At 39.4% G+C, this 121,896-nt stretch overlaps 1 protein-coding gene across 1 annotated transcript; it reads left to right on the forward strand.

The window, feature by feature from the left end:
• The first annotated feature begins 37,979 nt into the window (after window positions 1-37,979).
• Window positions 37,980-107,435, forward strand: RDX (radixin). The gene is made up of 14 exons (XM_079787758.1): window positions 37,980-38,202; window positions 54,713-54,788; window positions 65,583-65,666; window positions 70,409-70,504; window positions 70,999-71,273; window positions 78,260-78,343; window positions 78,535-78,681; window positions 82,368-82,464; window positions 83,303-83,466; window positions 92,959-93,089; window positions 98,366-98,526; window positions 99,218-99,310; window positions 103,482-103,724; window positions 104,933-107,435. The coding sequence occupies exons 2-14, from the start codon at window positions 54,777-54,779 to the stop codon at window positions 105,095-105,097; spliced, it is 1,752 nt and encodes a 583-aa protein (XP_079643884.1). The 5' UTR covers window positions 37,980-38,202; window positions 54,713-54,776; the 3' UTR covers window positions 105,098-107,435.
• The last annotated feature ends 14,461 nt before the right edge of the window (window positions 107,436-121,896 follow it).

Below are 121,896 nucleotides of genomic sequence, written 5' to 3' on the forward strand. Positions count from 1 at the left end.
CATTCTGGTTAACATCTAGAAATAGAAAAGATAGCCACACAAATGTGGATAGCAGCTCCCTAACACTCTCAAGACAGTTGCACAGCCCTCCTGAGCTGACCCAGTGCCGGTAGGCATAAAAGCTCTATTGAAGAAAAATGTTTTTCATGTATAGTTTGGTTTATTTTTTTTTCCCAGAGAAATGTGACCAGCAATATCTTATTTATCTGTGTAACAGATCTGTTAGGTAGTTGGACAAGAGAGATGAAAGGAGAAGGAAAAATAAAGGAATAATACCAGTGTTGTCTAAGTGAAAAGGCGATGAAACAGAGAGAAGTCTTGTGACATACCCAGCATGATAGTGGGAGAGCTAGACACGTAATTGATCCTCCTAACTTATTACTGATCTCTGCTTCCAGGACCCGAGATAGGAGGGAAAAGGAGAAGTTTCTGCATATCTACCCAGAGTGGATATGTTTTCTCTTATAGCTTCTCAACCCAAACTTATAATCCCCATCATGACTCCCTTCAAGGTCCGCAGTGTAGGAAAAAGGAAAGGGTAGGAGGAAAATAGGTGCTCTATAAATATTTGCTAAATGGCTACATTAATTGATAAGAGAAACGGGGGCAAGATAGAAGGTGTTGTTATGTGTATGTATTCACATTTACACACACAAGTACAATTCTTAATGATTTGGGTCTGTGTGAAGAAAAGGAGTTTAATTGATAGCATAAAAGAATTATAATTTATGGAATTAGAATATGGAATTAAATGGAAGTTTTTTTAAATATATATATTTTATTGATTTTTACAGAGAGGAAGGGAGAGGATAGAGAGTTAGAAACATCGATGAGAGAGAAACATCGATCAGCTGCCTCCTGAACACTCCCTACTGGGGATGTGCCCACAACCAAGGTACATGCCCTTGACCAGAATTGAACCTGAGACGCTTCAGTCCGCAGGCTGTCGCTCTTTCCACTGAGCCAAACCAGTTAGGGCTGAAGGGAAGATTTTGTCTCTATTTCTCTGGCCTCTGAGTTTTTTCTCTCAATGACCTCTCAACTATCAGTTTTTATTTATGTCAAAGTATCTTTTCTTCAAAATTATAAAGAAAGTACATCTGCCAAGTACAATTTTATTGACCTATCAGATTTAAATATGTAGTTTATGTTTTCCCAGTCCAGTCCAGGCATATGGTAAGATTGAAATGACCGTAACAAACAGTATCACTTTGACTTGGCCCTTAGAATTTTTTAACCCAGTCAGCCCCCAGAGAATGTTCTTCTATGTGCTCACAGATGTGATGCAAGTGGCTACAGCACAGCATCTGACATTTCTTCCCTTTTTCGCTCCTGACATGGGCCGTGTGGGTGCTGGGCCCTCGGGCTGTTAATTCTGTATGCTTCTCTGTGTCAGTATCTCTGTAAGTCTTCCTCATTTCACTTCCAACTCTTCCAACACTTGTCCTCTGGCCACTTTCCCCCTCTTTCTGAAGCACAGTGTGCTCTGCTCTTTCTTTTCCTCCTGAAGTACAATGGTTCTTATCTGCATGTCTGGACATCACATTTATGTAACAACCTGCTGGGACACAAGGGCCAGGATATTATTTTTGAGACATTGACTCTACCTCGTTTCCTTCTCATCAGGAAAGAATGAGGGGTTTGGGAAGATAATGTTAAATAGCTGCTAAAAAGCCATTCCCAAACCTCTTTTGCATTTATGCCTCCCAACTGTGCAGCCTGGAAAGCAGAACACTTGCTTTTCCGTCTCCCCTTGCATCTGGAGGTTGCCCTAGGAACCAGTTCCGACCCATGAGACATACCTGGCCCTGCGGGTCAAGAGAGACGGGGTTCTGAGAAAGATTCTGCTTTCCTGAAAAAAGAAAACAGAGGAGACTCATGTTGCCTCTTCCCTTCTCCCCTCTTCTTTCTCTCTTGAATGCAGAATTGATGGCTGGATCTGTAATGCCATCTTGTAACCATGAGAAAAAGTTCAGGAGAACCCCAGATACATCAACACTGACATCACTGACTTAGAGAACCCAGGCCAGCACGTACCTTCCTATTAAGTGAGAAAAATAAACCTGTATTTGCTCGAGCAACTCTAGGTTTATTATTTGCAGGTGAGTGCAAGTCTACCTGATACACAGGTGCGCCCTTGCCCCACACCATAGCCCCCTTCAAAGAGAGAAGCCAGAGCTTTGTAAGTTGAAGGAGTAGGACATATTGGTCACCATGGAAAAGTTAAGGTGTTTTTATTTTTTTTTAAAGTAGGCTACTTGGAGAATGGAGATGAATTATTCAAGAGAAGGGAGGATCCAATCTGGGAAAAGGGAGACTGGGAAGGATGGGAAACTATTAGATTCCACAAATAGTAGGGACTTGAGTGGCTCCTGTGTAGTGCCTCAGAGTGGGAGGACCTCAGGTGGGTGTTTCTGTGTCACCAAGTGCGCAGCCCTGAGAGCAGAGGGAGGTCTGTTCTTTGTAGCTGAGTCTGGTCAGTAGAGGAGATCACTGTAAAGGGTGTCTCTCACCCTGCCCAATGCAGCAATTCTTGGAGACCACTAAGGAGCAATTGAAAATGGCATCATGTGTGGGGAGCTGGCACGGCCAAGGCATACTCAGCCCCAGGGCGTCTTATGTGCCACGCCAGCTCAGCCAGGTTCAGTGAACCCGAGTGGGGGTGATGAAGGCTTAGAAAAGACAGACAAGAGAATGAAAGATGGGGACCCAGCAGCGCCAGCGCCCACAAGCCGTGTCTTTATTTGTAGCCAGATGCCACGAGGCAAAGTAAGGGCGTGGTAAAGATGTTTACAACACTCTCGTGAGTTTTGATCCTACTCAATTACATGCACCTGATCAAGCTTTGTTTACTTGCAGCCTATCTCACTTAGGCACGTGGGGCCACGTGTTCGGACCATAGGTTCAAGCTTACAACTATAGCTGTTGGCTATAATTGTGCTGGGAGGCTCTGCCCTCCAAGCTGGGACTTGCACGTGGCCACGAGAGGACTGTCCCTCTTATTAGTCCGAGGCTTGAACCTGTCCAAAACACTGTAGCCGCGCCCCATAATCGTATAGTAGTACAAGTGGAGCTCTACTGTATGTAGACTAAGGGCCAGGTCTCCTGTCTACCCACAGGCTCTAATCGTTTTCTGCAATCTATCTGTGCGTAGAGAAGAGATGGCAACAGTGCCTGATATTGGACTTTTGTCCACCCTAATAAATAGAAGATTAAGCTAGATTTCACTTTTTAACCTATGTCTTTATATTTAAAGTGCATTTCTTGTAGATAGTATATTCTTAGATATTGTTTTTTATAAAATCTTTTTGTTTTATTCAAACAACAATTTTGTCATTCAATTGGTGTGTTTAGATCACTTACATTTAATGTAATTATTAATATGGTTGGATTAAAATCCACCATCTTGTATCGGTTTTGTTTATCCCATCTCTTTCTGCTTTCTTTTGAGTTATTTGAGTATTTTTAACTCCATTTTATCTCCACTATTGGCTTACTTTTTATATCTCATTTTCAAAAATGTTTGTGCTTACCTTAGGATTTAAAATATACATTTTTAATTCATCAAATAACATTATAGTATTTCACATGTTGCCAAGGACTCATAACAGAATATTTCTAATTCTAGCCTTTTATCTTTTGTGCTATAGTGATCATATACCATAAAAATAAAATATATTGATCCAACTGGTTTTTGTTTTAGATAATCAGTTATCTTTTAGAACAGTTAAAAATAATGGAAAGAAGAATTTTATACCTACCTTTATGTATGTCAGAGTTTTCATTTCTTTTTGCAGATCCAAGTACAATATCTTTCTAAAATTAATAAAAAACTATTATATTAAAATTGTATAAGGAAAATCATTATATCACCCACGAGACTATTTGTCAGGTCCATAGATGATAAGAATTAATATAGAAAATACTCTTTTTCAATGTGATTCAATTAAATGGCTCAATGCATAGTTGACTGTATTTTCTCTTTGGAAGAACTTTTTTAGTGTTTTCACACTTGTATAAATAATCATGACATTTATACTCAAATATTTATATAAAGTTCAAACTTCAGGACCCTTTTGGACTGCATGTCATTATTACTACCACTAACTGAATATAAAAATGACTTAAAACATGTATTTTGACTGTATTGATTAGATCTTCATTTGTGGCTTATTTATACGTTGTTACCAAATTCCATAAAAAATAGCCTATGGATTAAACTAAGTTAGTTAAATAGGGCAGAAAAAATTTAAGAGTACTGAGAGTCTGGGATCTACTGTTAGACATTTAAACAACTGAGATATTTTAATATTATTTCCAAATGTATGGCACTGCTTTTCTGAATAGCTACCAAAAAGTAAAATATGAAAAAAATGCAATGGTATTCTAATGGAGACCCAAAAGTATATCATAATCATCCTCCGTGTTCCTCAGTTCTTGGGCAGGTGGCAGATTCATTTCTTTGAAATAGAAAGTGAACAGTTTCTTACAGACATTACTTATAATGATATAATATTTGCTAATATATAATTCACATTCTTTGGCATTTATTTATTTGTTTTTCTGCTGCTTTTGTCTGTGTCCATATAGCTCATCAATTTACTTCAAAGTAATGGTATAAGAAAAGGAATTTATATATTTTTAAGTGTCCTTGTCCAGAATGAATGGCCCGATCAGCTGCCAAGATCTTAGTGAATTTTTTCTTGTTGTCATTTCCATTTGGGGGGATATGTGTCAATGAGACCAAAGTCATTCATATATATATTTATTGTAAGTTCATGTTCCAAGTTTTACCTCTGAGTCCAGTCACAAATCTTATTTAACCTTACTTCTAAAAACTGTCTTTGTTCAGGTTGCTACAACAGAATATCATCAGTTGGGTGACTTATAAACAATAAATTTATTTTGCACAGTTCTGGAGGCTAGAAGTCTAAGAGCAGGGTGCCAGCTTGACTGGGTTCTGGAAAGAGCCTCTCTGGACTGCAGACAGCTGCCTTCTCGCTGTCATCACATGGCAGGGAGCAGAGAGGAAGCAAGCTCTCCATGACTCTTGTAAGGGCACTAACCCCATTTAAAAGAACTCTGCCCCCAGGACCTTATCTAACTCTAATCACCTCTCAAAGGCCCTACCTCCTAATACCATCATCCAGAGGACAAGATTTCAACATATGAATTCTGGGGGGACACAAACTTTCAGTCCATAACAAAACAACAACTGAAAAACTACAGGTAGGAGCTCAGGAGGCAAGTAACTTGTTTCTGTGTAATAAAGATTAGCAGCGCCATAAACCTGCCCAAAGAACAGCTGTGACCTACACAAATAACAGAGCTACATGTCCACAGTGCACAGGGAAATTTCCACTTAGTTCTTTTCATCCCACCTCGGGAGGGGGGTACACCACCTTTCCCATGAGGTGTCCAAATGAGGAGGCTCACTAGCAGCTGAGAATGCTGCAGCATCGGCTGGCCACGGGCAAGGAGCAGGCAGGGGGAGGACAGGGAGGATGTTGGAGCACTGGGCGGTTAGTGGCAAGTAGCGCTGTATTCAGTCTGGCCCATTTTTATATTCTGCCCTCCTTATTCTAACATCTTTATGATCCATTTCCATACATATCCCCCAGTTTTTGATGATATATACTAGTAGTCACACAAACTTGCAATTCTTTAAGTGCGTACTCCATTACTTTCCAGAGTTGTTTTGGCCCTTCGAAGCATGATGAAATTTGACCCTAGTTATGGGTCTAGTGAAAACAGAGGGGGAGTGTGGTGGGTCTTGACAAGAAAGAACATTCCCTTGCAAGGCATATGCCTGAAGTGAGAAGATCACAGGAAGGCTAGTAACCTCAGGCATAAGAGGGAAAGTTACTTCTACTGGGAAGAGAGCCTTAGAGTGGCTCAGTGATCTCAGAGCCTCAGTTTCCTCTGGGTTCAACTAGATGTTCTCATTTCAAGTTTCGGGGTGTCATAATGTCCCTGTCAATGCCCTAACTTTCTCATGAGAAAGTGAGGCTGTGAATTCAGCTGATGTTGTAAATCTGCAACCCACATAATTGTTTTGTGTTTGATTTTCAACAACATTGGCTCTGTAGCTGCCAGAAATGAGATTCTTTTAAGGATGTCACAATTAGTGGTTCCAAGATCATTTTCACTAGGAGTTAAAGTACCTGAGATTGCCATTTATTTTTTTCTTCATCCTCTCCAATGCACTCAGAAGAGCTTCTAATGGTCAAGTACAGCAGCTGCATGGGCTCCCACACACTTACTTAATTGGCATCTAATTAACTATAGGTGATAACTTAATTGTAATGCTTCATTCCCTGGGTAACTAGCATCTCATTTTCCATTGGCAAGAGTCTCACCCAGTTCTCAAAATCCATCTTTTCAGGTTTGTCTCCTGGGACCACTCCACATATGAATTCCATAGCAGCCAGAATCTAGTCAGGAGACAGAAATCACACAGTAATTAGATCAGGAAAAACTTTAAATAAAGAATTGTTAACTAATAAAAGGTAGTTAATTTCTAAAAAGGATAAAAGAGGACTCCAAAATGTCCATAAGTGGCATGTGCGAAAAAGAAGTTACTAACTGTAGACTAAGGAAGAGTGAACAGTGTAGGAGCAAGGGACTTAGTAGAGTAGATCAGGCCTCTCCAAGGAGGGCCTGGCTACCACAGAAATACACAGCCTGCCCGGTGAATAGCTTGCCAGAGGGTCTGCACTGAAGTTGGTCTGTAGAAGTAAGTGGTTCATAAGTGCCAGAATAGGGGGGTGGATAAGACCCAGTCTATAGAAACAGGACAAAGAAGGGTGGATTTGGAGCTGACATTAAATTGACATCTGGCACTTTTAAAGATAAATACACTGAGTGGCCAGATTATTATGATCTCTGAACGCATAATAATCTGGCCACTCAGTGTATTTGTATCTCAAATAGGTACCAAAAGTATTATAGACTTTTGCTGGAGATCAACCACCTATTTGCCCTGAGCTTTCTATCAGCCAGTGCAAAGGGGAAAACTGATCAGGTGCATGATTTATAGTATCTTTGATATCAAATAAATGAAGTACTCAAGAGAAGTACACTGAGTGGCCAGATTATGATGCGTTCAGAGATCATAATAATCTGGCCACTCAGTGTATATTAATCTATTTTTCCTCCTTCATGCTCAGACCTACATAGTAAGCTGACTCACATGGAGTAAAAGGTCCTCTATAAAATAAGGACCTTTTACTAAATAAAGTGGCACCAAAAGAAGCGTTAACAATTTTAAGTCATCTTTTGATATCACATCATCTGAAACTCAAAAATTCAGATTGACCAGTACAAATGACAAAACAATCCCATAATACAGCCTTTAGTATTCTTTTCCTTAAGAAAACTGAGAAGTTATATCATGAAAACTAGGGCCTAGAGAGCAGATGTGTCCACCTTAAAGGGAAAAAGGATTTTACATCCAAAATAAGCATGGGAAACAGTATTTATATTCAATATTGTCCTCCAATTATTTGACATTCCTTCTTTGAAAAGGTGGAGCCTAGTTTCCTTCTCCCGACATTGGCTGGACCAGACCTTTTCTAAAACTAGAATATGGCAGAAGTGATAGGTGACTTCCCATGCAGTTACCAAAGGCACCGCCACTCCCACCGTGCTCTTCGGCTCACTCGCTCTGCGGAAGTGACTGTCAGGAGGACACTGATCAGTGGAGAGGTCCACCTGAGAAGGACTGAGGTCTCCTGCCAACGACCAACACCAACTTGCCAACCATAGGATGGGTCATCTTGGGAGCAGATCCTCCCGTCCCCAGTAAACCCTGATTTCATCTATACTGCGACCTCAAACAGACCCTGAGCCAGAACCACCCTGAAATCCTGATCCACATAAACTGTGATCATAGTAAATATTGATTGGCTTGTTTTTTGTTAATCCTCACCTGCGGATTTTTTTTTTTTTTTTTTTTTAGAAAGAGAATGGAAGGGAAGGAGAGAGGAGGAGAGAGACACACAAAGAGAGAAGAGAAAGAGAGAGGGAGAAAGAGAAGGGGGAAGGGAGAGAGGGAGAGAGAGGGGGAGAGAGAGAGAGAGAGATAGAGAGAGAGAGAGAGAGAGAGAGAGACATCAATTGGTTGCCTCCCGCACATACCCGACCAGGGCTGGCGATCGAACCTGCAATCCAGGTATGTGCCTTTGACAGGGAATTAAAGCCGCAACCCTGAAGTCAGGGCCAATACTTGAATCACTGAGTCACACTGGCCAGAGCTAGTTATTGAATCACTGAGTCACACTGGCCAGAGCTAGTTATTGTTATTTTAAGCCATGAACTTTTGGGATAATTTCTTATATAGCAATAGAAAACTAACACAAGTAAATATTGTGGTGCCACTTTATTTAGTAAAAGGTCCTTATTTTATAGAGGACCTTTTACTCCATGTGAGTCAGCTTACTATGTAGGTCTGAGCATTGATCACATACTCAACACATTACCCAAAGTATGAAACATAACGTGACCATTACACACTCATGCAGCCAGTCTCCTTCCTGGTTTAATTTTACGATGTTTTGTTAGGTGTAATTTAAACATTTATTTGCATATAGTAAGAGAAAAATTTATTCCATTCTAAATTGGACTGCTTTTTAGTTTCAATGATTATTTATGCAGAATGTTTTCTTGGTGATTGAGAAGACACTTGTTTCACATCAGTTTTCATTTCCATGGTCTCAAATGTAGGCTATGCTAACCACTGTGGCAGTGAGGATGTGAGGTAAAGGCTCAGTTCTTTCTTTCCTCCCTCTCTTATTACACCTCAGCCTTAAGCCCTTAACTTTAATTCTGGGACTGAGTGTGTTGATGTGCAGTGGGAGAGGAATGGCTGTCTCTGGAGGAAAATAGAAGAGAAGAGACGAAAGTGTATCTGTTCCTGAGAGAGCCAAGTATCAGGGTGTGTCTATAAGGTCGTCTGGCTCTAAACTAATGGCCCAGAGTTATCAAGCTGCCTGCGTACTGACCCTTTTCTTTGCTAAATGTCACCAGCCCAGGGCCCACCAGTCTGGCTCACTGGGCTCCATCATTTTCGGATGGGTTTTATTTCCTCTCCTGATTTTATCCAAGGTCAAAAATATATGGCACAAACCATATGGACCCTTAGCTACTTGGTGCAAGTCTTCATCACTATCTCCTGCCTTCACTGCTCATTGTAAGTGTGTGTATACACACACACACACACACATACTGTTTTAATATACACACTTGATTTGTATTCCCACCTGTACAATTTTTATTTCAAGAGCAGGACTAGGTAAGCCTGTTCTGGAAACGCTAACACATATATAGGGAGATTAGGGTTGGAGTTAGCCAGTTTTTCTGGAGTCAGAACATGGTGCAACATAATTGTGTGAGTGCCAGAGAATATGATCTGAAGAATTGGAGCCTTGGGTGATTGATCAACAAGGCATTGGCCAGGGACACAGAGAAAAGTGTGTCAAAGTGTTAGAGAACATGGGAGAAGCCAACCTCTTCAGAGCCTGTAGGCCTTCACCCCCATCAACAGTCTTTCTAACTATCTCTTTTGGCTTTGCCTCAAGTGGACAGCATTCCAATTACACCCATGAGAGCTCAGAAGTGGGAACTGCCCTCCAGAACAGCCAGGAAAGGGTCTGAAAGGCTGGAGCTCTGGTGTTGAGCTGAGCTCTAGATCCATGGTTGTTGTTTCTAGCAACCGATTTCTAGTTCCTGCTCACTTCCTAGTATTCCTGGGCCACAGAAGAGGCCATTCTCATATGAACACCTTAGAGATGACCAGACCATTTGTCTTGAAGTTTGTGAAGAGTCCAGTGGACAACTCATAACCATGGGAAACAGCTGTGCCTGCAATGTTTGTTTTCTTTTCCACTTGCAGCTATGTTCCCCTAGGGATAGAAGAGAAAAACAATCTCATTGTTTATTGCAAAAGTTTATCTCCTATCTCCAGTTCCTGTGGTCACGGCAACTTTGTCATCTCCTTACCAACGACTGCTGCCTTTCCCATCACCAATAAGGCCTGTTGTCCTTGGGCTGCAGCCACCTTGGCTGTTGTTGCCATTGGATTTATCGCAAGGAGATATCATGGCACACACGTCACTAGACTGCTATGCTCTTGACCACTCCTGCCTCAGCAGCCATTGAGTCTGCTGTGATCATATCTGCCACCATCTTCTCCACCACCACCTCCTCAGCAGCAGCCACTGCCCCTGCTACCTGCGGGCCGGTTGTCAGCCTTCATGGTCATCTCCTCAGCTTCCACTCTCTGTTGCCTGTTTTCTCCTGGATAATACAAGAGTAGAATGATCTCTATGTCCCTTTTCCAAGAGGACGATTAGTTTGTTCAAGTTAGAGGGTTTTTCTTGCACTGGCTGGTTACATTTCTACATAGGGAATAGATTATTTAATACAAGTAAATTATATACTGTACTGAAAACTCTTTGATCACAAACAGGGCAGCTTGGAATAATAATTCTGATAAAAATAATCGACACTGCAAAGTCAAGTTATCTATTAGAATCTCCTGAAGAATTGACTCTTTATAGCTAACAAAATTTGAAGCAGCCTGTGCAAAGGGGTAGGTATGGGTCTGCCAACATTGGGCTACCATGGACTTGGTAAATGATGTTTCTTTATTAAATCCCTTCAAGAGGTGAGAGGCTGAGCAACTCCTTACCATTCAGGTTTTGGTCATCACTAAAATGAATAAATTTTTGCTTTAAATTTTTAAAAACTTAATCTTAGAGGAATCTTAATCTTAACCTTAGAAAATAAATCCTCAAGCTCAGTTGGGGAAAAAGAATAATGAAAAGAAAGAGCTAATTGAGAAACATTCACGTAGGGGCAGAGCATGTCAATGGATGGGACCTCAAGATTAATTACCTGAGTAGCTGTTTCTTTGAGCAGTCTCTTCTATATATTAGAATTTTTAAAAATTCCTTTGCCTAGGGATGGCCAGTTTCACAGGAAAAAAATCCTACACTTTCTAGTGTAAAGGGTAATATAAGTTTGCCTCTCAGAACTCTGGGAGATCCCACTAATTATTATTATGACTTTAATTTGACAGCCCTCCCCTCATCCTGTTCACCTCCACTTTTAGCTATGCCTGATGTTCCAGAGTTCAAAGCCTGGCTGGTTCAGTTTCTCCAGAGTGAACTTTGCTTCATTTTTCACAGAGGTGAGGAAAGGGTCCTATAGTGGGGGAGCAGATCTGGATGTACTAACTGCTCCTTTCAACTAAACCTCCTGTTTTCAGCCCAACCCTACACCCCTGCCTTCAAAGGTGGCTAAAGACTACATGCTGGATCATTCTGTAATTCAAAGACAGAAACTATTTCACTTCTGGTTACCTTCTCCCTGTAGGCACTTGGGTTATATTAGCAAGTTTCGAGGAGAAAAAAAAAACTTGTCTTTTCTTTTGTTCATTCTATAAAAATCCCTGTTATTTTCCTACTGTATTTCACTTTTTAAAATTTCATCTTTGGTCTATCAAATATTAATTTTTGTGTGTGAAGGGAGATGAGGAGATTAGATGAATCTTGCTCTATATTAGGGCTAGCCAAAGCTCCATCATTTATTGAATATCCTCTTACTTGTAACACAAAAGGGAGTAGCGTATACTTTGCCTTCAGAAATCAGAAATGGCATCACAAATCTTACAACATTTTCTCTGGGTCTTAAATGATCAGAAATGTGTGGAGGGAAGTTATTAAGGCATAGGAAATGATGTGTGGAAACGGCATGGAGATATAAAAACAGATGGGAAGTGAAAAATGAGGCTGCTAAGAAGACACTAAGACAGATCTTAAAGAGCACTTAATGCCATATAAAAAATTGAACTTTATGTATTGGACCACCAGGTCATAATATAAGCCTAACATTTTAAGAGATACACACAAATCATCTTGTCATCAATTAATTAAGTGGCCTCCTGGAGGTCCCCTTTTCAATTATATTTGACAGGTAATTTTTTCAGCTTTTCCTCTCCCAAGCACACTTCATGATTCCATCACTGCTTATGCCTCTATGGTCTTTACTTCTTTTTCATCTGAATGTGACACCACTGAAAAGTTACTCATCTCACATATGCCAAATAAGCTCTTCACACATCAGTAGAAAGCAAAAGGCAAGGACCAGTGGACAATCTTTGAGTGCACTCCCCAACCACCACACAAATGAATCAGCAGTGTTCGGAAGCCTTAAGGCTTGGGGTGTTTGAAAACAACCTCTGTTGATGTCCCTCATTAGGGCACCATAATGCTGGGGTTCTTTTCCCAGCCTTACAAAGGGTTCAGCATTCTGGAGAAAGGGGCTGCGCGTAGATGATTAAGAAGGAGTCCAAGGACGAAAGATATTTTTGAAAGGCATTGGGGGTCAGAGGAGCTTCAGCTGAAGGAGCTGTAAGACTCTCCTTGTCTCAGGACCCCGTGCTTTTATTAAACACAATTTTTCCCAAGGCAAGGTGGAAATATACACTTCAAAGGGTAAGGTATCAAAGGGTACAGAAGCATTATCAGTTTGGGGAATAGCCTACAGCTGTTCAGGTGTTTGGCCAACAGGAGGCAATAAAATGCCCTGAGCTGTCTGGCAGCAAACGATCATCCTATTCAGGTTTGGGGGAAGTGCCTTTTAGCCGTTTCCAACAGGTAAATTACATGTGACTCAACCCTGTTGAGCTCCCCAAGTCCCATCAACCTTTTGATGGAACTCTTGTAATTATTACATGCTGGAATTGGTTCTCGGCAAACCTCTGCCCGAATAACTGGCTGGCTACTAAGCTTTGCAGGTACAAAAATAAACCCTAAGAGGTTAGACTGAAAGAAATAAAAATTACAATTGAAATCCCAGCATACACATCAGCAGCTACATATTATGGGGAAGACAAACCTTGCAGTTCAAGTTCAGGAGAGCTACAACCCCTCTCCCCCCAAAAAACCCTCAAAATTTGTTGCTATAACATATTAGCTAAAATGTCCAGTTTTCTAAAAAAATATGAAATATGCAAAGAAAGTGTGACACATAGTTAGGAGAAATAAGCAATCAGTAGAAACTGACTTTTAGTGAGCCCAGATGTTGGCTTTATTAGGAAAAGACTTCAAAGCAACAATTACAAATAAGTTCAAAGAATGAAAAAAAAAAAGATAATTTAATAAGGCAAGGATATTGATGGAAAAATATAAACCACACACACACACACACACACACACAAAGATTTAGAGTTGATAAATACCATGTTGAAATTTTTAAAATGTCACTAGACATATTAGAGATGTCTAAATGTCAACAACATATTAGAGATGGCAGAAGGATGGAAGTATCAGTGAACTCATAATAGAGCAATAGAAATTACTCAATCTGAACAACAGATTGAAAAAAAAAAGATTAGAGAAAAATGAACAGACCCTCAAAGACCTGTGAGACAATGTAAACATATACTAGAAACTCCAGAAAGAAAGAAGAGATAGAATGGGGCAGAAAATCGCATACAAAAAAATAATGGCCCCATACTTCTCAAATTTGATGAAAAACATAAATCTACAAATTCAAAAAGCTCAACTAATCCTATGTAGGATAAACGTAAAGATAGCCACTCCTAGACAAAGAAAAAAATATTGAAAGAAGGAAAAAATATATATATAAAAATCCCCCCCCCCCTTTTTTTTTTTTGTCTAGATGTGGATATCTTTGTAACACACTTTAAAATCAAAGACTCAAATAGGTTGAAAGAAAAAGAATGGGGAAAGGTACTTAATACAACAAACAGAAACTATATGGTGCTGGACTGGATTTATCAGTCAAAATAAACTTTAAAAATATATTTCTTGAGACCAACAGGAATATTTCATGATAAAGGGTCAATATGTTAGGAAGATTTAACAGTTGTAAATGGACAACACCAGTTCCAAAATACATGAAGCAAAACTGACAGAACTGAAAGTAGAAATAGACAATTCAACAATTGTAGCTGGGGATTTCAGTACTCTTCTTATAGTAACTGATAGGACAACTAGACAGAAAATTAGTGAAGCTATATAGAGAAGACATGAACTTAAACCCCGCCCTTATAACCCACTTGAGATAAGCCAACCAAGCAGGAAGGAAGGGATTAGAGCAAAAGCAGGATGTCCGTGGGCCAGAGCCATAAAGGCTAAGCGGAGAGCCAGTGCTAAGTATGAATGCCGAAGATCAGAAGACAATCCTTACAAAACACAGAGGGAAATGATTTTTCTACTTAGAAGAACAGAGAAACGAAGCAGGGCCACAAGAGTCAGGGGTGGTATAAAGGAAAATCAGTTGAGGCCCACGCTGGAACTGACAACCAGAGGGCTGATCCCAGAGAACAGACACAGAAGTAAGTTCCAGAAGGAATGAAAAATCCTTTCTGAGATTCCACCAGAGATCATTTGTTTCAAAGTAACGTTGGGCCAGAAATCTGAGGAGCTCGGTCCAGCCTCCACCCTGTGGGGCCAGACAGAGTGGAGGCAGGAAAAAGAACTGGAGCTGAACAACGGTGCCAATCCAACCAGACTATGGCTGGGCCTCGGTGAGATTAGGATAAAAAATCTCGGGTTTGTAAACCTATCCATTTGTCTGCTCTCATATTTGCTTTCTTTTCCTTCAGTTTTTTTGTTTGTTTTTGTTTTTTTTTTTAAAAATTCCAGCAAGTCCCAGCTGAACCCAGAGGAAAGCTGGGTTCCCACACCTAAATCAAGATAAACAGTGGACATGCTCCAGAAGCAGCAGTGGGGCAGCAGGACCTGAACACGAGGAAGTGGAGTGGAAAAGAGTTCCAACAAGAGGCATACCAAGACCTTCCTGCCTAGGGATTTTTGCCTTTCCTTGTGCTTTTTCGTGAAGTTTGTGCTTACACAGTGGTCTTGGACATGAGGTGAAGGAGACCTTGTGACTTCCCATTGTCAGGAGAACAAATAGAGGATTGCCTTTGTGGAGGTGTAGAATGTTTATCATCCTAAAGAAAAGCATTTGTCTCCTCTCACAGGGAAATTCTGTCTTCTTATCTTAGACCAGCCCCTAAAACAAATAGTCTTCAGTGCCTTTTTTTTTCCCCCCAGATTTATAGGAATACTAGAGGCCCAGTACATGAAATTCGGGCATGGGTAAGGTTCCTAAGCCTGGCCAGCGAGCCAGGCTGATCGGGGCCTTCTAGCTGCTGGCCGGGGCCTCCCTTCATTCTGTGATGCCCCCTGGTGGTCAGCGCACATCTTAGCAAGCGATTGGTCTCCTGGTCAAACTTCCGTGGGGACAATTTGCATATTAGGCTTTTATATCTATCTATAATACTAAAAGGGTAATATGCTAATTAGACCGGGCCAACCAGCCATCTTCCAGATGTCCGACTTCCTTCCAGACAAAGCCATGGTGGTGGGGGCCAAGGCAGAGGCCATTAGGGGTGATCAGACTGGCAGGGGAGGGCAGTTGGGGGTGAGATCAGGCTGGCAGGGGAGGGCAGTTGGGGGCGAGATCAGGCCGACAGGGAAGGGCAGTTGGGGGCAACCAGGCCAGCAGGGGAGGGCAGTTTGGGGCGAGATCAGGCTGGCAGGGGAGGGCAGTTGGGGGCAACCAGGCTAGCAAGGGAGGGCAGTTTGGGGTGAGATCAGGCCGGCAGAGGAGGGCAGTTAGGGGTGATCAGGCAGGAAGTTGGGGGTGATCAGGCAGGTAGGCAGGTGAGCAGTTAGGAGCCAGTGGTCCCAGATTGTGAGAGGGATGTCTTACCGCTGGTTGTGGGATCGGACCTAAACCGGCAGTCGGATATCCCCCAAGGGGTCCCCGATTGGCAAGGGTTCAGGCTGGGCTGAAGGAACCCCCCTCTGCATGAATTTTGTGCACCAGGCCACTGGTATCTAGATTATTGACACATAACATTGTGTAAGTTTAAGGTGTACATGTATTTGATACATGTATATGTTAAAAAATGATTATTACAATAAGGTTAGTGCCTGTAATACAAGGGAAAATCGTAAGCACTGGAAGGTTAGGTGACTTGTCTATGGGTAGAGGCAAAGTTCAAAAGCAACCTCTATAGCTGCTCAGGTTAACATGACTATGAAATTAAACCCTCTTACCTGATCCCAACCATGGTTCCTTCCCGGTGCTTTCCTCCTCCTCCCTTGCCAGGGAGCAGGATTTCAGAGGCTATAGATTGGAGTAGAGCATCAGGGCTCAACCCCAAAGATGGGAAATGGAACTCATTGACCAATATTGCTGTGAACTCCTAGTGTGTTTAAGAGCTTGGAGGTAGCCAGAAAAAGCTGTATAACCCAGAGAGTACTAGGATACTGTTGTGGGCACACAACTGCTTTCACGACTCTGAAATTGCCCAGATGTTGAGGGAAAGTCTATTTCTAGTTTTTTAAAACATACATATCTGGCTCCTTTGTGTTAAGATTTTAGACATCATTTTTCCTTAATCTCTTCCGTATAATATAAACAGATAAAATATGATATTAACAAAAAGTTGTTATATTTTGTGACTAATATATAAATAATTTACAATTCTACTTCCTGTCTTTTTCTTCTTTACTTTCTATTGTGATGCTCACTTTTCAAAACACCTTTCCAAAGGAAATTTAGGAACTCAATGTCTTTGTCTTCCTATTTTTTAAATATATTTTTATTTATTTCAGAGAGGAAGGGAGAGGGAGAGAGAGAGAGAGAAATGTCAGTGATGAGAGAGAATCACTAATCAGCAGCTTCCTGCACGCCCCACATTAGGGATAGAGCCCGCAATCCAGGCATGTGCCCTGACCGGGAATTGAACCATGACCTCCTTGTTCATAGGTCGATGCTCAAACACTGAGCCATGTCAGCCGGGCTGTCTTCCTATTTGAACTGTTCTTCTCTGCAGTCTTGTCTATAATAAATTCATGTACCCAAACCAAAAGAAAGCATAGTTATAAATTTATATAGCATAGTTTCTGTTATCATGCTTTTATAAAACCACATTTAGAGATTTGTAAAAATACAGTTAACAGGCTTAGAGTCCTATTAACCAAATATTTTTATTTCTAAAGAGGGCAGAAGTGGAGGATTTTGTGATTAAAATGCAAAGGAAATTTCAGCAAGAGAATTATACAACCCTGGTAGTATAGAAGTTAAATGGTGGAAAAAAAGAACAGAGGACACAGTGAAATCTTAATTTCCAGAAGATGAAAGCTAGCATAGAAATTCTATGAGAATTTATTCCTAAATAAAATCAGGTCTCTTCTTTTTTTTTAAAGATTATATAATTTTGTAACACTACCTCTAATTCTGTGTGCTAGAGTTAGTTTTCTCATGGCTTACCAAATATGATTTTGTTTATATTAGTGAAATTTAAAAGGATTCGTTGTCAAATCAAAGAAGGGAGAAAATGTCTCTACCAAAGATAAATGTAGCTGATTTTATAATAGCTAAGGCAATATGGTTTTACACATTTCCTCTATTTACCAATATTGGAAGTATACTCAGCACATGTAAACCTTGCAAATTTTTTATCCAATGTATGTTTATTAAACAAACGAATTGTTATTTTAGACAAGTAGAGACTTTTAAGCTTCAGGCTTTTGATAAATTGCAGAAGCCCGTGTAACCGCCGAGGACCAATCTGACAGGAATTGGCAGCAATAACAAACAGAACAATGAAGGTCCATTATCTTAGAGTTCACAGAAAAATGACTTGGCACCTAGCCAGTTGCATAATCAGTCTATTTTAGTATTTATCACACAAACCAATGGATTTTTCCAAATAGTAGTAAATTAGGTGTGGTTCTTTTTTTAAAAAGAGGATTTCCTGACAATCAGTCAGGAAGTTATGATAATATCTTTGTATATTTTCATAATATGGTACATTATGCACCTATGATAAGAAACAATGGGCCCCTGGTATCAGCTTTTTTATTCTGCACTTTTGGAGAATTTTATTTTCAATGGTTCTTTTTTGACTTTGTTAGTCTACTTCAAGGATGACTTTACTATAGTCTAATTTCCTTGAAATATGTGCTTTGCCACGCTCCATTGCAATAAATAAGGAGAGTCACATTGCCTACATGGAAGCCTGGCCTTCTCTCATTAGAAGAGGAGAGCAAAGCAGAGACAACACTGCTACTGAAACATTCCCTACAACATATAATTCAAGGGTCACTCATGTATGTATTTGAAGTCCAATACAGTATCTGTATTTATTAGCACTTTGCAGTAATTTCTGCTTAAGTAACTTTTCTAGTTGTCACAATCAAAATTAAACTTTTAAGTTGTTGGTTGTGAAGAGAAAATATTCCTGAACCTCAAATCATTTAAGGTTATACCTAATATTGAATTTGCCATAAAGAAGGCAAATATTTGTTTTCTAATATTAATAAGAAAATTCTTGATTTTTATGAATCGAATATACATACTATAAACCTATTGACAGGTCTACCAATAAAATTAAAACATGACTTACTCTTGTATGTATTTAGTGAAAATTTTTAAATTACGTTAAAATAATTGCTCAAACATCAAATAATGTTCAAAATGTTCAAATATTCAAAATCCATTCAAAATATGAGTAAGGAACTCCTTCATGTAAAATTTTATAAAGGGCAGCAAGAAAAAACTACGGCTAACATTATATTAGTGGTAAGGACTGAATGCTTTCCTGGAAGGAATGAGGCAAGGATATCTACTTCTATGTAAGACTGTACTGGAGGTCTTAGGCTGTGCAATACATTAAGAAAAAGAAATAGGAGGCACACATATTGAAAAAAAAAGTTAAGTTGCCTTTATTTGCAGGCAACATGATCACCTATAGAAAATCCTATGGAATTACAAAAAAATGCTACTAAAACTAATAATTGAGTTTATCAATGTTGCAAGATATAAGATCAATGTATAAAAATCAATCATATTTCTAAATATTAGTGAAAAAGCAACTTAAAATTTTAAAAAGGAATACCATTTAAAATAGCATAAAAATATTAAGTTTTTAATGAGAAATTTGACCTAACATGTTCATATCCATACATTGGAAATTATAAAACCTTGAGAGAAATTAGAGAAGACTTAAATTAGTGGATACCTAGGGTGTGTTCACGAATTAGAAAATGTGGTATTATTAAAATGTCAATTCTTGCAAAATTGATCTGTAGATTCAGTGAAATCCCAATCAAAATCTTAGCATTCTTTTTATCTGTAGTAATTCATTAATTGATTCTAAAGTTCATATGAAAATGCAAAGTACCTGGAATAGTCAAACTAAAATTATGTAACATATTTTGCAATTTTCTTATTAATGCCCTGCAGAAGAGCAGTATGCAAGCTTTGAGTGATTTCCTGAGTGTAAATCCTGGCCTCACTGATTACCAGCTATGTTAACATCGCCATTTGTTTCCTTATATATAAAATTAAAAACAAACAAACAGGACTCCAACATCGTGGCTGGCAGGACCAGAGTGAGGGAGAGAATGAGTGAGGGAGTGAAGGAGAGGGTGAGTGTGTGGGCTTGTGCGGGGTGGGGGGGGGGGGTGTGGAGGGAGGGTCATTCAGATCGTGTGCAGGAGTCTTTAGGGAGGGTGATTCAGCGCTGCTACCCCACAGCCACTCCCCTGGCATGGTTCCTGCTTCAAGATCTCACCATCTTGATAGTTTTACAAGGTCCTCCTAGAGAGGAAGCTGCAGGGAGCAGCAGGGGCTAGGCACCAAGCCTCACTGCCACCTGGACTCATTCCCGGCTGGGCCCAAACCCACATGCACCCCACCCTGAACTTTGAGCCAGAACATCAAGGACTCTAGCCAAGGACACTGTCCCAGACACCAAGCACCTGCAGAGGACAGGAAGGACCTGACATGCAAGACTGCCACTGACCAGGCAGGACTCTGGGCCCTGCTGTGGACTTATCAACCACCACCACTACTGTGCTGCCACCACTGCCCCAGAGCCCAGTGCTCTGCCCCACCTCCAGGGCTCTGGGCCCCAGAGCAGGACCTGTGCTGAAGGCCAGGCGGGTGTATGTAGTCTCCCTGCCCTGGACCTACTAGAACTGAGGACCTGGGGATACTGAAGAGCTGCAGATATGTAGGAATTTGTGCTGGTGAGCAGAAAGGGGACTGGATAGTAGGGCCAGGAAGGATGATATGCCCTGCCCACCTGAACCCAGGGGAGGTGCCCTCTTTCCCACCAGCAAAACAGCTGCTTCTGACCCAATCTGCAGCAACCTAAGATAAGGGGAACAGCCTGGTGCTGGAAATCTGTGCCCCTGAAGGTGGCAGCGAGGAGGAGCCAACAAGCCAGGCAGAGCTGAAGCACTGGAAGGAGAGGAAGTACCTGTCCCTTTCCCCCTCCCCCGCCCCCCCCCCCCCCCCCCCCCGCAAGCTACTGGCACCACTCCCAACACTAGTCTGATCAAACCATCCTGGCCAAGACCAGGATACCCCCCACAGAGCCCAGCTCCATGGGGGAAGGGAGAACAGCTCAGAACAGGGAAATGCAAGGCATGAGGCTCTAAGCAGACCCTTCCTCTGGGCTAAGGAGGCCCCACCCACTGGACTACTAGGGGCTTCAACCGATCAGCCTCAATCAGGATGTCCAGGGCCAGTGACTCACGTTGGCCTGCACCAGAGAAGCTCCCGGGAGGCCCAGGATAAACATACCAAGGGACCAGATTCAACATCAGAACAAAATCCAGTGAGTTCCACAAATAGCGGACCCAAAGGTTTTTGAATGTGTGAGTGGTATGGTTTTGTTTGTTTTTTGTGTGTGGGGGGGAGTGGCTTTTGTTTTTGTTTTTTGTTGTCTGTTTTCCCCCATTTTTTTTCTTTCTTCGCTTTTTTCTTGCATATCTGTAAATCCTCTCTTTCCTTTGATTCTATTATCTTTTTGTTTCTTTTTATTGTTATTAATTTTTCTCACTTTATTTTATTTTTCTCTTCTTTTCCCATTTAACTTTTCCTATCTATATCTTAATATATCTATTGATACTATGTTTTAAAATCATTATTATTATATCACTTATTTTCTGTTTTCTTTTCCTTTTCCTTCCTCTACTGGTTCTTTTAGCTTTCTTCTGGTTCCCATATTGCCATCTTTTTTTCTTATTTCTCCCTCTTTCTTTATATCCCCTCTAAGTCTTTGGTCTCATGTCTTTTAGTATTATTTTTATTTTTATTTTCTTTGCTTTCTCTTCTTTTTCCTTCTTAGTCTTTCCTGTTGTTGCTTTGAGTAACTTGATTTTCATGGTGTTTTGGGTTTGTTCTTATTGTGTCTTGCTCTGTTCTGTCAGGGTCTGTATAACAGTTGGTACAATGAGGTTAGTGTTAAGCCTCACTGTGAACAAGTCGTAGGGGAGATCACTTCCACAAATTGGGCATCAATAATCAACTCCCAATTACAGCAGGAGAGCCCAAATAATGCAGACAAGAGACAATCCTAGAGCATCCAGCTCAGGATATCAAAGAGACTACACCACTAAATCCTTAAGACACTTTCTACATAAGGCTATTCCACAAAGACTGGAAGACATAACAGTTCTATCTAATACATTGAAGCAAATAAAAAGAGACAATTAAAATGGGGAGACAAAGAAACAACCTCCAAATGAAAGAAAAGGAGGACTCTCCAGGAAAAGAACTAAATGAAATGGAGGCAAGCAACCTAGCAGATAGAGTCCAAAGCAATGGTTATAAAGATGCTTAAGGAACTTAGTGCAATTTACAACAGCATGAGAAAGGAAATAGAAACCACGAACAAGAACCAGACAGAAATGAAGAATAATATATCTGACTTCAAGAACACACTGGAAATAATTAAAAGTAGATTGGATGAAGCAGAGAATTGAATCAGCCATTTGGAAGACAAGATAGAAATAAATACCCAATGAGAGCAGCAAATAGAAAAACAAAAGAATTAAGAAGTAGGAAGATAGCTTAAGGGAGCTCCAGGACAACATGAAACATAACATTAGCATCATAGGAATACCAGAAGGGGAAGAAAGTGAGCAAGGAACAGATAACCTGTTTCAAGAAATAATGATAGAAAACTTTCCCAACTTGGTGAAGGAAAAAGTCACACAAGTTGAGGAGACACAGAGAGTCCCAGTCAAGATGAATCCAAAGAGACCCACACCTAGACACATCATAATTAAAATGGAAAACATTAAAGACAAAAAGCAGCAAGAGAGAGACAGAAAATTACCTACAAAGGAGTTCTCATTAGAATTTCAGTAGAATTCTCAATAGAAACACTTCAGGCCAGAAGGGAATGGCATGAAGTATTTAAAGTAATTAAAAGCACAGGCCTGAATCCAAGACTACTGTATCTAGCAAGGCTATCATTTAAACCTGAAGGTGAAAATTATTTTTCCAGACCAAAAAAAAAAAAGACAAAAGGAGTACATTACCAGCAACGAAAGAAATGTTAAAAAGGGACTGCTTTAAGAAGAAGAAAAGGAGAGAGGATCATAGTCATAAAGAAAATAAAAGTGGCAATACATAAATATCTGTCAATAATAACCTTAAATGTAAATGGATTAAATGCTCCAATCAAAAGACGTAGGGTGAGCCTTAGCTGGTTTTGCTCAGTGGATAGAGCATCAGCCTGCAGACTGAAAGGTCCCAGGTTTGATTCCAGTCAGGAGACGTACCTTGGTTGTAGGCTCAATCCCCAGCTGTGGTCGGAGCACCTGTGGGAGGCAACCAATTGATGTGTCTCATATCGATGTTTCCCTCTCTCTGGCTCTCCCCATCCCTTCCATTCTTTCTAAAAATCAATGGGAAAATATCCTCAGGTGAGGATTGACAACAACAACAAAAGGATTGGGTGACTGAATTGACAAAAAAACATGACTTATATGTGCTGTCTAAAAGAGACCCACCTCAGAACAAAAGATACTCACAGACTGAAAGTGAAAGAATGGAAAAAAATATTTCATGCAAATTGAAAGGAAAAAAAGCTGGGGTAGCAATACTCATATCCGACAAAATAGACTTCAAAACAAAGGCCATAACAAGAGACAAAAAGGCCACTTCATAATACTAAAGAGAATGATTCATCAAGAAAATATAACCCTTGTAAACATATATGCACCCAATACAGGAGCACCCAAATATATATATTAAAAAATTCTTGATGGACTTTAAGGGAGAGATCAACAGCAATACAGTCATAGTAGGGGACTTTAACACCCCACTGACATCACTAACCAAAAAATCAGTAAGTAAACAGAAGCCTTAAGTGACACACTAGATCAGATGGATCTAACTGATATTTACGGAACATTTCACCCCAAAGCAATAGAATATGCATTCTTCTCAAGCACACATGGAACATTCTCAAAGATAGACCACATGTTAGGGCATAAAATAAGTCTATACAAATTCAAGAAGATTGATATCATACTAAGCATCTTCTTGGACACCAATGGCATGAAGTTAGAAATAAACTACAATTAAAAAAATTCAAAATCCATCAAATACATGGAGGCTAAATAGCATGTTATTAAACAATGAGTGGATTACCAATGAGATCAAGCAAGAAATTAAAAACTTCCTGGAAACAAATGAAAATGAACACACAACCACCCAAAACCTAAAAGTGAAAGCAATCGTGAGAGGGAAGTTCATAGTATTACAGGCCTACCTCAAGAAAACCACTAATAAATTATCTAACCCTACAACTAAATGTATTAGAAAGAGAACAGCAAGAAAAGCCCAGAGGAAGTAGAAGGAAGGAAATAATAAAGTTCAGAGAGGAAATAAATGACATAGAGAATTTAAAAAATAGTACAAAATATCAATGAATCCAATAGCTGGTTCTTTGAAAAGATCAAATTGATGAACCCCTAGCCAGGCTCATCAAAAAACAAAGACCCAAGTAAATAAAATCAGAAATGAAACAGGGGATATAACCATGGACACCACAGAAACACAAAGGATTGTAAGTAAATACTATTAACAACTATGTGCCAACAAATTGGACAACCTGACCAAAATTGACAAATTCCTAGAAACATACAATCTTCCAAAACTCCATCTGGAAGAATCAGAAACCCTGAATAGGCCAATAACAACTGATGAAATTAAAGCAGTAATTAAAATACTCCCAGCAAACAAAAGTCCTGGACCAAATGGATTTCAGGAGAATTTTACCAAACATTCAAAGAAGAACTAACACCTTTCCTCCTCAAACTATTCCAAAAAATTTAAGAGGAAGGAACACTTCGAAGCTCTTTTTATGAAGAAAATATAGGCAGCAAAATATCAGACATCTTATCCTAGCCTATTTGGCTCAGTGGATAGAAAGTCAGCCCATGGCCGAAACCGGTTTGGCTCAGTGGATAGAGCGTCGGTCTGCGGACTGGAGGGTCCAAGGTTCGATTCCGGTCAAGGGCATGTACATTGGTTGCAGGCACATCCCCCGGTGGAGGGTGTGCAGGCGGCAGCTGGTCGATGTCTCTCTCTCATCGATGTTTCTAGCTCTCTATCCCTCTCCCTTCCTCTCTGTGAAAAATCAATAAAATATATTTAAAAAAAAAAAAAAAAAAAGAAAGTCAGCCCATGAATCCAAGGGTCACAGGTTCGGTTGCAGGCTGGGTCCCCGGCCCCAAATGGTGCTCGTGCGGGAGGAAAGTAATCTATGTGTCTCTCTCAAATTGATGGTTTCTCTCTCTCTGTCTCTTCCTCCCTTCTACTCTCTCTAAAAAAAAAAAAAAAAAAAAAAAAAAAAAAAAAAAAAAAATCAATGGAAAAACATTCTCGGGTGAAGATTAACAACAACAACAAAAAAAATCAGACATCTCATGTAGCATAGTTTTCACCAATACATTGCCTGGGACAAAAGAAACAAAAGAAAAAATAAACAAATGGGACTACATCAAAATAAAAGGCGTCTGCACAACAAAAGAAACCAGCATCAAAATGAAAAGGAAACCCACTGTATGGAAAAAAATTTTTGTCAATGATACATCTGATAAGGGGCTAATATCTAAAATATATAAAGTACTCACACAACTCAACAAAGAGAAGACAGCAACCCAATCAAAAAATGGCAAGAGACCTAAATAGACACTTCTCCAAAAAGGACATACGCAGGCCAAGAGACATATGAAAAAATTCTCAAGGTCACTATTCATCAGAGAGATGCAAATCAAAATGATGAGGTACTATTTCACACCTATCAGAATGGCTACCATCAACAAACAAGAAGTGCTGGAGATGCCGTAACCGGTTTGGCTCAGTGAATAGAGTGTCGGCCTGTGGACTGAGGGGTCCCGGGTTCGATTCCGGTCAAGGGCATGTGCCTTGGTTGCGGGTGCATCCCCGGTGGGGGGTGTGCAGGAGGCAGCTGATCGATGTTTCTCTCTCATCGATGTTTCTAACTCTCTATCCCTCTCATTTCTTCACTGTAAAAAATCAATAAAATATATCTTTTAAAAAAAAAAGTGCTGGAGAGGATGTGGAGAAAAAGGAACCCTCGTACACTTCTGGTGGGAATGCAGTCTGGTACAGCCACTCTGGAAAACAATGTAGAGTTTCCTCAAAAATAAAAAATGGAACTGCCATTTGACCCAGTGATGCCACTTGTACAAATATATCCCAAGAACTCTGAATCACCAATTAGAAAGAATATATGCACCACTATGTTCATAGTAGTGTGCCCAGTGTGCCAGTTCATAGCTAAGATCTGGAAACAGCCCGAGTGTCCATCAGCAGATGAGTGGATAAAAACACTGTGGTATATTTACACAATGGAATACTATGCAGCTATAAAAAAGAAGGGTCTCTTACCCTTTGAGACAGCATGGAGGGACCTAGAGAGTATTATGCTGAGTGAAATAACTCAGTCAGAGAAAGACAAGTATCACATGATCTCACTTATATGCGGAATCTAATGAACAAAATAAACTTACAAAGTAGATCCAGATTCATGGAAGCATCCAACAGACTGAGGAAATGGGAGTGAGGAAGGAAGAGATCAACCAATGAAGTTATATGCCTATTGGAAAGGAAGAAGTAAAACTGTCATTATTTGCAGATGACATACTATGTATAGAGAACCCTAAAATTCCACCTAAAAACTACTAGAAATGATAAATCAGTTCAGTAAAGTAGCATGGGAGACAAAATAAATATTCATAAATTGGTTGCATTTTTTAAAATTCTTACCCGAGGATATTATTTTTCCATTGATTTTTTAAAAAATATATATATATTTTTATTGATTTTTCACAGAGAGAAAGGGAAAGGGATAGAGAGCTAGAAACATCGATGAGAGAGATATATCGACCAGCTGCCCCACCGGGGATGTGCCCTCAACCAATGTACATGCCCTTGACCGGAATCGAACCTGGGACCTTTCAGTCCGCAGACCAATGCTCTATCCACTGAGCCAAACCGGTTTTGGCTTTTCCATTGATTTTTAGAGACAGTGGAAGAGAGAGGGAAAGACAGAAAATATTAATGTGAGAGAAACACATCGTTTGGTTGCCTCCTGCATGAGCCCTGACCAGACCCGGGCAGGGGAGGAGCCTGCAACCAAGGTACGTGCCCTTGACCGGAATCGAACCCGGGTCCCTTCTGTCCACAGGCCGACACTCTATCCAATGAGCCAAACCGGCAAGGGCTATATTTAAACACCAATTTGAACTATCAGAAAGAGAAACTAAGACAACAATCCCATTTACATTTTAAAAAATAATAAAATACCTAGGAATAAATTTATCCAAGGAGGTAAAACACCTGTACTCAAAAAATTATAAGACATTGAAGAAAGAAGTTGAAGAAGACACAAACAAATAGAAGCATATATCATGGTCATGGATGGGAAGAATTAATATCCTTAAAATGTCCATACTACCAAAAGCAACTTATAGATTCAATGCAATTTCTATCAAAATACCAATGGTGTTTTTCATAGAACTAGAACAAATAATCCAAATATGTGTGTGGATCCCCAAAAAACCCTGAAGAGCCACAGTAATCTCAAAAAAGGACAAAGTTGTATAACATGCTACCTGATATCAAACTACACTACCGTGTAGAGCTATAGTAATCAAAACAATGTGGTACTGGCATAAAAACAGACAGATGGGTTAATAGAACAGAATTGAGAGGCCAGAAATAAACCCACACCTATATGGTCAATTCATATATAACTAAGGAGACATGAACATACAGTGGGGGTAAAGACAGTCTATTCAATAAATGGTGTTGAGAAAACTGGACAGATACATGCAAAAGAATGAAACTAAACCACCTTCTTATACCATATACATGAATAAATTAAAAATAGATTAAAGACTTAAATGTAAGACTCAAAACCATAAAACTCCTAGAAGACAACATAGGCAGTAAAACCTGACATTTCTCCTAGCAATATTTTATCTGATATATTTCCTTGGGCAAGGGAAACAAAATAAAAAATTAAAAAATGGGACTACATCAAAATAAAAAGTTTTTTCACAGCAAAGGAAACCATCAACAAAACAAAAAGTGAACCTACTGAATGGAAGAAGATATTCTCCAATGATACATCCAATAAGGAGTTAATATCCAAAATTTATAAAGAAGTCAGTCATATAACTCAACACCAAAAACAAGTACAATCTAAACAAAAAGTGGGCAGAGGACCTGAATAGACACCCAAAGAGGACATACAGATGGTTCTGTAAAGACGTTTAACATAACCAATCACCAGAGAAATGCAAATTAAACCATAATGAGATTATATCTCACACCTGTCAGAATGGCTGTCATCAATAAATCAACAAAAAACAAGTGTTGGTGAGGCTGTGGAGAAAAGGAACCCTTGTGCACTGTTGGGAGAAATGCAGACTGGTGCAGCCACTGTGAAAAACAGTATGAAGTTTCTTCAGAAATTAAAAATGAAACTGTCTTATGAATCAGTGTTCCACTTACAGGTATATATCCAAAGAAATCCAAAACTGTAATTTGAAATAAATATGCACTCCTATGTTTATTGCAACATTATTTACAACTAGAGGCCCCGTGCATGAAATTCGTGCATGGGGGGTGGTGGTCGTGGTGTCCCTCAGCCCAGCCTGCACCCTCTCCAATCTGTGACCTAAACGGGCAGTCAGACATCCCTCTCACAATCCAGGACTGCTGGCTCCCAACTGCTTGCCTTCCTGCCTTCCTGATTGCCCCTAACCGCTTCTGCCTGTCAGACTGATCACCCCCTAACCACTCCCCTGCCAGCCTGATTGATGCCTAACTGCTCCCCTGCCAACCTATTTGCCCCTAACTGCCCTCCCCTGCAGGCCTGGTCCCCCCCAACTGCTCTCCCCTGCAGGCCTGGGTCCCCCCCAACTCCCCTTCCCTGCAGGCCTGGTCGCCCCCAACTGCCCTCCCCTGCAGGCCTGGTTCCCCCCAACTGCCCTCCCCTGCTGGCCTAGTCACCCCTAACTGCTCTCCCCTGCTGGCCATCTTGTGTTGGCCATCTTTGACCACATGGGGGTGGTAATCTACTGCAAGGGTGTGAGGGTTAATTTGCATATTACTTTATTATATAGAAATATTATAATAACTATTTTAGCAAATTAACTCTGGATTCAGTATTGATAAGTCATTGTAGGGGGCACAAGTTGACATGAGAAGATTAGTTAGGAGGTTATTGCTTAGAGTCCAGAAGAAAATATTGTGGTGTGACCTGACTGGAAGTGGTATAGATATAAAAGAGGGGACAGAGGCAAGAGGAGATAAAGGCAATAGTATAAGTAAGAGGTTGAGTATGAAGGATGTGAAGGTGAATGAAGTGTTAATAATGGCTCCTACATTCCCAGCTGACTTTGGGAACAACAGAAGCACACCAGATTTAAGCAAGACGAACTTTGCAGATCTTAATTGCTGTTTCTGCAAAATAAGAGGCACTCTTTTCTTTCAAGTCTTGTCCAGTTCTAAAACTGAATGTTTACATCATCTAATTCAAACATTTTTTGAAATAAGGAGTGGCCTAATTAGAGTAGAAATATAGGTAAATGCATTCGTTATCTATTGTTATATAAAAAGTTACTGCATACCTTAGTGACTTAAAACAAGAAACATTTATCATCTCACAGTTTCTGTGGGTCAGGGATTCCGGAACAGCTTAGCTGGGTGGTTCTGGCTCAGGCCACAGCCAGCTGAAGGCTTGACTGAAGTGGGAAAAGTCATCTGCTTCCATAGAGGCCCCCATGGCTGTCGGCAGAAGTCCTCAGGTCCTCACTGGCTCCTGGCAGGCCTTCATTTCTCCCCATCTGGGCCTCCCTATAGGTTGCTTGAATGTCCTCATCACATGGCACCTGGCTTGCCCCAAAGCCATTCATCCCAGTGATCCCAGGGAGAGCCAGGGAGGAGGTTGCAGTGCCTTTTATGATCTAGTTTCAGAAGTCACATAACATCAATTCTACTTTATTCTAATTGTTAGAAGCAAGTCACTATGTCCAGCCCATACTCACGGGGTAGGGAATTAGGCTCTAGCTCTTGAAGGAAGGAGTCTCAATTAATTTGTGGATGTATTTAAAAATCACCACAGTAAAATTTAAATCTCCTACACTTGAAATTTTGCAAAGTGCTGGGCACCTTTTCTCTATTGCAAATAACACTGTTTTTTAAAATATATATTTATTTATTGATTTCAGAGAGTAAGGGAAAGAGAAAGAGTGAAACATTAATGATGAGAGAGAATCATTGATCAGTTGCCTCCTGCACGCCCCCTACTGGGGATCGAGCCTGCAATCCAGGCATGTGCCCTGACCCAGAATTGAACCAGTGACCTCCCGGTTCCTGGATCGATGCTCAACCATTGAGCCTCACCAGCTGGGCAATACTGTTTTATAGATTCAACTAAATTAAAATAAAATGGAACTGTTAAAACAAGAAAGCCCACTGCATGGGAGAACATATTTGCCAATGTTATCACCGATAAGGGTTTAATCTCCAACATTTACAGGGAACTCATACAACTTAACAAAAGGAAGATAAACAACCCAATAAAAAAAATGGGCAACAGACCTAAATAGAAAGTTTTTGAAAGAAGACATAAGGAAGGCTAAGAGACATATGAAAACATGCTCAAAGTCACTAATTATCCGAGAGATGCAAATCAAAATGACAATGCAGTACCATCTCATCAACAAATCAACAAACAAGTGCTGGTGAGGATGCATTGAAAAAGAAACCCTTGTGCACTGCTGGTGGGAATGCAGACTAGTGCAGCCACTGTGGAGAACAGTATGGTGTTTCCTCAAAAAGCTAAAAATGGAACTCCCATTTGACCCAGTAATCCCACTTCTAGGAATATATCCCAAGAAACTAGAAACACCAATTAGAAAGGATATATGCACCCCTATGTTCATAGCAGCACAATTTACCATAGCTAAGATTTGGATACAGCCTAAATGCCCATCAGCAGATGAGTGGATTATAAAAGTATGGTACATCTACACAATGGAATACTATCCTGCGGTAAAAAAGAAAAAATTCTTACCATTTGCAACAGCATGGATGGAACTGGAGAGCATTATGCTAAGCGAAATAAGCCAGTCAGAGAAAGATAAATATCACATGATCTCATTCATTTATGGAAGATAATGAACAACATAAACTGATGAACAAAAACAAATCCAGAGACAGAGAAGCATTGATCAGACTGTCAAACCGCAGAGGGAAGGTAGGGGACGGTGGGGGTAAGGGGGAGAGATCAACCAAAGGACTTTTATGCATGCATATAAGCCTAATCAATGGACACAGACAACAGGGGGGGTAAGGGCATAAATAGGGGTTTGGGGGGTAATGAGGGAATAAGGACACATATGTAATACCTTAATCAGTAAAGGAAAAAATTTTTTTTAAATGGAAGTGTTATAAATTAGAAAACAGTTGCCTAGAATGCTCAGTGCTAAAGTTCAGGAGAGTTTTATGATTTATATATTTACATATCTGTATTATTGAGTGTCATTGAGCAACAAACTAACAGATATTTGGGTCAAAACTTATGAAATATCATGGTAAGTGATTCTGTATATAAATGTTTGATTCCTATGTTGTAAAATACACAATGAATTCTAGAAATTACACCGTGTTATATATGAGAATAAAATATTTTACATGTGAATCAATTAAAGAACTTTGGATCTTTAAGAAGGTTTACCGATGGTCTGTCTAATCCAGCTCCCTTATTTAATAGATGAGAAAACTAAGAGTCAAGTTTTTTAAAAACTGTTTTTTTTCCTAGAGCTTTCACACAGTTAGTGGCAGAAAAACACTGTTGATGGTATGGCCATCTTATCTAAGAAAAGAGTAATATGCAAATTGACCATCACTCCAACATACAAGATGGCTGCTCCCATGTGGACACAAGATGGCCACCACAAGATGGCCGGCAGGGTAGGGCAGTTGGGAGGGAACCAGGCCTGCAGGGGAGGACAATTGGGGCGGACCCAGGCCTGCAGGGGAGGGCAGTTGGGGGGGACCAGGCCTGCAGGGGAGGGCAGTTGGGGGGGACCAGGCCTGCAGGGGAGGGATGTTAAGGGCGAACAGGCTGGCAGGGAAGGGCAGTTAGGGACAATCGGACCGGCAGGGGAGCAGTTAGGCGTCGATCAGGCTGTCAGGGCAGTGGCTAGGGGGCAATCAGGCAGGCAGGCAGGCAAGCAGTTGGGAGCCAGCAGTGGGATTGGGCCTAAATGGGCAGTCGGACATCCCTTGAGGGGTCCCAGATTGGAGAGGGTGCAGGCTGGGCTGAGGGAGACCCCCCCCTGCACAAATTTCGTGCACCGGGCCTCTAGTTTCACAATAATGTTGGAGAGGGAATTCAATGCTCTTTTAGTCCTGCAAATCTGCATGTCTGAAAACAATCTCTGGGAAAGGCACAATAGGTATAACATTCTCCCTCTTTTAATGTTATTTGCAAGTAAGTTACAGACTAGTCCATTGGCTCTTTCAAGGTTACTTAGCAACTTGCTTATAGAAATTGGGAATCAAGCCAAAGGTATAGATTGCCTCATTTAGACTCTTTTCACTCCTTTATTGCTTACCTCTGAAATTTTATTGCTGTTATCACAGACTAAATTGGCTTCATTATATAAGCAAAGATGATTGAGTAAAAACTTTTACTTGGTCTTAGTTGAAGATTAAAATGCTTATATCTGTGAACACATTATGAATTATGTACATAATAATTTGATCTTAGATAGGGAGAGAACAAAGCTAGAAATACTAGTATGTCTGTGGTTTCTTGATTTTTAGTTTAGGTACATTAGCCATGAAACCTCTATTGACTGTACTGAAATTTTATAGCTTATATCAGCAATTAAATTTGTATGGCTTTATAGGCATACAAAGCAAATGATAAGATAGTTTTATTTACCTTGTCTTTTTTTTTCTCAAGGGCTATTATATAGGCAAACAAATTGTGAATATGTACTTAAATATGCAAGATAGTGTGAATAGGGTAAAATATCATGGTTTATAATAAAAAATTTTCTTTTGCATTTCTTTCTATTCAAAGGTTTTAAAAATAATTGTTATTTTACATGGTTATGTCTTTTATAAAATGATAAATAAAATTTTTTGATGGAAAATTTTATTACATTACTATGCTTTAGCTTAATTCAATATCTAACTCTAGTAAAATCATTGGATGAAACTATATTTTTCAAAGAAATAGGAAATGAAAGGCGTCCTTAATCATGTTATATCTATAAGTTCATTTATTTAACAAGCATTTATTGGACGTCTCACTTGCCATTGTTCTTATAGTTCCTATATTTCCAGTTACTCAATATACATTTTTTCGTAGGTTGCCTATAGACACTTAAAAGTCAGCATCTTCCTAAACTGCCTAATTATCTTGATCTCTCAGTTCCACTTCTTTTATACTCCCTACTTATCATAATGGTACCTATTGGAAACCCTGAAATCATTTTAATATTTCTCTCTTACTCCTCAAATCTTTTAAAAGATTCTACTTCTTCATCTCCCAAGTTCCATCCCTCATCCTCTCGGTCCTCGACCTTTATAGCAAGTCTATCTAAGGTGTCCCTGATGACCTCCCCATCCTCTCTTGCTATCACACTCTTTCCCAAGCAACCCACATGGCTGCATTACTTACTAACACAATTCAGATCACATCATTCCTCTTTTGGATTCCTATTTCCTCAAAGATGAAGGGCAAATTCTGAACTTCCCAACCTCATCTCAATTCACCTTTCTGAAACCTCTGGTTATAAACATGTTTGTCTATATAAACATCAACCCATCTTGCTACTCAGTCTCCAAAGCTTATTCCCCCCTACCACTTCTTCCTTTAACTTCTCCTCCTTTGTGGCTCTCTCTTCTGTAGGCAGAGTTAATTGCCTTCTCTTCTGTCTCCCTTGACACACTTTGTCTATCTTTATTATAGCTCATATTGCACAGTTTGTTTGATTTTCTCATTACTGAACCTAGGGGGTAGGGACCAAGTCTTATTTACAGCAAAGGGTTGAGTTTGTTCTATATCAAAAAACTTCCATTTATAAACCACTAGAAGCCCGATGCACGAAGATTCGTGCTAGAATGGGCTTTCCTTTCCCTGGCTGCCGGCACCGCCTTTCCACTCCGGCCCAGCCCCTTTCCGCTCTGGGAGTCACCTCTTTCCACTCCAGCCCCACCTTCCAACGCTGCCCAGAGGCCTTGAGAGACCGGGGGTGGGGCAGAACGCCTGCATTGTCGCCATGGCGACGACCCAAGCGTCCTGCCCCTGTCACTTGGAGCCTGTGTATGCAAATTAACAGCCATCTTTTTGGGTTAATTTGCATATCACTCCTGATTGGCTGGTGGCGTAGCGGAGGTATGGTCAATTTACATGTTTGTCTATTATTAGGTAAGATACTTGCAAAAAATGAATTTTCTTCGTTTTCAAGAAGTACTTTTATATGTGCTAGCGAGACAAATGGTTTGTAACTATTCCAGAATTCAGAATTAGACAACATATTGTGGTGGAGCACTGTAGGATTGTAGCAAAAACACTTAGTAATAGATTGTTTTTGGCTTTTCCTTTTTATACATATTTTGTGCTATATATTTTTAAAAATTTTGTAACTACTGATGATAGCATCAGATTTTTTTTTTCTGAAAAAGGTTTCAGCAAATATATACTGCCCCTTTGAAATCTGAAGTGTTGGAATTAAACTGAGAAAGAAAATTGTCAATTGTCTAATATTTCATTTAAAAGTGCATATAGCCCTGGCAGGTGTGGCTCAGTTGTTTGAGTGTGGTCCTATGCACCAAGAGCTTGCTGGTTTGATTCCCAGTCAGGGCACATGCCTGGGTTGTGGGCTCCATCCTCAGTAAGGGGCAAGCAGGAGGCGGTCAATCAATGTTTCTCTCTCACATTGATGTTTCTCTCCCTCTCTCTCCCTCTCTCTTCACTCTCTTTAAGATCAACTAAAAACAAACCATATTAAAGGTGCATATATTTGATGGAAGGAACAAGAAAACAATGGTCTTTTGTAGATGAAGTTATAGTCAATAGTAAACTTGACTCCTGACTATAAAATCCTGTCCACTCAGTTCCCAGGTCTTCACAGAAGAACCTCACACTTAGGAAACAGTGGCTTTGTTACCAGTGATGTTGGCTCTCAGTTCTTGAGTTTCGCAAAGAAAGAATTCAGAGTGCAAAAGGAAGTTTATCTATTATGCAAAGCAAAGGTACACTCCAAGGGAAGATTCCAGAGGGCTGCTCAGAGAACTGCCTTGGTCCTTTAGAAAGAGAGTCCCAGAGGCAGAAGAAGTGAGCCAGCTGGGCTGCATGGATTCAGGAAACAAGTCACAGAGGCAAAAAAAAAAAAAAAAGAAAGAAAAGGCCCCTGGAGACAGGTTCAGGGGTTAGCCCAGGCCTGCTGCCCCCCTGCTTGCCCCCCCTCTATGAGGCCTCTTAGAGCTTAGAGAAAGAAAGCAAAGATAAATGTGTGAAGAAAGAAGGTATGGGCTTGCTCTAGTTTAGAGAGAGAGAGCAATGCGCTGGTCCTCTGTCTTAAGGGATTTTTAAAAATCTGTTTTCTAAAGGCAGGGATTCTAGAGGAGGTCTCAGGAATATTCATCAGCTTTCCAGGCGTGTCCTTTAATATGCTGATTCGTCAAAATGAGCTTATAGAGTCAGGGTCATGGTTTCTACCTATTGGTCGGCACTAGGGTAGGGGGTCAGTAATCATTGCATCTGGTCCTCATGTCAGCTATCACGTAGTTTCCTCTGGTTTTGCTGTTTTTCTGGGCCTGCAGCTAAAACGCAACTGAAACCTAGATGCTATCTCTATTTTGACCAAAAGTCTGTCTCTATGGTCAACAGACCCGAGGCTTTGTTCCCAAGATTATTTGATGCTGATCAGAACCTCATTGTCTTGAGGGCTTATTGCTTAAGGGAGTGATCATGCAAGGGGCAAGGAGGCAGGTGAGTCAGGGTGCTGGATGAGGCATGTTTGAATCAGCCACCTGTCTCCATTTCCCTATTCCACTTGCCAAGGAATTGTCCAAGCTTCTTACTATCCTTCCTCAGCTTTGCTATTTTTGTGTAATTGACAACCCCCATTGTAGTAACACTTAGATTTCTTTACACTGCGAAAGTAATGTAGAAAATACTGAAGAACAGAATAAAGGAAAAATATGCCCATAGAAACTCTATCAAAAGACAACTCTGGTTTCAATCTTTCTTTTTTTCCTAACACCTCATAGTGGTTGTTTTTTGTTTGTTTTAATCCTCACCCGAGGATATTTTTCTATTGCTTTTTTTAAGTGTATTTTTATTGATTTCAGAGAGGAAGGGAGAGGGAGATAGAAACATCAATGATGAGAATCATTGATCAGCTGCCTCCTGCATGCCCCCTACTGGGGATGGAGGCCAAAACCCAGGCATGTGCCCTTGACTGGAATCAAACCCGGAACCTTTTGGTCCGCAGGTCAAATGTTCTATCGACTGAGCAAAACCGGCCAGGGCAGTGTTTTTGTGTGTGTGTGTGTGTGTGTGTGTGTGTGTGTTTAAACGTGGATGTGATCATACTGCATGGATAGTTTTATAACTTTCCCCCCACTTAATATTATAAAATCCCACTTGCCATGATATTATATACATCATATAAACATTTAAAATTGCTACTAAAATGCTATAGAGTAGACATACTTTTTATTTTTTGCAGCCTATAAATAATACTGTGATGTAGAGTTTATGAATAAAGCTTTTGCTCTGTTTCAGATTTTTGCATTCAGAAAGAATCCCAGACATGGGAAGAAGTTTCCATGTACATTTTTGTAAGTTGAATCACAGTGCCAAATTGCTTTTTAAACAGGTTGTTTCTGTTTATACTCCCACTCAATGTCTGGGAGTATCCTATTTATCTCATTAGTCTTGGATATTATCTTTTACTTAAACATTTACTAATATGATAGCCAAGGGAAATGTTACAATTTCTGGTCTGGTTGCTGTTGCCTAGTATGGAGTAAAATGAAGGTTTTGGAGTCAAATGTAACTGATTTGGTCATGGCTTTGCCACTTTCCAGCTGTTACATTGAGCAAATTACTTCACTACTTTGAGGTTTTCTTTAGTCATTGCCCTTCCCCCCTCTATCCCCAAACACAGGGCTGTTGCCATTAGTAAAAAAAAAAAAGTCATTTAAAAGCATTTCACACCGGTGGGTGGCACATGATGAACAACAGTGAATCCATTTTCCATTGCCAAAGTATTTTATATACTTTTAATTCATGTACCACCTAGGAACTTATATGTTACTTTGATTCTTATGCATGCAGCTTGATGTGGATAGTTCTTCCAATCCAGGAAGAAGGTCAGGGAGCAATCTTTTAGTTAAAACACACACACCTGGTTTCCATCCTTGAGAAACATGCAATCTAAAGGCTTTGGAGTTAAACTCTTGGGGCTTTTCATTGTTTGCAGGGCAGTGGTGGAAAGTCACTGAAGAGTAAGTAGAGTCAAAGTGATCTACGGAGAGTTCCAGGAAAAGCTACTGTCTCAGGGAAGGCAAATGATAAGGAAGGAAGGATATGAGTTATTGTTCTATAAAAGTTAAGTATACTCGTGAGGTTTTATTTGAATCTAAAGTTTGTTCATAAAAGGTAAACCATATGAAGTGTTGCAAACAGGGCAAACTAGGCTAATCGGATTTTGTGCGCTTGCTTTTTTCTACTCATAGCAAGTTTTGGCCTTTGCAGAAAATAGCGAGGAGAGGGAGCAAGATGACACAACACTGACCAGAAATCCATCTACTCCCAGCCAGTTAACACGCCTAGGCTAGTGTTACACTATGATCCAATGTCTTTCTCTAAATTTAGAATAATTTAGGTTTGGTGGCTCTTTGGGGGCCCCACTTCCAACTTTTTAATGGACTCCACAACTGCCAAAGAATGTGGGTGGTGATACAAAATTATCCAATGTCCTTGCCTGGCTACAAATCTGCACTCTCGTTTGAGGCCACAGCCACCGAGGTGTTGGTAGAGTTTAAAAGACTGCCCCTGAAAAAGCAAGTTTTTCTAGTTGGGCAAAACCTGCCAAAATAACTTAAACGTTCTTTGTTGCAACTATAAATTCCCCTGAAAGGCCCATTTTTCTCTCCCGCTCCAGGCTTTTCAAGCCGAACAGCCAACGAACACGCTCGATTAGGTCCCGGATTCCCCGCGGGAGGAATTCCTCCCCGGGGGCCGCGGAGACGCCCGCGGTGCGTTCCCTGGCACCAGCGGGAGTTTCAAGTTTCCACTCGTGGGGAGCGGCGGGCGCGCTCCGGGCGCTGGGTGGGGCGGCTCCACACAGCCGGCTTCACTCCAGCCCGGCCCCGGATGGGGTCCCCCTTCCTCGGCGCGCGCCCCACTTCCCTCCGGGCTCCGCGGCCCAGCCCGGGCCGGCGAACCCCGCCGACGCCCCGCGAGGGGGGCAGCTGGGAGCCGCAGGGCGGGGCGGGGCGGGGCGGGGCGGCCCGGGCGGCGGCGTTGGCGCTCCGGCCGCGGCGCGAGGCGGCCGCCGGCAGGGGGAGGCGGGGGGCGCGGGGCAGCCCCGCCTTCCCCCCCCGCCCCCGGAGCCGCCGGGCGGCCATATTGCGGAGCTGTCTGCGGCGGCGGCGCCTCTCCTCTCCGGGGCCCGGGCTCCTACCGCGCCTCTCCCTCCCTCCTGCCGCAGCCGCGACGCCCGGCCCGCGCTCAGCGCCCCGCCGCGCTCGGGTGGGAGGACCGCTCGCAGTGGGGTAAGCCGCCGGCGCCTCCCCACCCCGCTCCCCGCTCCCCGCGCCCCGCGCCCGCGCCGCCGCCGCTGCGGAGGTGGCGAGAAGTTGCGGGGCCCGCGCTGCCCGTCGGCCGCGCCGCTAGGGCCTCGCGCGCCTCCGTGCGCGCCCTGCGGGCCGCGGCGCCGCCCTAACGGCCGGGCCGGCCAGGCCGCTCCCGGGCGGGGGGGGACCCGCGAGGCCGGCCCGAGTCGTGACCGGCCGCGGCCCGGACCTGCCGCCGCGCGATTCCCCCCCGCGGCGGGCGCGGGGTCCGCCTCGGGCGCCGGCCCGGACCCCGAGCTCGGGGCGGGCGGGTTCCGCCGCCTGGGCGCGGCCCGGCCCGCCGGCGCGTCCTCGGGGCAGTTTGGAAAGGCCGACCGCGAGCGAGGGTAGGCGCCGTGCGGGGCGGAATTGAGGAGAACTGCCCCGGCCTCCGGTGGAGAGGGAGGGTGTTGAGTTACTAGAGAGCGTGCGGCCGCCCGCGTGGCCCAGGGGATGGCGCGGTACGGGGTTGGGGCGCGCACCGCTCTCGGCCGCCCGCCCGCCCGCACCCCGCGCCGAGGCCGCGCTCCCGCCGCCCCGCTACCTGCTGCTGCCGGCCCCGGAGCCTCCGCTCTGAGACCCCACCGGACAGGCTGAGGACCTCCCGGCCCCCCTTCCTTCAAAGGGCTCTGCACGGAGTTCCCGGGCTAACTAGGAAACGAGGGGGCCCCCGCATGATTGCAGTTTAAAAAAAGCACCCCACTTCCTATGCAGATACCGTGGTTCTTGAACCACTCCCATTATTTGGCATTATCTCTCCCTGTAGTAGTGGTTATTAATGGGGTTGGAAGTGTAAAGTCAACTTCATCCAAGATGGTCTGTCTTTTGAAAGACAGTTGAGATTTCCAAGAAGACATTTACTGAGCCCGGTGGCACCCAGACGGGCAGGATGTAACCCTGAAAGCCCGGGATGGTTAGGGTGTATTTGGTAAGCGAGTACTTGGACAGAGTAGACATTGCCAGCGATTGTTTACGGTGCATTTTTGTGTGTTTTTTTTTTAGAACACTCACACTAAATAAATACCCTTTTATATTTCTGACGGAGTTCTGAAGGAACAATTGCCCCGTTCATTTTGCTGGATAAATAATGGTTTAATCCCATTTGCCAAAACAGCATGATTAGATTTGAGGAGAGATTAATACTCAGACTGCTTTATTTTCAGGATTCCGTTGCTTTCCCCAGTGTGCCCTATCTTCCAGAGAGACTAACAATAATAGTTTACCTCCAGGAGGACACGATTTAGAACATTCATTTTGAAGTCAATAGTATGCTGTAAAAAGGATGGCACTGACTTTGTTTGTTTAGTCACTTTTATATAGGGTGGAATTTAATAAGCAGTACATTATTAGTAAGGAATGAATAGGTAATAGACATTGGGATGCTTTCCAGTTTCATTTAAACGAGACAAAATTTGACGGTGGCATTTAGAAATAGTAAATTATTGCCCTTGTGGATTATACATTGTTCTTACTCCCGTATCCACACACGTGGAAGAGCAGGTACGAGAACTCAGTGTGGAAAGTATATTGCATCTGCCCTTTGTTTTATGCATTACTTCTTAATTGGAAATTAAATTCATTCTTTTTCCTGGTGTAAGAAATGACAGGCTCTACTATTCTTTCTCCCCCTTGCTAACTCTCAGTAGTCTCAGGGAGAGGGAACCAGGGTTGTTTCTTGTTTATTGCTTCACTATTCCCCAGAGCAGAATTGGACTTTATTATTTTTATCCTTTGCAGGCTGTTGAAAGTGTACATATTTCGTTTTAATTTAACATATTTCGTTTTAATTTCAGTTCTCAGTCTTTAGTCTATGCGTAGTCTGATACAGTAGAGCCTGAAATGTTGGATGATGGTAGGAGCCTTGGTTTTCATTCATTTCTAACTTACTGCATTTTAACTTATGCCGTTTAAAAATGGCAAATTTTAACTAATACTTCCCCAAGACCAAAGCCTAAAAAATAGTGTTCTATTAAGATTGTGAAGACTGAGCTGTGCTGGTAGAGAGCATACCTGATAGGCTGGGTATAGCTAATAGAATTTTATGCTACTTTTGTGAATCTAGGAAATAGATTCTTGGATGGTGTGGACTTCCTGCAGACCAAAAGCTAGGGTGCACTTCTTTTTTTTTAAAAATATATTTTTATTGATTTTAGAGAGGAAGGGAGAGGGAGAGAGAGATGGAAACATCAATGATGAGAGACAATCACTGATTGGCTGTCTCCTGCACGCCCCCTACTAGGGATCAAGCCCCAACCTGGGGGATGTGCCCCCGACAGGAATCGAACCCTGGACCCTTCAGTCTGCAGACTCTGTCCACTGAACCAAACCCACTAGGGGGAGGGTGCACTTCTTACCTACACTGATACTACTCTTGGGGTACTGGATCTGTGGAACTGGATTGAATTGCTGTGGACTCCACCCTTCCCAGGTGGTTTTAAGCCTCAGGCCCATACTGTTTGGGGAACTTCCCTAGCTCCTGCAGTCAGGCAGGGTATGCTCACCTCTTAACTGTGGTAGAGGTGGCCAGTCTGACCCTGGAGAGTTCCTCAATATCTAGCTTCTTTCAGAGAACTTCTGCCTTCCTATTCATTTTAGTTCCTGGATCTTTCTCAACATTAATTTATAGTGAACGTATATTTTAAACCATTTTAAAAGACTAAAAAAGTAACACATTTTAGGAGAAAGTTTAAAGACCCAAAAAGTTGTAAAGGGAAAAGTAAAAGTCCTCACTCCCCGGAACCCTCCAACCTCTTTCCCAGTCATGTTTCTCATTGGTGATTGCTACTAGCAATTCCTTGTATATAGAAAAGGCCGGTACTTATATATATATGTGTACTTTATTTTTTACTTTAAAGTCTGTGAAAATAAGGTTATCTTATAACAGACATTGAGAGGGTGTTTATTACTGTTAAACATTAATTAATGTTTCTCAGAAGTTTATCATTTGAATGGAATAACAATGGAATTTCCTATAACAGCTATTTTCAGCCGGGTGCCGCAAGAATTTTTAAAACATGCAATACCTGACTATTTATTTAGTCAGGGCCACTGACCTCTTTTCCCGTAGCTTGTCAAATAAAAATGACAACAGCCAATACAACAATAGCTGTCCAGTGTGAATGAATCAAAATTACACCATTTTTTTTTGTCACATGGGCAAAAATATATATTTTTTGGTGTGCCACAGATTTTAGTAATTATGTGTACCATGAGATGAAAAAGGTTGAAAACTGCTGTCCTATAGTAATTCTTAAATGTGCCTACATATATGTGCAAGTTTTCTTGACTAATGATGAAAGGTGAAATTCACCTTTTGTTTTCTTAGAGTATGGTATATAAATGCCAGTGGAAAATGGTGTCCTTTGAAAAAGCGTTTATGGTTTTGGGTGGTGAAATGTCCATATAATGTGTATCTTTGTACCAGGGATCTGTTTGGAAAGAAAATAAGGTCCATTTGATTCACTTCTTTATTTCTTCTATTTTTAACTCTAATTTCAGCCTCCTGAAAAAGAGCTGTTCATTCAGGTTAGATATATAGGGTAATTTTTTTTTCTGAATAATTACTATGTATTTAGTGAAATCTTTTCAAATTCACTAATTTAAAATACTTATTTTTATTTGATGAGTAGATGCAAATTTGCATATGAATAAGTTTTATATTTTTTCTATTGTAAATGTTACATTTTAACAGTATGTTATATACAAATAAGGTAACTAGACTTTATATCAACCGCTAGCAGGGTCGCCTGTGGTCTTCCCTTCAGCTTCATGTTAAAACTGCTTTCCCTTGCTTCCAGTATGGCTGCAGCAGGGCTAGCATCCCATTCCATTCAGTACCCAACTGTTTCTCTTCCAGAAGCCACCCAGCAGATATCTAGTCTCATTGGTTAGGACTGGTACTTTATATACCTAACCAGTCACTGGCGATGGTAATGGAATTGCCCTTCTAACTGTTCCCATTAGATTATTTTCCTTAGTCATATACCAAATGTCTTGGGTTCTTTCTTATGCCCATTCAAAATCAGATCCAAGATTGACCTGTCATACATAATCTACCATGAATATGTGAGTTCATATCTTTATGGGTACCACATTTACTTAAATTATGTAATGAAAGCATTGGTTTCCTGCTAAAATACTTTAAGGCAGGGGTAGACAAACTATGGTCTATGAGCCAAATCCAGCCTGCTGCCTGTTTTTGTAAAGTTTTATTTGAATACATTATAACTCATTTGTTTACATATTACCTATGTCTGCTTTCAGGCTACAACAACAGAGGTGTTGCAACATAGACCTTAAGATCCACAAAACTTGAAAAGTTTACTTCTCTGGTCCTTTACTGAAAAAGTTTGCCAACCCCTGCTTTAAGATATTTTTCATACATTCAGATATTTATAATCATATGCCAAATACTCTTTACATTTGAGGTGTAAACTACAGAGAAGGTCACACTGATGGAATATAGTTGTGCCATATTGTAAATCATAAAGTGTGTTAAGCACTTTTGTGTGTATAAACAAGTAAATATTTCAGTGCAACAGATTTGAACCTATCTTTGTTTTTCTATTTTAAACATTTATTATATGAATTTTTTATGTTTCCATAAAGGTAAAATGAGGAAATTGGACTGGATTTAACTCTCTTTTGGTGTTTAAAATTAATCATAGCAAATGATAATGTTATTTGTTTTTCTACCTACCTTGGGAATAATACAGATATGGTGTTTCTTTTAAATTTATAAAATTAATTTAGAAGAGAATGTAAATTCAATGTAAACCTTTTAAAAATATTGTAGTTTTCCTTTATATTTAAGTTCTAGACATTGCATTTTCAGTAACATATTTTGCTAAAAATGTTGAATATTTCGTTTCCTTGAAAATATTCTTGAACAAAAATAATTTGCTACAAAGTACTTAATTTCTTATTTATTACTGCATATCACCCTTACACGAAATTCATTTACAAAGGTGATTATACCAGTATTAATGTGTTCTAGTCCTTGCTTGGGATGAACTTGTCTAGAATGATGTTAGAAAAGGGCAGAATGTCAAGAGCCCAGGACTAGGATTTCGATGGACTTCTAACTTTGTTAACTGGCCTTAGTACTTGGTGCAAGTCACTTACCTGGATCTGCATTTCCTTATTAGAAGAATGAGGGATTGTGACACCTATGTTGGGCAGAGGGAGGAAGGGCTGTTAGGAAAATTAGGTAATGTAGATAAAGTGGTTGAAGAGGGGGCATTCTACAACTATTCCCTCCATTCACCACCCTTGTCCTTGCTTTCGGCCTATTTCTTTATTTGCAAAATGGAGCTTAAAATTCTTGTCCTTTTTGTTTCACTTAGGGAATCACATGGCATTATATAGGTAAAAGTGCATTATTATTGCTATTAAATACAGTCTTAACACTGAGCTAAACATAATAAACACAGTTCTGTGTATATTAGAGGTTTTAAGCCTATGGGTCTGTGAACTTGGATAGGGAAAAAGGTTACATCTTTACATACTTCCTTTCATTATGTAAGTGGGCAGCAGTAGCAATTAGCAGTGGCAGAGACTGTTTCCAATAGAAATTGCAGATCCATTACTGTTGCAGATATCTTAAAACGACATTCATACTCATCATTACTTGTAAGTTTATTATTAGGCCCACTAATAGATATTGTTTTAAAGATTAATAAAGAAGCATATATATTACTATTTTATAAATTTGTGCTTTTTATATTTTGATAATTTCAGTGTAATTTTTGGTGTTATTTTAGTGTGTGCATTTTAAAATTATCACTTATTGATTGATTTTTGAGAGAGAAAGGAAGGGAGAGAGAAACATTGATTTGTTATTCCACGTGTTTGTGTGTTCATTGGTGGATTCTTGTATACGTCCTGACCAGGGATTGAGCCCACAACGTTGGTGGGACAATGCTAACCAACTGACCTACCAGGCCAGGGCCTATTGTGTGCATTTTAAAAATACTTTTCTAGGAAGAGCTTCATTGGCTTCTCCAGAGGGGCCTATGGTGGCAGAAGATTAAGAACTTTTTCTGTAGATGCTGTTAGTGTGTTGATTTGACTGCCAGAGTTACCTTATTAATTCATTTTATTGGCAGAGGAATTCTTTTGTCATTTTTTTAGTCTGTGGAGAGACCAAAATTGTGTTCAGAGATTTCTTTTGTCTCAAAAAAAAAAAAAATTACAGGTAGGTTTGGATAAAAGACAGAAAAAATTACATTTAGCCTTGGGGAAAAGACTATCTTAAGAGTAAAATTAGGCAGCCTGGTATAAATTATTGAGGCTTTAACGTAGGCCTAGTATGGACTAGACTTAACACCTGTTTTACCACCTGACAGGTGGGAAGAGTCTGTTTTGCTGCTGACTTACTAGAGCTCAAGGTGTTGAGTCTGAGGCTGTTTTTCCATTGTGTGAGGTAGAGAGGAGGCTGTTTTAGGGTCCCCGTTAGAGTTAAAGGACAAAGAAGAGAATGTTTTAATTATAAAATGTGACACATTTAGTGTTTGAGGTCATACTCATACATGAAATTTTTTGGAAGTGGGACATGTATTCTGGCAGCCTCTCTTAATTTCTGTTATTTTGCTGCCATGATTGTGCTTCATTGCTTATGGGGAGTCAGTGTGGAAAAAAGGTAGGGTGAGACCACTCTAAGAAATTTATGAAGAGTGGGGGCGGGGAGGAGGAACGACTTTTTCCTCTCAATAATTAGGTGTTAAGAGGGAAGAATAGTTGATATTTATTATATATCTTTGATATACAGTGGCTTAGGTGATTATATATTGCCATTTTTTAGAAAGGAAGATACTGACAGTATTCAAGATGACTCAATTGGAGGTGGAACCCTATGATATGTATCTAGGTATCATGTCTTTTCATGTGACATTTGTCTGTTCTAACAGATGCCAGTTTCAAGAATAATATACTAATATAATCAGAAGTTCTAAAAGGGTTCAATTGAGGTTAAATAATTTTGTGATATATTTTTCAATCACTTAATTGGCTAAAAACGTAGGTTTTAATTATATATATACACAGCCTCATCCTAAAAAATTTAAGGCAGAATTCTTATCTATATCATAGTATACTAGAGTCCCGATGCACGGATTCGTGCACTGGTGGGGTCCCTTGGCCTGGCCTTCAGGGATCGAGCCAAAACTGCCCGGTGCATGGATTCATCTAGGGCAGTGGTCAGCAAACTCATTAGTCAACAGAGCCAAATATCAACAGTACAACAATTGAAATCTCTTTTGAGAGCCAAATTTTTTAAACTTCTTCTAACACCACTTCTTTAAAATAGACTCGCCCAGGCCTTGGCATTTTGTGGAAGAGCCACACTCAAGGGGCCAAAGAGCCGCATGTGGCTCGCGAGCCGCAGTTTGCCGACCACGGGTCTAGGGCATGTCTGGCCCATCTTGCCCAGTCCTGATCAGCCAGACCCCAGCAGTAAGCTAACCTACCAGTCAGAGCATCTGCCCCCTGGTGGTTAGTGTGCATCATAGCAACTGGTCGAACGGTGGAACTAAGAGTCGGACACTTAGCATATTAGGCTTTTATTATATAGGATAAGCTAGTAACTGATATATACGCAGTTTAGTGAAATAAATTCTCATCTGATTTTTAAAATGAGGAACTTAACAAGAATAAGACTCTGATTAGAATTAAGTGCTCAGTTCTGTATATCCAGATACCATTTGTAATTTTATCTGCGTTTTTAGTTATAAAGGGTGGTGCATATTCTGCCTTTTCGCTTACCTATGTAAATGTTCACAGTCTGTCATAATATACCCCACAAAAAACTAGTTCATGTCACATCGTTTTAACATTAATTGTGGTTTTAATCATTGGCTGTTAAAATGAGTGCTGCTGATAATATTTTGATATAGATTTCCTTCTTTTGAGATATACAGGTAGTCCTCGGATTACGTTGGACTCGATGTATGTCGTTTCATGATCACGTCGCCATCTCCCATTTACAGTATTTATAAAAAAAAAGTTCCGTCATTTTGACGTATGTACATATGTGCTTTATGTTTTTCATTATTAATTTACCACAAGTAAAGGTCAGGAATTATTCTCTTTTTTAATTTTTTTTTTACTGTTTCACTTCATTACTGCTGTGTATGTGCTCCATGTGAGTGACGTAGGTGCTTATGTAGGTGGGTTCCAACTTAAGGTGAAAATCGCATTTCATCGCGCTGTAGGAATGGATCTCAACGTAACCCAAGGACCTACTGTATTCCAGAAGCAGAATTTCCTGTTCAGAAACACTTTTTAGCTTTTGCTATGTACTGACAACTTACGTGTTTTTAAAAAATACATTTTATTGATTTTTTACAGAGAGGAAGGGAGGGATAGAGAGTTAGAAACATCAATGAGAGAGAAACATCTATCAGCTGCCTCCTGCACACCCCCTACTGGGGATGTGTCCGCAACCAATGTACATGCCCTTGACCGGAATCGAACCTGGGACCCTTCAGTCCGTAGGCCGACGCTCTATCCACTGAGCCAAACTGGTTTCGGCACAACTTACTTTTTAAAAAAATATTTATATTTATTGTTAAAAATATTACAGATGTCTGTTTTTGTTTGTTTTTCCCCATTGATCCCCTTCCCACACCTGCCCTTTCCCAAGCCTTGGACACACTATTGTCCGTGTCCATGGGCTATGCATGTATGCATAGAAATTCCCCCATCACCCCACCTCCTTAACAACTTACTTTCTGAAATGTGGAGCCAGTTTACAGTGCTACCAGCATGGACTCATCAGTACTGTCATGCATAATTAATAATTATTTTGCTAGTTTATTGAGTAATACTTTAAAGTCATTTTAATTTTTAAAAAATTTTAATGTTTAAATTTTTTTATTGGGGTGACACTGTTAGCAAAATTATACAGGTTTCAGGTAAAGTTATTTTGATTTTTAGTTTTAATCAGCACAGTGTGCTTCTCCCCCAACCCTCAATAAGATTTGTTGGTAAAGAGTTTCTCATTTAACCATTTTTACTGAGTGGGGTTCAAGTGATATCCTTATATATTTAATTATCTTTTACTTTCCTTAGTAACTTTTTGTTATGGCTGTTGCATATTTTTCTATGCTATTACTTTAATTTTGATATTTATTTTATTCTACCTATGTAGGGATTTTAAATAAAACTAGAGGCCTGTTGCACGAACAGATTCGTGCAATAGGCCTTCCTTCCCTTGGCTTCCAGCACTGGTTTTCTTCCGGCACCCGGGACCCAGGCCTTTGCTCCGGCCGGAGACTGCCATCTTCGCTGCAGACTCTGGCTGGAGTCTGCCATCTTCCTCTTCGCTGCAGATTCAGGCTGGAGTCTGCCATCTTCCTCTTCGCTGCAGATTCAGGCTGGAGTCTGCCATCTTTGTCTAAAATAATTTTTTATTTTAGAAATTTATAGATTAACTCGAGGCACAGTGCACGAATTTATGCACGGGTGAGGTCTGGCCGGCCCACCCTATTGGGGCGATTAGGCCAGGCCGGCCGGTGGGGAGAGGTAGTGGGCGGTTGGCTGGTTGGCCTAGCCCCCTGGTCGAACTCCTGGTTGAGGGGACAGTTTGCATATTAGCCTTTTATTATAGGGTTCTGTTTCTCTAGAGACTCAATATTTTGGAGCATGATTGTTCTGCTCTATACTTTTTGAAAAGAGCCCTAGCCAGTCAGCCTGCGGACTGAAGGGTCCTGGGTTTGATTCCAGTCAAGGGCATGTACCTTGGTTGCAGCCTAGATCCCCACGTGCAGGATGAAACCAATCAATGTTTCTCTGTCTCTCCCCCTCTCTTCCACTCTCTCTGAAAAAATCAATGGAAAAATTTCCTCAGGTGAGGATTAAATAATAATAAAAATAAAAAGATGCTACTGTATATATGATTTTAAAATCTGCTTTTTAACTCAGTAGTTTGTGAATAACTTGCCATGTCCTTTAACCTTTTGCACTTGGATGTCGAGTGCAAATTACTCTTTGAATGTATCAATAATTTGAAATATAAAAAAATCCAAATAAATAAGTTTGTATGAAAAGAAACTCCATTTTTTTATTCTACTGCCGCGCTTTGTAAAATCTGGGGTATTTAAAAAATTAAATCCCGAGTAGAATAAAGGAATCGAGAAAAAAGCGAGTGCAAAGGGTTAATATTTTTTGATAACATTTTGATTGGCTGTGTAGCGGTCTAACAGACCCTACAAATATTTCTAACTCTTAACTAATCTCTCAGTATTCATGTAATTAACTTCTTAGTCTTATATGTACTCTTATAATAGCATTATAACTGGAATCTTTGCAACTATACCATTTACACATTTGTTATTTTCTTTGGGTAAATATTCACAAGTGAAGTTCTCACCTTTTTTAATACATAAAAGAGAAAGACAAGTTAGTATATGGTAGAACTCTGGATTCTAGGTGTCAAAAAGACTCTTTGGTCACTTATTACCCATGTGATTTAGGACAAGTCACTTTTATGCAGATGTTTTTATAAAGTATCCATGATGAGACCTGTCTTATTATCTACTAATTTTTGTTAGTAGAAAATTAAATGATGTATAAGAGCATACAACTATGAAGTATTCTATAAATATAGGGCATTGTTGAATAATCCCTCTATATTCAACTGTTAAATAAGGAGATAGAACAGCATTATTCTCATATAACTTATAATTAACTTCAGTAAAATAGGGTGAAGACTAATTTGAGTTTTAAGAGAGAACACTGGCCTGAAAATACACATTTTTAGAAGCTTCTTTTAGAAGTTAACTGAATCTGTCTGTATTTGCAAAAGCTTTGGTTAGGTCCTGCACTTCCCACAGTTTTTTTTAGATCAGTTAGGCTTGTTGGAGGTTTAAAAAATGTAATTAACTTGTGTAAAACCTGGTTTATGTGTATTGATGTATCATATACTTTTATGTCAGCAGAGTTCTTTTAAAATCTAAAAATTTAATAATGTATTATTTTGCTTCAAAGGTCCTTTTCAATAGAATATAACTTGAAGTAATTCTAATATTGAAAACTTCGGTAAATTATTTCTTAAAGGAAAAGAACACAATTCTACCGTTAGTATTTGAGTAATAAGTAGCTTCAGAAATTCTGCATACCTACAGACTTGGTATTTATTTACCTGATTAGAGATATTAGATACCCAGTATATATATAAGAAGAACTGCTGAATGAAAATAGAAAATGGGAAAGAAATAATGGCTAATACTTTTCCAGAATTTAGAAGAGCATCAGTTGTCAGAAAGCTTACCTAATTTTGAACAAAGTAAATAAAAGCAATTCTGAAGAACACCTCCATTCCCCCCAAAAAATCTTAAAGGGAAGCAGAGATGAAAGGCGTATTACCTCAAAGGAATGAGTTAGATTGACAGCGGACTTCTCATCAGCAGTAACAGACCCCCAAAAAAGAATATCTTCCAAATGCTGAGGGAATAACCATCAATGTAGAATTCTGTATGCAATTACATTATTACTTAGTGGAAAAGGAAAGTATCCACTGGAGAGATGTAGCACTTGTAAACCTCTGCGCACCTAATAACATAGCCTAAAGCATATACATTTAAAAACGCCAATTTACAAGAAGAAATTAATATCCACAGTCATACTTGGGAAAATTTAATCTATTTTTTCTCAAATTGATTAAGTACACTAAAATGAATAATAGTAGAAAGACTATAAAACATTAAATAGTTGGTCTAGCTTGATCTAGCTTATCAGATGCAGCAAGTGTGTTTTTATTTATGAGAAAGAAACTTTTTTTTGGTAAAAAAAAAAGAAACGAAACTTACCAAGTTCTAAACATAAAGGATATCTAAATGAACTATTTGACTATAGTATAGTAAACTTAGAAATAAATAATAAAAAGATAGCATTCTGTCCCCAGGCCTCTAACCATTTCATTTGAAAACTTAAAGTTCTTAGTAGTGATTAGAAATTATAATTGGAAAAATGAAGCAGAGTTAAGCAACAATGAAAAAGTACATATAAAAACATGTGGGAAACCACTATAATGACTTAGAAAAATATTATGGATTCAAATAGAAGGTAAGATATTTTCTCAAAAAATATTAGACAAGTTTATTTATATTTGTGTTCTTAGAAACTCATTTTAATTCTCATGTTCTCTTTCTCTTGAGCATAAGAAATCCTCACGTTCGTTTTTGTCTTGAACATGAACGTTCAAGACTGGCACGTTGACCTGAAATGCCTTTTAGTACCTGTGAGTTTGGAAAGCTCAGAACTCATCTGATAAGAGGCAAAGAAATCTAGCACAGATCTGGTGCTAAAAAAAAAAAAAAATCACTAAAAAGTAATACACTCTGGCTACACTGTAGATAGTAAAATATATCTCAAGGGTACAAATAAGCAAGAAAGTCCTAATATTTTATATAAATGGGTAGTTGTAGGCTTGGGATAAAAATTTTAGTGATAGTATAATACAGTGATTCAAAAATGCTCATGTAATTTGGAAAATTTACTGTGATTCATAAAGTTTTGATGCACTCATGTCTTTGTGTCAAAAATTTTCTATGAAATATGAGATAAAGCAAACAGTACTCTGTCTGACAAAATCAATAGTCTACAGTTTGTGTTTTAATATTTAACACATTGTGGACAGATCACGAGAATTCTCGTGTTTTCTGTTCTAAGGCTTGTGGCCAATCACGAGAATTCTTTAAAAAGATATTAGCTTGTAAGAACATGTAATAAATAAATGCAGTGGGTATTTAATTTTAAAGCGTGCCTTTAACATTTATGTAAAACATTTTTTGTATTCGTTCCATAGAAACTTAACTGGCCACTGGGTAAAACTAGCAATAAAACTACGGGTCCGCAATGTGTTAAGTATACTAATAAATATATATTTGCTTATTTTACATATTCAGATAAAATTATTTTAAAATACTCTAACTGGCAAAATAGGAGAAACACATTATATTTGGAGCTGCCTTATACTTGGACATGCTTAGTTTATGACCTTAATGCGTGTATTAGAAATGAAAATAGATTGTAAATTACTTGGGTAACCTTTCAATTTTAGGGATTAGAAAATGAGCCACAGAGTAAAACCAACTAATGAAAAAAAATGAGGAGGAAAAGGACAAAAATTAACAAAAGAGAAGATCATATAAGAAACAATATCAAAACTGAAAGCTGGCCTTTAGACCAATAAACTAAGCAAACTTCTGGCAAAATTAATCAAACAAAATGGAAGGCAAAAGTGGAATGAAAAGAGGTTTATACCTGCAGATGTAGTAGAGCTATAAAAAACATGAACAAATACAATGAGTAATTTTCTAGAAATATTAGAGGCCCGGTGCACGAATTTGTGCACAATGGGGTCCCTTGGCCTGGTCTGTGGGATTGGGCCGAAACCGGCTCTTCGACATCCTCCGAGGGGTTCCAGATTGTGAGAGGGTGCAGGCCAGGCTGAGGGACCCCACCAGTGCACTCTCAGGATCCGGGAGGTGCCGAGGGAGGGCTCCGGGGCATGTCCAGCCTGTCTCGCTCAGTCCTGATTGGCCGGACCCCAGCAGCAAGCTAACCTACTGGTTGGAGCATCTGCCCCCTGGTGGTCGGTGCACGTCATAGCGACTGGTCTACCGGTCGACTCTCTGCCCCCTGGTGTTCAGTGCACATCGTAGTGAGCAGTTGAATGGCCTTAGCGTATCATTAGCATACTAGAGGCCTAGTGCACGAAATTCGTGCACCGGGGTGGGGGGTCAGGGGTGGTCCTCAGCCCAGCCTGCACCCTCTCCAATCTGGGACCCCTTGAGGGATGTCCGACTGCCCGTTTAGGCTTGATCCTAAGAGGATCGGGCCTAAACGGGCAGTCGGACATCCCTCTCACAATCCAGGACTGCTCGCTCCCAATTGCTCGCCTGCCTGCCTTCCTGATTGCCCCTAACCGCTTCTACCTGCCAGCCTGATCACCCCCTAACCACTCCCCTGCCAGCCTGATTGATGCCTAACTGCTCCACTGCCAGCCTGTTTGCCCCTAACTGCCCTCCCTTGCAGGCCTGGTCCCTCCCATCTGCCCTCCCCTGCAGGCCTGGTCACCCCTAACTGCTCTCCCCTGCAGGCCCGGTTGCCCCCAACTTCCCTCCTCTGCTGGCTTGGTCACCTCTAACTGCCCTCCCTTACAGGCCTGGTCCCTCCCAACTGCCCTCTCCTGCTGGCCTGATCGCCCACAACTGCCCTCCCTTGCAGGCTGGGTGCCTCCCAACTGCCCTCCCCTGCTGGCCATCTTGTGGTGGCCATCTTGTGTCCACATGGGGGCAGCCATCTTGTGTGTTGGAGTGATGGTCAATTTGCATATTACTCTTTGATTAGATAGGATTATGTTTTGCTTGAATGAACAACAAGACACTTAGCATATTAAGCTTTTATTATAAAGGATATCATTGAGACTCTTATGGAAAAGCAGACTCAGCTATAGGGTAGGGGTTGAAGTGTTTTGGCCACTTTATATTTGAGATATTCTTTAGATGTTGAGCAAGCCAAGTTAGCCAAGCAAGTTTTGGGGAAATGTACAGACTTGGGGGTTTTTAGCTTATAGATGATGCTAAAAGCAGATCCACTTAGAGGCTGTTTTAAGACCTGAGATGATAAGGATCTGAACTAAGACAATGGTAGTGGGACGAAGAGGGTATAGAATTAGAAGATAGAACTGAAGTACATTTATGTCTGTGAAAGTAGGTGAGTTAGGAAATGAGGAGTTTAGTAGATAATTTTTTAATTTGGAAGGAAGTTCCCTCTGTGGGGAGGTTTATTGGCATATGATTGATTGAGTACAATTTAGGGAAATTACCTTACTTCAATGCTTTATTTTTATTTCAGTTTAGGGAATTTTCAGTTTTATAAAAGCAACTGGTGATACAATTTTAAAACACAAAACTAATGGCATATTAATTTAGTTGAAGCTAGAATAAATAATGAATAAAGTTTCTTGGCAAAGATATTACCAATATAAGCTGATTTCAAGTAATAAATTATCTGATACACTTCTTACTATAGGTTTTCAAATTGGAATGACAATCTTTTTTTTCTTTTCTTTTTTTATGGACAGTGAATAATGATTAACCTTTTGCACTCGGATGTCGAGTGTGACTCGACACGGTTAGCATTAGAATAAAGGAATCGAGAAAAAAGCAAGCGAGTGCAAAGGGTTAAGAATGTTTGATCTTTTGGTAGATTTGTAGGGTGAAAACCAATTTTGTTAGATGTTTGTAAGAACATTTATCCTAAGATAAACTAGCATTATGATTTTCCTGGATTAGGGTTCACTTCTGTAGCCATAGGGGCGAAAAGATACAATTTAACTTTGGTTTTATCTACATTTCAGTGAAGGCCACTAACTTGTTGGTGAATAGCATGCAAATTGCAATTGTGCAGACTATGGCTGTTTTATAAACCTTAGGTGAATAAGCTTACTTGTGTATTTTCTCTATTGGATTTTTAAACTTTCAAAAAGAAAAAGTAATTTTCTTTAAAAATGTTATCATTTACTAGAGGCCCATTGCACCGAAGATTCACGCAATAGGCCTTCCTTTCCCTGGCTGCCGGCACCGGTTTTCCTTCGGCATCCGGGACCCAGGCCTTCGCTCTGGCTGCTGCCTTCCATCTTCGCTCCGGCCGGAGACTTCAGTCTTTGTTCCAGCCGGAGCACCACTCCTGTAGCTCCCTCTGCCCCCCTCCCTCCCTCTCATAGCAGGCATCCCACCCTGCCCGGCCGCTCCGCACCTGCATGTGTGCTGCCCAGAGGCCCGGAGCAGCTAGGGGGGCGGGGCCGCCTCCATCTTTGTTGGGTTAATTTGCATACTCCTGATTGGCTGGTGGGTGTCATGAAGTGACAGCCAATTTGAATATTTCTCTTTTATTAGTGTAGATAGTTTACATTAATCAGAATTTCCTTTGGTCTTTGGCAATACAGAGAAAAGGTTGGAAAGTATTTTTTGATTCATTTCATTAACCTCTGAATCCATCTATCCTCATCTTGACTCTCTGTGTCTAGCAGGCATGGTCTGGGGGTGAACCTGACTCAGAGACAGCATTTGGCCCCATAGCAATCTTGTTTCCTTGCTGTATGTTGTTTCTAATTAGAGTTTTAGTTGGTGATCAAAAATATACTTTACATTATGCTATTTGAGATGCATGCTGTTTTAAATCATAACTATAAATATTTTTAGAGAATGTGAAATGATAATAGAAAACATTGAAAATTGCAATAAAACAAGAGACTACTATGTTACTTAACATTTTAAAATGTTTTAAGTTTTTAGACTTGTACACCAGAAACATAATTTTATTAACCAGTAACCCCAATATATTCAATAACATTAAAAAAATTTGGACTTTATTTAATACATATCTTTAAGTAAAAACATTATATTAAAGATATAATAGATCAATTATGTGTTTTTTTTAACAGAAGGTGACAACAGGATTTATAAAAGTGAAGAATTTTTAAAGAAGGTGACAAAAAGAGAAGGAAAATGCCGAAACCAGTAAGTATATTTTATTTTACTTTTGCCACTACTTAATAAATAGCAATAAGTTCCTTGTTTTTTTAACAAAATATATTTTTATTGATTTAGAGAGAAAGGGAGAGGGGGAGAGAGTTAAAAACATCAATGATGAGACAAAATCATTGATCGGCTGCCTCTTGCATCCCCACACTGGAGATCAGGCCAGAAACCCGGCATGTGCTCTGACCAGGATTCGAACCATGACCTCCTGGTTCATAGGTCGACATTCAACCACTGAACCATGCCAGCTGGCACTAAGTTCCTTTTGGAACAAGGTAAAGTATTGTGGTGGAATTGTTGGGAAGAAGAAGGCGTTGACATTATTATTAACTGGTTAAGATTAATGTGGCTAAAGTGCAGTATTATGTGGGCCGGTGAAGAAGAGATATGGTAACGTTGTAGTTAAGATTAAAATTTATGGGTTCTGGATCAAATTATCCTAGTTCTTGTTCAGGCTTTGTTACTTAATTTGAGTGTTTTTGTTAGATTAGTTCAGACTCTCCGTTCTTAATTTCCTTATATATAAAACTAGAGGCCCAGTGCATGAGTGTGTGTGTCCCTCAGCCCAGCCTGCACCCTCTCCAATCTGGGACCCCTCGAGGGATGTCCGACTGCCCGTTTAAGCCTGATCCTACCTGGATGGGCAGTCGGACATCCCTCTCACAATCCAGGACTGCTCGCTCCCAACTGCTCACCTGCTTGCCTTCCTGATTGCCCCTAACCGCTTCTGCCTGCCAGCCTGATCACCCCCTAACCACTCCCCTGCCAGCCTGATTGATGCCTAACTGCTCCACTGCCAGCCTGTTTGCCCCTAACTGCCCTCCCCTGCAGGCCTGGTCCCCCCCCAACTGCCCTCCCCTGTGGGCCTGGGTCCCCCACAACTGCCCTTCCCTGTAGGCCCGGTCACCCCCAACTTCCCTTCTCTGCCGGCCTGGCCACCCCTAATTGCCTTCCCTTGCAGGACTGGTCCCTCCCAACTGCCCTCCCCTGCTGGCCTGATTGCCCACAACTGCCCTCCCTTGCAGACCTGGTCCCTCCCAACTGCCCTACCCTGCTGGCCATCTTATCGCAGCCATCTTGTGTCCACATGGGGGCAGCCATTTTGTGTGTTGGTCAATTTGCATATTCTATTATTAGATAGGATTAGATAGGATAGAGGCCTGGTGCACGCATGGGGGCCGGCTGGTTTGCCCTGAAGGGTGTCCCGGATCAGGGTGGGGGTTCCCTTGAGGCGTGGGGCGGCCTGGGCGAGGGGCCTGAGGTTGTTTGCAGGCTGGCCACACCCCCTGGAGACCCAAGCAGAGGCCCTGGGATCTGGGATTTATTTATCTTCTATAATTGAAACTTTGTAGCCTTGAGTGTAGGCCTGGGCCGGCCAGGCTGGCAAGGAAGCTTAGCTTCCTCCATTGCTGGGGAAACCCAAGCCTCATGCTTGCTACAGCTCAGTGGCCGCAGCCATCTTGGTTGGGTTAATTTGCATACTTGTTCCTGATTGGCTGGTGGGCATGGCTTGTGGGGTAGCGACAGTATGGTCAATTTGCATATTACTCTTTTATTAGATAATATGGTGATACATATGGTGAGGATTTAGAAGAAGATGGTATACATTCAGTGGTCAGTAAATAATAGGAGGAATGAGAGGTTCGTTATTATTTTTCTCATAATTCTGTTTGGTTTTGTTTTAAAAAATCCTCACCTGAGGATATCTTTTTTATTGCTTTCTAGAGAGAATAGAAGGGAGGGAGAGGAGAAGAGAGGGAAGTGGGGAGAGAGATAGAGAGATATCAATGTGAGAGAAACACATCGGTCAGTTGCCTTCCCAGTGTGCCCCTGTAACCGAGGTACGTTTACCAGAGTTGAACCCAAGATCTTTTGGTCTGAGGACTGATGCTCTAACCACTGAGCAACTGTAGAGGGCTTATAATTCTGGTTTTGATACTCATGATACCTGTGCTGATATTAGATAGTCTTAGATGTTTTATTTAAGAATAAATGTTCTTTAAGAAAATAGGGTTGGTTTTTTTTCGTAATTTTCTTTTGGCCAATTACCTTTTTAAAAAATTATTGGTTATAATTATTGGAATTTTCTGGCATGGATATCACTTTGGAATTACTTTAAAGACTCACCAGGTCAAAGTGTTCATTTACTGTTTGAGGGAAAGAATATAAAGAAATAAAATTCATAACCATGAAAAAGGAAGAAGTAATTTTTTTTCTATTTTCACATGATATGATTGTTTATGTAGAAAATCTTCAGAAAGAACAGCTACTAGAACTAATAACTGAATTCAAGATTGTTGGACATAGGTTATATTATTAAAAATCAGTTGTCCTTGGTATATACTAGCAGCAAAATTTGAAAAATCATTTGCAGCAACATCAAAGATATAAAATACTTAAAAATAAATTTATAGAAACTGTACAAGATCTCTGTACTGAAAACTGAGACATTAAAGACTTAACATGCACAAAAAAGTACATATTGTCTAGGTATGTCTGGAAAACATTAAGATGTTAATTATCCTTAAATGCAATGGTAGATTGAATACACTTCCAGTCAGTTAAATCCCAGCAGGCGTCTTTGACTAAAATTGACTAGGTGGTTGTGAAATGTTTATGGAACTGCAAAACCAAAATTTATATGGAATAGCTAAAGCAAGTTTTCATTTATTATTTTTTATTATTAATTGTATTTATTAATGTGACATTGGCTCTCAAAACCGTACAAGTCTCAAGTGTACAAACTCAACAACATATCATCTGCACATTGCATCGTGTGTCCACTGCCCCAAGCAAGCAACAGTGTGATGATAGCCAGAGGAAAAGGGGGTAGGAGCTAGGTGGAGGTGGGCAAAGGGGAGGAAAACGGGGGCACAATAGCTAAAGCAATTTTTAAAAAGAATAAAGTTGGAAAATTTAACACTCCTGAATTTTAATACTTATTTACAAGCTATGAAAATAAAGTGTGGTATTGTTGAGATAGGATCAGTGAAACAACATATATTATAATGAAAATATTATTATGCTTTCAACAAGGGTATCACACAACTCAATGGGGAAACTAAATTATTTCCAACAAATAGTGTTGGAACAAAGAGTTATTCATACAATAAAATATGAACATTAGCCTTTATCCTATAATTTACACAAAAAGTTAGCTCTAAGTGTATCATTGACTGAAATTCAAAAGCCCATATTATAAAACTGCTAGAAGACATAAGAAAACGTTTTTGCAACCTTGGGGTAGGCAAAGTTTCTTATAGAACACAGAATGTTTAAGTCATTTTAAAAATTGGATTTCATTAAAATTAATAACTTTTGCTCTTTGAAAAACCCTCGATTTTGTAGACCTAAAGTGATTTAACTGACTGGAATGCTGGGATTGAACTGACTCGATTTAACAGATTTTGGATTTAACGAACACAATTTCTGGTCCATAGGTCATATGTGAAAATTAACACTGTTAATTTTAAAATGCTTTTAAGCAAGATTTGCTTATAATGAAATTAACAGGTTATTTTTTCTTATTAATAACTTATTTTTAACAAATTTTGGTGGGTAGGCCACATGTTGGAAAAAACACTATAGTAATTTCGCCAACATCAATAAATATTAATATCTACAACTATAGTATACAGATTTAAATCCAAGAGTCACCCCTTATAAACATTGCTGGGAGAATGATTAGCATGTGTTCATACGGCATCTTGAGTGGTAATTGGTTCTATTGTCTCATGGTGTTATTTTCTGCAGCAGTTTTAACATTGGATATTCCTATATGTGCTCAGCCATGCCCCAGTCATATGCATTTGTTTACTTGCTGTGACTGGTAAATGCATGCATTTACTAGATTTATTTAATATCAATTTAAAATTATTCTAATACATAAAGAAAACTTTTCTGTGGAGTTAAATTTTTCAGACATACTTAATTTTAATTACAAATGTATCTACATAAGTAAAAACAGATGAACTAAATTTTTTTTAATATACGGCATTCAGAAAACTTTATCATATAAGAGACTTTTGGCTTTAACAGACACCCCCTTGCTTGAATTAGTCTGTTATATAGAGGTTTTACTGTACTAAGAAAATGAAAAGGCAAGCCAGAATGGGAGAGAATAATCCTATGTAGTAAAATGCTAATTCGCAAATCGAATGGTGGAATGACTGGTCATTATGACATGCACTGATCACCAGGGGGCAGACGCTTAATACTGGAGCTGCCCCCTGGTGGTCAGTGCACTCCCACAGGGGGAGCACTGCTCAGCCAGTAGCTGGGCTCAGGGCTGGCGAGCGCAGTGGCGGTGACTGGAGCCTCTCCCGCCTCTGCGGCAGCACTAAGGATGTCTGACTGCTGGCTTAGGACTGCTCCCTGTGGGACATCCCCCGAGGGCTCCTAGACTGCGAGAGGACACAGGCTGGGCTGAGGGACACCCCCCCCCCCTCCAGTGCATGAATTTATGCACTAGGCCTCTGGTTGCAATATAAAGTCCTTTTAGAACTCAGTAAGACAAATTTTTTTAAAAAGTGCAAAAACTTTGGACAAATGCTTTACAAACGAACATATATTAATAGTCAACACATGAAAAGATACTCAATATCTTTAGTTATCAGGGAAGCACAAATTAAAACTACAGTGAGATACTATTTTATACTCATTTGAAGGGCTAAAATTGAATACTGATGGTATCAAGTGTTAGTAAGGATGTGGAACTCTTAATATATTTCTCAGAGGAATGTGCAAGTTTTGCAGATATTTTGGGAAACTCTTTAGTCAGTATAATTGAGTGGAAAACATTTATTCCTTAGGGTAAGGATTCAAAATTATATATACAATTGGATATAAATTATGTGTTATTATGCACACAGTTTCTGGAAGAAAATAATTTAAGATATTAAAATTAATGTATTTTTTCTTTGAAACTTTTGAGCTCAGTATTTAATTAGCTACCCTCTCCCCCCACTCCTCCAGAAATAAAAAATAAAGAGTCTAGTTTTTTAAAACACACAGAAATTTAATTTGATCTTTATATTTTATATTGATCTTATTGGCCCAGCTTTATACTTAGTAGACATGTAACCTAGGTCAAGTGACAACTTCTGTAGATCTTTTTTTTTTTTTATTGTAAAATAAAGTTGATTTAATAATGTGCTTTGATTACTCAGAGAATTACTATTAGGATGAAATGAAAAGGCTTTAAAGTTGCCTTATAGTGCTCTTATGTTAAAGATATTCATAAGTGACACTTGTATTGTTCATGTATGTTAACATGTAATAGGTTTATTCTCATTACATTTAAATCAGTAGATATCTTAAAATTTTCTCAGTTTTAATTTTTAAGGTGGTAAATGTTGCTAGATAACCCACATAAACCAGTGTTTTGGGATGCTTTATAATTATTAAGAGTATAAAGAGATCAAAAGACTAGGAGGTTTGAGAACTTCATAGGTCTAGCACATTATTATCGTCTTCATAATTGAAGGTGCATTACTGCTATGTCTGAGTTGTAGTCAGCAGGAAGGAAGGAAAAACATAGGGAAGCATGCAGACTATTTAATGCCTAGGCCTGGAAGTGGCCATTATCTCTTCTGCTCACGTTTGGTGGGTGAGAGCTTAGTCACATAGCCATACCTAATAGCAAGAAATACTGAAAAATGTTCTGTAGTTTAGTAGCCACGTGTCCACCTATAATTTTATTACATTTTGGTGGTTAAACAAGCAATCTCTGCCACAGTTAACATGGTTACTTTAAAGGAGACAAATTATGTGATAAACATAGTGGGACCAGTTGCTAAAATTGAATATTCATGATTTAAAAAACAAAAACCAAAACCTCTTATGCCAGATAGAGAAGAGAAGCTGCAGCCGAAGTTGTTCTTAATAGGTTAGCACTGGGAGCATTTCTTTTAAAATCAGGATCATGACAAAAGATACATATGACCACTGTTGCTATTCAACACTGAACAGAAATGTGTATAGAAGAAGAGATAAAAAACTCAAGGAGTGGAAAGGAAGAAACACTGAAGATATTAAGCTTGTTCTTTTATTATATAAAGGGTTGGCAAATTATGGCCATAGGCCAAATCAAGCCTGTCACATGTTTTTGTATAGCCTGTAAACTAAGCTAAGAATGGCTGTACATTTTCAATGGTTGAAAAAGAAAGAAGAATATTTCAAATGTGAAAATTATATAAAATTCAAATTTCAGTGTCTAAAGTTTTCTTGGTACATAGTATGTTTTATTATCTATTAGAGGCCCAGTGCACGAAAATTCGTGCACTCGGAGGGGTGGTCCCTCAGCCCGGCCTGCGCCCTCTTGCAGTCCGGGACCTCTTGGGGGATGTCCACCTGCTGGCTTAGGCCCACTCCCTGGGGGATCTCTAGTCGGAACATCCTTAGTGCTGCCGCAGAGGCAGGAGAGGCTCCCGCCACAGCCGCTGCACTCACAGTCAGCCCAGCTTGTGGCTGAGTGGAGCTCCCCCTGTGGGAGCGCACTGACCACCAGGGGGCAGCTCCTGCGTTGAGCATCTGCCCCTTAGTGGTCAATACGTGTCATAGCAACTAGTAGTTCCCTTGTCTTTCTGCAGTTAGGGTCAATTTGCATATTACATTCTATTATATAGGATAACTGCTTTGTTGCTATAGCAGCATAGTTGTGTAGATGCAGCAGACTGTGTAGTCTGCAAAGCCTAAAATATTTACTCTTTGGTCCTTTACAGAAAAGGTTTTTTGGCCCCTGGTTTATATAAACAAAGATTTATAGGCTCATTATAACAGTTGGCAAGGGAACTCATAAAAGGATCGTTTTAAAAATAAGTTGCATTTCTACAGAAACAAAACCAGAAAAAAAATTGGAAAGATATTTTTCATTTTCACAATCTTGTATTTGAATCCCTTATGCTCGATGAGTTTCAGTGTTTGGGATATTTTGGATTTTAGAAAGGTGAATATGCTATATTTATGTGTACATGCCATTATATCATGAAACTTCCATTGAGGTCTTTGTATTCCCCCAAAAACGTTAATGCTTCTATAGGACAGTGCATGAATATTCATTTGAAGTAGGATGAATTAATTCACCAATTGGTCACATTACTCCATGTCAAATTTTTGCTAGAAATTAGCTAATATACTTCAGTTTTCAATGTTTTTAGGATATCAAGAAATTGTGGAACTATATTTATAATAGCTACAAAATTATAATGAACTAGGGGAAAGATATCTAGCAAATGATTAATGTGATTTTTAACACTTTTTTTGAAAGATATTAAAGAAGACTTAAATTACTGCATAGAGAGAACCATAGCCATTAATAGGAGAGCCAATTTTTAAAAGATGTACTTTCTCACTCCAAGAGAATTTCTTGTATTAATGAACTTAGTGTAGTTTCAGTTTAAATCATGATAGAGTATTGATTATGACTTATAATGAAAAGTTTACAATTTCATATGGTCAAGAGCAAAAACAAAGTGTCAAGAATAGCTAAGACAGTTCTGAAGATAATGAGGGAAGACTTGCTCTACCAGATATAAAGAATTATTTAAAGATATAGTAATCAAGACAGTACGATATTGGCAGAATAGTTAAATGCAACAAAATTAAAGAGCACAAAGTCAGATGCATACCTATAGACATTTGATTTGTGAAAGAGTAGTCTTTATCCTTATGGGGATTAAAAAATGAAATTGGACCTCTACAGATCATAAGCAAAAATTATTGAAGACAACTTACAATAAACAAAACTTTAGTAGGAAATATATAAAATGTATGCTGATTAGTTAATATTTTCATGATTCCAGAGTAGAGAAATAGTTCTTAAGTGTGCACAAAAACACATTTAAATTCAATATCAAAATTAAGGATGTGTTTACCAAAAAGAAGGGCACTTTATAAAGTAAAATTACAAACTACTAACCTGGAGAAAAAATTTTTTGTAACAAAGATTACTGCCAAAGTATCTAGGATACATAAAGATTTCCTACATAGGAGTAAAAAAAAGAAAAAAAAAGACAGCAACCCAATTAGAAAAATAAGCAGTAGCCCTGTCTAATTTGGTTACAAATTGGGGATTTCCATGATCCCCTCATCAGTTTCTATAATTTGTTATAATAGCTCACAATTCAGGGAAACACTTAATGCATAGAGAGAACCATAAGTTATTGTTACTGGTTAATATAAAGGATATTGTAAAGGATACAAATGGAAGATACAGATGAAGAGGAAGAAGATAGAGAGGGGGTGGCCCAGAACAGTCGGAGCTCAGGAGCTTCTGTTCTTGTCGAATTTGGATGCACCCTCTTCTTTGCATATGGATGCACTCACCAACCAGAACTTGCTGAACCCCCCTTCCTTGAGGATTTTTATGAACGTTCCATTATGTAGGCATGATTGATTAAATCACAGGCCATTGATGATGAGCTCAGTTCCCACTGTCTCTTCTCCCTGGAGGTTGAGGTGAGTGGCTCTAGTCACATGGTTGGTTCCTCTAATCATATGGATGGTTTCTCTGGCTACCACTCCCCATCCTGAAGCTATCTAGGAGCCAGCCCTTCTGGAGTCAAGTCATTAGTATAAACTCTGGTTGGATGAAAGGGGCTTCTTATGAATAACAAAAGGTGCTCCTCACCTCTGTCACTCAGGAAATTCCAGCGGTTTTAGGAGCTTTGTTAAGAACCAGCATGCAGATCAAATATGCATTTCTTATGTCACAATTGGTTTGATTTTATTATGCTTTATTGTTTACAAATCTTACATGTATTGTTTTATGTGTAACAATAGTTCCTAATAGATATTACATTAAAGAAGAAACGATCTGTAAAATTTATTTGATTAGAGAAGGTAGAGGGTCTATATTTGTAGAGATCATGGTTGTTAGAATGAGTAAAACATGTCAGAAATAAGTCTGACTTAGAGTTCTAATGGTGGCATTAAAGTTTAAAAGATATATTTGTACCACATCATGGTGAATTCTTGGTAAAGATGCTACTGTGGAGTTAAAATTATTTTGGTTAAGGCATGTTACATTTTTGGTGAGATAATGCAACTAGAAAAGGTGTTTACACAAAACACTGTAAAATAGAATCTAACGAATGGCATTTGATGAATGCTTTTTATAAAGTGAAGAATACATTTTCAGTATAAATAAAACTCTGATTTCTGTGTTTAAAGAAATATGAGATAATGACATTCAAAGAATTTCGAGTTATACCTCAGTTTAAATACCTACTCTGCATTTGATATCCATGTGTCGGCCAAATAATTGGAACTCTTTCAGTTTCTGTGGAAATAATACCTCCTAGTATTATTGCTAGGGTTAAATGAGAATATGGGAAGCTCATGGCCTAGTGTCTAGTGTATTTTCTTAAAAGAAGACTTCATAAGGTCTTTGTTTTGCAAGTAGATTTAAGATTTCTTGTGATTAAAATCAAACCTTATTACTTTATCAAAGAAACTATTAGGTGCAATTATGGAATTGCTCTTTATTGCCTGCATATTATATCACTTTATTTTAGAAATCAGATGAAAGTGTTTTCCCCTGCCTAATCCTACCTAATAAAAGAGTAATATGCAAATTGACCGCACCTTTGATACACCCAAGCCACACCCACCAACCAATCAGGGCAAGTATGCAAATTAACCCAACCAAGATGGCGGTTAATTTGCATACATAGGCGCCCTGAGCGGACCCTCTGCGACAGATCGCAGGGAGCTGGGTGTTCGCTCCAGCACCAGGCCCCCTGCAATCAATCGCAGGGAGCTGGGGGTTGCTTCGGCCTGGTGCTTTAGGCTTTTGGCGTGGGTAGGGGCCAAGCCTACGATCAGAGGTGCCGGGGGAAACCCCTTCCCAAGCCTAAAGCCTGGGGTGGAGGCTTTAGGCTTGGGAAGGGGCTGAGCCTGTGATCGGAGGTTCTGGGCGGGGGGTTGAGGGGATGACCCCTTCTCAAGCCTAAACCTGGGGCGGAGGCTTTAAGCTTGGGGAGGTGCCAAGCCTGTGATTGGAGGTTCTGGGGCGGGGGGCGGGGGGGGGGTGGAGACCCTTTCCCAAGCCTAAAGCCTGGGACAGTGGCTTTAGGCTTAGGAAGGGGCCAAGCCTATGATCAGAGGTGCCGGGGTGGGGGGGAACCCCTTCCCAAGCCTAAAGCCTGGGGCGGAGGCTTTAGGCTTAGGAAGGGGCCAAGCCTACAATCAGAGGTGCTGGGGGTGTGTGAAACCCTTACCAAGCCTAAAGCCTGGGGTGGAGGTGCTGGGGGGAACCCCTTCTCAAGCCTAAACCTGGGGCAAAGGCTTTTGGCTTGGGAAGGGGCTGAGCTTGGGATCGGAGGGAAAGGGGAAAAGATTATTGGTAACATATCCTCAGGTGAAGATAAAAAGAAAAAGAAATGTCATATCCTATGAAAGACACATCTGGAAATGCTTAAAGAAATTTGTCATTTTTTCATGGTGAAGGGACTGGAGTCCGTGTTGATGAAAATACCTTGGCGGCTGTGGTGACTGGCAGTGGCTGCAGCAGTGGGGTGATGGGGCTGGCGCCTTCCCCTGATCAGCCCAGTTGCCTCAAACAAAGGGAGGCCAGACTGAGGCTTAGGTCCGCTCCCAATGGGGAGCGGGCTTAAGCCATCCATAGGACATCCCCTGAGGGCTCCCAGTATGTGAGAGGGGGCAGGCTGGGCTGAGGGACCCCTCCCCAGTGCACGAATTTTGTGCACCGGGCCCCTAGTACTTAATAAGTGTATTCTCTTTCCTACTGACTATTCTTTTTTCTTGTTACAGATCAACGTAAGAGTGACCACAATGGACGCTGAGCTGGAATTTGCCATCCAGCCCAATACGACTGGCAAACAACTTTTTGACCAGGTATCATTTAACCACATGAAGTATGCAATTTTTGACATCATAGTGTGTACTAGTATGCTATTGCACTTCTGTGTTTTTCTGTACCTTTACTGATAAGCAACATTGTAGCACTGGAACTTGACACAATACCTATTCATGTATCTTGAATAGCTGTAGAGATACTCTTCTCATTCCTAGATTTAAGGAGTAGGATTTTAAAAAAATAACTGTTAGCAGGTATATATTTAATATATATATTAAGTCATATTAATATATATGTTAAATCACATTAAATATATATTTTGCTGTGCAAATCATTGTAATGAAGACGAAAAGAAATTCAGACATTTTACAAAGTGGAATGGGTACACTAGACAGAGGGGATGGTAGTAGCAAAGACGGGAATTAGAGGCCATAAGTAGGACCTAACAGGAGGTTAGTGGCTCATTTGTTAGCCTGGAGTTAGAACATGGATGTCATGTTACGGAACTTGTATTACGATCTTGTCTTTTTTCTCTCCTGAGTGCACATTTGAGTCCCTTCTGGCATGAAAAAAAGAAAAGTCAATACTTGGAAACTGCCTCCTGAGATCCTGATTTAATTATCTGGTGCCTACTTTAAACCATTAGTTTTTTGTTTTGTTTTTTAATTTAAGCTCCCTAGGTGATGCTGTATGTAATGTTCTAAAGTAATCTAATTTTATTGAGGAAAGGAGGAGAATGGGATTGGTGCCCAGGGGTCAAGTGATTAAGATGAATCGATGATTGCAAAGAGAAGGAGAGTGATATATTTTCCATGGCCTGAGACTTCTAACTTTTGCATAAACTTTTACGCATGTACAAGAGCAATAGTCTGTGGTCAGACTAATGTGACCTTAGAGCAACGATTTTTAAAGACATGCAATACCTGACTATTTAGTCGGGGGCACTGACCTCTTTCTCCTTAGGTTGTCAAATAAAAAATGACAACAGCCAACACAACAAGAGCTGTCCAGTGTGAATGAGTCAAAATTACATCTATTTTGTTCTGGTGGGGTAGCTCAGTTGGTTAGAGTGCCGTGCCCATATGCCAAGGTTGAATATATAAAAGAATCAAATCAATGAATGCATAAATAAGTGGAACAGCAAATCTAAGTTTCTCTTTTCCTTCCTCTCTCAAATCAATAAGTAAAATTAAAAAATAATTATACCTATATTTATGTCAGCTTGATAAAAATATATTTTTGGTGTGCCGCAGAATTTTAATAGTTTGTGTACCATGATAAAGGTTAAAAATCGCTGCCTGAGAGAATGGGGGTGAGTTTCTTGCATAACAGCAATAATTAACCAATCACATACCTTGGTTTTACTAGATGTCATTCTATCACATACCGATCCAAAATACAATGAAATACAAATTTAAAATTCCTGGAAAGTTGTTTCTTTCCTTGACAAAGTGGTATACTTAATCTCCTGGTTAGGTGATTAAGATCTTGATAGCCCCAAGAAAATCTTTTTGGATGATGAAAGGCTTTTTTTGTGTGTGAGTGACCAAATTTTTAAAACAAAATTATAAGCAGCTGCATTCACCATACATAATGAACTAATATCTTGTGAACTGATATCCACTTTCGTAGATTATTGTAGGCCTTCTGTTTGTAAATATATAGCCTATCTGTATTTGAATAAAAATGTAAATAGAGTTAGTGTTTATTGTACTTCATAGCAAGTTGAAATGTTATTTACATAATGAATGAAATGCTTGTGGTAGTCAAAAACTAGCCAGCAAGTGGGCCTTTTTGGTATTGATACTGAGAAATAAAACATTTGTGTCTTATTAAGCAGAATTGCTTTAGTTTGGACACCAGGGAAAAGGAAACCCCAATTATTTAGTGAAGTAACGTGTAGCAGTTTAAAACGTGGGCTCTGGAGCCACATCTGCCTGCTTTGGAGACCTGACTACAGCTGTTCGACTTTGGACAGATTCCTATCTTTGCCTCATTTTTCTCCTTTGTTCAATTAGGATGGTGATAGCATTACTCCCTTAGAAGGTTGTGAGAATTAATTGAGACTCCATGTTCAGTAAACAGAAAGTATTTTGCATACATACATACAGCACACACATATATACTATCTACTATACTAATAAGAGAGTAGTATGCTAATTAGACCAGGAGACCTTCCGGATGACCATCCAGACTCCTTCCTGACAAAGCCAGCCGAATGAAGCCGCCTGGCAGCAGTCCCGGTGCCAGCGCCTGCGGCTGTCTGCGGCCCGGGAGATGAAGGAGCTGCCTGCCCTGTGGTCCCAGCAGCCAGCTGGAGAAGCCGCCCGTCCTGTGGTCCTGGGGGGGATGGAGAAGCCGCCCGCCTGGGGTCTGGGTGCCAGCGCCTGAGGCTGGCTGAGGCCTGGGAGACAGAGAAGCCGCGCGCCCCGAGGTTCCAGGCCACAGCCAGCCGGAGAAGCCACCAGCCCTGTGGTCCCGGGTGCCAGCGCCTGCAGCCTGGGAGATAGGTTCCCTCTTCTCCCACTGCAGTCATTACTCCAACATTCCCCTTCTGAATTTCTCTCTGCTGCCCCAACCCAACTTCACTTTTCATCTGTAGGATAGAGAACAGAGAGAGCAGTGCTAAAAGCTTACATTTTTAAGCAGGTATGGTTAGTACTTAAACATATACATGGAAAACTAGAGTCCTTAAGGTAACAAAGGCTAGAAAGGGAGGGGACAGGGACAGTGCGAGGCATATTATATCCAGCGGTCCATGTGGGGACTGAAAACTTGGCAGTGATGACAATCAATGAAGATAATCTACTAAAATAGTTGGCAGGGGCAATTCTTCCATCTTTGGAAATATCTATATCAGGTCTGTTTAAATAGATTTTCATCTGCATAATATAACACATTCTGACAAAATCACCACCACCAATGTGGTCAGTGTTGTGCTGGTAAATGTTTAACAACTGGCTCTCAATCAAAGAAACCAAAACCCTGATTTATAGTATTGGCCAATTTCTGTGGCATAAATTCTCCCTCCATGGCTGATTTCGGCAGCTAATGTGATGCCACTAAATGCAGAGCTGAGGAGAAATGTGCAGTAATACATTATTATATTCCACCAGAAAGACCCAAAAGATAGAAATAATGTCAAGAGTCAGAATAGTAAAGTGTAGTAAATAATTGAGGAGTGGTGAATTTAGAGTATGTTTTACCTTTGGTTTTAATGTAATTTATTCACTTTTAAGATTATATAATTTAATTTTTAATAATGACCATGTTTAACAACCAGTTTGCAAAATTTCTGAAAGTTTGTGAGCGAGTAAGAGCAGGCTCCAGCACAATACTGAGTGGAGTATAATGGTTAAAGGGCATAGCTCATAGATTGAAATGAGACTCAGCCACTGTTAGGTTTCACTGGTCAAGTTACCTGATCTCTCTATACCTCCGTGTTCTCACCTGTGTAATTATAGTACCTACTGTATAGAGTTGTTGCAAAGATAAAATGAAATCTGTGTATGACACAGCACAGTACCTGAAACAATAATTCACTCAATTTGTTATAAACTGTTACTACCTCAATATGTTGTTGACAAAATTACTCTACTCATGCTGAAAGAATGAAATTTTGTTGATGAGAAAAATATCTTATCTTTGCGATCCACAGGGAGACAGTAAATTTCGCTTCCTAGGCAATAGATGGTATTCTACTACTAGAAACTGTAAGGGAGAAAATGACCTCAGTCAACATGATTGAGACAATGTATTATTAGCTGGATCATAATGGTACGTCAGTTGAGCTGAGCCTTGAGGAATAAATTATTCAACAGGTGGTAAAAATACAGAAGAAACATTCTAGGCCCGTGGTTGGCAAACTGTGGCTCGCGAACCAAATGTGGCTCTTTGGCCCCTTGAGTGTGGCTCTTCCACAAAATACCACGGCCTGGGCGAGTCTATTTTGAAGAAGTCGCGTTAGAAGAAGTTTAAGTTTATACACTTTGGCTCTCAAAAGAAACTTCAATCGTCGTACTATTGATATTTGGCTCTGTTGACTGAGTTTGCCGACCACTGTTCTAGGCCGAAGAAAAAGGGTGAGCAAAGCCGTAGAGGGGTAAAATTCATGGCATGTTCCAATAATAGTTTCTTGCTCAAAGAATGAGTGGGGGTGAAAGCACCAGCTGGAATACCTGGAGCGTGGCATTTAAATGTTTTCAGTGAATCTTGTCACCAAAGTGGTACTATTTTTGCCATGCCTTAACCAATAGTGTAGTTGTGAGGGTAAATTGAACATAGGCGTGCATATATTTTTTTCAAATCAGTGTTTTGGGTTTCTTTGGATATATACCCAAAAGTGGGGTTGCTGGGTCATAAGGCAGTTCCATTTTTTTAGTTTTTTGAGGAACCTCTATGCTCCTTTCCACAGTGGCTGCACCAGTCTGCATTTGTTATGGGGGTAAATTGAAATAGGAAAATGGGATTACGACAACTCTGTATCTGTTTCCCTAGACTCTTGTTATCTGTTGGGATCATGATGGGAGTGGGCAGGAAAAGGAGGTATAAAAAGTGGATCAAATAGGATTGAAATGACACTATCAAATTTAATATACAAACCTGAATTTAAGTTTTAGGAAATGTTCCTTTAATTAATATGTTAAATTTAGGAAAGAGCTTCTGTATAGGAAAGGAGTATACCTGTAATAGCTATGTAGTTCTGTTTTTCTTTTGAAGTATAGTTCCATAGTTAAAGTATGAATGTAGAACTGAAATTGCCTTTTTTTTTTTTTTTTAGGTGGTGAAAACAGTTGGTTTGCGTGAGGTCTGGTTTTTTGGGCTGCAGTATGTGGACAGCAAAGGTTATTCTACATGGCTTAAGCTAAATAAAAAGGTAAAGTTTATATAATGGGACAATTAACTAATAATTAGGCTACTCCGAGGTTAATTATCTTGAATTTGTGTCAGAAAAGCTTAGTTACTGATCAGGCCTCCTTTTGCAGTTATCTCTGGATCATTAAAGGTGTCATGTCTTTTATTCAATAAGGCACCATCAACTTAGAAAAAGAAATGTTCACTTTTCCTGTTTGAAAATTTAAAACGTAAGAATATTATTAGTGTAACTTAGTACTGACTTTGATTGAAACATCAGTAGCATAAGCTTCTCAAGAGAAGTTTCAGTTTGGTTACTAGAAGGATCTGTGAGTTATAGGTCATATTTGTGAGCATAGAATCATCTCATATTTTTTACAGGTTTCGAATCTAACTTACAGATTTAGAATCTTATTGCTGTTTTACATCCTACTTCTAGAAAGAATTTGATGTGACTAGATTTAGTTATTTTGAACTTAAGATTTTTGTTGATTATACTTGAAATTACTGTTCCAGGTGACACAGCAAGATGTTAAAAAAGAGAATCCTTTACAGTTCAAATTTAGAGCTAAATTCTTTCCTGAAGATGTTTCTGAGGAATTAATTCAAGAAATAACCCAAAGACTCTTCTTCTTGCAAGTTAAAGAAGCTATTTTAAATGATGAGATATATTGCCCACCTGAAACTGCAGTCCTTCTGGCTTCCTATGCTGTCCAGGCCAAGTATGGAGACTATAACAAAGAGGTTCACAAACCAGGCTACCTGGCTAATGATAGACTCCTCCCCCAGCGGTAAGTGAAACATGTTCTTATGTTATAGTCTCTGAAAAATTACATTTCAGAAGTTTGTGAGTAGAATTTTTTTTTTTTTTTAGGTTTCAAGTTGTCAGGTGAATTGGAGTATAGTTCTAAAAATAATGACTTAGTAGCCTCCTAGGTTTATATAGTGCGCAACTACTAAACCTTCTGCCTCTTCTCTCCTCATTTCCACAAGATAAGCAATAAATAGAGATTTGAGCTTGGGGGAGGATGCCGCTGTCACTGCTGGGTAAAAACACAGGCAGATATGTGTTTAATAAATGCATCTGGAATAATAAGTAACAGCCTGTGTGTCCTCCATAGAATAAAAATTAAGTTTCTAACTTAAAAAGGCATTTTAAACCTAGTTTTCAGACTAATAGTCTTGTACTCTGTTCTTATCTGCAGTATACTGCTGCCTCTATAAGTTTAAAGTAGCATGGCATGAGAAAAAAAATCATTAGGCAGGAGACCTAGATTTTGAGTACTGATTCTGCTCTTTGCTAGTTATGTGATCTTGGGTGCAAAAACCCAACATCCCTGAGACTTGATATCTGAATTTGCATAATGGGGATGACAGTTCTGCTCTGCCTACCCTTTAGTTTATGACGACTGTACATGAACTGTACAGTGTACAGTTTTAACTGTGAAGTGTGATACAAGTGTTGTTGATAGCATTACTGCATTGCTTAAGAAATTTAGAAAGTATAGCATCAGATATTACTTTTAACTATCTCAGTTCTTAGTTGTAGCACACATGTCTCTGATAATAGAATATACGTGGAGATCTTTTAGAACTGGAGAGAAGTTGTTACTGTTCTTAGTTCAAATTCTTAAGTTTTAAAATTTCTATTTAAATTCAAAACTGTATATCTTTAATCTAAAACTTCAGTTCTGCACCACTTCTAATAGTAGTTAAGCTCTTAGATGTAGTTTCTTTTTCATAGGTACTAAATATGAAGAAAGACTAAGCTATGTTAATGTCTACTTTTATTAATTTCCTTTGATTATAGGCATCAATGTTTATTTTCATCTAAAAGTGTATTCTGTTGATATAAGCTTTATAAGTTATTAAGTGCAGTAGCTTTAATATTTGATTATTAAATACTAGAGGCCCAGTGCATGATTTAATCATGCACCTGGTGCACCAGCGGGCTGGCTGTCCGCCGGTGCCCCAGGCCTTCCGAAAGCCTCCGGCTGCTGTGGAGGCTTTCGAAAGGCCTTGTGCCGGAGCAGACAGCCGGCCAGCTCCCCCGCTTTGGCCTTTGATCGCGGGGGACCTGGCCGGCTGTCCGCCGGTGCCCCAGGCCTTCCGAAAGCCTCCGGCAGCCATGGCTCAGCGTCCTGCTGGCCCAATCAGCTACCCCGGCCACCCTGAGTCCCGCCCCCTGCGCCTCCTGCTGGCCCAATCGTGGGCGTAGCGGAGTGATGGTAATTTACATATTACCATTTTATTATGTAGGATTGCTATTACAGTAATAGTTATCTTTGAAGGTAAAACAATGCATGTTGTTTACCAAAAGAATCAGGAATCTGAGGTACTTATTAGTCTGTGTGTTTGTCTGTTTTTTATTACTATTCTAACCCAAAATTCTTTTTCTCAGATTTTTAAAAATATGTTTTCATTGATTTTATTTTATTTTTTTAGAGAGAGGAAGGGCAAGGGATAGAAAGATAGAAACATCCATGAGAGAAACATCATTGCTCGGATGCCTCCTATGTGCCCACTACTGGAGATTGAGCCCACAACCCCGGGGATGTGCCCTGACTGGGCATCAAACCAGAGACCTCTTGGTTCATGGGTCGATGTTCAACTACTGAGATACACTGGCTGGGCTTCTCAGGTTTTTTTAAGCACTGAGTTAAGAAATTGAGTATCGGCACAGTAGAATTTCATTTCAGATAAGGTTTAGTTTTTATTTTTAGTTGAATTACAATTTATATATAATAAAATGTACAGCAGATTAAGTTTTAAGTCAGTACATAAGGCAAATATTCTGTATAATCAAAATTACCCTAAATAATTTCTTAATTGTTCATCAAAAATAATTTTATCTCAACAAGTATAACATAGTTGTTCATTCAGTGTTAAATCACATTCATATTTGCTTGAGTACCAGATGAAGTACTTGGTTTACAGTTCATAGTCGTGTGATTTAAAAAAATTGTAAACACACTGGAATCACACTTAAGCACAATTTCATATTTATTTTTCTAAAATAATTTGTAAAGTATATTTTTATTGATCTCTGAGAGGAAGGGAGAAGGGAGAGAGAAACATCAGTGATGAGAAAGAATCATTGGTTGACTGCCTCCTGCATGCCCCCTACTAGGGATCAAGCCTGCAACCTGGGCATGTGCCCTTGACCGGAATTGAACACGGGACCCTTTAGTCCACAGGCAGAGGCTCTATCCACTGAGCCAGACTGGCTAGGGCCAATTTCTTTTTTTAAATGCATGTGTGCTGTAACCACTCCATTTAAAAAGAAGATAGCACATGCTCTTTAATATGATCTTTGCCATTGAAAGTACAGTCAGTTGGTCTTCAAGTTAATAGTCTGTGGAGAACTAATTCCAGCTATCTAAGATTGAAAGTGACTCACTGAAATGTTAGAATATTACTGATTTTTCAGTTCAGAATGGAAAATATACTTTCACAGTGATTTCTTATTTCATGTTCGGTATATAGCACACTTTAACTCATTATGTAAGTATGAGGAATTAGTAATCAGAAGCTTATCATAAATCATAGTAATTTGATTATTTTGATGGATGCCTTTAATTGTTACATTAAAAAGCTCAGAGAAGCAATCTGTTCTCCCACAGTACTTAGCTCCAATAGATAGTACCTTTCTCCTTTAAAAAGAACTTGATATGCATAGATTTTTATATCCCAGGTTTCTGACTTGGGCATCTGGATGGTTGGTAATACCCTTTTGACAAGGTAGTAGGGGAAGGAATACATTTCACAGGAGGGAGATTTCAGTTTTGAATCTATTGAGTTTGAAATATCTGTAGTATAATCAAGAGAGAGCTAGTATTCATTGGTCAGTGTGTGTTCAGATCTTGAAGATCAGTTTGAGCTATGATAGTTTTGGGAGTAAGTAGCACAAAAATGGGAATGAAAGAGATGGACCTTAAAGTCCTCTTGGACATACAGAATAAGAGAAAGGCCTGGAATAGACCTTATTGGAACTTTACTTTTAGTAAGTACAGAGGAAGTATATTGAGATTAATACCAGAGGAGTGTTACATCATGGAAGCCAAGGTAAAAGAATGCTTTCAAGTCAGCAGTGTCAAATAATACAAAGAGGTCGAGTATGAGGAAAACGAATGTGTCTGTTGGGAATAACAGTAAGGTGATTGGTAGTGACCTTAGAAAGAGCAGTTTCAGTAGAGTGTTGAGGAATGAAGCCAGACTTTGATAGACCAGGGGCAGCGGCCATGAGGTTTGGAATTGAAGGATAGTGAATATAGACAGTTCTCAAATGAAGTTTGCTATTTAAAAGAAGAAAACTAGGAGTAGCAAAGCATGAGTTTATAGACATGTTCTATAAAAATGGGAAAGAATTGATTTTTAATTTCCTGTACAAATTTTTGAGTACTCTTCAGTGCTGATAGTGGGCATATAGTGGTGAGCAATATTGATGTGTTCTTTGCCCTCTGTAACACATATGTATAGATGCTAATAATGTAGGCAGGGAACAATAAATATGTCTCCTGCCATAAAGGGTGGAGTGAAGATGCTGAGGAAGTGGAGAGAAACGTCATTTAAAGGCCCAGATAGAGTAACAGTCAAGTTGAATAGATTGGCCTTAGGCGTGAAGAAGGGCTCTTTCTGGACAGAAGAAAAGGGGTAGGAAGTTTTGGATACTTGCAAATTAGTCATGCATATTTAATAATACAAATGCATTATGCAAAATGCAAACAAATGATATTTGAAATACAGGGTATAAAAACCTATAGCAGAAATCTTAGTGGCATCCAATCATATCTTCAGATTTAGTTAACATCTGGATATCAGCAATTAGCTGAATTGATTATGCCTTCAAGGCTCTTTGCACTCCTGTTGGTGAGAAGGGGTCAGATAGCAAGAGAAAGGATAAAGACAAGAAAACTGTGGAAACTTAATTGCTCTAAGGAAGAAGTCAAAACTCCTTTCCCCAAAAGCAAGGGCTGCAAAAAAGAATACATAGAGCAAGGAGCAATTTGTAATAAGAAAATAATGGTCTTAGACACCATTAAGGAATCTACTCTCAATAGTAACTTGTCCAGGGGAATATTGCACCCTAATATTTCTTTGTCTTGCTAAGAAATTCCTAATAGCAAAACAATATATTAATACCAGAGCTTTTGCAATCAATAAAATAGGATTTGGGGATTCACCAATAATAAAATAAATAATTATTATATGTCCCAAAGAGAATAGAAATACATACTCTATAGCTTGCATAGTAGGTAAGTTATATGCATGTTGAATCTGCTGATTTAGTATTAAAATATTAGTAGTAGAAAATACAGTTTGTGTGTTTTTATATTTGCATAATAAACACACTAGAAGGACAAAAAAACTAAAGAAACATTATTTGGAGTTTTTGGTTGGTGAGAAAAAGTATAACTTTCCACTTTTATATAAAGTACTAGAGGCCCGGTGCACGAAATTCGTGCACGGAAGGGGGGGTGACCCTCAGCCCAGCCTGTACCCTCTCCAATCTGGGACCCCTCGAGGGATGTCTTACTGCCCGTTTAGGCCCGACCCCAGTGGGATCGGGCCTAAACAGGCAGTCGGACATCCCTTTCACAATCCAGGACTGCTGGCTCCCAACTGCTCGCCTGCCTGCCTTCCTGATTGCCCCTAACCGCTTCTGCCTGCCAGCCTGATCACCTCCTAACCACTCTGCTGCCAGCCTGATTGATGCCTAACTGCTCCCCTGCCAGCCTGTTTGCCCCCAACTTCCCTCCTCTGCCAGTCCGGTCACCCCTAACTGCCCTCCCCTGCAGGGTTGATCGCCTCCGACTGCCCTCCCTTGCAGGCCGGGTGCCTCCCAACTGCCCTCCCCTGCTGGCCATCTTGTAGTGGCCATCTTGTGTCCACATGGGGGCAGGATCTTTGACCACATGGGGGAAGCCATACTGTGTGTTGGAGTGATGGTCAATCTGCATATTACTCTTTTATTAGATAGGATAGAGGCCTGGTGCAGGAGTAGGGGCCAGCTGGTTTACCCTGAAGGGTGTCCCGGATCAGGGTGGGGGTTCCCTTGGGGCGTGGGATGGCCTGAGCAAGGGGCCTGTGGTGGTTTGCAGGCCAGCCATGCCCCCTGGCGACCCAAGTGGAGACCCTGGTATCTGGAATTTATTTACCTTCTACAATTGAAACTTTGTAGCCTGGAGCAGAGCCAAGCCTCCTGCATGCTCCACAGCTGGCAGCCATTTCTGTTTGGGTTAATTCACCTTCTATAATTGAAACTTTGTAGCCTTAAGCGGAGGCCTGGGCCCAGCCAGGGTGTGCGGAAAGCTTTGCTTTCTCCGTTGCCGCCGGCAACCCTGGCCTGGTCTCTCCAGCTCCGTGACTGCCGCCATTCTGTTTGAATTTGTTTACCTTCTAAAATTGAAACTTTGTAGCTTGAGTGGAGGCTTAGGCCTGGCAAGGGCATGTGGAAAGCTTGGCTTCCTCTGTTGCCTGGGAAACCTTGCTCTTTGTGGCTGTAGCCATCTTGGTTGGGTTTATTTGCATACTCGCCCTGATTGGCTGGTGGGCGTGGCTTGGGCTGGTGGGCGTGGCTTGGGTGTAGCGAAGGTGTGGTCAATTTGCATATTACCCTTTTATTAGGTAGGATTGCCTATAGAAAATTAAATTTAACAGCACAAAAAATACATACAGTAAAAGAAGAATTAAGGCCTAAGAATTTTGATTTTCAATCTGTTCTCTAATTTTTCCATTAATAATGAGTTCTTTTTCCTTTCTGTCCAATATTTTATTAATTTGAAACATTTGAATTCTTATAAACTATCTGTATAATAACTGTTTTAAAGCAAGTTATGTAAAATAATTTTAGGATCCTAGAAACTTTTTATGCTATCTAATAAAGAGGGATATGCAAATTGACCGTCACACTGTCACAAAGATGGTGGTGCCCACAGCAGAGGTGGGGTTTCCGTAACACAAGATGGCTGCGCCCACAGCGGAGGCCGAGTTCCCGTAACGAGCCTTAACGAGAAATCAGCAGGAACATGAGGCTGTGTGGCGCTGGGCCGGGGACCTGAGGCTGTGCCCCCTGCCCGGTGGGGCTTGACAGGGGACCTCAGGCCGCACCCCCTGTCCCAGCGCTGGGCCAGGGGACCTGAAGGTGTGTTGGGGGACCTGAAGCTGTGCCCCCCTCCCGGCAGGCCTTGACAAGGGTGGTACTGGCCGGGTCTGGGTCTTGCCCAATGGGGGTGGAGCCAGCTGGGTCTGGGTCTCGCGTGATTTTGAGGGGCTGAGGGTGGGTGGGGACTTGACTCTGGGTCCCGCAGCATGCCCCAGACTCTGACAGGAGGGAGATTTTCATATACATTTTACTAATTTTCTTTCATCTCTGACACTTCTATTATAAACGGCAAATAGTAATATTAAAATATTTCCTCTAATCCCCTTTTAATGTGCACGAATTTCGTGCACCGGGCCATTAGTTTTTAGATAATTGTAGATTCGCATGCATTTTTAAAATTGTGGAAAGATCCTGTGAATCCTTCTTCCAGCTCTCCCTTGCATAACTTCAATACAGTATCACAGTCATAATACTGACATTGATACAATCCACCTAACTTATTCAGATTTCATCAGTTTTACATGTAATCATTTGTGTGTGTTTATTCTAGGCAGTTTTATTGTGTATAGATTTGTTTGACAACCACCACAGTGAGGATTAACTTTTAAAGAATATTGACTTTTCAGTTACAGGATCATTTTCATTGATTTTTTTTCTTTTTTTTCATTATAGTGTTTTGGAGCAACACAAATTGACAAAAGAGCAGTGGGAAGAAAGAATACAGAACTGGCATGAAGAACATAGAGGAATGCTAAGGTATTTGGATGGCTGTTTTCTTAGAGTTTTTCTCAAAGTATTTTTATTCTATGACATTAATTATTACATCAGATTATCCTCAAAAGATCATTTGACTTATATGAATAAAGCACTAAGTTTTAATTCAAAGTATTTTTGTAATTTGCTATTACTCTTACTTAAACATATTATAATAAGCTTTATTTCAACAGGGAAGATTCTATGATGGAATACCTGAAGATTGCACAAGATCTAGAAATGTATGGAGTCAACTATTTTGAAATAAAAAATAAAAAAGGAACTGAATTGTGGCTAGGTGTTGATGCTTTGGGTCTCAATATTTATGAGCATGATGACAAGTAAGTTGGCTTGATTACCCTTACTGCTTTTTTCCAAGTTAAAAGATTAATTAATGTCACATAGACTTTCAGATATCATATTTTCATTGTCTCAACATCTTGCAGTTTTATTTTTTAATTTATTGATTTCAGAGAGGGAGGGAGAGAGAGATAGAAACATTAATGATGAGGGAATCATTGATCAGTTGCGTCCTGCACACCCCACACTGGGGATGTAGCCCACACCTTGGGCATGTGCCCTTACCATGAATCAAACCTGGTTCACAGGTTGACTCTCAACCACTGACAATGCTCAGCCATTGAGCCACCTCGGCCAGGCGCTCAACATCTTGCAGTTTTAGAGTTTACTTGGTATATTTATCAAAATGGGAGGATTCATTTTTATTTGAAGTTTGCTTCTTGATCTCTTATAAGTTATGTCTAGTAACTATTAAAGTTTGTCCTCCCAATAGTTGAAGAATAATTCTTTAAATGTCATGCCTGGCATATAGATTGAAATTGAAATTAGCATCTATAAGAAATCAGGTGCAATGAGACAATGAAATTAAAAGATATGTGATTTATTGTGTTTTGTAACACCTTTTTGTTGAACATTTATAGGAATTGTTTTGAGTATTTTTGACACTAGTAAAGTAGAATATCCCTGTGTTAAAAATAGTGAACAGTGTAATTTTATTTTGAAATTGACCAGTTTTTTTATATTAATATAAAATCCATCAAGCTCTTTCAGCCCTTTTCAGGAATGATAGCTGAAATTGCTTCATACCTTTGTTTAATTTATTTACCATACCATGTAAGCATTCAAGTCTGCCAGTAGCACCTTTTACAAAGGCATTTCTCTATTCTGGGTTGGCTCCAAAATTTTAGTTTTATTATTACACATATCTAATAAAACACACATTTCTAAGCATATATATTATGATTCTAAAAGAGAGCATTTTATTAAGTTTACACTGGTATATTTTTTCATTTATGTTACAAAGCAAGTTAAAATGGTATATCATTCAGAAGGGAAAGTTTTGAAATTTTTGAAAAGCAAAAATAACTTTAAGACTATTAAGAAACTTGACCCAACTGAAAAGAAGTAAGAAATGGTGGACTTTGAAAATGACTTCAGGTTTTCTCACTGCGCAGAATATAGTCCAAGACTGCTACAAGTTAAATATTTCACCCTTTGTTCTCCCTGCGTGATCTACAATAATGACCTGCTTTGTGTTGATATTTACTGCTGTGTTGCTGACAATTACCTGAAAGAGAAGTTGGGGTGCTTCACTGGGCTGGAAAAAGTTTAGCTAAATCAGAAAGCAGGTCTAATTAAGCAAGTTTGTTCTGTATCTATAAAAGGCTAAGTTGACTCACTCATGCACGATACATATAAAGCTCTTGCTGGCACCAATCGCATGTGTGTGTTTCAATCTGTCATTGTCGATGGTGAATTTGGTTGACACTTGTTATAAAGGGCAAATAGTGATATTAAAATATTTCTTCTAATTAATTTCCTTTCAATGTGCAGGAATTTGTGCACTGGGCCACTAGTTATATATATAGATACAGATAAAGATGGGGAATAGGAAAGAGGCAGGGGTTAGCTCAGGGCAGGAGGGAGGGACTGGGGATTGTGGACAAAGATTTCTTTGGTCTTTTATGTAATGGTTTAATTTCTTTTTTTTTTTTAAATGTTTTTAATGATTTCAGAAACAGGAAGAAAGGGAGAGAGAGATAGAAACATAGATGAGAGAGAAACATCATCTATTGGCTGCCTCCTTTACTCCCCCTACTGGGGGTCAAGCCCCCATCCCAAGCATGTGCCCTAATCTGGAATCGAACCGCGGCTGCCTGGTGCATGGATCGATACTGAACCACACTGGTCGGGCTAATTTCTTGTTATGATGAGAATGTATTTAACTATATTATTTGTATTTCCTTTTTACAAATATGCATATATTTATTGATTTCAGAGAGGAAGGGTGAGGGAGAGAGATAGAAACATCAGTGATGAGAGAGAATCATTGATTGGCTGCCTCCTGCACGCCTCCCTACCAGGAATTGAGTGTGCAACCCTGGCATGTGCCCTGACTGGAAATCGAACTGTGACCTCCTGGTTCATAGGTTGACATTCAACCACTGAGCCATGCCAGTCAGGCCCAAATTTTTTAAAAATAGGGTTCAACTTTAAAGGTTAGTTAGGTTCTTTTACAGTCTCTGTTACTGGTTATCTTTGTGACCCTGGTCAAATTATTAACTCTGAAATTTGTATAACTGCTAGGGTCACCTCACATGATTGTTGTGAGAATTATATGAGGAAATTGCTTTAGAATTTGTAGAAGTAACATGTAAATGTAGTGTATAATGTTACCTTAAAAGTAGTGTTCTAACAGCCTCCCTTTTTACTTTGGTGGCCACTAGGGCACAGTATAAAGCATGCATATTGAATAAAGTGTTTTTTGTAGAAAAAATTATTTGCTGTACTGTAGTCAGTCTGCTTAAGAATTAAAAGGACAATAAATAGATAGAAATTCATACTCTGTTATCAGAACGCTGACTAAATATGCCCTTTGGCCAACATAGGTGTTACAGTCATTTCATGTTCTTGTTATTGGACAGCAGTGATGCATTTGATGGGTAGTCTGAAACAGTAAAATATACGAAAAGCAGAAACAAAATTACTTGTTCCAGTCTGGTTTCCTAAATCTTTGTATGTAGGGTGGTAAGCAGGGGCATCTGTTTTATAGTCATAGAGTTGGAATTTCAGTTCTATTTATCCAAACATTTGTGTATAGAAGTGTTTAAAATAGGTCACATACTATAAAACTAAGCCTTTTATTTATTTATTTTTTTATTATTAATCCTCTCCAGAGGACATGCTGAGAGAGAGAGAGAGGGAGAGAGAGAGAGAGAGAGATATCAATTAGTTGCCTTCTAAATGCACCTGACCCAGGGGTCAAGCCCAGGTATGTGCCCTGACCGGGAATAAAACAGGCAACCTTTCGGTGCATAGGACGTCTGACGCTCAACCAACTGAGCCACTCCAGCCTGGCTAAAATTAAGCCTTTTTTTAAAAAAAAAAAAAATCTTTATTGGTGAAAGTATTATAGATGTCACCATTTTCTTCCCCCATTTACTCCCCTCCCACCCTCTGTCCTGCCCCCTCTCCCCCAGGCCTTCACTGCACTGTCGTCTGTTTGTGTACTGAAAATTCAGTATTTAGTATATTTATAAATAATACAAACATTTTAAAATTAAACAGGAAGGAAAACATTTTTTAATATTTAGTAATTTATGTCCATAATTTACATGAAAAGTTAAAAAAGCTATCTTTTCCCCCACTCTCTTCTTAAACATATTTAAACTTAATAGTGGTAGTATCTTGACTCTAAGTAGAACTAGTGCAAACTCTGAGAGCTCAGTTTAACACTCTAGAACTAGATAGTTAATTTTAGGAAAATCAAGGTTCATGACACATTATGAATTTTTGGGGGATGGTTATTCTTTGTTTTATGTGATTTAACTGATCAAATTTTCCCCTTAAAAGATAATGTCAACAGTGTGTTATGAGTAAGTTAATACATTTTGAAAATCTGGAACTCTTAAGATCAATCATTTGGATAAATTGGCCCACAAAAATTGATAGGGTTTTTGTCCATTGTTTCCTGCTTCTAACTAAAGAGATGCTCTCATTTTTTAAGGTTAACACCTAAAATTGGTTTTCCCTGGAGTGAAATCAGAAATATTTCATTTAATGACAAAAAATTTGTTATAAAGCCAATCGACAAAAAGGCACCTGTAAGTAAATTTTTAAAATATGTTTTATGTATTGTAAATTTCTGTGACTTTGCTATGGTATTACTTAAAGAATGACATTGTTCATTTATTGAATTGCTCCTGAGGAATATTCTTTTTCACCTTGTATTTTATAATAAATGTTATTAAAAATTCAAGGTTCCAATTTTATTATACCATACAACTATTAGAGTTTTAGCTGAAATTTAACTATTAGCTATTAGGAGGTGGTTGAAAATAATCTCCATTTCTAAGAAGCAATTTAGGAACGTTGGTGTTGGTATTTGGAATGTAACAGCGGTAGCCCTATTCTGTTAATAGAGATTTGCATCATGAATGTTGTATTTTTGTAATTGGAAGCCTTAAACTTAAATCTTTATATTTAAATAGATTCTTTGGTTCCTGTAGTGTCAAACATGTATAGTATTCTGTCAGTTATTGAAAAGGCAAAAGATAAGGAGAACATTTCTAGGTTAAAAAACTTGACCACCATGAACAAAGGACGGTTTTGAGGTAAATGTGATAAAAATTAAAACAAACCCTGAGATGGAGAAACAGATACTAATAGTTACTTTGGAGAAGAAAAAATAATAAATGACGTTTAACGTATTGTGAGTATAAGATTCTTATCCTCTTCACAAAACTGGTGGGGAAAGGAAAGGTTGGGAACCAGTTATATGAAAGTATGGCATACTCACTAAGAGATCAGAAACTTTATGGTATCTAAACTTTATGTAATGGGACGTAAGAATTCATGCCACATATTGAAATTTATCTACAGATTATTGTGTGAGAAACTATCCTTTAGGAAGATTTTAAACTCAGAGTACTTTATGTTTAGGATTTTGTTTTTTATGCGCCTCGTCTGAGGATCAATAAGCGGATTTTGGCCTTATGTATGGGAAACCATGAACTGTACATGCGAAGAAGGAAGCCTGATACTATTGAAGTACAACAGATGAAGGCTCAGGCTAGGGAGGAGAAACACCAGAAGCAGTTGGAAAGGTATGGAATTTATAGTTTTTCATACTCAGAATTTACATTTTAATGTTGTTTTCATTGTATTAAAATTGAATGACGGTTACAATTTTCAAGTTAGAGATCTGACAGATATTTCTGAGTAAGTAGCTTTTCATGATTTCACAAATGTGCCTTTCCTTTATCATGCTTGCTTCTCCCTGACAGATATTGGCTTGGATGTAGTATGAAATTTTCAAGTTGATTTGTTTGTGACTTACATTTTTTAATTTTTCAGGGTAAGAATATGCTGAATGTTTTTTGGGATTTTTTGCAACAATGTCATGGACATTGTAGAACTCAAAAAGTCATTGTACAGAGTATAGTAATACCAGTTTTCCCTGTCAATAACACTGATCTTTTTAACCATGGTTCATTTAGACTTCAAAAGAAGCTACTATCTATAATAATAAAAGCATAATGTGCTAATTAGACCGGACAGTCCTGACGAAGCTGAGACTGCGAGGGCCAAGGCAAGCCGTCACGGCTGCAAGGGCCAAGCCCCTTGCATGAATTTTGTGCATCGGGCCTCTAGTTAACTATATTAAATTGAGAACTTTTGAAATGGAAAGATTGAGTATAATTCTTGTTGAGCCTAGAACCAGATTACTGGGTCTGACAACAAAATTTCCAAATCTGATTCTAGATTAATTTAAACTTTATGCTTTATTTGCAAAAATTTAGACACCAAACTAAAGTTAACCTTCATTAAATAAATCTTTGTAGAATAGCATGATAATCTGTGAAATAGAGTAGGTTCTAAAGAAAACAAAATTGAGGAGACCTAAATATGCGTAAATTTACGTATTTCAAACATCCTAAAATTACATGATTTGAATCTAATAAATAGGCCCTCTACTAAATATAATTTTGCTTCCTATACTTTGAGTGTTTGTATTTAATGATGTATTTTTTTCTTAAATGTTCTGTGTAATTCAGAACTTTTATTAATTCATATTACTCCCCTCAACTTACATGCCTTAGAGAAGTTTACTGTATTTAAAACATATTTTATATAGGCATGAAACTTTCCAGTAATTTAACTTTCATACTGTTAAAGATACTACGTTGGATTGTTACTTTGACTGGGCTCTCTTTTTCACTGTTCTCAGGTAATTTAGGATCACATTGTGGCTCTAGTATTACGTACCTTTTCAAATAGTTCTTTTTTGGGCATTACTTTCTATATATTTAGAAGTTACAGTCATCCTTCATGGGGGATTGGTTCTAGGACCCCACAGATATCCAAGTCCCTTATATAAAACTAGAGGCCCAGTGCACAAGAATCATGCACTCGAGGGGTGGGGGGTAGAGGTACCTCAGCCTGGCCTGTGCTCTTTTGAAGTCCGGGAGCCCTCGGGATGTCTGACTGACGGCTTAGAGCTGCTGTGGAGGCAGGAGAAGCTCCTGCCACTGCCACTGCGCTGGCCAACCGTGAGCCTGGCTTCTGGCTGAGCAGCGCTCCCCCTGTGGGAGCGCACTGACCACCAGGGGGCAGTTCTGTGTTGAGCGTCTGCCCCCTGGTGGTCAGTGTGCATCATAGTGACTGGTCATTCCGCCGTTCGGTTGATTTGCGTATTAGCCTTTTATTAGATAGGATGGTGTAGTATTTGCATATGACCTATGTATGCTTTACATCATCTCTAGGTTACTCATGATACCTAATACAATGTAAATGCTATGTAAATGTAATACTCTATTGTTTAGGGAGCAGTGAAAAGGAAAAAAGTCTGTACATGTTCTGTACAGACACAACCATTGTAGGCCTAACTACGTAGTACACATGAGTGGATGAGGAACCCACAGAAGATTCAGAGAGCAGACTGTGTTAGTGCATACTCATCACTCAGTGTCCTAACTGCTCTGCTTATCTGTAATGTTCATATGTTATTTATAATCTTAATATTTGTCTACTTGTTCTTTATTTCTTACATGTAGAGAGGAGTGCTATATGGTTTTAATATATGTAGTATGGATAGTAAGTACCATTTGGTGGTAGTTTACTCTTAAGGTCTAGATGAAAGTGGAAAACATTAAATTTCTTTTTTGCCACAAAAAGAATCCTATGGTTCCTCTCTTAGATAAATTGTATAGCCTTTCATTAGCGAGCATTATACACGGTAGGAATTCAGTAACTATTTAATTCACTTGAATGCCTAGAGGATGTTTTATATTAGCAACGTAGGGATTTGGCAGGTGTCGGACATAGCATGCCAAGTCTTCATTTATTCCCTGCTTTACAGGTCAGAGAGACAGAAATGACAGCTGTATATGTGGAAACAATTTTGGTCAAGCCCATTGGCAAAGTAGCCAGCAGACATACTTGTGGGAATGCTCGGAGGTATGCTGCCTGTGCTGCTGGACTCTCCTGGGCAAGAACAGTAGTTGGGAAGGGGCAGGGCAGCAAGGACGCCGCTTTCCCTACCATATGTTGGTGTATGTGGTCCTATTCTTTCCCCATAACTCTCCTAACTTTGGGTTTTCCACAATGAAAATGGTGTTAGATGTTACATACCATGGGTTACTGATCTCCATAGTCTGTGCTCTGAAGTTATTTGCATCCAAATTGATGATGATTCATTCTGTAATTCTGGACTTTTTTTTGTATGGCTAAAATGGTTACCAAATTTAAAAATGAAGAGACTCGAGTTTACAATTTAGATTCTGGTCGTTATGGTCAATTGTAGATTAGCTCTGGGATGTTTTGTGTCATGGCTGGCTGCCTGTATCACTAGGACACAGCTGGTATCATACAGAGAATACAGGCTTTGGAACTAGATAAATCTGGGTTTCAATCCTCTTCCAACACTTGCTGAGAAAAACTTGTGAGCCACTATTCTGTTACCGAAAATAATAGTCCTACCTTCAATGTTTTTTTATGCGAAATAATGACAGTGTTATACAAACATTTAATAAGTAGTGGCTATTAGGGTAATTCTTCTTTTTTTTTTTATTCCTCACCCAAGGAGTGAGGGTTTTGCCATTGATTTTTAGAGAGAATGGAAGGGGGAGGGGGAGAGCAGCATTGACATAAAAGAGACGCATCAATTGGTTGCTTTCTGCTGGCACCTGCCCAGGGCCAGGGATTGAACCTGCAACTGAGATGTATGCCCTTGACCCTTTGGTCTGAAAGCTGACATTCCAGCCACTGAACCAAACTGGCCAGGGCTAATTCTTAATATTATTAATACATAGTCTGAATAGAAGTTTTATGTTAGTTTTTAATCTTCACTTAAAACTGTAATTGGATCTATCTGATAGTCTTTAAAAAGTAAGGTATTCTAAAATATTTTTTGCATGTTAGTACAGAGAATGGTAGTTTATTAATATGTTATTTACATTCTTGAAATAGAAAAACTTGGTTTCCAAACATAACTCTAAACAAAAATACTTATATCTATGATTTAGATTTACATCATTACACAAGAGGCTTCATGGGGAAAGTGGGACTTTACTAAGGCTTTAAACTTAGAAATAGACTTGAGAGTTAGAGAGGGGGAGGATACTTTCAGAAGAGGAAGCCAACCTAAGCAAACATGTAGAGATGAGAATATGCATGGCTTGCCTAGGGGCCAGTGAATATACCTGCTTGGTCCTCCCAGTTGAACATTGCAAACTCTTCAGTTTCATGAGGGAGATAAGACAGACCTGCAAAACTAGGTATAACTAAGAGATGTGGAGAGCCAAAGGCATTTGTTTTAATTGAACACAGTGTTAGTTAGTGATGGCTGTAGTCAGGAGAATTCTTGTAAGATGTGAGACAGAAGCTTCATAAAAGTGCAACAGAGTAAACTCTATCCTACCTAATAATAGACAAATATGCAAATTGACCGTACCTTCGCTATGCCCGCGATTGGCCAGGAGGCGCGGCGGGGCGGGACTCGGGGTGGCCGGGGTGGCTGATTGGGCCGGTGGGACGCTGACGCGTCGCCAGCGGCGGCCCAAGCTCAGCGTCTGCGCCATGGCTGTGCTGCGGCACAGAAGGGGCCTCTGGGGCAGCGAGCTCACGTCCCACCACGGACCATCAAAAGCGGGGGAGCTGGGTGCCTGTCCGCTCAGGCACCAGGCCTTTCAGAAACCTCCACGGCGCTGGAGACTTCTGAAAGGCCTGGTGCACCAGCGATCAAAAGCAAAAGCGTGGGAGCTGAGTGCCTGAGCAGACAGGCACCCAGCTCCCCCCCTACACGTGCATGATTCAATCATGCACTGGGCCTCTAGTGTTATTATAAATATTATAATCAACTAGAGGCCCGGTTCATGAAAATTCATGCACTGGAGGGGGGCGCCCCTCAGCCTGGCCTGCCCACTCTCACAGTCCAGGAGACCTCTGGGGCAAGAGGCGACCCGGCGATCAGGGGAAGACGACACCCCATCACACCTCTGCTGCTGCCACTGCCAGCAGCACAAGCCTCGGCCGGCCCTGGTTACCTGTGCCTCAGGCCAGCCCTGGGCTGTTGCGGGGGCTGAGGGGACCGCGCGCCTGCCGCCCCGGCGGGGCTGAGGGGACTGGGCACCGCCATCTTGTGGCTGTGGGTACTGCCATCTTTGAGGGCACGGCAGTCAATTAGCATATTCCCTCCTTATTGGCTGTGGGCACCGCCATATTTGAGGGCGGGGCAGTCAATTAGTATATTCCCTCCTTATTGGCTGTGGGCACCATCTTTGCAACAGTGTGAGGGTCAATTAGCATATTCACTCTTCATTAGATAGGATAAAATATCTGCTGCACATTTATTCCATTTTTGGTACAAAAACTAGTCCTCCCACTCCCTAACTTGTTTGTGGCCAAGTTACCTTCATTCTTTTCTTTCTGCTTCCATATCTCCTTTTCTCCATCCTTGAAGAAGAATGAATTAAATGTCAGTAGGGAAAAACTAAATGAAACCAGCACCCAAGAATTAATGGAATATTATTGTAGCCTTTAGGTCTTGAGATCTGGTTTGTGGTGTGAGCCTCGGGGAGGGAGGGAGGAAGGTCACTGTCTTGGTGAACTGTGGCAGAGACTGGGGAGGCTAATCAACATCAAGGGCACAAGGCAGCTTAACATGATAAAAAAGAGTACCTAGAATCGTAAATGCTGTGAGGTTTCATTCAGCTAGTGGGAGAGATGTGGTGACTCCTAATGTTTGGTTTGGTGCATAGGAGATCACCATTTGTTATCTGTCTTACTCTTGCAGACTTGTCACAATTCTGTTTGCCCCAAAGCTGGATCCTCTTTATTGGAGGTAGATAGGTATGTAGGAGTTGCAGAAATTTTTAAACTTGCGTTTTACATGGTAAGGGGAAAAAAACTGATGAAACTTTGCTGATAACATTATCAGAGACTGAAAGTTGAGAAACTACATGGCTTTGTGCCCGGCATTCAGAATGACATCAGATGACAGTGATGTCTTTTTTTGGGGTGTATTTTGACATATTCAGATAAGTTTGAGAAATGAAAATATAATCCATTTTTAACTAAAGAAAATTATTTTGATTAAAGTAGTGGTGATATTGAATATTGATTAAACTTATTAAATGGTAATATTTCTGATGATTAATATAACATCTCACCTAATTCTTATCTTTATATTTCTGGCCCTCAGCATACATAAACATTGTAGGTTCTTGGTAGATGATCAGTGAGTAAATTTGACTGTATTTAAAAGAAACTGTCTCTTTAGGCCCATGGCAGATGCAGCTAAATGAGGGAGGCTGTTTTTTCCACCTAGCTTTCATGACCTTTTAAAAATAGCAGTCTATACCTACTTTCATTCTAATGGAATTGTCAAAGGAGACATAACTGATTTGTCATCTTGTTTCTAAACATGAATTGAATCTACTTTAGAAATTAATCTTGCATTAATTTATTGTTAATGATTGAAAATTGGTGCTCTCCCAGTATTTTACTGTTTAAAATAAAACAGCCTTGTGTGTTCCCTTCGACTTCCTGCTAATAAGCTAAAGAAATAATTTTTTTTGGCATGTCAACTGTGCAGTTAACTCCTTTTGTGCTGACCTCTAATTTATTGTAAAAGTTCATGGCGTATGCAAGTGATAAATCTACTTCCTTTTTCTCCATACAAGTTTGCACTAAAAAAATGGTGTGCATACAAGGGGTGTAGTTGACAGTTTTACTTTCCCAGCAGTTTTGAAAATCTGTCCTTTGAGTCTCTAAAATGGCTGTTTTTAATATTTTAAAAATAGTGGTTGACTATATTTATTGTGACCCTACATTAAGAAACACATTATAATCTAGTATATGTGTATGTAACAGGGTACTCCTGTATTATTTTTTAAAAAAATCCTTATCCAAGAATATTTTTTCCATTGATTTTTAGAGAGAATGGGAGGGAGAGGGAGATACAGAGAGAAAACATCTATGTGAGAGAGACACATTGATTGGTTGCCTCCTGCATGCTCCTGACCAGGGCAGCAGCCTGCAACCAAGGTACATGTCCTTGACCGGAATCAAACCTGGGACCCTTCAGTCTGTGGTCCAGTGCTCTATCACTGAGCCAAACCGATTTTATTTTTTTAGGGTAAGAGCTCCTTTTATTTATTATTTATTTATATTTTTATTAGTTTCAGAGAGGGAGAGAGAGAGAGAAACATCAGTGATGAGACAGAATCATTGATTAGCTGCCTCCTGCACGCTCACCCTGGGGATGTGCCCTGACCAGGAATTGAACCCTGATCTCCTGGTTCATAGGTCAACACTCAACCACTGAGCCATGCTGGCAGGGCATGTATTTTTAACAATATGCTGTTTTGAATACTGCTGAATATAATGAAGACATAATATCCATGCTGTAGTTTCTTTTTAAAAAATCTTCATTGTTGAGAGTATCACAGATGTCCTCCAATTTCCCCCTATTGTCCCCCTTCACCTGGTTCCTGCCCCACCCCAGGCTTTTACCACCCTATTGTTTGTGTCCATAGGTAATGCATAATGCATATATGTTTATAAGTTCTTTGGTTAATCTCTTCCCACCCATTCTCCCCCCCCCCCCCCATTCCCTCTGAAATTCGTCAGTGTGGTTTAAGTTTCCATGCCTCTGGTTCTATTCATTCATCAGTTTATTTTGTTCAGTAGATTCCTTGTTCCTTTATTTTGATTTTTTTATTCAATTGTTGATATATATGTATTTATTGGCATTTTAATATTTATGTTTTTTATCTTTTTTTCCCCCCTTCTTCTTAAGCTTTTTTTTTTTTTGTCTGTGAAGCTCTTTACCTGACCTTTGATTCTAAATGATAGCTTTGCTGGGTAGAGTAATCTTGGTTGTAGGTCTTTGCTTTTCATCTCTTTGAATATTTCTTGCCACTCCCTTCTGGCCTGCAAAGTTTCTGTTGAGAAATCAGCTGACGGTCATGTCGGTGCTCCCTTGTAGGTAACTAACTGCTTTTCTCTTGCTGCTTTTAAGATTCTATCTTTGTCTTTAACTTTTGGTATTTTAATTACGATGTGTCTTGGTGTGGGCCTCTTTGGGTTCCTCTTGTTTGGGACTTTCTGTGCTTCCTGGACTTGTAAGTCTATTTCTTTTACTAGGTTGGGGACATTTTCTGTCATTATTTCTTTAAATAGTTTTCAATATTTTGCTCTCTCTCTTCTGGCATCCTCATGATGCAAATGTTGGTACACTTGATGTTGTCCCAAAAGCTCCTTACACTATCTTCATATTTTTGGATTCTTTTTGCTCTTCTGATTAGGTGATTTTTGCTTCCTCATATTCCAAATCACTTATTTAATTCTTAGTAACCTCTACTGCTGATTTCCTGTAAATTATTCTTTGTTTCAGTTAGTGTATCCTTCATTTTTTACTGTCTTTTTAAATGTTTATGTTCTTACTAATTTCCTTTTAATTCTCAGATCCTTAAAATTCTCATTAAGTCCATTGAAGCTCTCATTAAGATCCTTGAGCATCATTACAACCATTATTCTGTATTTAGTAGTTTGCTTGCTTCCATTTCATTTAGTTCTTTTTCTGGAGATTTCTTCTGTTCTTTCATTTGTGACATGTTTCTTTGTCTCATTTTGGCTGCTTCCCTGTGTTTGTTTCTATATTAGGTAGAGCTGCTATGTCTCCTGGAATTGGTAGAGATACCTTGTGTAGTAGGTGCTCTGTAGTGCCCAGTGGCTCAGCCTCCACAGTCATCTGAGCTGGGCACTCTATGTGAGCCCCTCTGTGGACTGTATGCCCTGTCTTGTTGTAGTTGAGCCTTGATTGCTTTTGGCATCATTTGGAGGAATTGACATCCAGACCAATTGGCTGTGAGGACCAACTGCGACTACAGCGGAAGAGCTGCTGTGCAGGGGACACCCTTATGACGCAGATGCTCACTAAGTCTGCTCGTTGAGTTTGCCACTTGTGAATGTGTAGAGTTGTAATCTGGCATGGTCTGAAGCTGTCCACCAGGTGCACTGGCTCTGGGGCTCCCCTGCAGGTGCATAGTCAGCCACTGCTGGTGCCCTGTCTCAGGCCACTGGTCAGGAGCTACAGAACAATCTGCAGATTGCTGCTACTTGTGTTGGGCTTAGAAGTGCCTAAGAGAGACCAAGCTGTGAACCAAGACAGGCTGCTGCTAGTGCCAGGCCTGTGGCCTCATATTGAGAGGTATGGGACACACTGATGCCAGCTCTTGCTTATATGAGAGATTTGAGCAAACTTTGAAGCCTGAGCTAGGACAGACCATTCATATGGAAAAGCTGCTACAAACAGCTTGGGTGGGGCGGAGTCTCAGGGAATCACCAGGGCAGAGGGAACAGTGTGAACCAGGTGGATGGAGACTCAGATATGGCACCTGCCAGTCAGCTTTCCGACGAGGGAGATCTCTGCATAAGAACAATGATGCCTGTGAACACCTCTGTCTGGGAGAAAGCTGCCCCTGAGTTCTTGCTCGGATGCCAGACAATCCAGTTTCTTCCTATATGTCCCTGGATCCCCCACAAGTCGCTACCCCAGTGCAGGAGCTCAGAGAGAGCAAGTCCAAGTAATTCTGTGCACTGGCCCTTTAAGAGGAACTGCCTGGGACTCCATTAGCCTCTGTATCATTCAACCACAAACCTCGCTGGTTTTTACAGCCTGAAGTTACATGGGCTTCTCTTCCCAGCTCTGGAACCCTGAGCTGGGAGTCTGCCCATGGGAGGCCTCTGCAGCCAAGACATTCCTCCCAATTTAAAAAAATTCCACATGTGGGTGTCAGACCAGCCCCTTCCACGCCTGTGCACCTCCTACTAGTCTCGATGTATTTTCTTCACTTCTCTAGTTGTAGGACCTCTATTCAGCCAGCTATCAGGTTGTTTTGAATGATGGTTTTCCTGTATTTTTGTTGTGATTTTGATGTGGTTGTGGGAGGAGGCGAGTACTTTGTTTACCTACCTTGCCATCTTGGTTCTTAGATCCTGTAGTTTCTTCTTATTTGATTCACAGTACTTAGGCTTCATGTGAATATTTCTAGTTATTAATTTGTAACAAAGCAATTGCAATTCCTTTTAAGGGCGCAATTAGAGAATGAAAAGAAGAAAAGAGAAATAGCAGAAAAGGAAAAGGAAAAAATAGAACGTGAAAAGGAAGAGCTAATGGAACGTCTAAGGCAAATTGAAGAACAGACAATGAAAGCCCAGAAAGGTAAAAGTTGCTTTTTGACATTGGATTCAAAATTGTTGCTCTTTTATTAGGTATAGAATTACTTAAATAAGTATTTTCAAGTGTACTATTACTCTATATTGTAAATGACTATGCATATTAATTTGTTTCTCTTGTTCAGGGTTCCACAAACAAGGACACATTTTCAATACTTCTAGCATTTAAACAAAAGAATTTATGCAGTGCTTTATGGAAATTTAAATACCGTAAGACACCTAAGTAATTTAAGGCATTTTTAAGCTATTCTGACTGTAAACTTTTTTGGAACTCAGTCTCTAATTTTGATTTGACAAAATTCTGCAGTTCAGACTCTGACTGAGTAACTCAGTTGGTTAGAGAGTTGTCCCGATACGTCGAGATTGTGGGTTTGAGTCCCAGTCAGGGCACATACAAGAGTCAACCAATGAAAGCATAAATAAGCAGAACAACAAATCAATTGTCTTTCTAAATCAATAAATAAAAATTTAAAAAAATACTACAGTGTATAGAAAGGTTAGATTGGATTTGGAGAGAGTGGTTTTTATTAAATAACTCTAGGATTTACTACTTTCAAAACAACAAATAGTGAGGAGGACAAAAGAAAAATGGTGTTGAGCAAAATAAGATGTTTTCCTCCTTACTAAAGAGTAGTATCTCGGGGCTAATGTGAAATCTACACTTTATAAAACGAGAATTAATGCCTGCTTTCCTGACAACTCCTAGAATCAGCCATTAGTTCTGTTGGAAATAGAATAAAGATATTATTCTATTTAAGGTTTATTAAATAATAACATTAAATAAATTTTATTTTCATTCCTTACACCAGCCTCCCATAGTGGGGAGTTCTCTTGAGCAGTGCATTAGTAATTTGCAAATGGGTATCTAGAGAAGGAAGTCACAAAGATTGCTATAAATCCACAAACTGGTTGATCATTCCAATTTCTAAAGAGATTATAAATAATTTCTAAAGGAAAAAAAAATGTCTCATTAGAAGCCTCACTTCTTAGAGCTAGAAGACCTAGGAACTATTTAGTTCAAAGTCCAGAGGAAGCAGTGACTTGTTCACAGGCCACAGCATAAGGGCCTGAATTCCAGCTCCATGTTGTGTTTGCCATGTTAGGTGCTTTTTTCATTAATTAAAGCGGACATTTATGAAGTGCCTGTTTTATGCTGCATTTTAGGAATGTAAATACATAGTGTATATGAGAGTGAAGTCTGTGGTTGGCAGATATAAAAATATTAACACAGTGAGGTATGAGTGCTAAGTGCCATGTGAATCATATAAGCAATACTTTTAGAGGAAGAATGCTGTAAAAACCCTGGAATAGCCCACGTGGGGGTGGCTCAGTGGTTGAGCATCGACCTATGAACCAGGAGGTTACAGTTCGATTCCTGGTCAGGGCACATGCCTGGGTTTTGGGCTCAATTCCCAGTGTGGGGTGTACAGAAGGCAGCTGATCAGTGATTCGCTCTCATTGATGTTTCTATTTCTCTCCTTTCCTCTCTGAAATCAATAAAAATATATTTTAAAAAAACACAAAAAAATCCTGGAATATACCAAGTGTGTTTTTAAAAAAACATTTAAAGAAATGGATGATATTGGTCTGATTTTAAAGAAAAAATTGAATGGTAGCACTTTTATTTATGCAATACCTTCTCTGAGAGAACAGCTACTTAACTAAATCCTTTAATCTCATTTATTTAGGATGTATAATAAACATATTAATAATTTTCACACAGAAAAATACTCAAACACTAAGGAATATAAGGAAGATAGAACATAAGAAAGAATATAGAGCATCCTTATCAAGATAATTTCAAGTCAGTCATCTTAAGGCAAATGGCATTCATTTTTTTCCCCTAATAAAGATTTTCCAGGCTGTCCTAAAATATGTATGATTGTCTTATAAATTATGCTAAATTCTCATTCAAATGCAGTAATTCTGGCCATGTCTAAGACCTGATATTTAGTAGATAAACCCATAAAAGTTTTTTTGAGAAGAAACTTTTCTATACTTTATTATTGTCATTTTATTTTTTAAAAATTTTATGTTATATTTTATGTATTTTTTGTTAGTCCTCACTCAAGGATATTTTGTTCATTGATTTTGAGAGAGAGTGGGTGAGAGGAAAGGGGAGGGGGAGAGAGAGAAGAGAGAAACATCTATGTGAGAGAGACACATTGCTTGGTTGCCTCCCACATGCACCCTGACCTGGCTGGGGAATCCAACCTGGACTCCTCGGTGGAAGTCAACAGTTCAGATCTTCTGCTTATTTTGCAGCATGTTCCCTCTCCTCCTATTGTATTCCTAGGTGATGTATTCCCTGGGCCATTCCTCGTTGGGAGTTTTCTCTTTCTGTTTACCGTGTAAGCTATACTTTTCCTCTCATCTTCCATAGCCCTCCATTCTATTTATTTGTAATCCTTTTCTGAATAGAGAGCTTCTGAAGAGGATCTGGAGATGGGGAGTCCAAGAGGAAGATCAGTTGTTAGGATGTCTTTGCTGCAAACTTCAGTGAGCTTAAGATGTCATAACAGTTTCTGAATGTAGCTTTTTTTTTTGGGGGGGGGGGGGTCCCTACCTCTCAAGCCTGGCTTTTAAAGATGTTCTTTTCTTATCCTTTCCTCCTCGGCCATAGAAGGAGCTTCCCGTGCTCTTTACACTTGCAGTTTTGCTGATTATTTGGTGGTTATAAATATTTTATACTTTTTTGCGGGGGCAGAGTTTCAATGCATGATTCTGGTGGCTCACTGTTTTGCTAAAATAAGTTTGGTAGTGTATCTGGGTCTGTGTCTAAGAATTCATGAATTTTTAGTAGATGTTTCTCTGTGGATGGGCTTTGGATTATGAACCTAAATGTTAGAGGTAAAATGAAGTTTTTAGAAGATAGGAAAGGAGAATATCTTCATACCATAAGGTAAAGATTGGTGCATTGAGTTTTATCATTATAAAGGGGACTATGGCCCTTGGCGCCTTTTATGGGGGTTTGTAAGATGTGTGAAGATCATTTTCTACATTATTGTAACTGTTCCTCTGGACTTGGATCTTTTCCTCATGCTTTGCTTTTCCCCCCAGCTCTCCTAGTCAGTCATCGGAATTATTGTAATGTCCTTATTTGCTAACTCCATTATAATCTACTAGAAACCCGTTGCACAAAGTTTCGTGCAAAAGACCTTCCTTCACCTGGCTGCTGGCTCCAGTTTTCCGCCAGCACCAGTTTTCCTCTGGCCACCCACTGATCGGAGCGCCATTTCCTCTGGCCTCCAGCTCGATCAGCCACCCCAAGTTCCGCCACCGGCGCCTTCCGCTGGCCCCATGGGTCCTCCTGCAGTGCCAGCCGTTGGGACCGGCAGGAGGAACGGGGGGGCAGGGACTCAGGAGGAACGGGGGGGCGGGGACTCCCACCAGCCCAATCGGCCACCCAGAGTCCCACCCCCAGCCTCCCAACGGCCCAATCGTGGGCATAGCGGAGTGATGGTAATTTGCATATTACCATTTTATTAGGTAGGATATATATAAAAGCCTAAGTGACTGTTCGACCGGTAGCTATGACATGCACTGACCACCAGGGGGCAGACACTCAACGTACAGACATGGAAACATGGAACATACTGATGAATCTCAGAGGGAAGTGGGGAGGGGAAAGGGGATTCGTGCACCCGTGGGGTCCCTTGGCCTGGCCTGCGGGGATCAGGCTGAATCCGTGCACCCAACCTCTGACATCCCCCAAGGGGTCCCAGATTGCGAGAGGGCACAGGCCAGGCGAAGGGACCCCACCAGTGCACGAATCCGTGCACCAGGCCTCTAGTCCATTATAATACTGGATAATCTATGGACCTAGTCTATAGTCTGTCTTTTCAGTCCCATGTCCTGGTATGCTTGGTAATTTTGGTTGAATGCCTACCATTGTGTATGAGACTGGGCGATGTTATTTTCTTTTAGAGAGACTTTAATTTTCCTTTGCTTGGCAGAATATGTGCAGATTATCTTGATGGAGTTGAACTGGGTCTCAGGCTTTGTTAGGTTGGTCTCTCTGGTCTGTAGTCCTTTGGGGGTGCCATCTGAAAGACTGCATATTTGTGAGGGTCTTTCTATCTGAACTCCAACCTTTGATTCCACAGTTGCAAGAGAGTGATGATCTCTTTGCTCAGCTGTTTAGCCTTACAGCTGCCTTTTCCTTGTTTAGCAGTGTCTTGGCCATATGTGTATATTTTAGGAGTTGACAAACATCTTGAGGGAAGTAGCAAGCAGATTTGGGGACTTTTCTATTCACTCCTCTTCAGGATCTTGGCATCCCCAAAGTCTAAATGAAATCTGTCTTCTCAGCCTGGTAGATCCCTGCTGGCCTCCTGCTCTGTGTTCTGCTCCCCTCTATCACTGTTCCACTCTACTAGGAAAAGGGCAAAGGAAGGGATAAATGGTGATGGAAGGAGACTTGATACACAATACAAGTCCACTCCCCCTAGCCGCCCAGGGCCACCCAAGGCTCAGGTAACCAGGGCCAGCTGAGGCTTGCGCTGCCGGCAGTGGCAGCAGTAGAGGTGTGATGGGGCGTCGCCTTCCCCTGATTGCCGGGTCGCCTCCCACCCCTGAGGGTTCCTGGACTGTGAGAGGGGGCCGGCCGGGCTGAGGGACCCCCCCTCCAGTACATGAATTTTCATGCACCGGGCCTCAAGTATATAGATAATGTAGTATAGAATTGTACACGTGACACCTATATGGTTTTATTAACCAATGGCACCCAATAAATTAAAAGTTGAAAGAAAAGCTTTGGAAAGATTATTATTATTATTTGGGTTAATTCTCACCTGAGGATATTTTTCCATTGATTTTTAGAGAGAGTGGAAGGGAGAGGGAGAGACAGAAAGAAACATTGATGTGAGAGAGACACATCAATTGGTTGCCTCCCGCACGCACCCCAACCAGGGCCGGGTATCCTGCAACGGAGGTACATGCCCTTGACCTGGGACCCTTCAGTCCACAGGCCAACGCTCTGTCCACTGAGCCAAACCAGCTAGGGCTGGAAAGACTATTTTTTAAAAAACAGTTGTGCAGGTTTTCATTTCTTGGTTACAATTTTTAAATTGTAATGTAGATTTTTTTAAAAATTACTAGTCTTCTTGGTAAGTTAAAAATGAAGTATATGTTCATTTGCAGGTGTGCTAATTTTTAAAAAATTATACAGATTAGATTCCTTGCTACTATTTTGACTTCTTTTGATAATGAGTATAATTGGAATTAACTGTTGTTGGGGGTGGGGCTTGTATATATTTACAGAACTAGAAGAACAGACTCGAAAAGCTCTGGAATTAGACCAGGAACGAAAACGAGCAAAAGAAGAGGCAGAAAGGCTTGAAAAGGAGCGTCGAGCTGCTGAGGAGGCCAAGTCAGCTATAGCAAAACAAGCTGCGGACCAGATGAAGAATCAAGAGCAGCTGGTAAGAAGCCTTAGCTCTATCTTAGAGAAAAAGAAAAAAGCAGGGAGTTAACCTTGTAAAACTAAGTATATTATTACGGCTTCTGGAAAGCAAACTAAAGATATAAGTAACTTAATAACAAAGGGTGGAAATAAACGTACAAATGAAACAGAATAAAATACAAATGAAGCCTGTTGCTAACAAAATATTCTGATTCACCTTAAACTTCACATAAGCCACTGGCATGTTTTGCTTTAGATAAATTGACAATATATTTTAGTTCCTATAAGATAACTGAAGGCCATATTGATTGAGTTTTTGTTTAGTGGACTTCAAATAATAAGGAATAGGCATGACACTTAGAAGATCATGGTTTTGAATAAATACAATTTTTTCTTTTATAGGCTTTAGCAAATACTTTATTGATGAAAGTTAAAAAATAGCTCCTAAGTTGCACATTTTGAATTCCTGGTCCTGAAACATGAATAAGTTCTTGTCTGTAGAATAATAAAAATTCTTTCACTTTTCTCCTTATTAGATCTACTGTGAATAAGATATTTATGAACTTAAAAGAAATAATTACCTTTTTTTAAATGGAAGACTAGGAAAACATAAAACAGCCCAATCATGTTCATATAAGCTTTGTTGACTTAATATGAATTATTGAAAATATATTGTTTTTTAGTTTGCGTAATTATATTGTTTATTTTAGGCAGCAGAACTTGCTGAATTCACTGCCAGGATTACACTTCTAGAAGTAGCCAAGAAGAAAAAGGAAGAGGAAGCTAATGAGTGGCAACAAAAAGTAATCATTTATTTGTTCATTACTATCATTTATTGAATACTTACTTTTACCTAGCAATCTACTGATTTTATAGAGATGAATAATAGGATACTGTTACAATTTAGAGGGGAAAGATACCTGTGTGTATTGTAGTAAATATTAATCTATTGTTGTAAGCTGAGTACTATGGAAACACAGGAGCGGTGAATGAGGCAGGTGTTGAGGAAACATAAGTTTAAGCTGGGTCTTGAATAATAAACTCAATTTTGGGGTGGAAAAGATTGGGAATGGTTAGAGGACTGAAGAGGAAGTCATTCCAGACAGAGGGAAATGAATGAGTGTAAGAAGGATGAAAGCACACAACAGATTTGAGGATAGCCAGTGAGCAAGCAACTCAGACAATTTGGGAGAGGTGGCTGGAAATTAAGTTGTGAAATTTATATAAATGCCCTGCTAAGGCAAGATGATGGGGAATATTTGTAGATGTTGGATTCCAAAGATTTTAAAACAGGATTGTAACACGATCAAGTATCCTATATAATAAGAGAGGAATATGCTAATTATCCGTTACACCATAACGTCATGACCAATCTACAAGTGGTGGAGAGCTGCAGGAGGGCGGGGCAGCGGGCTGAGAGCTACAGGAGGGCAGGACAGCAGGTGGAGAGCTACAGGAGGGCGAGGCAGCGAGCTAGGAGCAGGGAGAGCTACAGGAGGGCGGGGCAGCGGGCAGAGAGCTACAGGAGGGCGAGGCAGTGAGCTAGGAGCAGGGAGAGCTACCAGCAGCTGTGGGCAGGTGGTCACCTGAGGCAAGCAGCGGCGAGCTACTTGTGCATGGATCGTGCGCGGGGCTACTAGTACTTTTATGAAATTAAGTTGGCAGTCAGTGTGAAGGATGGATTGAGATAGTGAGTAGGATTACTATAGAACTAAAGACCCAAACTAAGGATGTGGCCATGAGAATAAAGAGGAACAGGAATTGTGAGAGACGTTTTGTGGTGGATTCAAAAGGGCATGGCAACCAGATGATTGGTTATAAAGTGGAATTAGAGGAATGCAGTGAAGATGATACTGAGATTTTTTTTTGGGGGGGGGGGCGGAATTTGTTTGAAACCACTATTGTCTGAAATTGCACAAAAGTGAAAACTAATGCTATAGTTGGAGGAGTGGGAAATATAAGATGATGAGAGCTTAATTCAAACTTTAGATAACATTAATTCTTAAATGTATACTTATATGACTTTTCTGCAATAAAATGAATATGGTTTTCTTCATTCTTATATTTTCTTTGTAGCAGTTTAAATTTCATAGGAAAGTTTTTCATATATTAAGAATTATGTATATATGTATATATAATTGTACAAAAGGAATAAAACTCTTAACCTACCTGTTACACTTTTTTATTAGAATTTTATAGAAACACATAAACTTAAAAAATAATATCCCGGGGCATAGGTGTGTCACACATATATGTTCAGAGTGAGGTCATACTTTATAGACTATTTTATTTTAGTCAGTTTTCATCTCATCTAATATTAGACTATTCAAAAAATTTTTTTAATTTATTTGTAATTTACATTATATTAGTTTTAGATATACAACATAAAAATTCATATTTGTATACATTGTGAGATGATCACCACAATAAGCTACCATACATAGCTACAAATTTTTTCCTTTGTAATAAAAACTTTTAAGTTAACTCTCTTAGCGACTTTCACATATGCAGAACAGTATTATTAACTACAGTTGTCATGCTGTACATTACATCCCGTGACTTATTTTATAGTTGGGAGTTTGTACTCTTTGTCATATTTTGCCCAACTCTGCCTCTAGTAACCACTAGTCTGTTCTCTGTATTCATAAGCTCAGTGTTTTTTTTCTTGTTTATTTTTTTTCTTTATTTACTGCATTATGTTCCATCACCATCTATCTCCCCCTGAACCTTCCACAAATTGGTGAGATCATATGATATTTGTCTTTCTCTGTCTGACTTATTTCTCTTGGCATAATGCCCTCAAGGTCCATCCATGATGTTACAAGTGGCAAGATTTCCTTCTTTTTTTATGACTGAAGAATATTCCATTCTCTGTGTGTGTGCAGCTACACACACACACACACACACACTCCACATTTTCTTTAATCCTTTATTCATCAATGGACACTCAGGTTGCTTTCTTATCTTGGCTACTCTTAATAATGCCGCAGTGCATATGAGGATGCACATCTCTTTTCAGGTTAATGTTTTTGTTTCCTTTGGATAAATATCCAGAAGTAGAATTGATGGGTCATATGGTCGTTTTATTTTTAATTTTTTGAACAATCTCCATACTGGTTTCCATAGTGGAGGCACCAATTTACAAGTCCCATCAACAGTACATACACAAGGATACTTTTCCCCCCACATCTTGACCAACACTTAACTATTTCTTTTTTTATAATAGCCATTCTAACTGGTGTGAGGTACTATCTCACTGTGGTTCCATGTTCATTTCCCTTCTGATTAGTGATGTTGAGCATCTTTTCATGTACCTATTAGTCATCTCTATGTCTTTGGGGAAAATGTCTATTCAATTCTCTGCCCATTTTTAAATTAAATTGTTTGCTGTTTTAAACTATTGAGTTGCATGAGTTTTTAATATGTTTTGGGAATTAACCCCTTACCAGGTACGTAATTTGTAAATACTATCTCCCATTTGGTAGGTTGTCCTATTGTTTTGTTGATGGTTTCCTCTGCTGTGCAGAAGCTTTTTAGTTCAATATAGTTCCACTTGTTTATTTTTATTTTTGTTGTCTTTGCTTTTGGTATCAAATCCAAAAAATTCTCACCGAAACCAATGTCAAGGAAGCTTGTTGCCTATGATTTCTTCTAGGAGTTTTATGTCTTCAATTTAAATCTTTGAGTTGATTTTTGTGTATGGTGTAACATAGTGGTCCAGTTTCCTTCTTTTGCATGTGGCTGTCCAATTTTTCTAACACCTTTTATTGAAGGATTGTCCTTTTTAAAAATACATATATTTTTATTGATTTCAGGGAGGAACAGAGAGGGGGAGAGAGAGAAATCAATGATAAGAGAAAATCATCGATTGGCTGCCTCCTTCACACACCCCACTGGGAATCAAGCCTGCAACCTGAGCATGTGCCCTGACTGGGAATTGAACCCTGAGCTCCTGGTTCATAGGTTGACACTCAACCACTGAGCCACACTGGCCTGACTTGTCCTTTCTTCATTGCATATTCTTGTCTGCTTTATCATCAATTAATTGAACATATTTGTGTGGATTTATTTCTGGGCAGACTATATTCAAAATTGACCCAAAAGGTATTTTATAGTTAATTTACCAGTGTCCAAAGTACGACTTTGCATTGCATCTGTTTGCTCTGAGTCTGTTTTTAAGTAGGACAGTTCTTTTTATGATATCGAATTATTGCAAGCACCCAGATTTTCCTCCTTTTGTATTTGACCAGTTGCTTTTTCATGGTGTCATTCATTTTGTCCTTTTATTATCAATATTTCCTGTAAAGTGGAAGATAGACCTAAAAGCTTAAAGGACTCAAGTTAAAAGTTTTTGGCTATGATGTCTCATAGGTGAGATTTTCATATAATTTATTATCCAAATTAGAATATTTTTGAAAGTGAAAGGGAGGGGGTGTTATTAATAATTACTCCAAAACAACAGTGTAAAGCAGAACTTTTCAAGCAGACCAGCACATTATGATCACTCAAGTAACTGGTGATGGTGGATACTTCCTGTTGCATCATATCAGATGATAATATCTAGTTAACTCACCATTAAGGATTTTAATTGATTATTTGGATTAGAGTAATAACAGCTTGATTCCTTCATTGGTTACAATTTCCCCCTTGTGGCTAAAGAAAGAAAAATGTAACCTATTAAGTGTGGCATTCTTTGGTATTATACTAATATCCATTTCTCATCAACCATTTACAAAACAATTTTAGCAGCAATAATCCTTGCCAGAGTCAATAATTTTATTAGGGTTTCCAAAGTAACATTTTTAAAAATTCTGTCACTTCTACCTGATGGTATTCTTCACTAAAAATAGAATTTTCATCAATAGGGCCTATTTTCATGATTTGAAAAATAGTTTCTGTTAGGAAGATTTACTTGATTTTTTTAAGTTACTGATTTTTAAAGTTGCCGACATACTTATTTTTATTTTTATTCAGGCTTATGCAGCCCAGGAGGACTTGGAAAAGACCAAAGAAGAGTTAAAAAATGTGATGTCTGGCCCCCCTCCACCTCCACCACCACCAGTCATTCCTCCAACAGAAAATGAACATGATGAACATGATGAGAATAATGCTGAAGCTAGTGCTGAATTATCAAGTGATGGGGTAATGAACCATAGAAGTGAGGAGGAACGTGTAACAGAAACACAGAAAAATGAGCGTGTTAAGAAGCAACTGCAGGTATTTAAAATTTGCAGTTGTATACATATTTAAAATATAGTTTTCATTTTCCTCATTTATCAAGACAAAGTTACTAAAAAGGAATATTTGATTTTTGGAAGCTTTAACACTAGCTGGCCTTGTGATTAGTTTGTGGGTGCTTGGCCTACAGGCACATCAATCATTTCTTTGGTTATATGACTCCATTAGCAAATGTTTGTTACCTTGTGTGATCAGCCCTTAACTAGTAAGTTATTCTTTTTTTTTTTTTAATATATTTTTTATTAAAAGAGGAATGAGGAAGAGGAAGGGAGAGAGAGAAAAATCAGTGATGACAGAGAATCATTGATCGGCTGCCTCCTCCACACAGTGGGGATCAAGCCCGTAAACGGGGCATGTGCCCTGACTGGGAATCGTGACCTTCTGGTTCATAGGTTGATGCTCATCCACTGAGCCATGCCAGCCAGGCAGTCATTCTAGGTTTACCCATGTTTAAAGACAGAAAATATTTAATGCTGTGTTTTAAAAACAAATGAATTTAATTTTTAAACGAAGTATACTAGTATATTAAAAAGCAGTAATGTAATAGATTACCTGTATGGCATTATATAATCTGAATTATTTACTTGCTGATCTAATCATAATTACATCAAAATAGGATATTTTAATATTTCTAGGCTTTTTTCTTATTAAGTTCTCTAATTTTTTAATTGGTGAAATCTTCAGATATTAAAAAAAAATAGGGTGATTATTGTAATAAATATATTAAGATTTTTGGAGAAAGCTTCTCATGGTATAGATTTTACACCTTAGAGTAACATTGTTTTGTAATGGCTACATTAAATCTTTTGGTAGTCATTTCAAGTATTGTGGGAAAGTTATGGAAATTTAGATTAACACACAAAATCATAATGGTTAATGGGTGTAAAAATGGAAGGCCATGTGTATTCTTCCCTAACTACGGTCCCCATGATTACTAAAAGTAAAACAAACTTAAGGACTTTAAACCTTTTGCACTCGGATGTCGAGTGTGACTCGAAACCGTTAGCATTAGAATAAAGGAATTGAGAAAAAAGCAAGCGAGTGCAAAGGGTTAAAGGTTTCACAATTGAATGCTAAATGTACTAAAAAGCAGATTTCTTATGTGTATATTGTCTTTAAGCCTTTTTCTTAAGTTTTTAAAAATCTAAGAAAAATAATCTTCATACTTTTTAATTTTTTAAACATAGGCATTAAGTTCAGAATTAGCCCAAGCGAGAGATGAAACTAAGAAAACACAAAATGATGTTCTTCATGCTGAGAATGTTAAAGCAGGCCGTGATAAGTACAAGACTCTGCGACAAATTCGACAAGGCAATACAAAGCAACGTATTGATGAGTTTGAAGCAATGTGAGAGCTGTTATTTTGCATACATGTTCTTCATAAGCTGAACCACCAACAGAGAAAAGCAGGCCTTTGCAGATGTGATGGAATGCATCCCACCTTGCCAAAGCACTTATCCCAGTTTGACTGTGGTGGCTAAAAGACATATTTGAGGGGAGCTCTTCAGCATTAAGGCAGTGTGACATCATGCTTGGTTTTCTTTTTCTTTTGAGCCAGGGACTGGAGAACAGTGTTCCATCATCTCCTTTCATATTTTGCATTTTCCATTTTTTTTTCTGTTGAAGGTTAACACTAATTATCATGTCTGACAAATGTGTAGGTGTGATTTAAGCACTGTGTACATTTCAAAGGATGATGGTGATTTACTGAATGATTAGGTTGTTGTTCCCTTGCCCCTTTCAAATTTTACCTGCATGTAGTTCCCCATTCTTTTTCATTATGTTTTCTCAGTGTGCCCTTCTCATATCTTGCCATGCCCATAGCCATAATTCTGCCACCATACAGATCATTGGCAGTGTTTAAAATGAGGGTAGGTCACAGGTACACAGTTTTTGAACATTGTGTACAAGATGGCTGTGAATTATGAAAGGACAAGAAAGTTTAGTGTGCAACTGGTGGTTAATTTTTTTAAATCCCAATTTTATTACGTTATTGGGTATTTGATACTTACAGTCATCTTTGACAGCTGAATTGATTGGTGTTTCATTTTCTGTCATCCTTTGGTTCTCTTTGCCTACCAATTCACAAAGGTGTAGATAGCAGGTAGTAGTGCCCTAGGAGAGTGTATTGGTGAAATACTACCTGCAAATAACAGTTGTCTGATTTAAAAAGTTTTGCTCTCTCATAGGTTAGTTTAAACAGACATTTACTAAAAGAAAACACGCATTTGTTGGTAATTGATTATAATCATTAAAAACTTTGGGCCTTCCTGAAAGGGCAGCATATGCAAACACCAGTCCCCTGAGGCGACAGTGACACTACCTCACTACTGCACCTGCAATGACTGGTTGTTCAAGCTAATGTTTTATAAGCATAGTAGTACTTTCAGTCATGAACAACTATGTTTGAGATTTCTTTTTCCTTCAGAATATCTTAGAATGCTAAATTTTTAGCTGCCTTTTTGTTGAGCTGAATTGTGGGACTCTGAATTGTATTAAAATTGTAAGCTCTCACTGGTATACAATCTCCCTGGAGAGGTGTTGTATGTCTGAAGAAGGTGTGTGTGTGTGTGTGTGTGTAAGAGAGATGTTGCCTTGTACCATCTGAAGAGTTTCTGTACCTTCATTTCTTGATATAATTGTTACATGATCATTTTAGCATATTTGGTTCCTAAATCATTATGCTTTTTCCCCCCAGTTTCTAATTAAGAGTACTTAAATTTGGTTTGTGAATCCTGTTTTAGAAATTATGATTTTAGGCAATACTAAGTTCAATTATGTCTTAAGAAGAAATCTTTCCAGTTTGAAAGATGTTCTAATATTCACATGTTCTAACATTTTCTTTATTGTGTAAACATCTGGATTTGGAAATAAGGAAAGCCTTTTTTTCTCTGTGTGGTTCAGCTACTTTTTATTTGGTATTATGCATTCAAATTGACATTTATCTATTAGAATTGCCATTTTATTAAGACATTTTCATGCACAGTAGATTCAAGTTGTGTCTGAAAATATCTCTTGTGCTTTTTTGATTTTGCTGACTTTAAAAGGATTAATCTGGGCAGACATTATGAAAAGGAAAGGTAGCATTTAATATATTTTTTGGACTTTGTAGGACAAAATATAACTGGTTAACCTTGAAGTGACTGTTGTACAGTGGTTGTGCACATGCTTCAAAACGCTGTGGAGGAAAGTGTTTCTACTTTCAGCACATAGAGGAAGGCATGGTGAACCTTCTGGCCATGCTTCTCCAAAACATTAAAGCAATTGCCATGACAGGGGAAAACGTGGATTTTTATTAATTTTTTTCATTTTGAATATTGTGCACTACCATTGCTACATGAGTTTGATATCAGTGTTGAAAAATTACCAGTTATATTGGCTGTTTATAATCTATTTGTAGATTAGGATTAAAATGGAGTTAATCCATTTTTAAAGCTGTGTGAATTTTTCTAAACAGGAAAAACTATTTGCGATATGGATTTTCATAGTGATTAAACCAATTATAACTTTTATTATTAGCAATTGAGAGCACATGTTCATATAGCAATGTAAAATTATATTAATGAGTATTCGGTAAATTTCATCAGGCTTTTACCAATAGCATAATTTTGTGTTGTACAATTAAGTTACAGTTACATCTATAATTTTGGATAACATTCATTGGTTAACAATAAAGTGACAAAAGCTCATGCCTTTAAGGTCCACTGTTGTTATTTAACATGGATTTTGTTTTTGTATATTTCCTGAAAATTATAATCTCATCTTAAAAATGAAAAGTGGTTAGGAAAAATGTCAAAAACCTCATGGAGTTATTCTTTCCCCTAAATTATACCTATTCTAATATGGAAACAATAGTGCTTATTAATTCTGTGGAAAAATTAAATTGATAGATTCTTTTGATAACAGAAATCAGGATTTTAGCTAAGTGTAAAAATAGGAAAAGCCAAATGTCTACTCAGTTATTTATTTAAAATATTTAAAAAATATATTTTTATTGATTTCAGAGAGGAAGGGAGAAGGAGAGAGAGAGAGAGAGAGAGAGAGAGAGAGAGAGAGAGAGAGAGAGAGAGAGAACAGTGATGAGAGAGAGTCATTGATCAGCTGCCTCCTGCACACCCCACACTGGGGATGGAGCCTGCCTGCACGCCCCACACTGGGGATCAAGACTGCAACTCAGGCGTGTGCCCTGACTGGGAATTGAACTGTGACCTCCTCATTCATAGGTTGATGCTCAACCACTGAGCATGCAGGCCAGACTATAGTAATATTTAACTCACTTTTTTATTGCTATTCTCAAAGGCAGGTAGTGATTTCTTCTGATCCTGTCGGAAGGGAAAATTTTATAAGATTTTGCTTTGTATCTAATCAGAATTTTTCTCAATTAGAATTTTCACTTACAAAGTATCTTCTAAGGAATTGGAACTCTCCCAATTATTATTAGAAAAGAGTTTCAAGATGAGTATTCTGATTAAAAATAAAATATGCCTACCACTTTCTCAGTTTTGATTATCTTGATCTTGTTAGAAATGAAGATAAAAAACATTTTAGATCCAAAAGCCTCCCATTCTTTGTATGTATGATGAAAACAATTACGTTTTTTTTTTTTATCTAAAGCTTAAAGTTGAAGTATAAGGAATTACCACCTTTAGCATTTTTTAAAATATATTTCATTGATTTTTTTTACAGAGAGGGATAGAGAGTTAGAAACATCGATGAGAGAGAAACATAGATCAGCTGCCTCCTGCACACTTCCTACTGGGGATGTGCCCGCAACCATGGTACATGCCCTTGACTGGAATCGAACCTGGGACCTTTCAGTCCCCAGGCAGACGCTCTATCCACTGAGCCAAACTGGCTAGGGCCTTTAGCATTAATTTACTGAACTGATTAGATATCTTTAATAAGGATAAGGGAAAACATTTAAATACGGAGCTACACTGGTAGACAAGTTTCTTACGTTCTAAGTGAACAGATCTTTAGCATTTTCTTATTCTGTACTTTTTTTAACTAGAAGATTATACATCAAATGTTCTGATGTGGTTTATCATGTAGAATGACAGTATTCTAGTACATTTCAAAAGCTCAGTGGATTCTGCAGATGTTTGATAACTTCATAAAATGTCAAGGCAATCTGACTCCTCCCATTCTACACTGGTAACCAGGAAAAATTGGCTCTTAGTGTTTCCTTTATCAAAGCTTATCACTTTTCCACCCTTGACTTTTTAACTTAAATAATCTCAACTCTCATTTTTTCCTAGTGGACCTACTTTTTTATATGTCCATCTTTCAAGGTTTTAAGAGCTGCTGTTTTCCCTTTGGAAATCATAACTTCTTGCTTGGTTGCCTCAATATTTTGACCTCTCTTTAACTCTGTGATAGGAGACTTCTGATTTCAGGTTACATACACTGCTGTAGGAGTTCAAGTATCCATCACTATTTTCCACAGAATTTTAAGGTCAAAGATCATGACTGAGATAATTACCCTGTGGCACACCTTTTAAATTCAGGTTGGTTTGGCTCTGGACTTCCCTAACTGCTACATGGTTCCAGGTTTTTATTTAATGATCTTCATGTAGCCAATATGCTTTCATTAAGTACCAGCTATGTTCTGGGAGATAGAAGCCAGATTAGAATGGCTATGACCCTTTGTGATGGCCCATCTAAAAATGTGGAACTTCAAATATTACCTTAGCTCCTAGACCATTTGCCTTAATCTGTTACAAATACTAGATTGTTTTTAAAATAGCAGTACCATTTTGTTGATTCATATTATTTGTATGCCCAGATTCCTCCACGCTTGTATCTAGTCAGTTGCTTCCATCATGTAATTTATTATTTGTATGTTATGTTTATTTAATGTTCATTTAAAATTTAGATGTACTTTGATATTTATGCATGTCATTTAGTTTGCTCTTAAAAATAGTGATACTGGTTTTAGTTTATTTTTACTTAGTCAATATAGCCAACAGTCTGTCTTCCAAGTGGTAATATGGGATCAGAGTTTCCAAGATTTATGTGACAATCCTTGGAAGAATTCCTTTTGATAAAGTGTGGATTTATTATATGAAATTGTATGCCATAATATATCCCTTTTAGTTTTTTACACGTTAAGATATTTTATCTTCTGTTTTAGACCTGGAAATGCATGTATGCCTTAGACTCACAAGGCAATACATCCTTCTCCCTTTCCTGTTGTTTATACTGAAAAGTCTGTAATTCAGGCCTAGCATTTGAATCTGTATGCCATCATTCCATTTATATTATTATTTACTTTACAATTTTAGCTATTTTGGATAAAAGATGCAGTTTTGTGATGAAGGAAACTACTACAACGTAAAGAAGATCAATAGAGGAAAATTAGTGACGGAGAGAGAATAAGAATACACAGTATAGTTTCTCAAGTATGCTTTTTCTTTGATAAATTACTGTACATTTTATAGCTCAAATATTAAACATTGGTCAGTATTTAACCCTTTGCACTCGCTTGCTTTTTTCTCGATTCCTTTATTCTACTCGGGATTTAATTTTTTAAATATCCCAGATTTTACAAAGCGCGGCAGTAGAATAAAAAACTGGAGTTTCTTTTCATACAAACTTATTTATTTGGATTTTTTTATATTTCAAATTATTGATACATTCAATAACCGTCACACTCGACATCCGAGTGCAAAAGGTTAAAGATACCTTTTAAAAAGTGCCTAATTTTAAGTTTTTCCAACTATATAGGAAGATTTGTTCTGTACCCAATTGATAAACCATTCAAGTATCATAATCCATAATAATCTGTATAAATATTTGAGAAGTTTAATGGTGTTAGAAGTTTGGGTTTGAATTTTTTGTGTGTTTAAAATACACATAAAATTTTAACCATTTTTCAAGTGTACAGTTCAGTAATACTAATACATGCACATTGTTTTGCAACTATTAATACTCGCCTCTCCAGAACTTTCCCAGCATCCCAACAGAATCTCTATTCATTAACCATTAACTAACTTCCCATTCCTCCTTCGTCTTAGGCCCTGGTAACCACTATTCTACTTCCTGTCTCTGAATTTGACTGTTTTAGGTACCTCTTATAAGTGGATTCATAATATTTGTCCTTTTGTGTCTGACTTATTTCACTTAACATAATGTTTTCAAGGTTCATCCCTGTTACTGCATGTACCAGAATTTATTTTTTTAAGGCTGAATATATTCCATTGTATTTAGTACTGCATTTTGTTTATCCTTTCATCAGTCAGTGCACATTTGGATTGCTTTCACATTTTAACACTTGCCAACAATGCTACTGTGTACATTGGTGTATAAATATCTGTTCAAGTCCTTGCTTTCAATTCTTCTGGGTATATACCCACAAATGAAATTGCTATGTATAATTTTTTTAGGAGCTGCCATACTGTCTTTCATAACAGCTGTGCCATTTTACATTCCTACCACCAGTGCATAAGGGTTCCAGTTTCTCCACATCCTCACCAACAGTTGTTATGTTTGTTTGTTTGTTGATAATAGCTATTTTAATGGATAAAGTGGTATGTCATTGTGGTTTTGAATTGCATTTCCCATGGATGCATTTCTCTGTGATGTTGAACCAATCTTTTCATGTGCTTATTCACCATATTTATATCTTTGCTGAAATTTTTATTCACATTTTGTCCATTTTTAAAAAAATGTATTTTATTGATTTTTTACAGAGAAGAAGGGAAGGGATAGAGAGTTAGAAACATCGATGAGAGAGAAACATCGATCAGCTGCCTCCTGCACACGCCCTACTGGGGATGTGCCCACAACCAAGGTACATGCCCCCGACCGGAATCGAACCCGGGACCCTTCAGTCCGCAGGCCGACGCTCTATCCACTGAGCCAAACCGGTTAGGGCTTGCTTGTCCATTTTTTTAAAATTGAGTTTGTTTTTTGTTGTTATTGAGTTGTAGCTCTTTATGTTTTCTGGATAATAATCCCTTATCAGATACATGAGTTGCAAATGTCCTCTCATTCTGGGGGTTGCCTTTTCACTCTGTTGATAATATCCTCTGATGCACAAAAATTTTAAATTTTTATGAAGCCAAATTTATTTTTTCTTTTGTTGCCTGTGCTTTTAGTCTCCATGTGTTTTAAAGGAGGAAGAATAATTTTGATGAAGCATATGTTTTACTAAAGAGAGGCAGACCAGGGTGGATATGATGTACACTGGTTAGAGTCGAGGGATGAAGAGAAAACTGTCTCGACTGGAATAGACAGTGGGTCACTGTGCACTCAAGCGGATGGTAAAGCTGGTGTGGGTTGGGTCAGATTTATGGAGCCTTGAATCCTGTGCTGAGGTGGTTTGGGTCTAATTTACAACCATCTGGTGCCTTTGGGACTGACTGACAGAAGGGAACAATTACCAAACTTAGGTCCAAAGCAACATTCATGCTGCTGTGTAAGGTCTACAAGAAGTTCAGAAAATAAAGAAAGCCTAGTAGAACTGCGTGCACTGTGATTAGCCGGAAGAAAGGCTGTGGTCACGACAAATCACTACCTTCTGAGAACTTAAAGGAAATGTCTGGGTGTAACTTGCTCTCATGTTTGCAATGTGTAGTAATGTTTTTCCTTCTGCTTATTTTTCAAGTGACCTCTTTTGGGACAGTTAAGGCCTCCATTTTTATTCTTTTATCCAATCTTTTGGGGATGGGTTCTTCAGTGGCACAAAAGAACTGGAGAGACACCCAAGAAAAAATAGATTGGATTCTGAGTTCTAATTCCAGATGTTATTCCCTCTTGTCTAAGTTTTATAAGCAGTTTCATAATTCTGAATTAGATGATTTCAGAACATTTCTCTGGAGTCAGATTTAGACACTTCTGTTCCAGATGCATTGTCTTCCCCAAAATGTAATGCCTAACCCCAAAGGTCAGTGTCCGTGTACTTTAAATTTTAGTACTGGCTTATAGTTGACCACAGAGCATGCTTACAGCAACAGTTCCATCAATATTCTTTCTGCTCAGATGGTCCTAATTGTGTTGTGACTAGAAGACACTTGAAGGGTTTTTAAAAACAGGTTTTTAAGGAGTTAGGAAACTTGTTCTTAAAAGATCATTATGAAGAAGTAATATTCACCAAAACAGCTTAGTGAAGATGATCTCAGAACATACACACAATCACTGGCTTTGACAGCTTTGAGTAACAGGAGATTTCTATAGGTGTTTTCAAGTTCGGGATCATATTTGATCATGCTTCATCAACTTAGCTTTTCTAGAGGTGTGATTCGATGCATCTGCTTATGCTCAAATGACGTATTTTTTCCTCTTGTTTTTGTCATTTTCCCCATATAATTGCTAATGCAATATATTTCTCAATTTTTAGGCTATAAAAGTATTTGAATATAGGTAAATAGAATGGTAATCTAAGTTACAAATGGATGGTTTTCCTCCCACTAGGTTTGTAAAATACAACAACTTACTGTTGGTATGTAGATAATACTTGACAGTAGCTCATTTTAGTTTCCTAGAACTTTTAAGTTGATTGAACTATCATCCCCCCTCTCCTCCAGAAATATTAATATCTTTTCAAAGTAGTTGATCATAAGTATGGAAAACGTTTTTGTTGGTGGGTACAAACAAATCATTATTTGGTAGTTTATATGCATTCTTAAAATATCCCTAGAAAATACCTCCATTTTGTAAAAATGGAGTACCAGGCAGTATAAAACCTAGAATTAGAACCCAAACCTAATCATCTGAAAGTTTATAATCTAGTTTCATGTACTAGGACACATCACATTCTAAGACAAGCTGATGTTTTAAGGATATTTATGATGAGTTTGGGGGATATAAGCTGTGTCAAAGGCTTTGCATCAACTGTAGTCACTGTATCCATTAGGAAAGGAGGTTTGCATCTTTAGAGGAGATTATTGGCATTAATTTTTTTGGAATGTTCCCTAGCATTAGGAAGACTGGAAGCAAGTATGTCATCCAGATTACTGGTATGTCTACAGGTAAGAAAATGTTCTCTATCACCACTTATTTTTGAACCATTATGCTTTAGTTCTTAGATAGTAGAAATTTAAAAGGTTTTCAGTTTAATAGTGTTATGAAAGGAATGCTGAATGGGAGACGACAAGGAGGCACGGCATTTTCCCTCATAAAGTAACAAGAGTAATACATAAGTACATATAGTCGTGCATTCTTCCAGACACAGGGTAGTGGCTATTTATGCAAAGCACTGTTAGAGTTATGGGAGATAGATGAGACCCTGTGACTATATTGTGGAAATTGTTGTTAAGTCAGGGAGTTGAGACATGGACTCAAATTAAGATATAGAAAGTAAAATAGTAAAATACTGGAAGAAAAAATGAGATAAAATGTGCAGGGGTTAGAGAAATGAGAAGTCACTTGGTAGGTGCCAATTAGCAAATAAGCATGATATTAACTAATAAGACTGGAAAAAGTTTTCTTCATTTGTAAATTACAGCTGCTGGGGAGCACCACGGTATAAATCCATCACTACGTAGGCCAGCTAATAGTTTAGATTTGTTGACTTAGTTGTCTGCCACTAAGAAATTGCATATTCTTTCATATCATACAAATGTGGTTTTCTTATAATAAAGCCTTTTGAATATGAGCAACCTTATTGATAATGGTTTATATTAGAATAGCCAATATTGAAACATAATTAAAGTTTTCTCAGTGGCCTTTTTTGTTTACTGCATTTAACTTGCCATTAAGTTTACAGTTTTGTACTACAAATTATTTTTCTACTTTACATAGCAGGATATCCATTATCTCAAGCAGTACAGGTAGAATTTCCTTCTAACCATTGTTAATTGTGTGGCTGTTTGCAAGTTTTTGTATGATAGCAAAGCATCAGAAAACTGGGATATTTAAGGATTTTTTTTTTTTCTGGGGTGGGGGCAGGGAGAAGGGAAAGGCAGGGCTGCTCCAGGAGCTAAGGATTTTTCTTAGTATATTTTTAATTGGAGATTTTTTTAAAGCATTAAATCGTTAAATTATTACCAAATTTTCTCCTTTTCCATTAAAATTATTTTCCAGCTCCACTTAAAGAAAATTATGTTATTTTTTTACTTGAAAAGTATTAAATTACAGGTATTTTTAGGAGAGTATATTTTTCATTGGCTTCTGATATTACATTACAAAATTGCCCAATAATGAAGGTGCTTTAAGTCATATATTTTATGGCTAAAGCCTCAGTTTAAAAAACTTGGTGAAATCATTAAAATTCTTTTAAAATATATTATAATTAATAAAAATGTGCCTACAAATAGAGTGATACATAAACATAAAACAAAATTCAGTAGGTGCAATAGGATAACATTTACAAACAAGCCTTTCTCTATCCTCTAATCTCCAGGTCTCCCCAGAGCCTACTGTTTTCAACTTGTGCCTCTTTCTGGAGATTACCTAGACACGCACAAGCATACATGTACTACATAGTTTTTGCTATTTACATAAGTTTATGGCATTCTATAAACACGATTTCGCAGTTCTTTCAGGGAATACTGTATATTTTAGAAATCATTATATATCAGTACAAAAATAAATGTGCACCTTAACTTCTGATGAGCATGTATGTTTAAAGTATTACATATGTCTCCTTTCCCCCCTGAATATTTATGTTTTGACCAAGCCTTTTCTGTTTCAAGGAAGATTGTGATGTATTCTTACACAAACATTGCCTGTGTTTTATCCTCTTTAAGAAATTGTGTTATCGTCAGTGGATAGGCTACGTTTATATAAGATTTTCTACATCTTACACATTCCTAAAATATAGGACGTTTTTTACATAAATTATGTAGGTGTACTTTTTCATTTAAAAATTAAATAGTATGCTTATTGTACACTTTTCATAAATTGGATTTCTGTGTATGTCAGGCTTGCTTAAAAGGTGACACAGCTATAGTGGTCATAATGTTTCATTTTTCAGAGCCCAAGTGAAAAAGTTCTGCCAGTAACTAATATTCTGATTTCTGCAAATTCTATAACAAAACATTATTTTTAAAAAGAAGCAAATCAATATGGCAGGATTTTCTAAGCATACTGTGGTAGCTTTTTTAAAAAAATGTCTGGGACTGGATACCTATTTATTTTGGCTTAAATTTATTAAGCACTATTGTTTACATTCTTTTTTTTTTCTTTTTTGTTGAATTTATTAAGGTGACACTGGTTAACAAAATTATACAGGTTCCAGGTGCACAATGTACCACACGTCGTCTCTACACTGTATTGTGTGTTCACCACCCCAAGTCAAGTCTCTTTCCATCACCGTGTATCCTCCCCAACTTGGGTAGCTTCTTTGTTTTTGATTTACTTTACCACCATTTCCTCAGTGATTAGAGTTTTCATTTTTGTTAAAATGGCAAAAGACAAACTCAGACCATCGCTCAACATGCTAATACATAATGTAAGACACTTTACCATGCCACCAAACGACAGCAGAAGTATTTAGAAAAAAAAAATTAATTCTGCCTGTTTTCTTTGATTTGTAAGGAAGTAGATCAATTTGAGTTTTTTGAACATAACATCTTCTAAGTTACAATATATGTACATCATCCCCTTTAAAAATATGTTTATTGATTTCAGACAGGAAGGGAGAGGGAGAGAAACATCAATGATGAGAGAGAATCATTGGTCGGCTGCCTCCTTCCTGCACGCTCCCTACTGGGGATCGAGCCTGCAATCCAGGCATGTACCCTGACCGGGAATCGAACTGTGACCTCCTGGTTCATGGGTTGGTGCTCCACCCCTGAGCCACACCGGCTGAGCATATGCATCATCTTTTAATTCAATGTAGTACTGTAATTCTTCTTCCTGAAGTTAAAATGTCCTTTGATTTCAGCGCTTTCTTTTGTGTCTGTAAACTAGCTCTCATATTTAACTTCGGCCAAGTTCTCAAATGATTTTCTTGAGCCACAAACAGCCTAGATTTGTTTTCAGAAGTTCTAATGCTATCTCATGCTAATCAGAAGAAACATCCATTTCAGTGGTGTGCAGTCTCCCTCTCCCTTTCCCAAGATTCACACTGAACTCAGAGCGGGTATATGAGAGGCTCAGAATTCACCATCCTCTGGTGCCCTTTCAGCCGCCCAGTGCCCCTCTGTGTCTGCAGTTTTTCTAGAAAAGCTCAGATGCTGTCAGTAGTCAAGCTATGTACCATGGCTCTCCCCAGTGAGGGTACAAGGATCTTTCCCACATTCTCCTGCTGCTTCAGCACATGTTTTTGTTGTTTTACCGAAGATCCTAAGCTCTAGGTTTTACCAGTTCAGAGCACATTAGATCAGTGGTCGGCAAACTGCAGCTCGCAAGCCACATGCGGCTCTTTGGCCCCTTGAGTTTTTAGCAAAGGCCAGCTTAGGAGTACCCTAATTAAGTTAATAACAATGTACCTACCTATATAGCTTAAGTTTAAAAAATTTGGCTCTGTTGACTAATGTGTTTGCCGACCCCTGCATTAGATGCATAGCCTGTCTGATTGGCATTCAGAGAGAGTTTGGGGTAGAAGTGAGGTAGCATAATGTACAGATAATCACATGAGTTTGGAGTCCCACATTTGGGTTCAAAAGGCCCAACCACTTACTATCCGTGTGACCTGGGGAAGCCACTCAGCCATTTGGAACCTAAATTTCCTTGTCTCTTAAATGAGAGTAAAATTGTGATCTTGTGAGCACTGATTGTAATAAAACACATGAAATACTTTGTTTACAGTTTGGCATATTAAAGGTTTTAATAAATAGTAACTGCTGTCATTTGTTTTTCATAATATTTTTGTTTGTCTGTCAGTAGTATGGACACGAATGTTTGTATCCAAGTCCTTTGGATTCCATTTTTATTGTCTTCTGTTCGCCTTTTAAAGATTTTACTTGTGGCTCCTGGAAGGTCTTGCTCTGCATATGTTACTAGAATGTGGGCCGGGCCTGTGTTAAGTGTGTGGTCTGTCGAGAGCAGTAAACAGTTTACAGTTTATGCCCAGTAGACATAATTTGTGTTTTATGGATAAATGGGGCTCCCTTCTCAACCTGTTAATATGGGGGTGCTCCAAGGCCCAGGTCTACACTTGGCTCTCTTAGTGACCTTATCCGGTGTTCCTTTCATCCGTGAGTCTCCAGTCAGACTTGTCCCCTGAACTTTGGGCTTGTATCTACCTGAAATTTCCACTCTGATATCTAATAAGCATCTCATACTTACTATGTCAAACCCAACTCAAGAATTCTACCCCTCACAGCTTTGCTCATGCATCAGCCAATAAATGGCAAGTTTGATCAGGGCAGGTGATCAGGGCCAATCTGTGGGGTGACTGTCGGGGTGATTGGGGGGCCCCCACAGGCACCCACCTTGGCCGACCTGGTGCTGCCCGCTCGCCGGCCCAACCGCCTGATCGCCCTGCCGCCGCCGCTGGTCGCCTCCCTCTGCGGGCTACCAGTGGGGGAATCGAGGGGGGCGGGAGGCGGGGGCTCCCGCTGGCACCCGCCTTGGCCGGGCTGGGGCAGCTCCTGCGTTGAGCGTCTGCCCCCTGGTGGTCAGTGTATGTCATAGCAACCCATCATTCCGCTGTTTGTTCTGCCTTTTGGCCAATTTGCATATTAGGCTTTTATTATATAGGATATCCAGAATATGGCCACTTACTTTATCATCCTCACAGCAATCACCCTCCCATTAGAGCCTTCTGATGGGTTTTCTTGATTTCTGTTTTGCTGTTCTACAGTCTTAAGTGCCTTAAAAAGGTCAGTCTGATCCCATCGCTTCACAAATTCCCTCAGGTTTCCTGTCTCAGAGCAATAGCCTCATCCTTCTCCATGGCCATGCAGAGCCAAACACAGTCTGGTCTGTCACTCTGGGGCCTCATCTGCCAACTTCCCCGTCTCTCCTTGAAGTCAGCTGGCTTCCTTGTTCTTTCTTTAGCCAGTGCTCCTGTTACCTCAGCTGGAATGCCTTTTCTCCCAGATATTTTTATGCCAACTGCAGCATTTTGCTTACATGTGGCCTTCCCTTACTTCCCTGTTTAAAAGTGCACCTTGCCCGCTATCCTCTGCCCAGTTGCTTTCATTATTTTTCTCTATAGCTTATCATTAACATAGTTCACCTATCTGTGTTGTTTATTACTGGTTTTCTCCCACTAGAAGGCAAGCTCCATGAGGGTAGGAGTTTTGCTGCTTTGTGCAGTATGTGCTCAGTGCTAGAGCCACCAATGCCTGGCACACGGTAGGTAGTCAATATTACTTGTTCAATGAATGGAATGGGTGGGTCTGGAATATCAGAAGGAAGGCACCTAGTCTTGCGGGAGGGCTCCAGGGAGACTTCCTGGAGGAGGTAATCCCTAAGCCAAGTCTTTAAGGACCAGTTGTTCTTGTTGCGGGGCAAAGACAGGAAGACTATCCAGATGGAAGGAACTGTGATGAAGTAAACACATCAAGGCACACAGAGTAGTGGACCTGCCAGTCTATACTGAAGAAATAGAAAGTTTGAGATTCAGAACAGGATAGAGTGAAACACGAGGAAATCATGCAGGGAAGCAGGTGTGGATGGACTGGCATTTCCTTGGACACTTTTAGTTTGAATGCTGATGGAGTGTCCGATGAAATCCCCCCCGGACTGTGTGAGGAAATGGCTTAATACAGAACCTTGGTGAGCACCACCATGTGTGTCCCGCCAGAGCAAGAGGGGTGGTCTGGTCCAGGAGAGGATGGCGAGGACCACGGGGGAGGACTGCACAGAATTACCGGACAGAGGTGGCCAGCCTGTGTGACCCGCCCCCCGCCCCCTCCCGGTGCCAGGAAACAGAGCTCTGACACAGTATTTAAAACGTGCCCTGGTTTTACCAGGTGTACCGGTTAATAGTGCGGATTTTGTAATGAAAGAAAACACGATAATTTCAAGAGAAACATCAAAAGTGCTTTATTAAAAGTAATGTCCATTGCTAGCTATACATTTCCCCATCTTTCAGGTAATTTGTGGATACCGTTCCAATAGAACTTTTCTTGTTTTAAGTGTGTGATGGTGCGTTATCATGAGGCAAAATTACTTTGCCGAGTCTTCTGGAACATTCTGGTCATTTCACAATCAAAGCATGGTTCAAATTGATTATTTGTTGTCGGTAGCGATCAGTATTAACGGTTTCACCTGGTTTTAGAAGCTCATAATACACCACACATTCCTGATCCCACCAAACGCAGAGCATTGTCTTCTTTCCGAAGCGATTTGACTTGGCCTTTCAGTTGATGTTGATGGTTGACCTGGATCAACCCATGATTTTGTGCATTTGGGATTCTCAAAATAAATCCACTTTTCATCGCCAGTCAGAATTCGATGCAAAAAAGACTGTCTTTCGTGCTGTTGAAGCAACATTTTACTGATGACTTTTCGGTTTTCCATTTGTCTTTCCTTAAAATTTTTCCCATTGCTTGTAAGTGATCAGAAATTGTTTGCTGAGCAACCTTTAATCTTTCTGCAAGTTGTTTTTGAGTTTGACATGCATCTTCATCCAATAATGCTTGTAATTGTTGGTCTTCAAACTTTTTCTTTTGATCTGGATGTTCTTTGTCTTTCACATCAAAATTATCACTTTTCAAGCGTTTAAACCAGCGTTCATAAGTATCTTAAGATGGAACATGTTCACCATAAGCTTCCCGAAGTATTCAGCAGCACTTTTCTTCAAAATAAAGTAATGAATTGAAACTTCCCACAAATGCTCTTTTTTTGGCATGATTAAGTATAAAAATATGATGTTAACACCTTCAGAAAATTTGACATGAAATTTTGAAGCTTGTTGTCAATACAACAATATAGCATACATATCAAATCGCATATATATCAAGGTATGTGTAACTCCAACTATTGAAAAAAATCTGCATTATTAACTGGTACACCTAGTAGCCACACTGAAAAGAGCACTTTCTTGGCATTAGAATAGTTTTTACTTAGCTTACTAGTAACTGCAGTGTTTTTTGCAAGTGTTTCCCACAAACCTATGCAAAGAACAGGAAAATGCTCTTTCTAGGGGTGTCCTCTGTCTGAAGCTGGCACTCCAGCATGAACCCCACCCCTCACCCCTGCTCAAGCCCATGGGATTATACCTACTCAATAAAAATGTCCCCATATTTGCCTTGTAGGGATGCGCTGTGTGGCACTTGCATGATTTAATCTATTCAAATAATTTTACCCACTCATTAACCAATAAGTGCCCAAAGTTAGGTCCTGAGGATTCATAGGTAATTTTTAAAAGCAGTCATAGTGTAGAGGAAACAGGAGAGTTAAGTTTGACAAGGCAAGCAAACAAGAGCCTACACACGAAGGTCGGGGGAGCCCCCAACCTCTTGCTGACATCCCTGAGGCTATTGTAATAGTCAGCATTCACCTCAGGAACAAGTATCATTTCCCAGCTTGTTCCAGGGCTGAGGGAGGGACATCCAGGAAAAATCACACGTCGGGAGTAATTTCCAACACCAGGACCAGGGCATTAGCTCTGTGAGCAGAAGCTGACGAAGTCGGACTAGATTCAGCCCCAGCGCCGAGTGGGCAGGCTAGGGGCGGTAGGACTGCCTTGGGCTGTGGTCGGGAAAGCCCACTTGTAACATGGCTAATTCTAGCCATCTCAGGTCAGGAATATGCATTACATGAATGTTCTGGGGCTGCTGAAAAACTTTTGGTGGGGGGAGTCTTTTCATCTATTCATCCAAATATTTCAGTGCCTCAGATCTGCCAGGTGCTCAGTGAGTCATAGTCATTGAGAATATAACAGCAACTAAGACTTAATCCTTATCCCAATGGGCTTAGTTTCTATAGGAAAGCAAAATAAATGTTTAAAATTGTATTAGATCAAATCGTGAAATTGCAAATATTGAACCATCTTTGACCTGTAAAACAGCAAATTCATATCAAGTTGATATGAAAGAAACAAGGGACTGAGTTGGGGAAAATACAGGGATGGTAATTTGGGGTGGCAAGATCACAGAAAGTCTGAGAACGTGGCATATAAGTTGCCACGTGGAAGAAGAGAAGGCTAGGTCCTCTTCCTCTTTATTTTTTAAATATGTTTTTATTGTTTTCAGAGAGGAGAGGGAGAGAGAGAGAGATAGAAACATCAATGATGAGAGAGAATCATTGATTGGCTGCCTCCTCCATGCCCCACACTGGGGATCGAGCCTGCAACCCGGGCATGTGCCCT

Source organism: Cnephaeus nilssonii, assembly GCF_951640355.1.
Source record: "Cnephaeus nilssonii genome assembly, chromosome: 13".
Lineage (NCBI taxonomy): Eukaryota > Metazoa > Chordata > Mammalia > Chiroptera > Vespertilionidae > Cnephaeus > Cnephaeus nilssonii.

Excerpts from the sequence above, each read along its gene's own strand:
- RDX (XM_079787758.1), top strand. Across the intron at positions 71,274-78,259 it reads GATAGACTCCTCCCCCAGCG|TGTTTTGGAGCAACACAAAT; the intron begins GTAAGTGAAACA and ends TTTTCATTATAG. Across the intron at positions 99,311-103,481 it reads CTAATGAGTGGCAACAAAAA|GCTTATGCAGCCCAGGAGGA; the intron begins GTAATCATTTAT and ends ATTTTTATTCAG.